Raw genomic sequence first — 142182 nt, forward strand, 5'->3', positions numbered from 1 at the left:
GCCATCATATGCAGTTTGGTTTCTTGTTCTCCCCATATTTTAATTCGTAAGGTTTTTATGTGAAGTAAATAGTTTTTTTTTTTTTTTTTTTGGTTTTTCGAGACAGGGTTTCTCTGTATAGCCCTGGCTGTCCTGGAACTCACTTTGTAGACCAGGCTGGCCTCGAACTCAGAAATCCACCTGCCTCTGCCTCCCGAGTGCTGGGATTAAAGGCATGCGCCACCACGCCCAGAGCGTAAATTGTTATTTTAATATGACATGGCACTGTGTTATGTGAGGAGACTTTTTTTTTTTTTTTTTTCGAGACAGGGTTTCTCTGTGTAGCCCTGGCTGTCCTGGCACTCACTTTGTAGACCAGGCTGGCCGCGAACTCAGAAATCCGCCTGCCTCTGCCTCCCGAGTGCTGGGATTAAAGGCGTGCGCCACCACGCCCGGCGTGAGGAGACTTTTATACAACCATTTATTGTGTCTTTCTTTTTTTCTGAAACACAGTCTTGCTTAGCCCTGACTGGCCTGGAACTTGCTTTGCTATTCTTGTCTATGGATTACAGGCAAAGGCCCCATGCTCAAGTGTGTCCTTTTGTGAGAAGAAGGAGGCGGAGGCGGGGGGGCGGAGGCGGGGGCGGGGGCGGGGGCGGAGGCGGGGGCGGAGGAGGAGGAGGAGGAGGAGGAGGAGGAGGTGGAGGAGGAAGAGGAGGAGGAGAGTTAGAAGAATGACAAGAAGAATCAGAAAAAGGAAAAAAGAAATTAGTTAACTCTCTGACTCTTCTCTCTCTGACCCCTTTCTTCTCTCCTTTCCTCCTTCCCTTCTCAATGTGTTCCTGGCCAGCCTTCTCTCTCTCTCTCTCTCTCTCTCTCTCTCTCTCTCTCTCTCTCTTTCTCTCTCTGTGTGTCTTTCACTGTCCCCTCTCCTTCTCTGCCACTACTACCTTCTCAATTCCCCTTCCCCAAATAAACTCTATTCTATACAAAAGAAAGAAAGAAAGAGAGAGAGAGAGAAAGAAACTGGTTAAGCTGAGGAGATGGCTCAGTGTAAGAGAACCTGTGCCCAAGCTTGACATCTGAGTTCCATCCTACTCTCATATAGATAAAGGTAGATGTGGTGGTGTGTGTAGCACCTGCAGTCTCGGGACTCCTACTGCGAGAAGAGGGTCTCAGACAGAAAAATAAGGCAGAAGCTCATGGGCCAGGCAGCCTAGACTATGCTGTGCGGTGACAATCCAGGAGACTCCCAGCCTCATCCTGGCGTACAGCTCCAAATTGCCCTTTGACCTCCACATGAATGCTGTGACTGTGCCTGCCCGCACTCTCCTTGCCACAAAGACGGCTTGAGGGCATGAGGAGCCGGCTCAGAAGATAACGTGCCTGCTGTGTAAACAAGTGGATCCGAGTTTAATTACTAGGGCCAAGGCAAAGTCAGGCAGAGTTGAGTGCCTGTAATCTCACTGCTAAGCAAGCAGAGACAGAAAGCTCTCTGGGGCTGACCAAGCAGCCAATCTAGATGAATTAATTACTGAGCTCCAGATTCTCTGAGAGATCAAGTTTTAAAAACAAAGGTGGAAGGGCTGGGGAGATGGCTCAGCAGTTAAGAGCTCTTCTGCTCTTACAGAGGACCTGAGTTCAGTTCTCAGTGGTACCCACTCTGGGAGGATCATTGGCCTGTAACTCCAAGGGAATCCAACATCTCTGGTCTCTGAGGGCACCTACAACTTGCACACACATACCCACACCAACACAGACCTAATTTATTTATTTGGTTTTATGAGACAGGGTTTTTCTGTGTAGCCCTTACTGTCCTGGAACTCCATCTGTAGATCAGGTTGGCCTTGAACTCAGAGATCTGGCTGCTTCTGTCTCCTCAGTGCTGGGATTAATGGTGTGCCTTGGCTAGCATACACATAATTTAAAATAAAATAATCTTTTGGCTGGGCATAGCAGTACACAACTTTAATCCCAGCACTTGGGAGGCAGAGGCAAACTATATATATATAGCTTGTGGACATACCCCCACATAGACACACATGTTATTAAGAATAATACAAATAAAAAAAGGTGAAGCAATTAAGGAAGACACCTAATGTCTACCCCTGGCCTCTATATGCACATATGTGTGCACACAAATGTACAATGCACACACACACACAAATAAATTACAAAATTATTTGAATCAGCTAATTTGGTCCAGGTTGGCCATAAACTCAAAATCCTTCTGCCTTGGTCTCCCAACTGCTGGGGTTACAGCCATGTGTCACTGCGATGGTTACTTTTAATTTTTATTTAGACTGGGCTAAGAGGAGCTTAGAGGATTGGTGAAGCGGACTTCCAGGTTCGTCTGCCAGAATGTGAGGTGAAAACTTCCAGTTTCTGTGGAAAGGCAGTCATGTCAAATGAGGTTTGGCTGGTGCACACAGGTGAAAGAACGTTTTGCTAAAGCAAACACAGGAAAGAATGTTTTCCTGAAGCAGACACAGGTGAAAGGATGCTTTGATATAGCAAACGCATGAAAGGACCCACCATAAAGGAGGAAAAGTGTGACCCCACAGACAGTGGGAGACAAGCGTTGAGAACTGGTTTGCTCCGCCTCTTTATTCTTCGCTAAGGACACGTGTGCGTTGGTTTGCCTACCTGTAGCGCTATTGAGTTCAACTCTCATTGAGAGAAACTCACCCAAGAATTGTACCTAAGGTTCCTACAGCAGCTAGCTGCTTCAGCGGCCTTGCCTCAGGCTAATTGGCAGTTGTCTTCAGGACTGAACTACAGCTGCTGGGTCCTGCCCGGTGTTTGCCTGCCGAGAGGACTGACTGCAGCTGCTGAGTTGTACTGTGTTTGTTACAGAGTTGAACTCCTGAAAAAGATCAAGCTGGCCCCCAGAGAACTATAGCTGAACAGCTCCACTTCCCCCACATCCTAATACCTTTTCTCTTCCACTGCTTCTGCTGGGTGCTGGGCTAGAGGAGAGGTTGAACCCTTATTAAAAGTAGGTTGCGCCGGGCGTGGTGGCGCACGCCTTTCATCCCAGCACTCGGGAGGCAGAGGCAGGCGAATTTCTGAGTTCGAGGCCAGCCTGGTCTACAAAGTGAGTTCCAGGACAGCCAGGGCTATACAGAGAAACCCTGTCTCGAAAAACAAAAAACAAACAAACAAACAAAAAAAGTAGGTTGCAAAAACAATGTATGCCTAGAGAACATTTCCAGAGGAGATGGGTAAGCAATGTCTTGAATACAGGAAGCATTAGCAATAGGCTAGGGGTCCAGATGGAATAAAGAGGAAGAAGAGAGGACTGGGCTGTAGGTCAGTGGGAGAGCCCTTGCCTAGCATGCAGAAGACTTTGGGTTCGATCCCTAGCATCACACACACACACACACACACACACACACACACACGTTTCCCAGCATGGTAGCACACAGCTGTAACACCCCCCCCCCCCACACACACACAGGGTGGCAACAGGAGAATCGGCTCAGGGTTCAGGCTCAAGGGCATCACTGGCTCCGTAGCAGGCTAGAGGCTGGTCTGAGCTGCATCAAATCCTGTTGGAAAAAGGAAAAGGAGTAGGAAGAAGATGAGAAAGCCAAGCAGCGTGAGGAAACACTCAAGCTCCAACTCTTCTTGAACAAATGCCTCTGTCACAGCTGCTGTCGTCATGAGCTTCAGTCCAGTCTCTAGCTTGCTACGAGACAAGCTTGCTTGTCTTCTACCTTGGAAAGGCACTCATGACGGTGGCTCCCACTGTGTCCAGCCCTCAGCTGGTCCTGGACCTGGTTCATTGTACCCTCTTGTTTTGAGGATTTCAGTTTCTTGTATTGAACAGCAGCTACCGGGTTCTTTGGTGACTGTATAAGCCAACCTAAATCTCTGGTAATTGTGCTGAGTGTGTGTGTGTGTGTGTGTGTACACATGTGCATGCAAACACACATTTTGAGGAAGGGTCTCACTATGCCTGGCCTAGAACTACCTATCTAGACCAGGCTAGTGTTGACCTTGTAGGGTTTTGCCTGCCTCCACCTCCCAGGTGCTGGGATTAAAGGCCCGCCCCACCACACCTGGCCTAGGATGATATATTTTACTGGTTTAGCTCCTTGGCCAAAGCCCAATTGCGGATTTGGGTACCTGGAGTGGCTCTAGAGACAGGGAAGAGTGAGGATGAATCTCCCTAATTGGACCTGTGGCTTCTGGAGCTGACGCTCTACTCTGATTACATGTGAACTTGATAGCCCCTTCCCGATAGCAGAGAGCAGGCTGAGGATAATCCAACCTGGCTCCAATCGCTAAAGGAAGCACGGAGGAGCGCAAACACGTTTTATATTCATAACTCACCACTCAGGAGAGGCAGGGAACTTGGTGACTGTACATGATACTTTCAAGTACTTCTGGAAACCCAAGAAACACAGTATTGTTAGCTGCTTGCTCTGGCATAGCTGAATAAAGTAACAAAGAAAAAACCTCAGGCACTCACCATCCCAGTTCCTGGTGTGCAGGGACAACCGAAGTATTCTAAGCGTGTCCAGAAGGAGGACCTTCTGACCTGAAGTCATGGGTAGAAGTCGTCAAAAAATAATAACGGCACAAAGCTGCCTTGGATGGCTCGTGCTTGCATGCATTCCTAGCAGTTTGGAGGCAGAGGCCATGAGTTAGGTGGAAGCCTGCTGGGCTACAGTGATAGCCTGTCTCAAAACAAATTGAACCAAACCAAAACCTAGGCACAGGCCTTCATGTGACTGGCTGGGCTATGATGCAGGTTTAACTCTCAGCCTTTGAGAGTGTGTGCAGCTACAGTTGTGGTTTACACCGTGATCCGGGAGGTTCATTACAGGTCTCTTCCTAAAGAAATTCTTGAATTATTTCTCCCTCCTCCCTCCTCCTCCTCCTCCTCCTTCTTCTCTTTTTTCTGAGACAAGGTTTCTCTGTGTAGCCCTGGCTGTCCTGGAACTCACTTTGTAGACCAGGCTGGCCTCGAACTCAGAAATCCGCCTGCCTCTGTCTCCCAAGTGCTGGGATCAAAGGCGTGCGCCACCATTGTCCAGCAAATTAATACATGCAGGGGCCTAGGGAACATGTATTCGTATGAAACATATTTTAGGATGTATGATAGTGGTAGTGGTACAAGAGACATAAAATTAGACAGGATTGAATGTGTTGGTATGGGTCCACTGAACAGATTCTGGTTGCAGTTCCCTAAGTTAAGAAAGGTAATGCCGGACAGTAGTGGTTGTAGAGGCAGCCTGGGCTACAGGGAAAACCCTGTCCTGAAAACTACCACCACCACTGCCACCAAGAACAAACCAACAAAGGAGAGAGAGAGAGAGAGAGAGAGAGAGAGAGAGGGGGCTAACAGCCTATCTGTATCTTCTGGTTGACTAAAGTATATAGTAAAGTATATATCTTATCTGGTGGTCAAAAGGTGAGTGACTTAAACATGCTGTATATTGCTTGTTTTACCACTGAGGGAGGGATTCTGAGGATCCCAAAACTGGAATGCTGGAGTGGATATGCTGCATAAAAGCTCCACAGGGGGGCGGGTCCAGATGTACACTTCCCCAATGCTCTGACCAACAGAGCTGTGAGGGAGCACCAGGAACTCCGAAGAGCTGTTTGAACTTTTTAAAATAAAAGCTCACTAGAAGTTCAAACATAAATTCCAATCATAAGTTGAATAAGACGTTTACAACAGGGCCGGCAAGATGGCTCAGTGGTTAAGAGTAGTGACTGCTCTTCCAAAGGTCCTGAGTTCAAATCCCAGCAACCACATGGTGGCTCACAACCATCTGTAATGAGATCTGATGCCCTCTTCTGGTGCATCTGAAGACAGCAACAGTGTAGAAAGAAAGGACGAGTATAGAAGAGCTTAGTAATTACTAACATAATTTTAGGAATTTTGTTTTTGTTTTTGTTTTTGTTTTTTTGTTTTTTTTGGTTTTTCGAGACAGGGTTTCTCTGTATAGCCCTGGCTGTCCTGGAATTCACTTTGTAGACCAGGCTGGCCTCGAACTCAGAAATCTGCCTGCCTCTGCCTCCCAAGTGCTGGGATCAAAGGCGTGCGCCACCACCGCCTGGCAGCTGGGCTCTTCTAAGCCTTCTGTGGCTAGCGTGCCCTTACCTTTACTCCTAGCTCAGCATCTCTGAATCTGCGCTCACCTTAGTTGTCTGGTTATCTTCCGTGAAGCCCACTGGTCTTGCGACCCAAGACACCTTTGGACTGCTCTTCTGTGGGCCGCTTTCCTTTTCTGCCTACATTTTGGAAGATCTCCCCTACATCTCTGAGTCTGTTCTGCCTCTCTCCCCCGAGTATCTCAAACTCCTCTCCTTGCCCTCTCTTCTATCCTAGCCTGCAGGAACCTGGAAGTCCTGCCGCTTTCTTTCCACCCAGCCATTGGGCACTGGCATCTTTATTGATAGGTCAAAACCCAATAGGGGGTTATTAAATCAAAGCATCGGGGCCACCCTCCTACAACTTTTAGCTTCTCCTTGATGACTCCTGGCAGAAGAAAAAGAATTAAACTTTTGGGGGGGGGGCTCTAAGTTGATGCTGACTGAGGGAGAATCTAAGCAGCACTGTTGCCCTCAAAATTAGACTTATAGAGGTCAGGTCATCAAAACTCGGTGTGTCCAGGGGGCTGTGACCTCATCCTGTGGTTATTTCCTCAATCCCAGAAGGCATAACGGGAAGAGCTGTACTTAACACGTGGCAAAAATTCCTTTATTTATTACCTAACCCGTGGAGTGAGGGGCTACTGATGGCAGAAAAGTCCAATGGAAGCCATTGGGGTTGCCTTTACCTGGAAAACCAGTGACACCCTAGACTGTCCTGTGTCCCTGGTGGGGTCGGAGTGGCCCATACTACCATTCAGGATTACAGATGGAATCCTTAACTTTCCTAGTTGGACTGTGCAGATCTTGGAGACTGTTGCCCGATACTGTAAGCTTAACCAGTTGGTGACCCCAGTTTCAACTGCTGCACCACATGGGGTTTCCTTGCCTGAGTTGATTAGCCTGGTTGCCTGAGTTGATTAGCCTGGTATGCGGGTATTGATCTGGCAAAATGACAGTTTTTACATACCTGTCCATAAGGCTTGCAGGAGGTGATCTGCTTTCCAGCTGGCCAGTGTCACAAACACCTTTATTGACCAACCTCAGAGCACAGGGACATCTATCTCTCTGTGTTAATGAGGTTTTAAGGAATCTTGGTCACCTTTCTCTCCCACTAATTATCATGCTGGTCCATTACACTGATGACGTCATGCTAATTGGACCACGTGAGTCAGTCAGCAACCACTCCAGACGTTTTGGTAGCGTACTTTTGTGTATGAGGATGGGAAATAAATTCAACTATGTTTCAAGGGTCCTCGTAGTGAAATTCCTAGGAGTCCAGTGGTGTAGTGTCTGCTGATAAGTTGTTGCATCTGGCCCTTACTTTAAGCAAGCAAGAATAGTTGGTCTATTTGAATTTTAGAGGTGGCAGATTCCTCAGTTGAGTATGTCACTTCTGTCCACATACTAGGTAACTTTTAAGAAGGCTGCTAGTTTTGAAATTTCCTCATTATTTATTTTATTGTACGTAAGTCCAGGTGCTCTTGTGCCGTAAAGTGTGTGTGTGTGTGTGTGTGTGTGTGTGTAGGGCAAAGAACGACTCTTGAGAGCAGATTCTCCTGCCAGCTTGTGGGATTTGGGGCTCAACCTCAGGACATCAGGCCTGCCCCCTGCACCTCTGCCTACTGCTATTCTTCTCACTGGACCCCTCTTGCATTTTGAGTCAAGCTCTGCCATTCCCTGAAGATAACTACTCTCCCATTAGAAGGGAGTTCTTGGCCAGTTTTTGGGCCTTTAGTGCAAACTGAATGTTTAACCATGGGCCATTAAGTTACCATATGACCAAAGCTGCCCATCATGAGCTGGCTGTTATCTGACCCACAAAACCATAATATTAGACATGTGCAGCAGCAAGCTATCATCAAAAGTTTTGTGTGTGTGTGTGTGTGTGTGTGTGAGTGCATGCTAGGCCCAAGAAAGGCCCGAGGCCCCAGTAAGTTCCTTAAAGTGGCTTAAATGCTCACAGTTCTCACTCACTCCTGCATCGATGCCGTAAGGAGTATGCCCTGATCAGCTGACAGAGGGAGAAGGTCAGTGCCTCCTTTGTAGTTGGTTTGCATGTTTTGTGGGCACCACTGGCAAGCAAGCATTCCCAGCATTATAGCCTATCTCTAGAACATCCCTAAAGAACAGTGAGACCAAAAAAACCAAAAAAAAAAAAAAAAAAAGAACAGTGAGAAAATCCTCATGGTGGGCAGAACTTTGGGCAGTGCATCTGGCTGTACCTCTCACTTAGAAGGAAAAATGGCCAGATGTTTAACTGTACAGAGTCATCACACGTAGCCCACGGCTGGGGTGGATGGTCGGGGACTTAGGGGAAAACGGTGACAGAGCACAGGGATCGGCCTCTCCGAGCAGGAAAAGGACATGACTTTCATATTTTCAAAACCTATTTAATGATGGTTCTTAAACACTTTAACTTCCTTTTTATCCCACAAACACTAGATGTAGTGAGAAAGAAAGGATATGGGGGAAGTGGACCTGTTTAGAAAGGTTCTTTGGAGTAACTCCTGTCTGTGTTGTCTGGAATCGACAGTTCAGGTCACAGGTTAGCATCCGCAGCTCAACTCACTCATCAACCCTTCATAGATACACGAGCAGTCAGTTCAGTAGAGTTGGGTAAGCAACAATAGTGGTAAGACCTAGCAGAGACAGCCAGGCCTCAGCCTCAGCCTTAGCTTAAGTCAGCAGGAGGGACCAGGAGGAAATCCAGGAGAAGTTCTCAGCTGTGCCTCTCTCAGGGAAACGAAGATCAGCGAAGATGCCAGAAGATGCCAAAGACGCCAGACCCACAAGTGTAGCTCACTCCAGTCACTGTCTGTCAAGTCCTAATTATCCCTCCAAACATCTTGCCTCAGCATGTGTGTCTGTCTCAGCTGACATCACTCTGCCAATCAGCCCAAGCCTGAGGAAGGGGCAGGAAACTGCAGCACAGCACCAGAAGTTTTTGGTGCATTCTCTCTATGGAGTCCTAACAAATGCAGCTCAACGATGCAACGATGCAACGTAAGGCGGACCAATACATGTGTGTTGTTAGCAAAGTATCCTTCATCACGTGTCCTTTCACGTGCTTGCTTTAGCAGACCGTCCTTTCTCCTGTGTCTGCTTCAGCTAAATGCTCCCTCATGAGTCGGTCTTAGCCTTTCACCTGTGTCCACTACAGCTAAACATTTCTTCACCTGTTTTGCCCCAGCAAAACACCATCCAACCAACTTTCCAAAGAACCCTTAAGTTTCCACTTCACATATTCATTTGTGTTCTCATGTAAACTCGCAAATAAGTGAGCTCACCAGAAACAGCCTTTAACGGAGTACATAAGCTGTCCTGTTCTGTGGAGAGCAGTCAGTTCCTGCTCCCCCACCCCCCAGAAATCTCTGTTTCTGCCTAATGGGCTCATGAACAAAGTGGTCATGGTGGCAGGAATTAAGTTTTTCAAGGCTCAGCAATATGCACTTTGCAGTGGTTAGAATGAAAATGGCGTCCATAGGTTAATATAACTGAATACTTGGTTCACAGTGGGTGGAACTGTGTGGGAAGATAAAGAGGTGCGGCCTTGTTGGGAGGGTAGAGCCTGGAGGTTTCAAAAGCCTACATTTTCCAGTTAGCGTCCTCTGCCTCCCTGTTGTGGATAAGAATGTAAGATCTTCTGCCCCACCTCCATGCCTGCCTGCCTTCTGTCATGTTCTCTGTCAGGATAGTCATGGACTCTAACCTTCTGCAACTCAAAGCCCCAAATTAACAGATTTTCTTTTATAAGTTGCCTTTGTCACTGCATTAGTACTACCAACAGTAATATTTTGAAAGTGTGGGAGGAGACTCGCCCCTGTCTGTAGGGTGTAGAATCCGATCCGATCCGATAACAATCGCTGGTGGAGAGGAGACTGTTCTGTTATGGCACCAATTGACAACTTGCGTTGTCTGTGTTCCTGTAAGTTATCTTTCACTTAAGCGCCTATAATCAGTCTCAGCTAAACTCATGGGTTCACCAAGCTAGACTTGGCGGAATTCCTGTCACCATTCTTTTATCCAGGATTAAAGAAACAGATTCCTTAACACTCCGTGCCTGGACAGCCGTGACAAAGCCAATGATGAATCTGGAGGACCATCTGCCTTGTCCCTACTGTGAAGGATAACAAGCCTTACACTGAGGCTGAGCCGTGTAAGGGTGGGTGTGCGCCATCCCACCAGGGCTCTCCTTCCTTGTGTGCTGTAGGATGCCATGGCTTCTCCCACTGCCCTGCCATGGATGTTCTTACCAGCATCTGTACTTGGAGATTAAGTACGATGTAAGGAGAAACGCTGGGAGCCACGTTCACAAACCGTGAGCTTGTGATGGTGAAGTTTGGTTGTAACTTTGACTGGGTTGAGATGCCTAAGGGATCAGAAAAGTACACTCTGGGCGTGTCTGTGAGGACACGCCCAGAGAGGACTGAAATGTGGGGCAGTTACTGAGGGGAAAGGCTCACCGGATGTGGGCAGTGCTGTGCCATAGCTTTGACAGCTGCGTGGACTCACATCAGGGGCTCCCAGGGAGAACCCAGGCCATGAACCTGGGGCTGAGTCAGTGTTCTCTCTCATTCTGGGCCTCCCAGCTTCTTGTACTGTGCTGCAGCTACAAGGTGTGCAGATGGCTATGTTTGCATGACCTAGCCTCCAATTGAGTAAGATAACCCAATAAATGCCCTTTTAAAATGTCATCTCTATCTATCTGTCTATCTCTGCCATTACATAGACAGTTATAACCTTTTATTGGTTCTATTCCTCCAAAGGCATTAGAATACAAACACAGCACAGCTCCTATGTCTGACTTAGGAGGTTTCTCTTTTGTTTTGTTTTTGAGAGAGTCTCATTATGTAGCCGTGGATGGCCTGGAATTCCCTAGTAAACCAGGTTGGCCTCTAACTCAATAGATTTTCCTGTCTCTGCCTCTCCAGTGCTGGGATTAAAAAGGTAAATGACTACCCTGGCTGATGTTTCTTTCTTTCTCTCTCTCTCTCTCTCTCTCTCTCTCTCTCTCTCTCTCTCTCTCTTTGTTTGTTTTTCTGAGACAGGGTTTCTCTGTATAGCCCTGGCTGTCCTGGAACTCACTCTGTAGACAGCACTAATCCCAGTTCTTTGGGAGGCTTAAGCAGGATTGGGAAACAGAGGCTGTCTCAAAATAAAGGAAGAGGAGGGCTGGAGATACAGCCCAGTGGAGGTGCTTGTCTAGTAAGCACAAGGCCCTGGGTTCAATCTCTGGTACCACAGTAAACTGCAAAAGTGAGGATTGGGGAGATGGCTCAGTGGTTAAGGTTCTTGCTGCACAGGCTTGACAAACTGAGCTTAATTTTTGGGACCCACGTGCAGGTGGAAGGAGAGAGAGCTGGATTTCTCAATGCTGTCTTCTGACCTCCCTGTGTGGCCCCATTTGTACTCATGCCCCCTCATTATGGACACACACACCTGCACAAGCACATGCTTCCTCCTGCTGAGTGCTAAGACTACAAGCAAGCATTACTACAACCAAAATAAACATAAAACCTTCTAATAGAAGAAAAAGCTGGGTATGAGCTGGGTAGTGGTGGCACACAATTAATCCCAGCACTTGGGAGGCAGAGGCAGGTAGATCTCTGAGTTCGATGCCAGTCTGGTTTAGGGAGAGAGTTCCAGGCCAGAGAAACCTTCCCTCGAAACTCTCCACACCTTAAAAAAAAAAAAAAAAAGCTGAGTATGATGGCTCACACCTGGAATCAGGTGTCTGAGACAGGAGGATTGCCATGAGGTTCAGGTTAGCCTAGGCTATGAAGTGAGACTTTGTCTAAAACAAACAAGCACACAAACAAAAAACCAGATAACAAATTAGACATTTGCATTTTAATGTATAAGAAAAATATGGGTTGTGTGAGTTTAATTTCAGCATATGTGAGTTGGAGGCTAGCCTGGTCTACACAGTGCAACAACAGACAAAGCAGATGGAATGTCCTGAGGGATAATGCCTGCTGTTGTTGACCTCTGGTCTTTTCTCCTTCCTCCTCCTTCTCTTCTTCTTCCTCCTCCTCCTCCTTCAAATTATTTATTGAGGGCATCAGATCCCATTACAGATGGTTGTGAGCCACCATGTGGCCAGTCATCGTTGTCGCCGTCCTTCTTCTTCTTCTTTCTTCTTCTTCCTTCTTCTTCTTTCTTCTTCTTCTTCTTCTTCTTCCTTCTTCCTTCTTCTTCTTCTTTCTTCTTCTTTCTTCTTCTTCTTCTTTCTTCTTCTTCTTCCTTCTTTCTTCTTCTTCTTCTTTCTTCTTCTTCTTCTTCTTCTTCTTTCTTCTTTCTTTCTTTCTTCTTTTCTTCTTCTTCTTCTTCTTCTTTCTTCTTCTTCTTTCTTCTTTCTTTCTTCTTTTCTTCTTCTTCTTCTTTCTTCTTCTTTCTTCTTCTTTCTTCTTTCTTTCTTCTTTTCTTTTTCTTTCTTCTTCTTCTTCTTTCTTCTTTCTTTCTTCTTCTTCTTCTTTCTTCTTTCTTTCTTCTTCTTCTTCTTTCTTCTTTCTTTCTTCTTTCTTTCTTCTTCTTCTTCTTTCTTCTTTCTTTCTTCTTCTTCTTCTTTCTTTCTTCTTTCTTCTTCTTTCTTCTTCTTTCTTCTTTCTTTCTTCTTTTCTTTTTCTTCTTCTTTCTTCTTCTTTCTTCTTCTTCTTCTTTCTTCTTTCTTTCTTCTTCTTCTTTCTTCTTTCTTTCTTCTTCTTCTTCTTTCTTCTTTCTTTCTTCTTTCTTTCTTCTTCTTCTTCTTTCTTCTTTCTTTCTTCTTCTTCTTCTTTCTTCTTTCTTTCTTCTTTCTTTCTTCTTCTTTTTCTTTCTTCTTTCTTTCTTCTTCTTCTTTCTTCTTCTTTCTTCTTCTTTCTTTCTTCTTCCTTCTTCTTCTTCTTCCCTCTTTCTTTCTTCTTTTCTTCTTCTTCTTTCTTCTTCCTTTCTTTCTTCTTCCTTCTTCTTCTTCTTCCCTCTTTCTTTCTTCTTTTCTTCTTCTTCTTTCTTCTTTCTTCTTCCTTTCTTCTTCTTTTTCTTCTTCTTCCTTCTTTCTTCTTTCTTCTTCTTTCTTCTTCTTTCTTCTTCTTCTTTCTTCTTTCTTCTTTTTCTTTCTTCTTTCTTTCTTCTTTCTTCTTTCTTTCTTCTTTCTTCTTTCTTCTTTCTTCTTCTTTCTTCTTTCTTCTTCTTTCTTCTTTCTTCTTCTTTCTTCTTCCTTCTTCCTTCTTCCTTCTTCCTTCTTCCTTCTTCCTTCTTCCTTCTTCCTTCTTTCTTCTTTCTTCTTTCTTCTTTCTTCTTTCTTCTTTCTTCTTCTTTCTTCTTCTTTTTTGAGACAGGGTTTCTCTGTGTAGCCCTGGCTGTCCTGGAACTCACTTTGTAGACCAGGCTGGCCTTGAACTCAGAAATCCGCCTGCCTCTGCTTCCCAAGTGCTGGGATTAAAGGCATGCGCCACCAAGCCCGGCTCCCTCCAGTCTTCTTACAGTCAAATATAAGCTCAAGCCTTGCCAGGCGGTGGTGGCTCACACCTTTTGGGAGGCAAGGCAGAGGAAGGTAGATCTCTGTGTGTTTGAGATCAGCTTGGTGTACAGCAAGTTCCAGGATTGCCAGAGGTACACAAAGAAACTCTGTCTCAGAAAACCTAAAGAGAAAAGGAGGAGGAGGAGGGGAGGAAGAAGAATAGGAGGAGGAGGGCAGAGGGGAAGGAGGGAGGAGGAGGAGGAGGAGAAGAAGAGGAGGAGGAGGAGGAGGAGGAGAGGAGGAGGAGGAGGAGGAGGAGGAGGAGGAGAAGAAGAAGAAGAAGAAGAAGAAGAAGAAGAAGAAGAAGAAGAAGAAGAAGAAGAAGAAGAAGAAGAAGAAGGGCACTATAAATTTTGGGTCAAAATTTTGGGTCTCTCTGAGACTGGAAGTCCTGACTGGCCACAAGAGGTGGCCACCTCAGTTGCCATATCCCCAGCTGGTTAGAGTCTCAGTCAGGGTCACCCCAGAGACTCCCAGGAGCCTCTCCCATCTCAGATCAGTCTCCAGCTTGTCCCAGAGATTCTCCCACCGATTTCCAATTTCTGTTCTCTCCCAGCCCTCCCTCCCATTTGATCCCCATCCCTGCTCCCCTCCCAACTCCCCCTTACCCAGTTCCCCACTTCCATCCTCCTCTGATGTCCATTCCACCTCCACTTCTGAGCGAGATTCACGCCTCCTCCCTTGGGCCCTTCCGATTACCCAGTTTCTTTTGGTCTGTGGAGTGTAGCATGGTTATCTTGTGCTTTAAGGCTAATGTCCTCTTATAAGTGAGTCCATATTTTGCATGTCTTTCTGGGTCTGAGTTACCCTCACTCAGGATGATATTCTCTAGATTCATCCATTTGCCTGCAAATTTCATGATGTCTTTTGTTTTTAATAGCTGAATAGTATTCCCATTGTGTAAGTGAACCACATTTTCTTTATCCATTCTTCAGTTGAAGGACATCTAGGTTGTTTCCAGTTTCTGCCCATTACGAATAAAGCTGCCATGAACATCGTTAGGCAAGTGTCCTTGTGGTATTGTGGGGCATCTTTTGGGTATATGCCCAGGAGTATTATAGCTGGGAATTGGAGTAGAACTATTCCTAATTTCGAGAAAAACTGCCAAATTGATTTCCAAAGTGGTTGTACAAGTTTGCACTCTCACCAGCAATGGAGGAGTGTTCCCCTTGCTCCACATCCTCATCAGCATGAGACCCCACATGGGGAGAGCCAACCCCTGACACTGTTACTGATACTCTGTTATGCTTGCAGACAAGAGGCTAGCATAATTGTCTCCTGAAAGGCTTCATCTAGCAGCTGATGGAGGCAGATGCAAAGAGCAGAGACCCAAAGCCAAATATCAGGTTGAGCTCAGGGAGTTTTGTGCAAGAGTCGGGGATAGGATTGAGGGAGCTGGAGGGGTCAAGGACCCCACAAGAAGACCTACAGAGTCAACTAACTTGGACCCCTGGGGGTTCACAGAGACTGAACCACCAACCAAGGAGCATGCAGGGGCTGGACCTAGGACCCTTACCCATTTGTAAGGGTCCTGACGTGCTGCTTGGTTTTCATGTGGGTCCCTGACAATTGGGGCAGGGGCTGTATCTGACTGTTGCCTGCCATTGGATCCCCTTCTCTCAGTTGAACTGTTTGGTTGGGCCTCATCAGGAGAGCAGTCACTTGGTCCTGCTGGGACTTGGTGTCCTGGGGCAGGGTGATACCCAGAGGAGGCTTCCCCATCTCTGAGGAGAGGGTAATGGGGAGGGATTTGCAGTGGGGTGGGACTGGGAGGAGAGGAGGGAGGGATATAAAATGAACAAAGGAATTAATGGGAAAATGAACACGTGTACCCTTGACCACATGTACACAGGGACGCACACATATATATCCATCCATAAGTTAACAGAAGCTTGGGTCTTTAGTGGGCCTCGTAAGTAGCTTCCTCTATTCCATCTCTCCTTTCCTTAATCATTCTCAAGTCATCAAATGGATCCTTTTACATGTTTTGCATGTGTGATGCATGTATTGCATGTGTGTATGTGGTATATGTATGAAGTAAATTTGTGTCACTGTGCATCTGTAGTTGGAGGACAACCTTGGGTGTCAGTCATAACTTCCACCTTGTTTTTGAGGTAGGGTCTTCCACATTTTGTCCCTGTATTGCACAATCCAGATGAGCTGGCCGGTAAGCTTCCAGAGGATTCTCCCATCTCGGCCTTGGCCTCCCACCTCATCACAGGAATGCTGGTGTTACAGAGCTACACGCTCAGCTTTCCCCGTGGTTTCTGGGGAGTCTAGACTCACGTAAGCCATAAAACTTGTGTGCTGCTTTCATGGGCTGAGCCATATCCCTAGCCACTTAATGGATCCTTAAACCCTGTAATGTCTTCTCTGTTCACTCTGACCACACCATCTCTCTCTACTGCCCCCTGACTATCTTAGGCACAGCACTGCTTTAGGGACCTCTGCAGTTTGGTTTGTTTTTTTGTAAGTATTATCAATGATCTTTTTTATCGCTGAACAGGTTAAGAAGAAATATTATGTATTTAGTGCAATCTAGTTACATGATAGACTGAAAACTAGTAAGCATGCAGACCATAGTTGTTCATTCTAAATACTAACTAAGGTCTCCTAGTATATAGTTTTAGAACCTGCTCTTTTTAAAAAATATTTATTTATTATATCTTAAGTACACTGTAGCTGACTTCAGACACACCAGAAGAGGGCATCAGATTTCATTACGGGCGGTTATAAGCCACCATGTGGTTGCTGGGATTTGAACTCAGGACCTCTGGAAGACCAGTCAATGCTCTTAGCTGCTGAGCCATCTCTCCAGCCCCTAGAACCTGCTCTTAATAGGACCATTATAAATACAGGAACATCAGAGAACTTTTTTTTTTTTTTTTTTTTTTTTTTTTTTTGAGACAGGGTTTCTCTTTATAGCCCTGGCTGTCCTGGAACTCACTTTGTAGACCAGGCTGGCCTCGAACTCAGAAATCCGCCTGCCTCTGCCTCCCGAGTGCTGGGATTAAAGGCGTGCGCCACCACGCCCGGCCAGAGAACTTTTTAAAAGATGGATTGGACATATTTTATTTATTTATTTTTAGGTTTTTCGAGACAGGGTTTCTCTGTGTAGCCCTGGCTGTCCTGGAACTCACTTTGTAGACCAGGCTGGCCTCGAACTCAGACATTTGCCTGCCTCTGCCTCCCAAGAGCTGGGATTAAAGGCATGCACCACCACTGTTCAGCTATAGACATAAATCTTTTTTTTTTTTAGATTTATTTATTGTTATATGTAAGTACACTGTACACTGTAGCTGTCTTCAGACACACCAGAAGGTGGCATCAGATCCCATTACAAATGGTTGTGAGCCACCATGTGGTTGCTGGGATTTGAACTCAGGACCTTCAGAAGAGCAGTCGGTGCTTTTAACCGCTGAGCCATCTCGCCAGCCCCTAAGCATAAATCTTTAACACATATTTTTACCCTTTGGTTTTTTTTTTAAAAAGTGTTTATATACTTCATTTACCCAACACCCTCTCCTGGTCCCTGTGGGCATCTGCACACAAGTCATATACACTCTCTCACACAGGCACACAAATATATACATAAAAAATAAAAATTAATCTTAAAAAGTAACTTTCTGTCAGGAGTGGTGGCACAGGTCTGTAATCCTAGCTTTCTCCATGTTGAGGCAGGAAGGCTGCTGGGAGTTTGAGGCTGGAGAGGTCTACATAGTGAGGCCTAAATAGTAGACTCTCAAGATCTTACATAGATCACATAGATTTCTAAAACATAAACCAAAAAGTTATAGTTCTAGCTGGGCTTGGAGAGATGGCTCAGTACTTAAGAGAACTGGCTGCTCTTCCTAAAGGTCCTGGGTTCAATTCCAAGCCCCCACACGGTGGCTCACAACCATCTTTAACAGCGGTTTTCAGCTTGTGGGTCATGACCCTTTCACAGGGATTGGCTTAAACCAACTGCATATTAGATAATTACATTGATTCATAACTAGCAAAATTGCAGTTATATAGTAGCAATAAAAATACCTTTATGGTTGGGGTCACCACAACATAAGGAAGTGTATTAAAGGGTCACAGCATTAGGAAGGTTGAAACTAATGGTGTGTAACTGCAGTTCCAGAGGATCTGGGTCCATATATGCAGATGACAACACCATACACACACACACACACACACACACACACACACACCCCGATCACAGATGCAGCAAAAATAAATCTTTAAAAATTAGTTCTAGTTCTTGCTGGGTGTGATGGCGCATACTTGTAATCCTAGCAGGTATGGTAGCAGAAACGGGAGGATTGCCAGACACTCAGGGCTGGCTAGGCCGACATAATAGTTCTCAGAGCTAGTAATACGATGTGAGACTCTATCTCAAAAATTCCGAATATATGGAAAAGCTTAAATATTAGTACATTTTCAAAATATTTTATTTATTTATCATTTTTATCTGTAATGGTGTTTTGACTGCATATATGGCTGTGAACACACCAGTGCAGTGCCCACAGAGGCCAGAGAGGGCATTGGATCCCATGGAACTGGAGTTGTGAGCTGGCTGTGAGTTTCTGTATGTGTTGGGAACTGAACCTAGGTCCTCTGGAAGAGGAGCCAAGTACTCATATAACTACTGATGCCTCTCTCCAGCTGCTCATTGCCATTTTTAATTGATAGATGCAAATTATCTATATTTCTCACAGTCAGACATTGTTTACTGTACACATACTGTGGAACTGGCTTAATCAACACCTGTTTTCTCAAATATCACTTTTTCTTTTTGAAAAGTTTTAACTTTTATTCTTTCTGCACAAAGATTAGCATGAGAAGTCTCACTAGGTAGACGGCCTTGAGTAATCTATTCAGGGCCACTTAGTCCAACTCAATGAAACCTACATCCTTCGCTGATGGTACACATTCAATTCGTACTGAGGGATCAAGCCATGGGTATGAGGGAGGACCATGCTGAACTTCAGTGGGTGACCCCAGTAAGAGCTCCTGTGCCTCATCTTGCCTTTGGACGGCCAAGGAGACAAAAGGCAGGCATTTCTTCTTTACCCTGGAACTCCTGTTCCTCCTACCTTCGCCTCCATTGTGGAGGTTACAGATGTGGGCAATCACGCAGATTAAATATTGACTTTTTGTGGTGGACCACTTACAATCTTCCTTACCAGCTTCCAGAATGTGCTGTCTTGTTATAGCTATGGATTACAAAACTAGGCTGCTCAAAAGAGTTCTGGGACTTATTCACAGTCACTTGGCTTTGACTCTTTTGATTGGCGTCTGTCAGTTTCTGCCCTCTCTTACCCTCTGGTAACCACACCACAATTCTATTGGACTAAAGGCAATTTTTAATTTTTTCTATAAAATCTTATTACTTTCCTGAAAATGAATCACTCTTTGGGGGGAGCCCTGGCTATCCTGGTTCTACTGACCAGGCTGGTCTTGAACTCAGAGATCCATGTGCCTCTGCCTCCTGAATGCTGGGATTAAAGGCGTGCGCTACCACGCCCGACTGATTTTTCATTTTTTTTATGGGTATTTTGCCAGCATGTGTTTGTATTTTATGCGTGCAGTGCCTGTGGAGGCCGGAAGAGGACCTAAGATTCCCTGGAACTAGAGTTAGACAAGGTTGCTGGATGCCATGTGGCCATTTTCCCACTGAGCCATCTTCCCAGCCCTGCTTGTTGTGTTTTTTTTTTTTTTTTTTTTTTAGATTTATTTATTTATTATATGTAAGTACATTGTAGCTGTCTTCAGACACTCCAGAAGAGGGCGCCAGATCTCGTTACAGATGGTTGTGAGCCACCATGTGGTTGCTGGGATTTGAACTCTGGACCTTCGGAAGAGCAGTCGGGTGCTCTTTACCCACTGAGCCATCTCACCAGCCCCTGCTTGTTGTTTTATAAGATAGTGTCTTGCTATGTAGCACAGGCTGGCATTGCATTCTTTATTATTTTGAGAGGGTCTAAAGTAGCCCAGTGCCCTTAGTTAGGGTTTCTATTCCTGCACAAAACATCACAGCCAAAAAACAAGTTGTGGAGGAAAGGGTTTATTCAGCTTATACTTCCACGTTGCTGTTCATCACCAAAGGAAGTCAGGACTGGAACTGAAGCAGGTCAGGAAGCAGGAGCTGATGCAGAGGCCATGGAGGGATGTTTCTTACTGGCTTGCTTCCCCTGGCTTGCTCAGCTTTCTTTTTTGCTTTTTGTTTTTTGTTTTTTTGTTTTGTTTTGTTTTGTTTTTTCGAGACAGAGTTTCTCTGTATAGCCCTGGCTGTCCTGGAACTCACTCTGTAGACCAGGCTGGCCTTGCACTCAGAAATTCGCCTGCCTCTGCCTCCCAAGTGCTGGGATTAAAGGCTCAGCTTGCTTTCTTATAGAACCCAAGACTATCAGCCCAGGGATAGTACCACCTACAAGGGGCCCTCCCCCCTTGATCACTAATTGGGAAAATACCCCACAGCTAGGTCTCATGGAGGCATTTTCCCCAACTGAAGCTCCTTTCTCTGTGGTAACTCCAGCTGAAATGCATAACCAGCCAGTACACCCAGGCTGGCCAGGCTGGTTTCTCAAGTAACTATATGTCTTAGGGTTTTACTGCTGTGAACAGACACCATGACCAAGGCAGCTCTTATAAGGACAACATTAAATTGGGGCCTACTTACAGGTTCAGAAGTTCAGTCCATTATCATCAAGGCAGGAACATGGCAGCATCCAGGCAGGTATGGTGCAGGAGGAACTGAGAGTTCTACATCTTCATCTGAAGGATGCTAGCAGAAGACTGGCTTCCAGGCAGCTAGGATGAGGGTTTTAAAGCTCACATTCACAGTGACACACCTACTCCAACAGGGCCACCCCACCTAACAGTGCCACTCCCTGGGCCAAGTATGTGCAACCATCACACAACATGACTGAGGATGGTTTTGAACTCCTGACTCCATCCTTTGGCTCCCACCTCCCGAGCACTGCTATCACAGGTGTGTTGCTTGGCTGGCTTTGGGTCCTCCATCCTCCTTTCTTATTCTGTAGGAATGACAGCATCCCAGGAGGATGCTACCATGTCTGGCAAAGCAAAATGTTCAATTTGTACAGGAACAAACAAACCCTAATATAAATATTTTTTAAGAATATTTATGTATGTAGCCGGCATGGTGGTGCACGCCTTTAATCCTAGCACTCAGGAGGCAGAGGCAGGCGGATTTCTGAGATCTAGGCCAGCCTGGTCTACAGAGTGAGTTCCAAGACAGCCAGGGCTACACAGAGAAACCCTGTCTTGAAAAACCAACCAACCAACCAAAAGAATATTTATGTATTTATGATGTATGTATGTCTGTATGTATATGAGTACACTGTCGCTGTCTTCAGACACACCAGAAGAGGGCATCAGATCCCATTACAGATGGTTGTGAGCCACCATGTGGTTGCTGGGAATTGAACTCAGGACCTCTGGAAAAGTAGTCAGTGTTCTTAACCGCTGAGCCATCTCTCCAGTCCCCAATGTAAATCTTAAGCCATAGTGGTCTTTTTTTTTTTTTAAGACAAAGTTTCAGTATGTGGCCCTTTGTGGGCTGTGTAGTACTCTGTGTAGGCCAGGACGGCCTTACTGTCTGTCTGTCTCGCCCTCCTAAATGCTGAAATTAAAGCATATGTCATCGTACTGAATAGTATATTGGTCTCATGGGAAATTGAATATTATGGTTGAAGGTCAATATACTTTTTTTTTCAGTTTTTGCTGGCTGAGGTGTCCCCTCCCAAAGTATATTTTCCCCTATTAACTAGAAATTCAAACTGAATTCTTTTTAGATAATTCAGGCTGTTATTTATCCTTCAAGATGACCATTATAAACATGTTTTTGGTACAAAATAGCATAGCTATGGGAGATTGGGATTATCCACTGAACACTCCCTAGTATTTTTAAGAGTTATGATCCATATTTGCATTTTATGGAAAAGACAAATTTGCATTTATAGGATAAGACAAATAACAAAATGAAATTTAAAGTGCATTCTAGGGATGTATTAAAAAGACTTTTAAAGTCAGGTGATGGTGGCACATGCCTTTGATCCAGAACTCAAAAAAACACACACACACAAGAAAAAAAAAAAAAAGGCTTTTTAACCTGGGTGTGTGGTTCATGCCATTAAGCCCAGCACTTGGGAGTTAAAGACAGATGGATTTCTGAGTTGGAGCCTAGTCTCCTGTTGAGTTCCAGGACAGCCAGGGCTATTTAGTGAAATACAGTATCAAAAACAAAAACAACAACAACAAAAAAGGATTTACTGTAGTGCTTTTGCTTTTTTTTTTTTTTTTGCCAGTTCTACAGGATGTTAGTCAAATGCCTTATTACATCACTGGCACAGTTTCTACTGTGTCTGTACTTGCTTCCCACTACATAAAATGGCTATGATTTATACTTCTTTAGAACACTCCCCCTTGTGTACAATTAATTTTTGTGAGGTTGGAGTCTTGGTCTGTGGGCTTGGGTAGCAGCCTTCCAGCTTCGGGCTCAGGCATTCCTTCTGTCTGGAAGCACAGGTGCCCACCAGTGTACTGGGCTCGCTCTACAGACAGGACTTCTCAGGGACAGTTCATTCTTCGTGTAACATTTTCTCCGTTCCAGAATTCTATTTTAACGTTTATCACTTTAGAAGCCTTTGTATTCCCAGTGCACACACCCAGAAATCGAAGCATCAAATGGTGACTGTTAAGTCCTACTTTAATGTGTGTGCTTGCCTTTGCTTAATACTTTGTACAGAATATTCAGCACAACTCGATGGTTCTCCTGGCAAACAACTTCAGGTTCCGTTTGAGGCTTTAAGAAAATCAATTTGCTTTACCTTTATTAAGAGGCACAGAAGACAGAAGTTCCGACAGAACCTACTTTCTCAAGAACAAGCCAATGCTCACCAGGAAGGTTTCAGGTGAGACTTAAAAACACAAGTCCTGTACACTCATGTGGTTCTTCCCACCCCGCCTACAAAACAAAACAAAACAAAACAAAACCCTGAGGTGTAATAAAGCCGAATCCATCGATATCTTCTGTGAGACGTAGAGGGGCTTGGCACCCGGCATCGGTACCCGGCACCCAAGCGGACCGTCGGAATCCTCCCTAGCTTCCGAGGGAGGATCGTGGACAGCCGGGACGTACACGTCCAAACACCGGACTTCACTGCTCGCCTCAGGCTCTGCCGGGACCACCAGTCAGCCAAGGCCAAGGCGGCGTCGTCTCTTAGGGATCGGGTCCCTCAGCGAAGCTGCAGAGCGAGAGTCACCACAGTGTAGACGGGAGCCCCGCACCAACGCTGAGCGCGCTCGCTTCGACCCGCACCAGGAGGGCGGCACCCAGGGGAGGAGCTTGCGCACGCCCCTCCGGGTGGAGTGCACCAGGTGAGCGCGCGTGCGCAGTTGGACCATTACAAACTAGCCCGCCCCCTTCGCTTCGGCCCGCCTTCGTGGGGGCTGGCTCGCCAGTGGGCGGGGCCGCGGAGAAGGGGGTGGGGAGTGGAGAGAGCGAGCGGCCGAGGACGGCGCCTGCGCGGTGGGCGTGATCCGGGCACTTAGGGCAGGATGAACGCTGCTTTCCAAGATGGCGACGGAGGGAGGAGGGAAGGAGATGAACGAGATTAAGACCCAATTCACCACCCGGGAAGGTCTGTACAAGCTGCTGCAGCACTCAGAGTACAGCCGGCCCAACCGGGTGCCCTTCAACTCGCAGGGATCCAACCCTGTCCGCGTCTCCTTCGTAAACCTCAACGACCAGTCTGGCAACGGCGACCGCCTCTGCTTCAATGTGGGCCGGGAGCTCTACTTCTATATCTACAAGGGGGTCCGCAAGGTACCGACCCGGGCGTCACCGGGGGCGCGCCGGCGGCGCGGGCCGAGGCCGGGAGCTGGGCGGTGACAGCGAGGCCGGGGTGACCGGTGGGGGCGGCCGGCACTTGTACTTTTGAGTGGGCCGGTAACTCCGCTGAGGTGCTCCGGAGGAGAGGGGGCTTCGGGAGTGAGGCGCCGGCGGCAGCGCTGCCTCCAAGGGGAGAGGGCTCTGGAACCGGGTCGCGGCGATGCCCCGGGAGTAGCCGGTCGCCTCCTCCCCCGGCGGGGTCCGTCAGGTTCCGATCCCGCCCGGGAGCGGGCCTGCGAGTCTCCGGAAGAGGTGCGGCGGCCGTCTTAGGTGGCCTCGCTTCCCGGGAGGCTCGAGAGTCCTGCCCCGGGTGAGAGAACCGGGACGCGAGGCGGCTCGGAAAGGTCCGTAAGGCGGAACCGGGACAGGGAGGCGGAGGACTTGGAGACTAGGTCAGAAAGGACCTGCTCGGCACGCAGGGCTACTCCACCTGCTGCCGCACTGACACTTCTCCTGGTGTCAGCAGTGTTTCCAAAAACCTTCCCGGGAGGTCGCCTGTCATTGTCTCCGCGGAGGGAACCGTCTCCCGAAAGGTTTTTGAAGAGGGTCATTCTGTCCCTTGCGGTGTAAGAGGGCTGAGTACTCAAGACTAGGGAGGTTGGAATAATGTTTTCAAATAGGCTAAGTTGCTTCAGAGGTGTTGTGTGTGAGCGTGCCTAGATTTATCTTGTCTAACGAGTCAGGCTATGTCCCAAACAGGGAGGGATAGGCCTTAAATGCTACTTTAAAGTAACCAGCCAAGAACGTAACAGTAATTCTGTGACGCATGCCATCAAGTTTTAAAATGTCTCGTTAAAAGCAGCAATTTATTGGCGCATTTTTTTTATTTTTTTGGTCACTGGCAAGAATTGCTTATTTTAACTTTTGACCATTGAGAGAGTAAGGAAATGTATGCACTCCATAGCACCTCCGACGGAATGTGACAAGGTGATGGAAGATTCACTTATAAATGTTCGGTTAGTGGGAAAGTACTTGTCCATATTGAAGAGGACGTGTTCCCAGGGATGGATATATCCAAAGTCAGCTCTGTTTATGTTGCACTGTACGGTTAGGAGGACAAGGGAAGGAATGATGGTGTGCAAACGTAGCTGGTTTCTTTGGTCCAAGGTGAATCTTCTGACTTGCCTTTATTCTTGTCAGTGTACTCCCGAAGCGTTTGGAAATGGCTGGTTGACTCTCCTCCCTCGGGGTTGGGAAAGTATGCAGTGGTTTGGAGAGTAGGAACTGAAGTTTTAGTGCAGTTCCCAACCCTGTGACTGACTCACTGCTGACCTTGGATACCTGGGAAACTTTCCTTTGCGCTTCTTTAAAAGGGGAGACTGCAGTGCACATGTTATAATTCGTAATAGCTGTGATGGCCATTAGAATCCTGACACACTCGGGAGATGTAAATTAGAGTTAAAGCAAGCATTAAGAGGAACCGCCATCTCAACATTCCTGCTCTGACTGAAATACCAGATTTTTCTCTGGAAATAAATGTAAGCTTATATTTATCAGCACCTACATTTGGGGGCTGGCGCAAAGGCTCAGCGGTGAAGAACCTGTACTGTTCTTGCAGAGGACTCCAGTTCAGTTCCTAAAACCCATGTTAGGCTGCTCACAGCTACCTGGAACCCCAGCTCCAGGGAATTGGATGTCCTTTTCTGGGTTCTGGAGACCCACTTACAGCTCACACAAATAAGTTTAAAAAATAAAAGAAATCTTAGAAAAATTGTAATTAGACCCTACCATGGTTGTGCATACCTGCAATCTTGGCCAGCCAGGACTATAGTTGGTAAGTTCAGGGCCAACCTGTGCTACAATTATCACTTTTGAGGCAAGCATGGGCTATATGGTGGAGTCCTCTCATAAGGGAAAAAAAAAAATCAAACCAGGTGCGTATGATAGCATGCACCTTGACAGGTGGATCTCTGTGAGTTCAAGACCAGCCTGCCCTACATAGAGTTTCAGGTCAAAAAACTCTCGAAATTCAAAAAAACCAAACAGAAATAATGATGATGTAAAAATACAGTATGCTTAAAAGTTAAATTCGGGGGCTGGTGAGATGGCTTAGGGTGTAAGAGCACCCAGCTGATCTTCTGAAGGTCCTTGGTTCAAATCCCAGCAACCACATGGTGGCTCACAACCATCCATAAGGAGATCTGACTCCCTCTTCTGGAGTGTCTGAAGACAGCTACAGTGTACTTACATATAATCAATAAATAAATAAATCTTAAAAAGAAAAAGTTAAATTCATAGGGCATACAGTATGCTTAAAAGTTAAATTCGTGGGGCCTGGAAGATGGCTCAGTAGTTAAAGAGTACCTGGTGTTCTTCTGAGCCTAGATCTCAGCTCTCACTTCGGCAGCTCACAAACACCTGTGCTTATAGCACCCGCACCTTCAAAGCCCTCTTCAAACCTCTTTGGGTACCTGCACATATGTGGTATTCACACATATGTGTATAAATAAATAATAAAAAAAAGTTTAAAAAGTTAAATTTACTCCGAGAGATTACTAGTTCAGGCTTCGCCTCCCCCCTCCCCCCTTCCTTACCACTCCGACCCCCACACCCTTGGGTGTGGACAGAACATCAGGGCCTTCGGCATGCCAGGCAAGTGCTCCCTCCCTGTGCTGCACATCCAGCTATTGGATCATTCCCATGACACACTTCACCTAGATCTAGTACCTCTGGTTTGCATAGGAAAAAAAAAGACCATTTGCTTAGAAGTATCTTTATAATGGTGTTCTAAGAGCTTTAAAAAACTACACCAAACATTCATTGAAACAAGTATGAAATACTGCCAGGTGGTGACGGCACACTTAATTCCCACGTGTGGATTCAGGTGGATCTCTGACCTGGAGGCCAGCCTGGTCTGCAGAGTGAGTTCCAGGACAGCCAGGACCACACAAAGAAAGCCTATCTCCAAAACATAACACAAAGCCCCCCACCCCCAACAAAACAAAACAAAACAAAGTCAGAAATGCATGAACATTGGCTTTCTTTCCCTGGTGAATTGAGTGCTTTGAACTCTGGGAGGGGTGTGTGTTTGTGTGTGTGTGTAAGTAAAATTTTATGTATCTTGTAGGATACATTTGTATTATGGCAGATATTTAAACTCTTCTAGCTGGTGAATTAAAGTTTTTCTTTCTAGCCGGGTGTGGTGGCGCACGCCTTTAATCCCAGCACTCGGGAGGCAGAGGCAGGCAGATTTCTGAGTTCGAGGCCAACCTGGTCTACAAAGTGAGTTCCAGGACAGCCAGGGCTATACGGAGAAACCCTGTCTCAAAAAACCAAAAAAAAAAAAAAAAAAAAAAAAAAAAAAAGTTTTTCTTTCTATAAGTATTTGTTATAATTCTGAATATGTGACTTTTTTTTTGTTTGTTTATTTGATAAGGTCTCATATAAACCAGGCTGGCCTTAAACTTGCCAAAGCAGAGGATGATTTTAAACTCCTGATTCTCCTGGCATGACCCTTTCAGTTTCTAAGATTATAGGTGTGTATCACCAGGATGGCCTAATAATAGTAACTATTTGTAGTTCTGGTTTCTGATTTTAAAGTAGAGCTAATAACTTGCCCTGAGTGCTGGCTTGGGAGGGTTGAGAATTGGACCATATAACTATAGAGTGAGAGCTGTCTCAACAAAGCAAGCAGACAAAATGGGCGTCCTTAGTCATTGTTCCAGGAACCAGGAGTTACTATTGGGGTAAGTAGGGAGCAGGTCTTTTACAGTTTTCACAGTTGGCTATTTTGATATATTTTTGTGTTCTACTTTTTTCTTCAAGGAATATGGTATGCATGTGTGCGTGCATGCATGTGCGGGGATAAAACCCAAGGGCCTCCTAATAGATGTTAAGCAAGCACTCTTCCACTGAGACATCTCCTCAGCCCAAGGCACACGAAGTTTTACAGTTATTGGGACCACCTAGAAGCCCTAATGTGGAAGACATTCAAATCCAGATTAGACACTTGAGTAAAGTGAGTAGTATTGTTTGTTTGTTTTTGTTCGACACTGCTAAGAATTGAACCTAGGGCCTTAGAGCATATTGAGGAGACACTACCACAGCCAGCTAGCAGCTAGCTGTTGTCCCCCCCCCCCCCCATTAATATTTGACAAAGTTTTACCATACAGCCCAGACTGACCTTGAGTTTGTATTTTGCCTCTATAAATTCTGGGATTACAGGCATTCATGGACTGTGTGGATGTGTTACTCTTTCCTCAGAGGAAGCACCATGGGTCCTGAGGGATGGAGTGCTGGGGAGGGAGTCTAATATTGAGGAGTATAATATTGACTTTTCAGATGCATAGTGGTCAGGGTCTAGCATTTGATGGGACTGAGAGGATATGTAATTTCATCTCCCTCAGGAAACCCAGGCTAGAGAAAAGAGGTAAACATTCATTAGTATTCTTCATTATAAGGAAAATGAAGCACATCTGAGCATAAAAAATTTGTTTTAGACTAATCAGGCTTTCCAATCTAAGGACACAAGTGTGCGCACGCCAGGCCCTTCAGAACTTACCCCAGGGTTGGATTTCACATTATCTCATTGATTTTTTTCTTTCTTTTCTTTTTTTTTTTTCTTTTTTCTTTTTGACATAGGGTCTCACTATATAGCTCTGGCTGGCCTGGAACACAGAGAGATCCTCTTGCCTCTGCCTCTTCACCTGCAAGTGTTGGGTTTAAAGTGTAAATCACCATGCCTAGCCTTCATTGAATCTATGTCAGCCATATGAGGGAGATTTCTTATGTAGTTTGTGAATCTGTTTTGCTTAACCAAAGGCAGTATGAAAATCAGTACTGCATTAATCATTTCAACAAAGATTTGAGTGACTACCATACAAATACTAGTAATATGGAGCAGGTTGCCATGAGAGATTAGAAAGACACTTTAAAACTTTGAATTCCTAGCTTTAAAACATTTTATGACATATTTTGTTATCATAAAAAAAAAAAAAGTTAGCCGGGCAGTTGTGGCTCACGCCTTTAATCCCAGCACTTGGGAGGTAAGGTAAAGGCAGGTGGATTTCTGGTCTACAGAGTGAGTTCCAGGACAGCCAGGGCTATACAGAGAAACCTTGTCTGGAAAAACAAAAACAAAAAGAACAGCAAAAAAGTTGTTTTAGGAAAACAATGTCAAAGCTAGCTATTTCTATTGGGCCTGCTCTTTTATCTTATGGAGATTGTTTTACATAAAGATTATTTGTCTCCTTTAGATCGCAGTTTAGCCATCACTTCCTCTGCAAATCTGTGAATTCACAGGTTAGGTCGGGTCCCCCAGTCCCCCCACGTGTTCTCAGGGCACCCTGTTCTTTGCCTTCCTGACAGTTTCTCAGTTTGTAATTGTCTGTGACAGTATCTCTATGACAGAGCTTCCTTACCACAGAGATGTATGTGACTTTCCCTGCTGCCTTCTCATTGAGCATGCAGTGAGTTTATCACTGAGTAAGGCTTTACTGTCCTGTCTGCTGAGGTGAATGCCTCGAGAGGCTTTGTGTGTCTACCAAGCTACACCTTTATAAAGATTCCCAAGAAGCTGAGAAACGTCCAAGTTTGGGTCTAAAAGTAACATGGGTAATTTTTAGTAGTTCATACCTTTATTTTTTTTTATTTATTTATTTTTTTTTTGAGACATGGTTTCTCTGTGTAGTCCTGGCTGACCTGCAACTAGGTTTGTAGACCAGGCTGGCCTCAGAGATTTCCCCTGCCTCTGTCTTCCAAGTGCTGGGATCAAAGGCATGTACCACCATGCCCTGCTTCTTTACAAAAAGTATTTTAGTATTACCAATAGGAAGTAAAGTTTTAACTTTCCTAAAGTTGCAAATCAGAGACAGTGAGTACTAGAAAGTGAACCGGTTGCTGCAGGTTACTTTGTTGTTGTTTTTGAGACAGTCTTACTTTGTAGCCTAGGCCTCCAGGCTTACTCTGTAGACCAAGATGGCCTGGAACTCAGAGATCTGTCTGCCTCTCCCTCCCCAGTGCTGGGCTGAAAGATGCATGCCACCACACCTGGTTTGCAGACTGCTTTTGATCTATTGCTATCAAACCACACTAAACCAAATCAGCTCTAGTCACAATTACTGAACATGCAGACTAAACATCCTTACTCCTTTCCCCACCATTTCAGACTCCACACTGCTTAGGGATATTACTGATATGATTCATGTAGGTGGGAAATTGTATATTAGATGGCTCTAAGGCTTATTCGCTCTTAAGGTTGTATGATCCATCCATCCATCCATTTTACATCCCAGCCCCACCCCCAGGCCCCCCTCTACCCCAGATCTCCCTTTTTCAGAGAAGAGGAGGCCCCCATGGCTACCATCCCCCATGGGTACTACCCCCCAGCACATCAAGTTGCAGTAGGACTAAACACATCCTTTACTACTGAGGCCAGACAAGGCAGCCCAGCTAGGAGAAAGGGGTTCAAAGGCAGGCAACAGAGTCAGAGACAGCTCCCACTCCGATTGTTAGGGAACCCATATGAAGCCACAGCTATACATCTACAAATGTGTAGGGGGCCTAGGGCCAGCCCAGGCATGCTCTTTATTTGGTGGTTCGGTCTCTTTGAGCCTCAATGGGTGCAAGTTAGTTGGCTTAGTAGGTCTTCTTACTGTGTTCTTGAACCCTCCAACTCGCTCAGTCCTTCCTCTGACTCTGCCACTAGACTCTGAGCTCTGAGCTCCACCTTTGGTTGGCTGTGGTCTCTGCATCTGTTTCTATCAGCTGCTGAATGAAACCTCTCAGGAGATAGTTATGCTAGGCTTTTGTCGGCAAGCATAACAAAGTATCATTAATAGTGTCAAGGGTTAGCTCTCTCCATGGGATGGGTCTCAAGTTGGCCAGTCAGTGGTTGCCCATTCCCTCAACCTCTGCATACTCAAACAAACAAACATTTGTAGACCAGGCTGGCCTCGAACTCAGACATTTTTATGTGCCTCGATATTTTGCATACATGTATGTCTGTGGGAGATTGCTAGATCCTCTAAAACTGGAATAGGACTTACAGACAGCTGTGAGTTGCCACGTGGGTGCTGGGAATTGAACCCACGTCCTCTGGAAGAGCAACCAGTGCTCTTAACTAAGGAGCCATCACTTCAGCCCTCAGTACTCAGTTTTAAAAGTGAAAATAAGTTTTTAATTTTGTTTCCTTTTTTGTTTGTTTGTTTTTGTTTTTTGTTTTTTTCAAGACAAGAGTTTTCTCTGTGTAGCCTTGGCTGTCCTGGAAATCACTCTGTAAATCACTCTGTAGACCAGGCTTGTCTCAAAGGATCTTACAGATCCTCCTGCCTCTGTCTTCTGAGGCTGGGATTAAACGCATGTGCGAGGCTGGGATTAAACGCATGTGCGATTACTGCCCAGCTTTTATTTGTTAAAATTAAATTTAAATCTAGTGGGGTATTTGTAAAAGCAAGCTGAAAATACCATGACTTGTAGGTCTTTAACATGCTTCATTGAACCAAAAGAACCAGTTATGACCACTTAATTTTATTAGAGGAAGGTGAGGGGTAGGCTGATTGGAAGAAGATGAACATTTTGTCGCATTTTGTCAAAAGCTGCAGGGCCGCCTGTGCCTGCTGGTGACATTGGGAGAGAACAGGATCTGTGTGGGTGAACTAGATGTCAGACACCATGTTCAAAACCTTCTGTCTCTTTCTCCCTCCCTCCTTTCCCTGCCATTTCTCCCCTCAATGACTTTCTTGTTTGTAGGGATTGACCCTGAGGCCTTGGGCGCTAGGCATGCATTGGACCCCTGAGATGCAGTCCTGCCCTTTTAAAGTTGTGGCTTCAAAAAACTGTCTTTTAGATTTATTTAAGTGTATTGAGTATTTTGCTAGCAGATGTGTATGTGCACCATGTGTGTGCCTGGTACTTGTGGAGGCTGTCAGATCCTCTGGAACTGGAGTTAGAAATGGTTGTGAACCACCATGTGGGTGCTGAGAATTGAAACTGGGTCTTGCTAGAGCAACAAGTAGTTTTTGAGTCAAGGTTTTAGTAACTTGTCTAGGCTGTTTGTTTCAGGTTTTTGTTTTTGAGATAGGGTTTCTCTGTGTAGCCCTAAGCTATCCTGGAACTTGCTCTGTAGACCAGGCTGGTCTTGAACTTAAAGACTGGATCTGCCTCCCGAGTGCTGGGATTAATTATTTTTTTAAAAAGTTTAATTTTGTAGTCATTGTTTAAGGCAGTAAAGGGAGAAGATGGGAGAGGGTCAAGAAGTGTGCTGTGTAGCCCAGGCTGGCCTGGAGCTCCTGGCAGTCCTCCTTTAACTTCCTGGGTGCTGAGATGAGAGGTATGTACCATCACACCTGGCTGATTTTCAGACACTTTGTAACATAATCTAGTAAGGCACGATTTGGCAAAGCTGAATGGCAGAGAATCTTTGTTTCCGTTAAGAACTATTTACTGGCTGGGGGTGGTAGCATAGGCCTTTAATCCCAGAACTCCGGAGGCAGAGGCAGGTGGATTTCTGAGTTCGAGTCCAGCCTGGTTTACAGTGTGAGTTCCAGGAGAAACCCTGTCTTGGAATAAAAACAAACAAACAAAAAAAGAACTACTTACTGACTTCTGAATTAGTGATTAGATTTTTTTCTTACTTTAGAATCTTGCATCTTGAGTGGAAAGCACCTTAGTTCTTTAAAGTAAAGAATATTTAATCTCTCTAGTAGATCTTGCATCTCTTTTTTTTTTTTTTTTTTTTTTGGTTTTTTGAGACAGGGTTTCTCTGTGTAGCCCTGGCTGTCCTGGAACTCTGTAGACCAGGCTGGCCTTGAACTCAGAAATCCGCCTGCCTCTGCCTCCCGAGTGCTGGGATTAAAGGCATGTGCCACCACACCTGGCTAGATCTCACATCTCTTGAACTCAAATAGGAGACTAGCAATGAATGATCTATATATTTGAGCAGCAAGAAAAAGCATATAGTGGACTGGAGAGATGGCTTTGTGGTTCAGAGCACTGCAGCGCATGCAGAGAGCCCAGGTTGGGTTCTTAGCACCCACATGGCAGCTCACAGCCATCTCACACTCCTGTTCCAGGAGTTTGTCATATAAAAATTAAATAACTCTAAAAAAATTGAGACATAGAGAACATGTCTGAAATCAGTGAAACAGTCATGAATGTCAGTCGCATTTTTAAGATTTAATTTTACTATTTCTAATTATATGCTTGTGTATGCATGTGCTTGTAGAGGTTAGAGGCATTGGATCCTTTGGAGCTGGAGTTATACAGGTGTTTGTGAGCCTCTGGAGTGGATGTTGGGATGGAGCTCCAGGCCCCTGCAGCAGCAGTTCACTGTCTGTACCTGTGGTGCCATCTGTCCACTGCATGTGTTGGGAAGCGTGTCCACCAGGCACTGACGGCGAGCTTGCTGCTGTAGTTACTACCTTGGAGGTAATGCCAGTGATATGAGTGGGACTCTGCCAGGAGCAGAACTTGAGCAAGAGGCACAACAGTGGGCTTGTCACTAGCTGGTTTGACTGTAGAGTGAAGGAAACTTTAGAGTTAGTAAGTGCCTGCCGTATAAGTAAGAGGATTTGAGCTCGGAGCCCCAAAACCCTGGTCAGAAGTCAGGCCCAGTCAGTGTAGTGCTGTGCCTGTAGCCCCAGTACTAGGGTGGGGAGGGAGAGGTGGCTAGACAGGCAGATCCTGGGGCTCACTAGCTCATGTTGAGTCAGCCTCAGGCTCACTGAGACCCTGTCTCAAACAAAGACGGTGGAGAGTGGTTGAGGAAAAACACTCAGTGTTGTCCTCTGTTCTCCTTACACACACACCAACCTATAGATACACCATACACATCTAAAGATGGGTAACAAGATGTGTGTATTTTAATATTTTAGAGAACATTTCCTTTTTGTTTTTTTCAGTGAAGTTAGTTGTACAGAATTATGAACTATGGTCCTGTTTGATTATTCAACAGAAGACATTAAGAAATTAACTGAATTGCAATATGGTGCTACACTCTTGTGGCTTCAGCACTGGGGAGGTTGGGCAGGAGGATTAAGAGGCTGATTCTAGTCTGAACTATATAGTGAGACCCTGAAGCAGGTCATGGTGGTGCATGCTTTTAATCCTAGCACAGAGGCAGAGGAAGGTGGCCAGCTCTCTTTGAGGTCTAAGGTAGCCTGGTCAGTGTAGCAATTCTGGGTCAACCAGAGCTACATAGTTAGACCCTGCCTCTAAAACAATAAAAATAATAAATGCATCATTAGGTTAACCTCTTGTCTGGGCTGTGATTTATAGATTGTCTCCTGCCTTTCTATCTGATTTGACCTTTGCTTGCGGTGGGCGGACTCAATGAGGAGTTCTACTTTTACAAATGTGTACATTTTTATCATTTTGGGTTAAAATATTTATGTGTTCATCTGTGTGGACCAGAGGCCAGCATTGGGTGTCTACCTCATTGATTTTGTTTATTTATTTATTTATTATTTTTTTTTTTTTTTTGGTTTTTCGAGACAGGGTTTCTCTGTGTAGCCCTGGCTGTCCTGGCACTCACTTTGTAGACCAGGCTGGCCTCGAACTCAGAAATCCGCCTGCCTCTGCCTCCCGAGTGCTGGGATTAAAGGCGTGCGCCACCACGCCCGGCGATTTTGTTTATTTTTATGTATTTACTTATTTGATTGTTCAAGACAGGGTCTCTGTGTGTAACAACCCTGTCCTGGAACTCTGTAGTCCAGGCTGGCCTTGACTTCAGAGATCTGCCTGCCTCTGCCTCCCAAGGCAGAGTACTGGGATGAAAGGTGTGTGCCACCGTGCCCAGCTTTTCTCTTATTTTTTGAGTTCTCTCAGTGAACCTGGAGTTTACTGGTTGTGCTAGAGGGCTGGCCACACCAGGGATCCTCCTGTCTCTGCCGTCCTGGTGCTGGGTAAGAGGTACAGCTGCTGCACCCAGCCTTTTCCCTACCTAAGTGCTGGGGGTCTGAACTCAGGCTGCTTGCATAGTGAGCAGCTGTGCATACTGACCGAGTGAGCTCGGAAACACTGAGCCTTGCTTGCTTGCTTGTTTGAGACAGGGTTTCTCTTGTGGCCCTGGCTGTCCTGGAACTTCTCTGTAGACCAAGTTGTAACTGAACCATTTTTACAGTCCCTGTTTTTGTAGAGTTTTGAGCCACAGTTAACCAGTTTATCTAGTTGTAGTTCTCCAAGGTTTGTATAAGAGGGAAATGACTTATATTTTAATAGTGATGAAATTTTGGACTTTCCTGGAAATAAAAGGTGAAAATTGAAGTGTGCTACAAAAAAAAGAGTTGCTGAGCCGAATCGTTGGTGGTTTATGAGCTGGGCGCTCGAGTGTCTTGTAATAAGTAACAGGAAGCCCAGTTACAGGGATGGATTGGATTATATTGAGAAAATGGACAGGGATTTGATAAGATTCACTTGGCTCTGCTTTCCATTAGCCTGTCAGCCAAGCTGCTGTGGCCACATGGTGGAGGGGTGTGAGGCTCTCTGGATCACATGGGCTAGAGTGACCACATGGTGGAGGGGTGTGAGGCTCTCTGGATCACATGGGCTAGAGTGGCCACATGGTGGAGGGGTGTGAGGCTCTCTGGATCACATGGGCTAGAGTGACCACATGGTGGAGGGGTGTGAGGCTCTCTGGATCACATGGGCTAGAGTGAGACCAGCATTCAGTCTCTCCGAAGAACGCACGCGACTCCTCTTTTATTTACTGCCCCAACCTGGATTACTAACCCATTTCTGACACCACTAGAAATGCACATTATTCCAGTCTCTCCTTAGCCGCTCCTTTAGCTTATCTACTTCCCTGATTGCTCTGGAGATGGCTCTGCAACTGGGAAATGCCACACCACATAGGACAGCGGTCTGCACACAGATACTGATGAGGCAACTGGGAGAGCCTTGAGTTCCACTGAGGGTCTATGGTGAGTGCAGCGGCCCACCCCTGCACTTCTCTCCCTCTTCACACAGTCCTCCGGGTTTTGTTTTTGCCTTGTCCCCTTAAGCCTGACCTTAAGGGCAGAAACCATACTTTATTTGTCCATATCCATTATACTGTTAGTACATAATGTTGTCTTTACTTTTATTGTTAAATTTTTATTTACCTTCCTATCTGTGTACTTTGAGACAGGATCTCAGTATGTACTCCAGGCTGGTCTAAGATTTGAGACAATTCTGGAGGCTCACACCTTTAATTCTAGCACTGAGGAAGTACAGGCAGGGTGATTGCTGTGCATTTGAGACCAGACGGGTACAGAGAGACCCTGTCTCAATAAATAGAGATGGAAAGAAAGAAAAGAGTTGGTTTATAGTCCCCTAAGGACCCTCTTGAATGAATCAGGTAGTTTTTCTACTCTTTTCACTAGCTGTATGTGCTGAGGTTACCTGTCATTGGTGGAGGTAGGCTTGCTAGTCCCTTTTGTAAGGGTTGAGAAACTTTCAGAAATTAGTCAGCGGCCTGGCTTCTTGGCTAACCCAGGAGAACATTCAAGGTCTTCTGGGCTAACCCAGGAGAAATCTAGTGTTCTGAATGCCTGAAGCTCTCTTTGTCACTTTGAGTTCCTTATCCTGGAGTCTTGGGGGTGGGAGATGGGGGTGGGAGATGGGGGTGGAGATGGGGGTGGGAGATGGGGGTGGGGATGGGGGTGGGGATGGGGGTGGGAGATGGGGGTGGGGATGGGGGTGGAGATGGGGGTGGGAGATGGGGGTGGGAGATGGGGGTGTGAGATGGGGGTGGGGATGGGGGTGGAGATGGGGGTGGGGATGGGGGTGGGGATGGGGGTGGGAGATGGGGGTGGGAGATGGGGGTGGGAGATGGGGGTGTGAGATGGGGGTGTGAGATGGGGGTGTGGGATGGGGGTGGGAGATGGGGTGGGAGATGGGGTGGGAGATGGGGTGGGAGATGGGGTGGGAGATGGGGTGGGAGATGGGGGTGGAGAAGTCCATACTTGGCCTTCCAGGAAAATACTTCTTTCCTGTTAATGATAGGAAATATACAACTGATTTTGTTTGCCCTCCTCAGATTCTGACCTAGGTGTACATGTAGCTAGCAAGATTGAAGGCAGTATTATCTCACCTAACTAAAAAATAGTAGCTGTTGCCCTCTGGGCTTCCCTTGATGTGCCCCACAGTGTTTCCGTGAGCTGAGGGCTGAGGTGGAGCAGCCGCTCAGAGCCCGAAGCTCAGTCCTGTCACCCTCTTGATGTCCATTTAGAACCCGACTTCCTTTTCTTTTCTTTTTGTTTTTTTGAGACTGGGTTTCTCTGTGTAGCTCTGTCTGTCCTGGAACTCAGGTGAACTCACCTGCCTCTGTCTTCCAAGTGCTGGGATTAAAGGCGTGACCACCACTGCGGCTCACTTTTCTTTCTCTTGGGTCTGCTCTGATTTCTTGGTTGCCTCTGCTTGTTATAAACGTCTTTGTCTCAGCCAACCTCTGTGGTTTCATTCTTACTCCCTGGCTGTCAAGCACAGTGGCTGCTTGGTTCTTTGGCTCTGTGGCTCTGTAGCCTCCCTGTGGTCCCAGGCTGCCTCTGACCCCTGTTACAGTGATGCTCAAGGGTTTAGCATCAGCTGGAATATTTTAGCTTCAATGTATTTGCATAATCCATTACCTGTTGACTCTAGTATGACTTAGGCTCTCAGGTCAAACTCAACATGGCCCTGGTTGGTCAGTTTGTTGCCATCACACCCACTGGATCCACTCACTCAGCTTCAGCAGCGTCTGTTGCCATTATTCGCTTATTATTAATTTTACATTTTTATTTATTTTAGTTCGTGTTTGGTGGGACATGGGCATGTCACAGCATGCATATTTGTTAGAGAACATTTGTGAGAGTTGTTGATACTTTCTTCCCACCGAGTGGATCCTGGGGATCCACTCAGGCCATTAGGCTGGACCATAAATGTCTCCCTTAGCTGTTGGGCAGTCTTACCTGTGTGCCTTACCTGTATTACTTTTAAGCCAAGTGCTTGCTATATATACCTTGGGCTAGCCTTGACCCTTGTATGTAGTCCAAGCTCTCTGTCCTCTTGCCTGCCTCAGCCACCTGTGTCATGGGATTATAGGTGTGTTTCACCTTGGTTTGAATTAGCACTTTATTCTGACTTTATTTGTATTAGTGGTTGTGCATGTGTATGTGCATGGGGCAAGCATGCAGTGGTGTGCATATGGAGGTCCGAGGGTAGCTTTAAGCAGTTGCTTCTCTCTTTTCTGCCCTGTGGGTTTCACGTCAGGGATAGCACTCAGGACCTCAAGCCTGTGCAGCAAGCACTTTAACTTGTCCATTCATCTTGCCCACCCTGTCCTGACTTTTGACCTTTCTGGCCCATGTCTCTCTGGCTTCTTGTCTTTGGCCTATGGTGTAGTTGTTGTTTCCTCAGTGCCTTAGTCTTAATTCCTTTCTCAATTCTGTTTCTTAGCTGCATGTGAAATCATATTTCCTTTTTGTTCCTGAAATAGTTTGTTTTATGCCTTTTTCTCCCAGGAAAATTATCTATTACAGTAAATGAACCTAGTGGGTATTTCTGTGAGAGCACAAATCAGTTAGGGCAATTAAAACTTAAACTAACATATGCTTCAGCCAAGATCTGCCTCACTCATCCTCAGCTGTAGATCTTCTTTCTTGATAGAGAGCTGCTTTGCCAGTTTCTTCTGCAGGTCCTGTTGCTCTCTGCTTTCTAGTCCTAGATGTAGCCATGTCTGTGTAAAACTGTGGCTTCCCTCCTGGCCTGCAGTATTCCATCCAATCTGCTCTAGATGTCTGCTTTGGCTTAGGTGGCTGCTAGGCCCTGTCACTGGCTTGGGCTTTACCCTCTTCATTCAGATTTTTTCCCCTTCCAAACAGATTTACTAGATTTGCCCGTTAAATGTTCTTTTCAGTGATGGATGGGAGTGACACATGCCTTTAATGTCAGCACTTGGCAGGGAGGCAGGGAGACAGGGAGGCAGAGAGAGGCAGGAGGATCTCTGTAAGATTGAATTCAAGGCCAACCTGGTCTACAAAGTGAGTTTCAGAACAGCTAAGGCTACACAGAGAAACCAGATTTTTTTTTTCCAAGTTCAGTGTGGTGGCTAATGCTTGCAATCTCAGTACCCAAGGGGCTGAGGCATGAGGACTGCTGCATGTTAAGTTCCAGCTTGGGTCATAGTGAGACTCTGTCTCTCTGCTACCCCTTGCCCCCAATACTCAGCTTCCTTTTCTGGTTTTTTTTTTTTTTTTTTTTTTTTTACTTTGCTCTTTATTCCTTTAGTTTCCTTTTCTCTTCTCTTCTCTTCTCTTCTCTTCTCTTCTCTTCTCTTCTCTTCTCTTCTCGTCTTGTCTCTTTTCTCTTCTTTTCTCTTTTTTTCTCTCCTCCTCCTTCTTTAATGTGCATTGCCTGTGTGGGTGTCTGTGTGAGATCTCCTCATATCTTGATGAATATTAAGTTGTAACAAGAATGTGGGACCTGAGTAGTTTGTTATTTCAGTTCTTATCCCTCTTTAACTCTTTTTTTTTTTTTTTTTTTAAGATTTATTTATTTATTAACTACACTGTAGCTGTCCTCAGATACTCCAGAAGAGGGCATCAGATTTCATTACAGATGGTTGTGAGCCACCATGTGGTTGCTGGGATTTGAACTTGGGACCTTCGGAAGAACAATCGGCACTCTTAACCACTGAGCCATCTCGCCAGCCCCTCCTCTTTAACTCTTGATTCTAAGCAAACAGGCTTTAGTTCCTTAACGTACTTTTTCTTTTAAAATGATTGGGTGAGTATGTGTACATGCTAGGGTATGTGCAGAGATCAGAGGGCAGCTTTGTGGAGTTGAATCCCTTCTGCTGTCGGTTCTAGAGCTTGAACTCAGGTCACCAGAGCTGTAGAGCAAGCAGCTCTACTCACAGAACCATCTCCCAGCTCAGAATGTTGTTCATTATTAAAGTTTTTTAATAATTCCATTTATTTACTTGGTAGGAGGTGAGGAAGGACACACACATGGCACAGTAGAGGAGGTCTGAGGACAACTTTTGGGAGTTGGCTTTCTCTTTCCATCATATGGGTCCTAAAGAAAAGAACTCAGTCTTAAGGGTTAGTGGCAAGCCCCGTTACCTGCTGAGCCATCTCACTGACCCTTGTCATTGTCCTCTACTGAACCCTTCTGATTCCATCATCATTGTGCTTCTCTCCCTTTGTCCTGGGTTCACTCAGTTTCTTGTGGGTTCTTTTGTTTGTTTGTTTTTGTTTTTTGAGACAGGGTTTCTCTGTGTAGCCCTGGCTGTCCTGGAACTCACTCTGTAGACCAGGCTGGTCTTGAACTCAGAAATCCGCCTGCCTCTGCCTCCCGAGTGCTGGGACTAAAGGCGTGCGCCACCACCGCCTGGCTGTGGGTTCTTTTTAAAAGCATGTCGAGTGCTGACTTATGTGCGCTGCTCTTGTTGTCTGTCACTCTCATAGCTATGGCCTCTGCTTCATGGCTCGCCGCCTCCTGCTTCCTCCTATGCTGACTCTCCCCAGTTATTAGAATGAGTGATCTTTAAAAATGTGATGTCACTCTCAGGCTTAAAGTATTTCAGTGATACTTTACTTGTTTGTTTATTGAAGCAAGGTCTCATGTGGCTCAGGCTGGCCTCACACTGGGTATGTAGCCAAACATGACCTTGAACTTGCGATTCTCTTTTATCTGCCAACTTCTGAGATTATATACAAAGTCTACCATGCTTAGAGTATTGATTCTTGCTGATTCTACCAGGAAAACCCAAAAAGTACTTCACTGGATATGTAGCTCAGTGTAGGCTGGGTGCCTAGCATGCATGCCCTCACTGCAGTGCTGCAGATGAAGACAACCCTGACTTATTTGTGCTACCTGAGGGAGCTCCTGCCTTCTCTATTTGCAGTTCTTCCATTCTTTTTCTAATTCACTGGCTTCCACTTCATCCCCTTGTTAGTGTTAATTTTCTTGACACTTTTTCTTTTGTGCTTTTATCCCTTTTGTCCTGTTCTCTAAAGGGGAACTTATCCACCCTTTATTACCAGAGCAGCGCCGTGATTTGTGTTCCCCATGACCAGGTTGTATGCTTGTGCAGCTGCCAGGCTGGCTCCCTCACCCTCTGGTTTCTCACTGTGGTGGGTTGAGTGAGAATGGCCTCACAGGCTCATATGTTTGAGTCTATGGTTTCAGGTTGATGGAACTGTTCTGGAAGGATTGGCAGATGTGACATTGTTGGAGGAGTTTGTCACTGGGGATGTGTTTTGAAGATTCAGTACTTACACCATTTCCAGCCTCTGCCTCCAGCTTGTGGATCAAGACATGAGCTCTCAGTTGTCCTTACCACCGTGCCTTTGCTCTGCCATCATGGGCTCTAACCCTCTGGAATCATAAGCCACAGAATAATGCTTTCTGTATAGATCACCTTGATCTGTTGTTTTATCACAGTAATAGAAAAATAACTAAGACGGTGTCTGTCTCTATGTGACTCTGCTACTCCTTTCCAGACAGGGACTGCCATCTTACCTCAGTCCTTTTTGGGCTGTGGCATGGGAATAACTTTTCTCTTCAACAGGGTTTCATTATGTACAAAGTCATGGTTGTCCTATAGCTCAAGATGGTGTTGAACTCATGGTAACCCTTCTAAATTAGCTGAGAGTGTGAAAATGAGCGCCATCCACAGCTTGGCTGACGTTTCTTCATAGTCCTTTTTACTATCTGAATCTCAGCCAACTGTTTGTGCCTCCTGATCTTACACAAAGAGGTATTCATCATCTTTATTCTTGAGACCTTAGAGTCTAAAGCAGTTATCTGGCACTTAGAGTAGAATTTAGAGAATACTGGCTGAGTGAACTGTGACAGGGCTTATCTAAGGTGAGTTCATAAGAAATTTTCTACGTGGGACATAAGTGTTGGTGACTGCTTGATAGGCCTGTTTTGTTGCTTAAAAAGTCAGTACATTTACATGGTATAGGCTAAGTTTTCTTTTTTTTTTTTTTTTCCCCCTGAGACAGGGTCTCTCTGTGTAGCCCTGGCTGTCCTGGAACTCACTTTGTAGACCAGGCTGTCCTCGAACTCAGAAATCCACCTGCCTCTGCCTCCCAAGTGCTGGGATTAAGCCATCATGCCTGGCTCTAGGCTAAGATTTTTAAAAACCTACTTTAGTAAGGGTTTTCAAATGTTTTGACATGTGTTCCCCCCCAAATCCCCTTCTAGCCCACTGTCCAGAGGTAGGGGAGAAAAGATGGTCAATAGGACAAGGGGATGTGGACCTGTTTAGAAGTAGTTCTTCGGGGGTGATTCTAATCTCCATTTGTTGGGATACTAGCAGTCCAATTTAGTAGTGTCAGGATACCAACAGACCAGTTCAGAAGTGGCATCCAACACAAATCAGCAATGGTAGGGTCCAGCAGAAACCTCCAGGCCTCTGCTGAACTGGCACGAGTCAGCAGAAGTGGCCAGAACCATCCAGAATGCCATGAGTTCTCTGATGTGCCTCTCTCTCTCAAGTGAATGAAGATCAGTGAAGTTGAGAGACCAATAAAGAGTTGCACAGCCAGCCTTGCCTAGCCATTGTCCATTGAGTCCCACTTATACTCTCTCCAAACATTACGTGTTATTCCATGGGTCTTGCCTCAGCAAAACACTGTGTGGGTCTGTATCACATGACACAGCCAGAAACTTTCACTTCAGCCTGGTTCCAAATTTAAAGGACATGCAATAAAAAGTCTCCCACATCCTGGCCCCAGGCACTGTGTTCTCTTTACAGATAACCAGTATTGGAGGTGAGCATGTGGCCATGTGGCTCAGTGGGTAGAACAATTAATTGCTTATCAAATAAAAGGCCCCAGGTTCTGGCCAAAAGAAAACCAGAAATAACCAACAATAAGTTCACACAATATGTAGTTTTTCTACCTTCCCTGCCTCTGGAGACAGCCTATGATATAAGACACAAAATTATAGGTATATTCAATCGCTACCAAAATGCAAATTTTAACATCTGTATGTTTATGATTAGACATTGTGTGAAAACAAATTTTGTGGATTTTTAGTTTATAAATGAAGATGCAAAGATCAGAAGTAATCAGAAGTAGTAATGGCTGAGTAGCAATATGGAGCACATTTAAGGCTCATACATAAAAACTGGAGAAATATGCGTCTTTTCTTCTTTCTGCTGAGACCATTTGAGATGTGTTGACTAATGCCTGGTTACATTCGGTTAGCTGGTATAGTTAGGAATAAGACTTGATTCTCCTGTACCTGTTGTGAAACAGTTTCCTGAGAGATTGAAACATCCCATCCTCCATGGAAGTTCTTTTATTAGGAAGAGAAACAACTCAAAATAGTGTTAGGACATCCCTGAAGCTGACCAGATTCACCAGGCCCTCTAAACAATAAACCTGAAGACTCGGGGGAAAGCAGATACTGGACAGCTGCTTACGAGAGATTTAAGTCTCCTGAGGCCCCTGGACAGGACACTCCAACCTGTTGCGCTGCCTGCAGTGTGCTCCAGGTTCCCAGCTTTTGTGAGCTGCCATGCTAGGGTGGGCTTTAGTGATGCAGCTGTCTTTGTATCATTTCTGCTCCTGTAAGTGACCCCTACCTATACTCCTCCTGTAAGTAACTGAATAAAAAATAAAGCTGACGGGCTCACCAAGCTGGTCTTTGTATATTTGTACTTTGGTCTGTCATAGGCTTCTTATCTGGGGTGAACAGGCATGTGTGTTGCTTCTGTCCAGAAGTTTGGTCACACAGTAACACCTCTATTCCCATTTGGTGTTGGCAGTCTGTCCTGGTAGAGCAGAAGTCCTTTATGGCTGCAGTGGTAAGACCAGGTTTTGTGGTCAGCTGTTGGTTAGTGATGATGCTTTCCTGCTTTGCTCTTAGCTTTCTGTTCCCATGTCACTTAGCCTGGCCTTAACCATTGTCCAATCTGTTCTTAGCCACCATTTTTACCAATTTGCCTGTGATGGTTCACTATTTTGATAACATCAAATCCAAGCTGAGCCACTGAATAAGCTCTCCTGTGATGAGCTGTCTCTCACGGAGATTGGACTAACTGTGTGAACTCACTGCTGCTTTTGTATGCTTGTCTCAGTTTTCTCTTGGGTGCCTCACCACAGCTTTTTGCTTGCCTATAACATGTCTGAGTAGTTACTTCTTACACACACACTTGCACAAAGCAGCCACTGAGGGCGTTGTCTGCTCTCGCGGAAGATTCCAGTCTGGTTCCTAGTACTTAACACATGGCAGCCACAACTGTCCGTAATTCCAGTTCCAGCGGGTACAATACCCTCCTTCTGCCCCCTTAGGGCACCAGGCATGCATATGATGCACATACGTATGTGCAGGCAAACCTCATATACATATTTTGTTTGTTTGTTTTGAGACAGGGTCTCAGTATGTAGCTCTTGTTATCCTGGAACTATGTAGACCAGTCTGGTCTCAAAAATCACAGAGATCCACGTGCCTCTGCCTCTTCAGTGCTGGGATTAAAGGTGTTTGCCACCATGCCTGGCTATTGTTTAAAAGACTGCCAGACTATAAAAACTTTGAACCACATTCGTATCTTTGCACCTTGGCACCCAGTTTTTAAATATGAGCGTGTGGCCTGTTTTGGTAGTGCGCACCTGTAACCCCAGCACTTGGGAAGCTGAAGTGGAAGGGTCAGGAATTCAAAGTCACCACAGGCTGAGTGCGTTCTAATATAGCGTGGGCTGCATTGTAAGACACTGCCTCAAAAATCAGAGCAGAGAAGCATTAGCTAATGGGATGCACCTTTATCTCTGTACCTGGGAGGCAAAGGTAGGCAGACCTCTGTGAGTTCAAGGCCAGCCTGGCCTATACAGTAAAGCCTTATCTCAAAGAAAGGAATGAAAAAGATAGTGTGTGTTTTGTTTTGTTTTTACAGATTTATTTATTTATTTTAAAGATTAGTATGTATACAGTGTTCTGCCTGAATGTGTGTCTGCACCCCAGAAGAGGGCGTCAGATCTCATTACAGATGGTTGTGAGCACCATGTGGTTGCTGGGATTTGAACTCAGGACCCCTGGAGGAGCAGGTGGTGCTCTTACCCAGCCCCGGGCTTTTTCTTAAAAATCAGGAACAGACACTCTTTTTCTCTTTTCTTTTTTGTTTGTTTCGAGATAGGGTTTCTCTGTGTAGTCCTGGCTGTCCTGGAACTCACTCTGTAGACCAGGCTGGCCTCGAACTCAGAAATCCACCTACCTCTGCCTCCCAAGTGCTGGGATTAAAGGCGTGTGCCACCACGCCCAGCCGACACTCCTTTTCTTAATAGTCACTCACTTAGACTGTGTCAGACGGGCCTTTGAAGTCATGCTGCCAGCTGCATTTTCACATTTATGATATCACATAATACAGGCTGCTGTATGGGAAAACCAAATCTATTTCCTGTTCTCAAACCACAGTAGTCAACACAGAAGTCTTCTGTAACGGCAAAAAGTGTATTTCTCTCTCCACAAACAGTTCTGAGGAGTGGACCCTTAGCGCTGGGTGCCCTGTAATCTAGTTATTTTCATACCTCTGAGTGAGCCCTTTGAAGACTTATCCCATCTCAGACCCAGTTCACGTCAGCCAGAACTTCTGATGAGTTGGCTACAAATTGAGATTTCCATAACACTCTCCCAGGTTGGTTTTTCTTAAGTGGCTCATAGAATTTAGGAAAACACTGTTTTCAATATTTGCCAATCTGTTTTAAAGGATTAAAATGTCTCCACTTACATTTGTTTGTTTTGTTGGTGAGTGTGTGCCATTGGCAAGCGTGTGGAAGTCAGACAACTTGTGGAGTCCGTGGATGGGGACTGACCTCAGGTCGTCAGGCTTGGCAGCAGGCGCCCTTACCTGCCGAGCCACCTCACTGCTCTGTAAACAATACGTTAAGGGATACAGGTAAGCAGATAGATGAGGTTTGGAAGGGTCTTTTGTGTCAGTGGGGTTGGTTCATGGGCACGTTCTTGTTTGCCTGTAAGCCTCCAGATGCCCTCTGAACCCTGGCCTTGGGTTTTTGTTTTGTTTTGTCTTCAGGACTTGTTATTGTCACTGATTTTGTTGCTGTTGCTGCTCCTGCTGCTGTTTTTGAGCTAGTGTCTCACTGGGTTGGAAATTTAAAATGTGCCTCAGGCTAGCCTGCAGCCTTCAGTCATCCTCCCATCTTAGCCTCTTGAAGGCTGGGATCACAGGTCTGCACCACAATGTTAATTGTGGTTTTTTGAGACAGGGTCTTACTGTGTAGCCCAGGTTATCCTGGTTCTGATAGTTCTTCTGTTCCAGTCTCCCTAGTGGTGGGCTTCTGGACATGCCTGCCACACCTGGATTTTATTTTCACTGTTTTGCAGATTGGCCTTGACCTTATGGACTGACTCAGTGGTCCTAGCATAGCGCCCTCCCAAGCAGCTGGGCATATAAATGTATACCTCTATATCTGGCTCCTTTGTGGTTTCTATGGAGATCATATATTGTGTTAGGCATGTGGTGGCTTTTAGTAAACCAGGCGAGGAAAGCCACCGAGGCCCGTCTGATGCTATTCTTCACCAGCCTCTCCTCCAGAATGTGGCTGACACATCATCCCAGGGCTTGGGGGACAGAGGCAGGAAGGTCAGAGGTTCAGGGTCACCCTCGGCCTGTCTCAAACACACAAACAAAACAGAAATAGGGGTTTTATCATGTGCTGTCAGGCAAGGTGGGTCATGGATTAGGTGATGACCTCCCTGCAGGTGGGGGTTGGGTGGACAGAAACACATACGGTAATAAGGTACTCAGTGTTTTCATTTGATAAATTAACTTGCACTTTTACTGATGGATAAGTTGGTGTATTATACAGATCTGACTTCTGATTTATTTTATATCTTCAAAAATTATACTATATAAAGTTCAGTAAATTATAGCTGACTAGAAAATGTAATTTTACTTACTTTGCTTCTTAGTTTCAAATCTTACCTTTTTTTTAATCATTTATACATTTTCACAGGCAACTAAATAGAAAATATTTTAAAAATATAAGAGATCTAATGTTTGTTTCTATGCTGACTATGCTGTAGTTCTTGGTTGAATGCATTTAAGAAATGCAAATTTGTGTTATTTACTTAAAGTGGCATACAGGTGTGGAGCTTCTGGGCGTGTCCTGCCATATCTGGGTTTACTAAATTGGAGTGTCCTCCAGAACAGTGGTGGCGGAGTTGTCGGCTGCGGAGTAGTTCAGATTGGGGATGTTTGTCTAGTAAAGTCTATGCAAATATTCTCAGTTTTGAAAAAACTCAAGCTGGGCAGTGGTGGCGCATACCTTTAATCCCAGCACTCGGGAGGCAGAGGCAGGCGGATTTCTGAGTTCCAGGCCAGCCTGGTCTACACAGTGAGTTCCAGGACAGCCAGGGCTACACAGAGAAACCCTGTCTCGAAAAACAAAACAAAACAAAACAAAACAAAACAAAAAAAGAGAAAGAACTCAAATTTAGACGATGCTGAACCTGGGGCATTTGAGATAAGGGATTGTCATTATGTACTAGCTAGCTTGGTTCAGGCCAGGCATCTAGTCATTTTACAGGTTCTGACTCCTGCAAACTCTCCGGGCTGCATCTGCTAGAACCTTTGTGTTATCTCCACTTTTCTATTTTGTGCAGTAGTGATTTGGAAGGCAGGTAGCTTGTCTGAGCTCAGTGGACTGAACCTGAGTCAATCTGTGAGTCCTGGTGCCACCTCTGCTAATCACTCTTCAGAGTGTACTGTTGGTTTTTAGCCAGGGTCTTTTCTCCAGATGTTACTGTAATAGAGACTCTGAAATACAGTGTTGTTCATTTTTGGAGTTTTCTCAAGTTAGGGTCTGTGTGGAGAATGCATCTGAATTCACAAGGAGGAATGAATGGATCACTTCCTTTTAAAGTGTTACTAATCATGTTGTTTGCCAGGGATTCAGACACAGCAGTGTGTCTGGTAGTGAAGGCAGGTGGCTTCTAGAATGGGACAGTTCCTGAATGTGAGTGGCCGTCTCTATCTGCTGTGCACTGAGAAGGAAGGGCCCGGCTCATGGAGCTTTTGTCCTGGTTTGCTTTCATCGTTGTTCACAGGGTGTGAGGTCTCAGAGCTCTGTGAGACAGTGATGCACTTGCACTTGATGTTCACAGAGACCCGGAGGGCATTGTGTTAGGAGGCTGAATGTTGCAGCATCCTGTGGAGGGACAGATTAGATGTCCCCTGAGCATTGAAGGTAGGAAGCTGTTGCCTATGGCTGCATTAAGCCTTTGCTGTGAGCAGGTGTGTGCCACACCAAGCTGAGCTGCTTAGCTTTTCATAACTATGCAGCCTAGTTTTAAAATGTTACCTACTAGCGGGTTGTGTTTGCACACGCCTTTAAGCCCAGCATGGAGGAGGCAGAGGCAGGTTGATCTTTGAGTTTGAGGCCAGCCTAGTCTACGTAGTGAGTTCCATGATAGCCAGAGTTATATGTTAAGACCCTGTCACAAACAAACAAACAAACAAACCCAAAAGATAAAAAGGTACCTGTTTCTGTCATCTTTCTTATATTTGCATACAGAATTTAGAATTTCGAATGTACTCCTGTTGGCCGGAATCTTAGTAGTGAGCACCTGCCCGAGTTGGTGAGGTGTGAAGCTGCAGAAGGCATTCGGGGGCTTCGGCCATAATTGATCAGGACACAGGCAGTGTTGAGAACTTGCCAAACTCACTTCTGCCTACTTAGTCGCTGCCTCCTAATGAAGGGGGCTGTGGTCAGAACAGAGCTGTGAGCCCTGCTCTACATAAATGAGTGGATTTGCATAATCCTAGACTTCATGAGTTTTGCAAAGCATCTGTATTTCTTTACTTTGTGTTATAAACAGTACACTCGTCTGTTCTGACAGCCTGATGTTGCTCTCTGATGTAGTAACAAGAAAATCACAATAAAAGGCAACAGACATTGAGAAGTGAAGACTTTGTCTCCTTAGAGAGGTCTCAGTGTGACCTAGGCTTCTTTCCTCTGCTGTGACCTGCCGGGCATGCGGAGGAGGTGGGGTTAGGGGAGCGGGGATAGAAGGGGGGAGGATGAGAGAATGTGTACGATTCCTGGGTGTAGTACATTTACAGTGAATAAAATCAGAGTTCTGTTACCCTCAGCAGGAAGTGGTTGTTTGGTTGCAGTTTATTTCTTTGGTTGAAGTTGCTGTATCTTTTTTTCTTATTGATTATCTTATAAATAACCAATTTATAAATTTTATAAATAAAATAACCAATAAGAAAAAAAGATTCCCTCATTCCCAGTTTCCCCTCCACAGTCCCCCATCCTCTCCCCCTCCCCTGCCTCTATGAGGGTGCTCCTCTACCCGCCCACCTCAGTGCCCTAGCATTCCCCTACCCTGGGTCATCCAGCCTCCATTCAGTGAATTCTCTACTCCTCTACCCCCCATCCCCCATCCTTCCAGCATGTAGCCTAGGTTGGCCCTAAAGTCATACATATAGCCAAGGATAGCTTTGAACTCTGATTCTTCTGCTTCTGTGTCCTGAGTGCTGGGATTACAGGTGCGGGCCACCATACCTGGTTCATACATACAGGCAGGCAGGCACTCTGCCAGCTGAGCCACACCGCCAGCTCTTCCCCCAAAGGAAGCTCTCCCTGCTCTCGGGCAGTCCTCGAACTTTTGACCTCTGCCTTGGTCTTAGGACAATTGGGATTTCAGGTGCATTCCACTGCATCCAGCCCATGATTTCCAAGTGGCTTGGCCTGCTAATCTGCATTTAATGCAGCACTGTCTTTGTGGTCCACCACCTTCTCTGCTCAGTCCACTCTCTCTCTTCCAGGTGTCTTTTAGCTTTTCAGTGTTAAAGTGTTTAAATGCTGAGTGTTTAAAAACAGTTGTATGAGGCCCAGGGGGTGGCACGCCTTTAATCCCAGCACTCAGGAGGCAGAGGCAGGAGGATTTCTGAGTTCGAGGCCAGCCTGGTCTACAGAGTGAGTTCCAGAACAGCCAGGGCTATACAGAGAAACCCTGTCTCGAAAAACCAAACCAAACCAAACAAACAAACAAACAAAAAACCAAAAAACAAAAAAACAGTTGTATGTAGGATGAATTATAGGCTATTTTTTCCAAATGAAAGATAATTTAAGGTTTGGCTTTTCTCTCTCTCTCTCTCTCTCTCTCTCTCTCTCTCTCTCTCTCTCTCTCTCTCTCTCTCTCTCCCCTCTCTCCCCTCTCTCCCCTCTCTCCCCTCTCTCTCTCCTCTCCCTCCCTCTCTCCTCTCTCTCCTCTCTCTCCTCTCTCTCCCCTCCCTCCCTCCTCTCCCCTCCCTCCCTCCCTCTCTGAGATAGGGTCTCTCTGTTTAGCCCTGGCTGTCCTGGAATTCATTCTGTAGACCAGGTTGACCTCAAACTCACAGAGATCCACCTGCCTCTGCCTCCCGAGTCCTGGGACTAAAGGTGTGCGCTGCCACCGTCCAGCTGGTTTGGCTTTCCTAAAGCCTCTAGAAGAATATAGAGTTCTATAGGGCCATAGCTCAGCATGTAGGAGGCCCTGGGTTCAGCCGCAGATACCACCAATACAACAAGAAGAAAAAACTATTTTTTGTTTATTTTAATACATCCTGACTGAAGTTTCCCTGCCTTCATTTCTCTCATTTCTCCCTCCCTCCTCCCCTCTCCCTTAGATCCACTCCTCCTCCATTTCCCTGCAGAAAAGAGAAGGCATAACCACCAAAAATTTTTAATACTCAGTGTTCAGCCCATTTGAGAAAGGTTTGTGTTAATAGTTTATATCAGTATTAGAGGAAAGAAGTCAAGATACAAGCTTGGGGCAGCTGGGCTCCAGAAGACTCTTCAGGAAGAGTTACTGTCTGTCCTGTGGCCAGAAGGAAGTATACTGAACCAGCCATACTCGCACGAGAGACTGACTTCCGCCTCTTTCTTTGTTGCTTTGGTGACATCAGACATTTTTAATGTGTACTCACATGTTATGCATACAGGGAAGCCCAATGAAGGAGAAAGAGAGGGAGAGAAAGACAAGGGCTGAAAAAGAGGTTTGGTTCTCAACACCCACATAGTGGTAGCTTGCAAACACACATATAGACATTTACACACAACATAAAAATAAACTTGTTTTAAAGGTATATTATGGCCTGGCATAGAGTCACAGAAAATATGTGCTTTGAGACCATGACCAGAACAGGCATGGTGGCGAGGCTTCTGCACTGCTCATTGCTCTTTCAGCCCTTGTCTTTCTCTCCCTCTTTCTCCTTCCTTTCTTTCAGCCTTCCCTTTTCCCTTTCTCTCTTCTCTCTTCTCTTTGTCTTTTCTTCTTCCTCCTCTTTCTCTTCTTCCTCTCCCCTTCCTCTTTTTCTTCTTTTTTTCTTCCCCCCCTTTTTTTTTGTAGGTTATCCTGGCCTAGAACTCACTCTGCCGCTCAGCGTGGCCTTGAATGCATGACAGTCTTCCTCTAGCTTCCTAAGGCACTCTGCCCAGCTTGAAAAATATTTTCTAAGAATAAATTTGTAGGAGTTGGGTTTGTATGAAAGGAAAGCTCACTCTATGTTGACAAGCTGGTCTTTGTGACGTCTGCCAGTTACACTCTCAGGTGCCAACTGAGGCCGCCATGTATGCTTGTTCTTCTAGGCTGCAGTTTGCATTGCCCACTGTTGGGTTACTAGGACTGTATAAAGGCCTACTAAATTGTATGCACTTGTGTCTTTTTTTAATGTGGTAGGGAAAGAGAAGTATGTGAGCAGCTCCTGCTGACTTGGCCTATAAAAGAAGTCATGTCTCCTTCCCAGGCTAGAGTAGTTGGGGGAGAGAAGCTGTAAGGGATAGAAAGATGATGGGCTGCACTAGTGCCAAGGGAGTCATCCATAGCTTGAGATGGCAGAGGCACAGCTCTCCTGCTTATGCTGCAGCCTTCTAGTGTTTTTGGCCACTTGTTTTCATAGCTGGTCTCCATTAATATGTACAGTATATTCAGTGACCCTTCCTATCAGTCTCTTGCTGCTGCTTTGACAACACAGCAATATAGTAAAACCAAAAATGCCATCACTTAATATAAAATTATTCATGCAAGTTTATTTATTTATTTATGAATGAGATGGCATCTCATTATGTAGCTTTGACTACAGTAGAATTCAGACCAGGCAGGCCTTGAATTCAGAGTTCATCTACCTCTTCTCTCCTTTCTGAGGACTGGATTAAATAAAACCTCACAGTGCCACCATGCCTGGTTTCTGTATTTTTTTTTGTTTTGTTTTGTTTTGTTTTTTTTGTTTTTTTTTTTTGAGACAGGGTTTCTCTGTGTAGCTCTGGCTGTCCTGGAACTCACTCTGTAGACCAGGCTGGCCTCGAACTCAGAAATCCGCCTGCCTCTGCTTCCCGAGTGCTGGGATTAAAGGCGTGCACCACCACGCCCGGCCGTATTATTTTTTGAAGTCCATATTAATTTACTCTACAGTTCCTCGTTCTGTCAGTGTTTGGGTCCTTGACTACAAGACAGACTCACTCCTCTATTTCAGTGCAGTGTTCCTTGTAGCATATTCAAACATGATTTTTGAAAAAGGCCTGAGCTAACTAGATCGTGCACGCCCTCCTCTGGGGTCTAGCCTGAGAAGTGTAGTTCTCACCTTGCAGCAAGAAAATCTATCTTTGCAACCAACAGAAATCTGCAACCAATGAAAATGCAGAGTTGTGGGACCCAGCAGACACACTGACAATACAACTCCTGCACGTAAGGCTCAGAAATGATTGCAGAAGAGAGGGAGGGTGGACAGAGGGTAAGAGCCAGAGGCACAGGGTTTGCTGTGTCTCCTGGAATATCAGAAGCTTTATCCATTCATAAAGCCTTGCCAACACAGTGCCTGAACACAAGCTAAATCAGGAGGCCACCAATAGACACGCTAACTTGGGAAGGGAAACACTCATGAGGCCTCAGCTTCACCAAGAATTACAGGCAGCTAAAGAATGCTGACAGCAGGGGAAAGAGTCTTCCCTGGGAAAAAGCACACCAACTGGCTATCCAGTAAGTATATATTATATATATTTTCTATATGCTTCAGAGTTAAGTCTAGAATTCCTAGTGGTAGAAAGTCTAGCTGAGCTAGGGATGGTGGCATACTCTTTTAATCCCAACATTCAGAAGGTGGTGATCTCTGTGAGTTTGAGGCTAGCCTGGTCTACAGAGCCTAGTTCCAGGACAGCCAGGGCTACAAAAAGAAAGCCTGTCTGGAAACAAAACAGCAACAACAACAACAACAACAGAAAACAGGGACCAGTTCTCAGGAGTCTGAGGCATGAGGATTCCTGTGAGTGCAAGACCTCAAGTCTTGCCTATGTAGCAAGACACTGTCTCAGAAAACTGAAGAGAAGGTCAAATATTATGGCATCGCTTTCATCTCCGTGCTTTCATCTCCGTGCTTTCATCTCTGTACTTTCAGCAGAGAGAGGTAGATCTCTGTTGAGTTGAAGGCCAGCCAGCCAGTGCTGTACGGACAGAGCGTCACCTAGACAGACCCTATCTCAATCAGTGAGTCAGTCAGTCAGCCAATCGATCACAGTCAGTCAATCATTCAATCCATCCATCCATCCCTGAAGAAAGAGAAAAGAGATGAAGTTAGCCTGCTGTGGCTAAAGGGTAAACGTGTGCTTCTGCAAGCTGGCACAGTGTGTAAAGCTCTTGCCACCAAGCCTTTTAGGTCCTATATGGTGGATGGAGAAAACTAACTCCCCAGATTTCTCCCTGACTTCCACAGGTGTACTGTCACACAAAGCTCAAGGCCTATAGAGAAATTAATGAGTGTAATCTTTTTTTATTTTTTTTTTAGTATGATTGTGAGCACTGGAAACAGGCTGACCACCACCTGTCTCTGGGCCTCTCTGGCCACAACCCGTTCCTGGGTCTCCCTGGGCCCCTCTTTCCTGTAGGGTAAGAAGTGGAAGGAGATTGAAAGGCTGCTGCATAGCAGGGATTTGAGGACTGCTTTGTGTTACTCAGCAACTTGAATTGGAAAATGTAAAACAATAATCTGTGTGCTTTGCCACATATAATAATCCCAAGGCTTGCTATAGGTCAGGAGGCCAATTGCGTGAGACTTAAGCAGCCTGCTGCAGGCACTGTTACTCTGCTGATTGACTGTTGTTTGTTCGATACAGAAGCTCTCTCTGTAGACCAGGCTGGCCTAGAACTCACAGAGATAAACCTGCCTCTACCTCCTCAGTGCTGAGATTAAAGGTGTGTGTCACCATGCCGGACCAGTCCCTGGTTCTTGATGTCTTTAGTTGACCAGTGCTATCTTAGCACTTTTACAAAGGTTCAGACTTTCCCTCTTCCTGCCTCTTTCAAGGAGAACTTTATTATTAATTTATTGTGAACTGTTGTTGTTGTGTGACTTGTTTGAGACAGGTCCTGTCTGGCCTGGACTTGCTGCAGCACACCTGTCTTTGCCTCCTGGGTCCTAGAGTTGCACCTGGGGTTACAAGTGTATGCTAGCATGCCTAGCTTCTTCAGGGAGAGTCTTAAAAATGCTTCCCCACTCTCCAGTACAGTCTTTTAGCTAAGGATGACCTTGAACTCCTGATTCTCTTGCCTTCCAAGTGCTAGGATTTTAAATGTGCTATCAATCCCTCTTTATGTTAGTCAAACCTGAGTTGTGTGCTTGCTAGACAAACATTCTATTAACTGTGCTCTCTCTCCATCATGCTTGGTTGGTTGGTTGGTGTAAAACAGTCTCATACTGTAGCCCAGGCTACCCTGGAACTCACTATGTAGTTCAGGGTGCTTCAACCTCCATCATATCCTACAAAATAGTTATTTTTTTAGAGTTTAAAATGGGTATCTTTTGCAAAAATAAAAGCATTTTCTTTCCTTCCATTTGAGATATTGGCAGTCCTGTTTGGAATAGAACTACATACCTCTATGCATATTTAACAGAAGGATCTATTAAAAATAGGTCATTTGAATATGCCAGCATTTTAATGTGATGAGATCTGGTGTTAGAATGTGTGCAAATTGAATTTATCTAATGTTTATTCATAGTTTTTCTTTAATGAAGGAATTAGTATTTCATTAGCTTAAGTGAGACACCAGGACAGCAATTTGTAGTGAGGGACTCTTTGTGATGAGCAGGAATCTGTACACAAAATGCCACAGAATGAAGAGTGGTAGAGATGCAGTTTAGAAGCTTATTAGAGTCGTTACAAAACCTGCTCTGTACCTGGCAAAGCAGCCCATGGCTAGACTATTCCCAGCCTCTGGGAGGAGGAGGCTGAACACTCTGGAGTTTCACATGGGCTTGGGCTACATAAAGAGATTTGTCAGACAGAGAAAGATAAGGGTTGAAGATGTGGACAAAAGAACTTAGAGGAAAAACTGTTCTGAGAAAAAAAGGAGTAGATTTTGTATTGCTAGCAGTTTGGGATTTTCTTAGTGAAAAGCTGCCTTGGGAAAAATGGCATATGATAACAACAGAAGCTTGTCATCTTAGCAGACAGTTGCTAACAGTGCAGGGCCTAGGAGAAGATGCCAGTTTGCTCTCCTGGCCCTCAGCCTCTTCCCTTGCTGTCACCTGTCCTCCCTAAGTTGCCATTCTGAATACTGTTGCTTCAAACTGTTGTGCCTTTTGTGAGCAGCGCCCCTTTCCATTAGCTGACAGAAAGGATGCGCTTGCTCACATCTGACATTGCGTTGATTGCCTGTGTTCTTGGTAGCTTGCTCTTTATTGCTTCTGTTTCCACCTGGTTCCCTGCCCTACCTCGGCCTTGCTACTGCTGCTGCTGCACATTTGAAACACCTCTGGCATGTGGTGGTAGGCTCTCATCCCAGGTCAGCTCATCAGAGCCTGCTAGGAGGCACCTCACCAAAAGTTTGTTTGGGTGAAAGTGAATGGATCTGGAACGCCAGGCAAATGTGGGCTGTGTGCTAGTGTGTGCAAGAACAAAGGAGCCACTAAAACTAAGGAGGGGAAGCCAGCGCGCCAGAAGTGTAGGTCAGTAAGAGTTATCCTGGTTTCCTTCCTTTATAGTCTGTCCACAAGCCTGTAAGACAAGGGGAATTAACATCACTCGTGTGCCCTTTAGGCGCCAGGAATCATGTTGGGAACCACACCATTATCACCCCGCTTTAGAGAGATCAGTGCATCTCGGCTGAACTGAGCAAGAGTGGAACAGCACACAGTCACACAGAGATGGGGACAGTTGAGCCTGCTGTGTCTCTCTCACTTGGTTCCTCTCTGCCTCCTGCTGTGTCCCTGGGTACAGCCTGGGAGCTGCGGTAGGAGCTGTGACTCAGGCATAGTGTGCTGCACACAGTACTGCAAACTAAAGGCCCGACCAGTATTCACTGGCGGAGTTTGTGAGGTTTGAAGGGTTTTGTTTGGTTGGTGTTCTGTTTTTATAGATGGATACTGAAGAAGGTAGTTGTAGCATTTTAGTCAGCAGGATTGTTTTGTATCTGTGAGTCTCTTCTGGATCTCTTGGCTCCTTTTCCTTTATTCTTTTTTTGTTACGAACATTCAGTAACACTTCCTGTGTACCAGGCCCAGTATTAGGAGATAGCGTGGTCAGTAATGTAGACAAGATGCTGACCCTTGAAACACCCAGACTGTGTAGTTGATTAGTATTATTATTCCTGCTGAGACAAGGGAGTCCAAGCCTACTGATTTCTTAGTTTGAAACATATATGTAGATACACACATCTATGGATACCGTGTGTGTGTGTGTAGGGGGGGGGCGGCTCTTTACATAGTGGCTTTTTGTTGTTGTTGTTGTTGTTTGCTTTTGGAAACGGTTTCTCTGTGTGGCCTTGGGTCTGGTACTCACTTTGAAGATCAAGCTGACTTTAAACTCATCCACCTGCCTCTGGCTCCCAAGTTTTTTCTATAGTGTTAATGCTAATTGTGCAGATATTTAGATGTGACTGTTGAACTGAAAGGACCGGGAGGTGAATTGTGTGGGTGCTTTACAAGGTTAACCTACCTCAAGGACAGGTAGAAGGAGGTTTGACTGCTGACATCTGCATATGTTGTACAATTATTGTTTGTGTGTTACCCCTTTGCCTCTTTTATGTTATAAATGGAGGTAGTGAACATAGCTGAGAATGTCTGTGGCTCACTAAGTGTGGTAGCCCATGCACAATTAGATGTGGCCTTGTTGGAGGAAGAGTGTCACGGTGTAGGCGGGCTTTGTGGTGTCCTAGTATTCAAGCTCCACTCAGTGTGGAAGAGAGTTCCCTCCTGGCTGCCTGTAGAAGCCAGTCTCCTCCTAGCTGCCTTCAGATCAAGACATAGAATTCTCAGCTTTTCTGGCACCATGTCTGCCTGGATGCTGCCATACTTCCCACTATGATGGTAATGGACTAAACCTTTGACACTGCAAGCCAGCCCCAATGAAATGTTTCCCTTTATAAGAGTTGCCTTGGTCATGATGTCTCTTACAGCAATAAAATCCTAACTAAGACAAAAAGCTTTAGTTTTTCTCCAGTTCCAGAACTTGAGTGGGCCAGCCAGCCCATCATTAGACTGTTGATAGGCACTGGAAGCCTCCAGTCTAACTATGGAACAGTCTTTATAAGGCAGTTTATTTTGGATTTCATGTTTTAAGATAACATGCCTGTAGCTCACCTTTTTCCCCAAAGTAGGTATTTTTTGTGAGCTTGGAAAGAGCATTGTTATCCTTATCTGAGATGTGACCAAGAGGACTGATGGAGGCCAGGGAGATGGCCCAGGGGGTAACAGTGCATGCAGGGCAAGCCTACAGCCTGTGAGCCATCCTAGAACTCCACAGAGCTGTCTCTCTGACCTCAGCGAATGTGCTGTGGCATCAGTTGTCTCTCCACCCCCATATCATACACACATACAAACATGGTCATAAAGATTCAAGGGGAACGATAGTGTACAACACCAGTTCTAAAGATTTTCAGAATGGCATCCACTCAACTTCCTGCAAATTTATTTATTTATTTATTTATTTATTTATTTATTTATAGACATCTGCTTAGGCTGTTTGCTTCAGCAGCCTTCTGACCATTTCATTGAACTTTCTATAAAAGGGAGTTGGACTTTGACAGAGTATGGAGTATTATTAAACCACACCACTAATAATGGAGTCATAGTGAGGACACTGGAGGTCAGGGGAAAGACCACCTAGATGAGAGGAAGCAGCACTGTGCAGGACAAGGGAGATCTGTGTGGAAACGGCAGTAGGGAACGGTTTCTGGGCAAAAGTTGGGATATAAAGCCAGGCTGGCAGGCATGCACAGGCAAAAAGCCCTCTGGGAGGCCGGGATGGCTGAACTGTCCCGTCTTGCAAAAAGAGCCCTGGAAGTTTCGCATGTGAGTGACCTAGGGATTCCTGAAGATGAACCTGGCAGTTTGTATGGGATTGTGTGGACAAGATAAGAGAGGGTAGAAGGAAACTGGCACAGACCGAGGGATGCTCTCTGAACTCCCTAGTTTTGGATTTCCATTGCTGTGAAGAGACACCATGATCACAGCAACTCTTAAAGAGGAAAACATTTAATTGAGGCTGGCTTACATTTTCAGGGGTTCAGTCTATATCATCATGGCGGGGAGCATGGTAGTGTCCAAGCAGACATGGTGCTGGTGAAGGAGCTGAGAGTTCTACAACTTGATACAAAGGCAGCAAGGAGAAACTGGATGTGTTTCACACATAATTGAGAATTTAAGACCTCAAAGCTCCACCTCCACAGTGACACACTTCCTCTGATAAGGCCACGCCTCCTAATAGTGCCATTCCCTATAGGCTAAGCAGTCACAGATGTCAGTGTATGGGGGCCAGATCTATTAATCCACCATAGAGGCTGAGCCATGCTGGGCCAGGTTGGGATGAGCAGGTCTTAGGTGAGTCCTGAAACTTATTTGAGCAGGGAGTGCTAGAGCAAAGAATTTCAGAGGGGAGGAGTGGGATAAGGTGTGAGAAAAGTGATTGCAGACAAAGAATACAGAGCACACACTCTCTATTTGAGCATTTTAATTGTTAAACTTGGCAATAAAAGGACATTTTAGGGCTGGAGAAATGGCTCAGCAGTTAAGAGCACTGACTGCTTTTTCCAGAGGTCCTAAGTTCAATTCCCAGCAACCACATGGTGGCTTACAACCGTCTGTAATGGGATCTGTTTTATGTATATGAGTACACTGTTGCTCTCTTCAGACACTCCAGAAGAGAGCATCGGATCCTATTACACATGGTTGTGGGCCAACATGTGGTTGCTGGGAATTGAACTCAGGACCTCTGGTAGAGCAGTTGGTGCTCTTATCCGCTAAGCCATCTCTCCAGCCCTGTAATGGGATCTGATGCCCTCTTCTGGTGTGTCTCTGAAGACAGCTGCAGTGTACTCATATAAATAAAAATAAATAAATCTTTAAAAGAAAAAAAAAAGGGAGCTAGAGAAAGTACTCAAGGAGCTAAAGGGGTCTGCAACCCTATAGGAGGAACAACAATATGAACTAACCAGTACCCCCAGAGCTGTGTCTCTAGTTGCATATGTAGCAGAGGATGGCCTAGTCGGCCATCAATGGGAGGAGAGGCCCTTGGTCTTACAAAGATTATATGTCCCAGTACAGGAGAATGCCAGGACCAGGAAGCAGGAGTGGATGGATTGGGGAGCAGGGCAGGGGGGTGGGGTATAGGGGACTTTCGGTATAGCATTTGAAATGTAAATGAAGAAAATATCTAATTAAAAAAACGGAAAAAAAAAAAAGAAAAAAAATGTCATCCTACATGGCTAACCCTAACCCTAACCCCACATAAGTGGAGCATGGTGGACACAGAAAAAAAATGTTTTATTTATACACAATATGACTGATGCCTGAGAAGGTCAGAAGAGAGTGTTGAATTCCCTGAAACTGGAGTTACAGATGTGTTTTAGCCACCATGTGGACGAACACAGGTCCTCTGCTAGAGCAGCTAACACTGTTTGTTTGTTTGTTTGTTTGTTTGTTTGTTTTGAGACAGGGTTTCTCTGTATAGCCTTGGCTGTCCTGGAACTCACTTTGTAGACCAGGCTGGCCTCAAACTCAGAAATCCACCTGCCTCTGCCTCCAGAGTGCTGGGACTAAAGGCGTGCCCCACCACGCCGGGCTCCTCTTGAGTTTTAGAGGATTGGCCCCTTTCACTGTTTAGCTCTTTGTGGTTTTGTTTGATTGTTGCTGCCTCCCAAGTGCTTGCAAGTGTGTGTACCCAGGCTGTGGGGCTCATTTTGCATTTGTTTCTTTTTGTACGGGGGTTTTACACTATAGAGATCAGGCTGGTCTGGAATTTGTCAATCTCTTGCCTCAGCCTGGATTAAAAGATCTTGGTTTGGGTTTGGGTTTTCTGTAGTTTGAGACAGGCCAGGCCTCATACGGCATAAATTAGCCTCTGGCTTTGAATTTTATTGTTGTTTTGTGGCAGGATTTCATTTTACCCAGGCTGACCTCCAGCTCATTTTATAACCAAGGATAACCTTGACTCTTTGGTCTTCTTGCCTCTACTCAAGCGCTAGGATCTCTGGTCTGGCATGCCTGGCAAGTATGCATTTTTAAAGCATTGCTTAAAATGTTTACTGAGTTGAGGACTAATGAATATGATGAGATTAATAACTCCATATGCAGAACTCTTAACTCATACACACTTTTTAAAAAAGATTTATTTATTTTATGTAGAGAGTACACTATAGCTGACTTCAGACACACCTGAAGAAGGCATCCCATTACAGATGGTTGTGAGCCCCATGCGGTTGGTTGCTGGCAAATGAACTCAGGTTCTCTGGAAGAGCAGCCAGTGTTCATAACCACAGTCCTCTATACACGTTTAACATTGAAAACAATCGAGAATAATAAATGTAGCTTCTTCAGTATTTCTGCCAGTAAATATTGAGTGTTTGTAGTAAGGTGGATGCTCTATTGAGGCTAGAAACCAAATATGACTTGGTTTTTGAAACTGGTAAGAAGTCTAAAGAAACTGGCTCTGTTACAAATTCATGTTTTTTTTTTTTTTTTAAAGATTTATTTATTTATTATATGTAAGTACACTGTAGCTGTCTTCAGACACTCCAGAAGAGGGTGCCAGATCTCATTACGGATGGTTGTGAGCCACCATGTGGTTGCTGGGATTTGAACTCTGGACCTTCGGAAGAGCAGTCGGGTGCTCTTACCCACTGAGCCATCTCACCAGCCCACAAATTCATGTTTAAAAGAGTTCAGATGATTGACAGTTCTGATGCAAAGCATGTAGAAGCCACTAGGAAGCTGAAAGCTGGATTTGTAGAGCAGTATAGTGTACCCTACAAGTTCTACTCCTTAAGGGAGTTGTTATTGTACATGCATGTACATGTACTTGAGTGCCAGAAGAGGGCACCAGATCCCATTACAGATGGTTGTGAGTCACCATGTGGTTGCTGGAAATTGAACTCAGGACGTCTGGAAGAACAGCCAGTGCCCTTAACTGCTGACCAGTCTCTCCAGCCCTGGATGAGAAAGTTTTAAAGTTGGTCCTATACCACTCTTGGGACATACAGAAACACAGCTGAGTCCGAGGTCATGAGAACATATAAACGTAATCCTGGGGCTGGAGATAAGGCTCGAGGAGTAAGAGAGTATATGGCCTTTCAGAGGATCTGGCTTGCTCCTTGGAGGTTACAGTGATGAGTGCTCTAGTCCCAGTGGATCTGATGCCCTCTGGCCTCAATAGGTATTGTGTCACATGGGGCACAGGTGTGAATACAGGCAAATCACCTGTACACATGAAATAAAAATAAATCTTAAAGAACTAAAAATTCTGAAGCCATACAAGTGCTTAATCATTTAGACTTTGTGGCTTTACTAAAGTGCTTAGGAACTTGGATAAACTGAGGAGCACAGAGTTGTAGCTAAGAGAACCATTGGGCCTTAAAAGTGACTGGCAGGATTCCTGAAGGTGACCATGGAGACTACTGTAGCTAAGCGGCAAAAAGAGGCTCTGTGCACTGAGGCTTGGCATAGTGGCACAGAGTAACTGAAGGTAGAGGAGAACACTGGGCCATGACCCTGCAGCCCTCCATAGTGTCTTCTCAGACATAAAATGGGCTAATGGCGTCAAGTTCCCAGTGTGGGGCTGCTGTGCAGGAAGTGCTCAGTAAAGAGAACTGCTGCTCTGTGAAAGAAGAGGGGGGTGTGGCAACCGGAGGTTTATGCTTAGACTAGTGACAGGAAGGAGCTGTCAAGGGGAAGGTTAGGTTAAAGCTAAGTGTGCACTTAACTTTGCAAGGTTGAAAGTCTGAACTTTCCCTTTCTGCTAGATGGCCTGGAGCTGGGAAGCCATCTACCAGGGGTAATGACCCCTTGAAGCGGGACAGAGGCTGGCTCAGGAAGTGACATCTGCTATTAGTGTCACACACACAGTGGAGAGGAAGTAGGACAGAAATACACAGAGCTAGGTGATTGGCTGTTGAGAGGAGACAATCTGGGAGACAGCCATGCTGCTTGAACTGGCCTTCTCTTCTGCCTAGGCTAGATTCCAGAGATCTCGAGTACCATAGTAGAGTCCATGAAGTATTAGAGAAGGGACCTCTGTGTATGGAGAGTCACTTCAGGCTTCACGGTAATTCTGCTTGGGGTAGGTAGCACAGCACTGGTATGTATGCCATTAGGGGAGAGGAGCTTTCACTGAAGAATAGCCTGAGGCAGGAGAGAGCAAGTGTCCTAGGGTCTAGCTGTGTGGTCCTGAGTTCAATTCCCAGCAACCACATGGTGGCTCACAACCATCTGTAATGGGATCTGATGCCCTCTTATGGCACACAGGTATGCATGCATATAGAGTAAGTACTTCTATACTTTAAATAAATTTAAAACAAAACAAAACAACAACAAAAATACCTTTCTCATCCATCTTTCTTGGTAATTTTTGGGGTAGGGATGACTGTGGTTTTGAGATAGGGGTGCAAAATGTAGCCCTGGCTATCCTGGAATTGCTCTGTAGAGCAGCCTGGCCTGAAATTCAGAGATCACCTGCTTCTGCCTTCTGTCTCCCAGATGCTAGGATTAAAGGTGTGTACCACCACTGCCTGACTCCAATTGTTAGTTTAAACAAACAAAAGCAAAGTTAGACAGGCCAGCCTAGTCCACAGAGAAACCCTGTCTCAAAAAGTTAAAAAACAAAACAAAACAAAAAAAAACCCCCAACCCAAACCAAAAACTGGACTGGAGAGATGGCTCAGAGGCTAAAAGTATTTGCTGCTCTTCAGAGGACTTTGATTTGATTCCCAGGACCCATACTGGGGCACACAACCTTCTAATTCCAGTTCCAGGGCATCTAATGCCCTCTTCTGGCCTTCTCAGGCATGCATGTGATCTATATGAGACATGTATGAGACAAACTGTTACATAAGATATTTTCTAAAGACAGTAACTGAGTTGTTTGAATGTTCTTCTCTAGCTGCCAGTTGTATTATTTCACCCAGTTTTCCTTGTGCTGCTGTCTTCATTGTTGTGGGTGGCTTCCTTACGCTGTTTCCTCAGTCTGGAATGTCCTTCCTCAGCCTCCGGGGCCAGCAGGGGTCTTCTTCCCTCAGCCTTGTGGGTCCCTTAGGTGCTTTCTGCTGCTGGTCCTCAGACTCCATCCAGCTGCCCTGTCTCCTCATCCGTCCTCCCTGCAGCAAGGCCAGCGCCCTTTTGTTTGAGCCAGTATTCACCATACACTTCAGGGCTGTCTACTGTGCACTTTTCCTTGTTCTGTGCTCCACTCTTGAGTCCACAGTTGGTGGGACAGAAAGTCTCACTGTGTTTTTGATTGGTTTGTGTTTTGAGGCAAGATCTCACCATGTGTGGCCCCAAACTCTGAGATCTTGCTGACCTCTGCCTCAAACGCTGGGAGTAAAGGTGTGCACCTTCTCTGTGTCTTACTAGAGGTGAGCTGGGAAGGTAGCCTGCCTCTTTTGTGCTGAGCTTCCAGGACAGCATGTCCCTCTTGTGTCCTAACTATGAAATCCACAGTTTCCAGCTTACTCTTAGTCACAATTCTGAAGTCTTTTCTATTACGTATTTTATTTGAGAGTCAAACACAATAAATCATATAGTATCACAGGCCCTTTTGGAAGAAAAGAGGGCACTGGGCTCTGTGGGTTTGCAGTGATGCCTGGGGTGAAGAGGAAGTGAGAATAGATAGACATGCTTAAGAGAGACTGTGTCTCCATTTGTGCTTTTATCTTTCCCTTTTTAGTTACTTACTTTAAAGGTGTCTGTGTGTGTCTGTGTAGGTGTGGAAAGGCTCACTAGGCTTGGCAACAAGCACCTGTACCCCCTGAGCCATCTCGCTAGCTCAATATGACATTCAAACATAGCAGGTATCCCCTGCTGAGTCAACAGAAACAACCCAGCATACTGCACTTGCATGGGACACTTCTTGGAGAAAATTTGCTTTTTGTAAAAGAAAGGAAACCTGCCAGTCTGCATTCAATCCCCGTGACCCGGGTAGTAGAAGCAGAAGCTGAGCCCTGACTTGCTTAACTTGTCTGCTGGCCTCCCAGGCTCCACATGTCTCTTGGGGGTGTACACATAATAAATGAAAAACCAAAAAAAAAGGCACACACTCATTCCAGCACTCAGGAGGCAGAGACAGGTGAACCTCTGTGAGTCCAAGGCTAACCAGGTCTACAGCCAGGGCAGCACAGAGAACCTGTCTCAAAAAGAACAAAAAGATTAATGGGGGGAGTTGGGGACCCACTGAAAAGCCACTTTTAACTCGAGCCAGAAACTGTTTGCTTTTGACCTTGGAATGTATTAGTTGTATTTTCTCCTTGTCTGCTACGGTCAGCAGATCTGGGATCCAAATCCAGCTCTGACATTTGCCAGGTAGGACAATGACTTAAAAGTGGTGACAGCAGAGAAGGAAGCCTTATGTGACTGACTCCAGCAGTGCTTCTCAGATCTTGGGGCATCTGATCACCTGAGGGGCCTGTCAAACTACAGCTCAGGGGCTACTCCCATCATTTCTAGAGCAGGGTGTGCAGCAGGGCTTGAGAGTGTGTGTGCTGAGTTGCCTGGCAGTCTGTAGACCACACTTGAGTAAGCGCTAGTTAGGTAACTGAGGAGTGGGCGTTCAGTGCACTAGACGTGCCCGAGCTCACTGGGGATAGACTCACTGTGTTAGGATTCTTGGAATGCATTTGGAAGTGTGGAATTTAGGGTCAAAGAGGTTTCCTTCTGAAATCCAGGAGTCATTGCTTCATGTATTTGAAGGAGGAAAAGTTGTGGAAACGACAGTTATGAGTGAGTATTTTATAGTTAGTCTAACTGGCTACATGTGTGAAATTGTTTCTGTAAAATATGCAGTGAGTGTTAAGTCACAATCCAAGCAGTATTTTGAATAACTTTAAAAATTGTATTTCCTAATGGGATATAAAGTAGTTTACCTTAGCTTTCTCACCTTAGTGTGCTGTGTACTTATTACTGTTCTCTTCCCTCCAGGCTGCCGACCTGAGTAAACCCATAGATAAGAGGATATACAAAGGGACGCAGCCCACTTGCCATGACTTCAACCTCCTCACAGCTACAGCAGAGAGCGTCTCTCTCCTAGTGGGCTTTTCCGCAGGCCAAGTCCAGCTTATAGACCCAATCAAGAAAGAGACCAGCAAGCTGTTTAATGAGGAAGTAAGTAGCGCCTCACCTCAGCTGCGGGGGAGCCCTGTGAGAGCTTCTGTGCTCTTACTCAGAGGGAGCGGGCCTTTTCACAGTTTGAGCTAAACCCAGTTTTCATTTGCTCAGCTGTCTTTACCTAGAGTTATGCAAGTTTAAATGTGGTAGATTAATTAATGTTGCAGATGTGTTTTTCCTTGGAGTAACTGTTTTGTGCATTTGTACAGAGAGAATGATCAGCAGTCTACAGCAGGTACTTTAAAACCCTTCTGTATTGGGGTGAGGGGGGTGGCTTGGGGGGGTATAAAGTGGTACTTTGGATTTTCAGCCCCCACATAGAAAGCCAGGCATGGCCATGTGTATCTTTGATTCCAGTCCTGGGAAGTGGAGACTGAAGGATCCCTGGGACCAGCTAGTCTAGATGAGTCAGGTGAGCCCCAAGTTTCAGTGAGAGACCCTGGTGTTTGTTTATTTAAAGACAGGACAGGAGAGGAAGCTGCAGCGTGTTGACCTCTGGTCTCCACAGACATACGTGTCCATACACATGCATCACTTGTGGAATGGGGACAAGATTACTTAAAACTTAAGATGTGATTTTAGATTTTTTTGTGCTGTTGTTTTGGTTTTTTTGCTTTGCTGTGTAGCCCTGACTGGCCTGGAACTCATTATGAAGACCAAGATGGCCTGGAACTCACAGAGATCCTTCTGTCATTGCCTCCCAAGTTCTGGGATTGAAGGCATGCACTACCATACCCAGCTCTTGATATGTATAGTAAAAAATAGAGAATTCCAGACATTGTTCACATCATTGGATAGTTTCATACAGATGGAATGAAATGACATGGTGGTGACATGTCCTCAGGCTGCTCAAATTACAGTTTAAACTTCTGTGTGTGTATTTGGCAGGCATTTAGCTAAGGGGTAGCTTTCATGCTCTTGAAAATATTTCTTATACAGCTACCTGAAATGGCTAGACCTAAGAGTGAATCAAGAGACACGGGTTTTGCAGTGTTGTTTGCACTAGGGTCTTGGGCACATCTTCCGTTCTGTTCAGAGAGGAACTTGAGCTGTCTGACCTATCCGTTAGGAATATATCAGGACTTTTACATAGCAGACAGAAGTTGGCAATAGATTATATTTACTCAGGCTGCTACGGTGGCTTTTCAGTTCCAAGTAGTAGTGTGTATTTGGCACTTTTCCACTTCTGTTTCAGTGTGACTTTCCTAGGAAATGGCAGAGATGCAGCACCCTTGCTGAGGTGGACACTCTGGGTTCTAATTTCCATCTTGTTACGCAGCCTTTTAGGAAAGGTTGTATTATATGGGCTTCATGTCAGAAGGATGTGTCCTTTGCCATGCTGCTTGGTTTCAATATCATGTACATGGAGCAGGGATGTGCTCTCAATTCTAGGTTGTAAGAAGTGATTTTCAGAAGGAGAAGGACAGCTTTGAACTTGATACACAGCAGCCAGAGCTCTGTTCTCTGTAGTCCTTATGGCAGATGCTGTCTGCATGTCCAGGATCATTCTGGGTCCTTCTGGGTTGATTGGGAATAAACTTTCCCTTTGAATTGACAGTTAAAGAGAAAAACTATTTGGCCCTATTTTCCCTTTAAAAAAAAAAACCTTAATTAGAAAAGAATGTTTACCCAGATTTTTTCACTGATGTCATCTGATTTGTAAGTAGCTGAGTGATTTGGTTATTTTTTATTTTTACGGGGACTTGAGGAAGACAGCACTGTAGGAGGCACAGAGTTGCTTTGCTCTGCTCTGTTAACAGAAGCTGGAGTTGGAGTCATTGTGGGACTTTGTGTTTGGGTAGAAGAGCGTGTGATGGAGTGGGAATTGATTGAACCCTGTGCCAAGTTGTTGGTAAACAAGACCCAGAGGCAGTTCTGACCGAGGATGGCACAGAATGCCACTCAGAGAACAAGAAAGGGTTGTGTGCTGTGCTGGGGGAGGGGTGGGAGCTGGAGCCCACATGGCTTTAAGAATATTCTGGCAACATCAGTGATGGAGCTGCAGGACAGAAGGCAACTCCTTCCTCTTCACGATGGAAGCACAAGTTCTTGCCTGCTCTTTGATTGCGGTTGAAAGCGGCTACTCAGAATGCTAGGACTAAACGGCTACTCAGAATGCTAGGACTAAACGGCTACTCAGAATGCTAGGACTAAACGGCTACTCAGAATGCTAGGACTAAACGGCTACTCAGAATGCTAGGACTACTGTTTATGCTTTAATGCCAGGTTGGCATTTGGAGCTGGAAATTGAAAAGTGAATTGTCTTCACTAGTCTTAGTGATAGGAGTTCATCTCTCAGGCTGCCATGAGGGCTGCCCACTCGAGTATCTAAGAGTGGCAGGAATGCTGGAAAAAGGTGTCCCTGTGTATGCTCGGCTATACTCAGCATCAGTGTGTGAGATGGGGGTTCTGGGACAGGTACATAGGAGGGGAAAAGGGGGGTCTTCACTTTACAGATGAGATCTTCAAAGAGGTGCTGAGTGCCTTGACCACATCAGGTAGCAAGTTCATAGAGCTATCATGATAGAGCTGGAATCAGAAATTAACTCCAGAAACTCTGCCTGGTTCAGCCTGGCCTTCTCAGCAGCTCAGTTAGTCAGGATGGTGAGGGAGACTGTAGGCCTGTTGTCACCACCACAGCAGTGAGGGACAGGTGGTATAAGTACTGCATGTGTTCGTTCTTTTGTTTTTCACATGGAGATCAGACTGGCCTAGAACTCACTTTGTAGACCAGACTAGCCTTGAACTTACAGAGCTCCATCTGCTTCTGCTTCCCAAGTGCTGGCTGGGATCAAAGATATGTTCCACCACACCCAACACATGTATTATTTAATGTGTCAAATAAAGACTGTTTTAAAACGTACTTAATATATGTACATGAGTGCTTTGCCTACATTTATGTCTGTGCACCACATTCATCCCTGGTGCTGAGGAGGTCAGGAGAGGGTGTCAGATCCCCTGGAATTGAAGTTACAGACCGTTATTACCAACAAATGGGTGGTGGGCACCAAACTGGTCCTTTGCAAGCTTTTGGCCACTGAGGCATTTTCCTAGGCATCCCCCACCCCCACCCTCTTCTTTGGCCAGTAGCATGGGGTAGCTCATTGTGAGGCTGAGGACTGAGGTAGAAGGATCTCTAATTTGAAGCCAGCCTGGGCTGCACAGATAACCTCTATCTTGAGAAAAATAAGAATGGAGGAAGATAAGAGTTAGGTTCCGAGAAGGGGTCTGAGAGGTTCTTCCAGAATATAATACTGCTCTGGGTCTTGGGGCACTTGTGAGGGAAAGGAAGGAGGCAAGGGTACCCTGCAAACTGAAGAAATGGAGCCAGGCATGGTGGTGTGTGCCTGAAATCCCAGCCTGGGCTTCAGAACAAGGCCCTGTCTAAAAAAACAAACAAATCAGAACAAAAACAGAACTTCTCTGTCATTGTCATTTACTAGACCATCAAATGACAACAGAGTGAAGTCACCAGGTGGTATAGCAGCAGTCATCAGAAAGAGGAGTTACAGCCAAATTATTTATGTCCTGCTGAGAGATTTGGACTGGGGGGGGGGCACTTTTAATCAAGGATGGAATGTGGTTTTTTTTAAATCTCACTTTTAGAAGGTGGATCCTAGTGAAGGAAGAGACAATGAAGGTACTAGTGAGTGTCCAGGTGAGAGCAGGGGGCTTGAACTAGACTTTTTTAAAAAAATTTTTTATTATATATTTTCTTCATTTACATTTCAAATGCTATCCCAAAAGTCCCCTATACTCTCCCCCCGCCCTGCTCCCCTACCCACCCACTCCCACTTCTTGGCCCTGGCGTTCCCCTGTACTGGGGCATATAAAGTTTGCTAGACCAAAGGGCCTCTCTTCCCAATGATGGCCAACTAGGCCATCTTCTGCTACATATGCAGCTAGAGACACGAGCTCTGGGGGTACTAGTTAGTTCATATTGTTGTTCCACCTATAGGGTTGCAGACCCCTTCAGCTCTTGGGTACTTTCTCTAGCTCCTGCATTGGGGGCCCTGTGTTCCATCCTATAGATGACTGTGAGCATCCACTTCTGTATTTGCCAGGCACTGGCAAAGCCTCACAAGAGACAGCTATATCAGGGTCCTTTCAGCAAAATCTTGCTGGCATATGCAATAGTGTCTGCGTTTGGTGGCTGATTATGGGATGGACCCCTGGGTGGGGCAGTCTCTGGATGGTCCATCCTTTTGTCTTAGCTCTAAACTTTGTCTCTGCAACTCCTTCCATGGATATTTTATTCTCAGAAATCAGTCTGGCGGTTCCTCAGAAAACTGGACATAGTACTACCGGTAGATCCAGCAATACCTCTCCTGGGCATATACCCAGAAGATGTTCCAATTGGTAATAAGGACACATGCTCCACTATGTTCATAGCAGCCTTATTTATTTATTTATTTATTATTAGCCTTTTTGAGACAGGGTCTCTCTGTGTAGCCCTGGCTGTCCTGGAACTCACTTTGTAGACTAGGCTGGCCTCGAACTCAGAAATCCACCTGCCTCTGCCTCCCGAGTGCTGGAATTAAAGGTGTGCGCCACCACTGCCTGGCAGTAGCCTTATTTATAATAGCCAGAAGCTGGAAAGAACCCAGATGTCCCTCAACAGAGGAATGGTTACAGAAAATGTGGTACATTTATACGATGGAGTACTACTCAGCTATTAAAAACAATGGATTTATGAAATTCTTAGGCAAATGCATGTATCTGGAGGATATCATTCTGAGTGAGGTAACCCAATCACAAAAGAAGTCATTAGATATGCACTCACTGATGAATGGATATTAGCCCAGAAACTTAGAATACCCAAGATACAACTTCCAAAACACAAGAAAATAAAAAAGGAAGACCAACGCGTAGATACTTCATTCCTCCCTAGAATAGGGAATAAAATATCCATGGAAGGAGTTGAACCAGACTTTGACAGTCCTTTTGCTCATCAGCAGACCTTGACCACCTGCAGCAGCAGATTAAACCTGCCCTTTGTCCTCCCTCTTGGAGGAGAGAGGTATAAATAGCAGTAGCACCCACACATACTACTGGCTACAGAGGGACCCACTGTGGGATAGGAAGAAGTGCAGACTGCTTTAAGCTGGCAGATGAGAAGTTCTGAACAAGTGGTGTGCTTCAAGGTGAGCCTCTCAGGAGGAGGGGGGGGGAGGAGGAGGAGGGGAGGGGAGGAGGAGGGGGGGAGGGGAGGAGGAGGAGGGGGGAGGAAGAGGAGGAGGAAGAGGAAGGGGAGGAAGACGAGGAGGAAGAGGAGGAGGAAGAGGAGGAGGAGGTGGCCACAAACATAAGGAGTTAGAGACAGGCCATTTCTGCAGTAGGGGTGGCAGGTAAACCATTTGGGATAGAAAAGAACACAGAATCGGGGAACCAAGACAACAGCTTCTAGGCAGAGCAGTGTGGAGTGGGGAATGAGCGTGCAGGGCCTGGTCCAGGCAGAGTTGCTTAAAGAAGCCTGGATCAAAAGGGGATGGAAAGACAGATTGTTGGGGTTATTTTTAAAGATCCTTCCCTCCCTCCTTCTCTCTCCCCACTTTGTCTCTGTGTGGTCATTGCCTGAGGAGGCCAGAAGAGGGCATCAAGTTCCCTGAAGATGGAGTTACAGGCAGTTGGGAGCTGATGGGGGGGCGCTGGGAAGCCCCTGAGCTTATTTTCCAGTTTCCAGCTGTTTGGGACACTTACTGTGGTTCCTTCTTAGAACTGAGTTGGAGGGAGGCGTTGATAAGTTTAAGGTTCTGCCTGTCCCTACACTGAGTGAGAATGGAAGGGAGCGGAGGTGCATTTTGTACTTGGTTTAAGAAACCTGCAGATACTTCAAGTATGGATCTGAAGGGCAGGTTTTCTGTCGGTTGGTTGATAGGTTTGCTAAGTAGGGAAATAGATGGGCAAGGTGACTTAGAGAGTGCAGTTGCCATGTTGGATGACTTGAGTTCCATCCCTGGAACGCACGTTGTGAAAGGAGAACCAGCTTACACTCTGACACACGCATACACAAAACAAACAAGTAGATACATACATGTAATGAAATTTAAGAAGGGATAAAAATTTGAGGTTTGCTAGCATGTGAACACAGTTCTGAGAGTTCGTGCAAGGGGTCTGTGGGGAGAGTATTCTAGGAGTAAAAGGTGCCTGAGACGGAACGGAGCTGACTGTACTCCAGGACTGTAGCCCTCCCTCTCATGCCGTTCCTCAGAACACCAGACAACCAGTTAATGCCCCACACCAGCAAATTCAGTAGTACCTACACACAGATGCATACCTGCCAACAGAGGAGGGTTCAGAATAGCTGTTTGCATGCTGTGGTCTGGTACTGGTACATAAGACTTTCAGATGTGTGAAGAAAATGCAATTGTAAGTTCTTCATATGCACTGGAAATAAAAATAGATAATATTTTTATATCTGAAAACAAGTATAATTTCAAAGGTAATTTTTTTGCCTGCAAATTAGAACTGTAAGAATTTTAAGTGCTTATTTATAGAAAAGCTAGAAAATAGAAAACAAAAAGCCAGGAAAACATCACCTATAAATCCTAGTGCTTACTGTTAGCCATCATAGTCTCCCTCTTCCCTCCCTTTCTCTCCCTCCCTATAAATCCTAGTGCTTACTGTTAGCCATCATAGTCTCCCTCTTCCCCTCCCTCTCTCTCTCCCTCCCTATAAATCCTAGTGCTTACTGTTAGCCATCATAGTCTCCCTCTTCCCCTCCCCCCTCCTCTTATTTTTCTTTTTTGTATTGGGGGTGGTGGTGGTTGTTTTTTTGTTTGTTTGATTTTCAAGACAGAGTTTCTCTGTATAACAGCCCTGACTGTCCAGGAACTTACTTTGTAGACTAGACTGGCCTCAAACTTACAGAGATCCACCTGCCTCCATCTCCCAAGTGCTAGGATCAAAGGCGTGACCTACCTTGCCTGGCTTCTTCCTTTCTTTGTTAATGGGGCAATAACTGGAGGATTCATACTTTTCTGTAGAGATGCCTGCTGGCCTTGAGTTTGCCCCTGGTTCCTCCAGGACTGAACAGAGGGGAGCCCTGGCACTGTCTTGTTCCTAGTGTTGGGCCTATTCTCAGACACTGCAGAGATTTGTGTAGTTCTGCCTACTTCTGACCAGAAGAAAGGGGAAATACCCAGTCCTTCTAGACTCTTCTGGAAGTGAAGTCCTCGGCGCCTTCCTGCCTCTTCCTCTTCTAGTTTGTTAAAGTAGAGCTGAGGTTCCTGTTTATTGTTACCTGTATGTATATTGCCACATAGTTTATCAACAAGATGGTGGTGTCTACCCAGACATTGTGATCAGTGTTTCTGACTTGCTGGAGCACCCAAGAGTTTGTTTTTTTAACTACTGGCTATATATTGGGGAAGAAGTGTTACAAAGGGACACTTGTTATAATAATCAAAAATTTTCTTTGTAAAAATTCTGATTTGGGGTATATACACAGGATGGTGACTTAAAGGAATTTTGAAAGTATTTTTGCTTGCTTGCTTACTTGGTTTTGGGTTTTTGAGACAGGGTTTCTCTGTGTAGCTCTGGCTGTTCTGGAGCTCACTGTAGACCAGACTGGCCTCTGCCTCCCCCAGTACTGGGATTAAAAGCATGTATGACTACTGCCCAACTTGAAAGTGTTTTTTTTTTTTAATTATCATATATTAATAATACATTTATAATAATGGCATTTTCTTTTTTAAAGACTTATTTGTATGTGTCTATGTATGTATGTGCATGTTCATACCTCCTCTTGGTGGTCAGAATTGAGTGACAGAATCCTGACAAGTAAAGTCTTTAAGACTAACAACAAAAAGCAAAATACAAGTGCAGGAATCAGTGCCCCACTCATGGGCGGCTCTTTCCCTCTCAGCCTTCCCTTCTCCAGCCTGTTTACTCACTTTACTTTAATGTGTAGGTGTTTGCTTGTGTGTAAACTGGACCATGTGCATGTCTCAGGCTTTAGAGTCCAAAAGAAGGCATTAGATCTTCTGGAGCTGTGAGCCACCATGTGTGTGCTGGGAATTGAGTCCCTGTCCACTAGAAGAGTAGGCAGTGTGCTTAACTGCTCAGCCATCTCTCGGTCCCTCTGCCCCTTTCTTCTCCTGTGTTCCCTGAGCCTTGGAACGGGGGATAGAGATGTCCTACTTATGACGGGGCATTCCGCATCATTTATTCTCTGTAGTTTGACAGCTACAAGGGAATTTTAAGTTATGTTTTTTGATTGTGGTAAGCCATAAAACATAAAAGAGCTTGTTATCTTGGCTGCTTTTATTATTGATATTAGGACCTTCTGTTCTAAACTTTGAGGCCAAAGCAGGCACACGTGTCGTGTCCTGTGTTTAGATCAAGTCTGGCTTGATATTGTGTGTGTGTGTGTGTGTGTGTGTGTGTGTGTGTGTGTGTGTGTAGGAGATGGGTTATGGGCGGGGTGATACTCCCAGTTCAGTTAGAGTCCTCCTGTCCGGGGACTCCAGGAGTGGGACCTGCTGTGCAGTGCTTTGACTATCTGACTGAGTGGGCTGCATTATGTCAGTTTTGGTTTTGTTGCTTTTTTTAACTGAAGAAATGAAATGAGCATACAGTGATCAACTTCTTAAAGTTTTAACATTGGTAAAAATGACATATGCTCCTTTCTTGGTGGCTTTAAAAATACCATTTTCTAATATAAGCCTTCTCTGGGTGAGCTTCAGGCCTCTCCACTTACTTCTGTTTTGCTTTTTGTGTGTGTATGTGTATTTTTATTTTTATGTCGTTTTTAATTGCTGTTTTTAATTGTTTTTTAATTATAAATTAATGTCTGTGTAATAGAGTGCATACCCACCCCCAAATATTTTTTCTGCTTGTCCTGTTGGTAGAAGTAAAAAAAAATAAAAGTGAATGAAATGCTTCAGAAAGCTTCAGGTCACATTAATTGTCATTGACACTTGATGTGGCCTCAGATAGGTCTTCTTGCTCCCGGCTAACGAGTGTGATGACCCAGGGACTCTCCTGCTAATGCAGTGGGCAGATACCTTTTTCTTACTTGGTGTGATTTTTTTTTTCTTGAGTTACTTGAGCAAGTCCAAAGAGCACTTGCTCGAGGATGAGGCAGAAGGTGAGCTCTGGCAAAGTGTTCAGGACCCATGGAGAGCCTAGAGCTTGAGCCCTGACCTGTCTGTGCTCACAAAAACGTCAGGGTTCTGTTGTGGTGTGGGCATGAAATGAGTTGGGTTTTTCTTGTGTTCACAAAGTGGTTTTGGAGACGGGCTTTAGTCCTTAGGAAGCCAGCTGTTTAATGGAGAGCTCTGTGGTCAGTATAGTAGAAAATGACCAGATGGCCTTGTTGTGCACCCTTGGGTAGAGTTTTCCAGAGGTCTACATTCCACCATGCTTCATTGGAGATCCTAGGATGTCACAGGTTCCTGTTGCTCCCAATGCTGCCTTGTTTGACTTTCCTGCTCATTCTCAGTACAGGCTTGACTTGGGGTCTTTATACACTTCTACCCTTCTCACCACCCCTCCCCCCACTCCCACACTCACTGTTATAGGCATGCCACATCACCTCTGTTCATGGCCTACTAACCAGTTCATCCCCACTTGACCTTCCATTCCGTCCCTTCTGCTGAGGGAGTCCACCTTGCTCTGTCCCATCCCTTTTCCGAGCCTTTGATGCCCCTGTCTGCAGCGGTGTGGGCTGTCAAGGGGTACAGAGTGAGCGTAGGTATGCACTCACAGTTTCAAAGGGGGAAGCCAGGTGAAATTACCTTTAAGAATATATTGTATTTTATCTCAGACACTCAAATATTTCACTGTACAATATAAAAACAAGGAAGAAGATCATTGACATTCCTTTTTCCATCCTACAACTGCAGAATCCAGTGTGTGTTTTGCATTTACAATACATCTCCTTTGAGGCCAGCAACAAGGAAGGGGCAGTGTAGGGCTCCAGGGCCAGAGCATGGCTCCATCCTGGGACCTCAGTCACAGCCCTGTGTCCCATGTGATCGTTACTCCAGGTGCTCCAGCTGTTTTCAGCTTCTCAGCTGCTGTGTGAGAGCCTGGGCCCTTTTGCTTCTGTCTCCCCGCCTACCTCCATAGAGTACTAATTACATACAGAAATAGGGTTTTGCTGGGACAGCTTTCCAAATGCTTATCTAAATGAGGGTTTGCTCCCATGAGAGCCCAGAACCAACGACAAGATCCCGCCACCTAATGCTGGCTTCTAACAGGAATCTATCATTTTTTCAGCAGATGTTTTCTGAAATAAAAACATGACCTTTTTGGTGTAGAGGCTGGGCTGTGTAAAATTGTGTTTTGTTTTGTTTTTGAGACAGTCTTGCCAGGTCCTCTTAGCTGGCCTGGGACTCCCTGTGGAGCGTAACTACCATGCACACATTCTCTTTGAAAATTTAATCCTTACATTTATAGGATAAACTATTCCAGGTGTTGGTTTATTTATTTGAAAGCTGGGTGGGCATTGGGCACTTTCTGTTCTCTTTGTTACACTCAAAGTAATAATAACCTAGAACAACTGGAGTTGGTGACTCTGTGGTGAGGGGGCTGCATTGCCCACTTGGCTGTGGTGTCAGCTAGGCCAACACTCTGTTGCAGGGAACCTTTGCTGGTGACCACGGCAGGCTGGGCTTGAGACCAGTTCACATTTTACCATGGGACACAAGGTAGCTAACCATGTTGGAGCCACTCTCAGAAGCACACTGCTACTGTAACAGCCTCTTGAGTGCCTGCATCTATCACAGCTCGTCCCAGGTCTTGTCAGCATACCTTGTGCTGGCCTCCCTGTTTTGTCCACTGACCCCTACCAGGTTAAGAGGCGTCTCCTAGCTGCCCTCCACCCAGCCTTTCCATCATCACCCCACATCTACTATGTGAAATGGGATGGCAGTTTTAATGGATGCTGTATGAGTGTCTGACACAGGATACAGTCTGTGCTGAGTGAGGATGTGAATGGATGTTACTTCAGACAAGTTTGCTGACCTTTGAACTTCTGTTTCTTCACGGGCTATACCTTTTGATAGGGAAAGTAAGCTCTGGTGGGAACATAATTTGCTACAGTCTCTGTGAGAGGCAATTAGGCTGCCCCTGTGAACAGTAGGGGCTTCCAGCATCAGCTGTCTGTCCATGTGATTTGTAATCTCAGAGAAGATTTCTGAAATTATAGGTTGCATCACTGAATGGGAAAGCAGAGGTGAGAGTTGTGCTGTATCTGGCAGTTATGAGGTCATGCACTCTGGATAGATGAGCTAATCCCAGTGATAGGGAGGCAGTTGGTCCTGAGTGCAGAGGAGGAGGCCAAGAGAGGCTGAAGTCATGCACATGTGTTATGAGTGCCTTCACTGTTGAGGGGTTGTTTGGAGCATTCTAGCGTGAATGTAAAGCCTCTTGCCATGCTGTGCCCCTTGGGGTTTGGTCTGTCATTGCTCACACTGGTGTGCTCAGTTCCCAGGGCCGGAATGTAACAGTGAGGACGGCATACCACAGCACGTGGTATGGAAAGTTTTCTGTCACATACACACATTATTTAGGGTGACCGTAGTGCACCCTTCTAGTTCGTGAGTGAGACTGGTCTGTAATGCATCTGGCCACTGCAGTAGCGCCACTAAAGGCACTGTTGCTGTGTCTGTTGGGCAGTCACACTTTTGGCTGCACTTTCTCACCAGGATTACATTTTTTGAGTTACAGTAGAATTTTTCCATTGTGCTTTAAGGCTATAGTTAAAAATTTACTCCTAGCCGGACGTGGTGGCGCACACCTTTAATCCCAGCACTCGGGAGGCAGAGGCAGGCGGATTTCTGAGTTCGAGGCCAGCCTGGTCTACAAAGTGAGTTCCAGGACAGCCAGGGCTATACAGAGAAACCCTGTCTCGAAAAACCAAAAAAAAAAAAAAAAAAAAAAAATTTACTCCTAAGCATCCTGCTAGAAGCTTTCGTGATCTTCAGCTTTCCCACCTGTATGTAGTAGAGTAATAGTGCTTGGGGAAGTGGACTTGGACCAGCCAGCAGTGCGGCTCTAACCCTGAACTCCCTGACCCATCCCTCCCTGCACAGGGAATCCACACCTTTACAACATGCCCATCTGCCATAGTCATGTCCCCAGGTGCAGAGTGAGGAGTGCTGGGGCAACATGACCTAGTGGACACATGGAGACTCAGCTCTCAGGCTCCGGAGAGCTGGAGGTCTCTTCGTTTCTTCATCCTCCTAACATACTCTTTCCCTAAAGCTATGGTCTAGCCTTGAAAATGACCTGAGCCCTTGCTAAGAAATGATGATGGCCTAATGGAATCTTGCGGAGTAGTGCTAGGTGTTTAGGCTACTGACATTAGCATATGGCAGGTCACCAAGCAGGAAACAGGAGTCAGGGAACAACAAACAAACAAACAAAAAACTGGTGACAGTATCCCCAAAGACAGTACTTACTGGTCTAAGATGCCAGTCATGTTCTGTGCCAGTAGCAGTGGTAGCTGATACTCTGCCTAAACCTAAGAACTTGGAGCTCCAGGCCTCCATGCTGTGGATAGACTTTTAGGGTCCCACGTATTCCTGCCAGTGATTTGTTAGTAGTCTATTTCTTGTGAGGTCTTTTCTTTTTGCATGAGCTTGCATTTCTTTTCTGTCCTGTCCTTTATCATTGTTCTTACTGCTGTTGCTCATAACACTGTGTATGAGACCCAGATCCTCATGCAGGTGGCACCCCAGCTTCTGTTCTTTATTTTTTTAAAAAAAATCACATCATTTAATTTCTATAATTTTTTGTAAAAAAAAAATTGCTTTAACATGGTCACCAGACCAATTGGGCAGATGGCTATAGCTCAAGCCCATAGCAGTGTGCCCTGAGATTCATGTTGGGGAACCCCAGCCAGTTAGGTAAAGCGGAAGTGCTTAAGCGTTTCTAGGCTGACCCAGTAAAGAGTGTAGGCTTAACAGAGACTGCCTGGCAGTTATGTGGCAGGATTGGGAACTGGTTATTTCTGGTAATGTGATTTTGAGACTACAGCCTGTGGAGGGTGTGTGTCCTAGTGAGCCCTATAGCAGGGTCTGCACAGAGAAGAAGGCTACCCCTTGTGTATATCTTGAGTGGCATTCATGTCTGGCTTTCGTGAGTTTGGTTTTAAAGACAAGACCCTGATAGAAGCAGCTAAAGAGGCAGCTAGGTCAGTGGACCTGAGGTGAACACGGAATGAACACAGTGGTAGTGGTAGAGCAGACTCCTGAGCTAACCTCCATCCTGTTCCAGAGAGAATGAGGAGATGTGGGTAAGACACTCACAGTTCATCGTCTGGATTGAGGAAAGCCACAGTGAGTCCAGAGCTGCATCCTGCCAACCCAGGAAGTATGCTTTCAAGTCCTGTGTTCTGCTGGTCACAGGCTACGATGATTCCCTGCCCTTGAGCAGCTACAAAAAGGGACAATGTAGTCAGCCCATGGCCTGCAGTGACAAAGGCAAAGAAAGCTGTGAGGACTGAAACTCGTCCTCTGAGTCCTCATCAAGAGGAAGCTGCTGTAGTTGAAGCAAAACATTGAGCCGCTCCTGCCATCAGGGGCCAAAGGCTGTCTTGCCCCTGTGTGCCCGGGACCTGATACCTGGCACAGAATAGGCTCTCAGCAGGTAGTTATCAAATGACTGACACCCAAGTGCAGTTCTGGGATGGGCCACATGTGCTTCACTGGCCTGCCTGACAAAGTGTGGAGTGCCCGGATGAACCATTACCTTCTTACCAAGAAGCAGACAGGTTTTTTTCTGGAAAAGTAGACCTTAACTTCTCCATTGTGATAATGTGTTCTCTTTGTCTTCACAGAGACTAATAGACAAGTCCCGCGTAACCTGTGTCAAATGGGTTCCTGGTTCGGAAAGCCTTTTCCTAGTAGCCCATTCAAGTGGGAACATGTACTTATATAATGTGGAGCACACTTGTGGCACCACAGCCCCCCACTACCAGCTCCTGAAGCAGGGAGAAAGCTTTGCCGTGCACACTTGCAAGAGCAAATCCACGAGGAACCCTCTCCTTAAGTGGACGGTGGGCGAGGGGGCCCTCAACGAGTTTGCTTTCTCCCCAGATGGCAAGTTCTTAGCGTGTGTGAGCCAGGACGGGTTTCTGCGTGTGTTCAACTTTGACTCAGTGGAGCTGCACGGTACAATGAAAAGCTACTTTGGGGGCTTGCTTTGTGTGTGCTGGAGCCCAGATGGCAAGTACATTGTGACAGGTGGAGAGGACGACTTGGTGACAGTCTGGTCCTTTCTAGACTGCCGAGTAATAGCTAGAGGCCATGGGCACAAATCCTGGGTCAGTGTTGTAGCATTTGATCCCTATACTACTAGTGTAGAAGAAAGTGACCCTATGGAGTTTAGTGGCAGTGACGAGGACTTCCAGGACCTTCTTCATTTTGGCAGAGATCGAGCGAACAGTACACAGTCTAGGCTATCCAAACGGAACTCTACAGACAGCCGACCTGTAAGTGTTACATATCGGTTTGGTTCGGTGGGCCAGGATACACAGCTGTGTTTATGGGACCTTACAGAAGACATCCTTTTCCCTCACCAGCCCCTCTCAAGAGCAAGGACACATACAAACGTTATGAATGCCACAAGTCCGCCTGCCGGAAGCAATGGGAACAGTGTCACTACACCTGGGAACTCTGTGCCCCCTCCATTGCCACGGTCCAATAGCCTTCCACATTCAGCAGTCTCCAATGCTGGTAGCAAAAGCAGCGTCATGGACGGGGCCATTGCCTCTGGGGTCAGCAAGTTTGCAACTCTGTCGCTACATGACCGGAAGGAGAGACACCACGAGAAAGACCATAAACGAAACCATAGTATGGGACACATTTCCAGCAAGAGCAGTGATAAACTGAACCTAGTTACTAAAGCCAAAACGGACCCAGCTAAAACTCTGGGGACATCCCTGTGTCCTCGGATGGAAGATGTTCCCTTGTTAGAGCCACTGATCTGTAAAAAGATAGCTCATGAAAGACTGACGGTATTGGTTTTTCTTGAAGACTGTATAGTCACTGCTTGTCAGGAGGGATTTATTTGCACATGGGCAAGGCCCGGTAAAGTGGTAAGTTTTAATCCTTAATGCTGCACCAGATCTAGAACTTGACTAGGTAGTGATTTTTATTTCTTGTGGGAGGGGTGGGATGTACAATGAATGTGAATGACACTTCTTAATGTAAATCTAAATGCATCAGAGCCATAATTTTGGATACTGCATGCCATGTAATTCTGAATCATTTGATAATTCACCTTAGAGCATTTAAAAATATATATAATCAGACTAACTGCCAGCCAAGTCAGTCATCCATCCCTCTGGGTATATAGAGCCCAAAGTTAGCGTTCCTGTATCAGGCTATTTCAGTTCTAGGGAAATCATGACAGTGTGGAGAAATAATGACATTAAAATGCTAAAGTCAAAATGTATGCTCTAACTGGGATATTTTTTGCGTAACCACTCAACTAGATTATTGTATACCTGGTCAGTGTATGTCAGTACACATGGGTATTAATTATCATTTATAGTCCAACTTTTTATCTTAAATTATAAAATAACTTAGGAATTTATGAAAGTTAACTTAGGAACAAAGCGTTCATCAGGGTTGATTGATATTATTTTTACATTGTCTGGCAATCCACAGAAAGAGAAGAGCCTTAATTTTTAAAACCCATTTTAGTCATTTTATGACAATTAAAATTGTTTAATAAACATCTTTTTTCAAAGAAGCAGTTTGTAGAACTCTGATTCAAATTGTGCACTAAAGTCCCCACGTGTTCCGGAGCTGGGCAGTTTAGATGTTCAGTGGCCAAGGACAGCAGCCACGGCTTTCAGAAGGCCTCCCTCTTGCCACATCAGCTAAGACTCACATGTTAGATGCGCATACTTAGTTTCTCCCCAACAGCAGAAGAGAGGTTCTGACTATTTTGTTGTATGGAGTGGGAGGAGCAGGAAGTTGGCTGGAAGCCAAGGACAGGTTCCTCTGTTCTGCTCTGTGAGGACTGTTAGGTGTCCAGGCTGCAGCGTGCCTCCTGACTTGGCATTTGGTGGGTTCAGGTCCCCCAGGGGGAAAGCACAAAGACACACACACACACACCCGTCATGTTCTCGTACAGCAGCTGAGAGTCCAGGACTCTGGGAGACAGCACTGCTGTAGGACTCAGACCCTACCCTGAGTGCCATCCCTCTCTTAACCCGTGTCCTCAGGAGCAGTGCTGGGTCAACTGCCCCTGTGGCAGTTTGCTTTCAGCTCCTTAGGTCCCGCTCAGCTGCTCAAAGAATTTCTTTTCAAACACCAGTTTTCACAGTGGAGGATAGTTCCTTGAGCTCGGTATTTTGTATCAAAATGATAGTTATTTTATTTCTTAATTTATTTAGAACATTTAGGATTATTTTTCTGTGTTGTACACCTTTGTAGTTAAATATAGCAGGAATGATCGTTTGTATTGACTCTAGAGTGAACTTGGCTCCGTAATGAAGACTTGGCAAGGCTTTTATGTCTCCGAGGTACCAAGACTCTGGTAGACAGTGGTCAGCTACTGGCTTCCCTTGCCAGAAATCCAGGCCATGTCCTAGGCCCCTTCCCTTGCTCTTACATGTTCATGGTGGATCTGGGCGCCCCCCATTCCTATCCTCCCCTCCACCCCCAGAAGTGGCTGCTGTTTAACGTGGTAGCCACGGAAACATTCAGCCTATGAGATGATGGCAGTCTCCAGCATATCTCACCTGTGTGCCAAGGCATTTCATGTTGTTCCATGAGCAACTAACTCTTCACAAGGGTGCTCATGTCCCATCTACCCTGGAAATTGACTCCTTTGTTCGTAGGGTTCTGATCTGAGGTAGCAAAGACTGCTGCTATATAGACTTTCAGGACTTCAGAGGTCAAATTGAGCTGCTGGGTGGGTAGGCTAGAAATGAAACATTCCACGTGCAGTTTCTGAGACTCATTGTCAAATGCTTCGGAGTCATTGAGTATGCAGTTTCCAAATTCAAGACTGTGTGTTTGGCCTAAATAGGGAGTGCCCAGTCATAGGTAAGTAACGTTTATGGTGAAGCTTATGGTGGTCTCTCAGTTTGAGGGTATCTTTGCTGGCAGGGGGCCATTGCATGTGTATCTGTGGACCCAGCACAGATAATGGGCGCTTACAGATTCCCTGTCCTGTAGCATTCCTAGACCCATGAGCTGGGATCAAGGGGAAATAGCTAGGATGCTGACAGTGACTCGAATCACTCGCTGGTGGGAAGTGGGGGAGGTAGATCAGGGTGGAAACTACTTTCTTTAAAGGGGGAAAGAAAAGACCCCGCCGATGTTGTCGGATGGAGACCTATGAATTCTCTTCTGCATCCCCATAAAAACGTCACAGTTTGTGATGTGGGGTTTCGTCACAGTATATTTCAACTTCTGCTGCTAAGTGTTGTGTCCTTAATGATTAACCTGGGAACCCTGTTTGGGGTCCTTTGCTGTGTGTGTCTTCCCCCCTGGGCTCCCTGCTAGGTTCAGGGTCTGGTAAGAGCCCAGGCCAACTCGAGAGGGCTGGCTTAGTTGCATGATGTGGCCCAGGCTGGCCCTGCATGGAGGGCGCGGTGCTGCTCCAGGCCCGCTCTACCCCCCTGACTGACTCCTGCCCCCCTTTCTTTGACAGCCGGCAGAGCAGTTCTGCAGGCAGGAGGACAGAGTGCAAGGTGTTCTCCAAGACCAGAACTAAAGGTGCGGCAGCTCCAGAAGAGGGTGCTGGTGCTGGAGGGCGGGGCTTCCTTCCTCCTTGTGCCCTGCAGACAGAGGTGGTGGGGTGTCATGGGGTTGTACCAATTGTCATGGTGGGTCCTGATCTCCAAAGAATGAGGACTAGGGCCACTGTGCTTCTACAGTAGCCACCCAGAGAAATGTTTTTAGTTTTCTAAACAAACTTTGAGCTTCCTCATCAAAACTTCCCTGAGCGTTTTCATGAGCAAGAATATCTTTGATAACTAGCTACTGAACTAAAACAGCTACTGGCAAGAGGCTCTTAAAGGCAGGGTTCCAGTCTGCATGCTGTGGCCCAGAGTCCGCAGGCTCAGTGAGGGCCACTGGACAGTTGGACCCTCCTGTCTGTCCTGCTTGCCCACCGCAGGCAACTTTTCTGGTGACTCGAGAAACTAGCTGCCCTGTAGCTATGGTGAATCAGCCCCCAGCTTCCCCCGTTTTCCTTCTCTGTGCATGTGGTGCCAGGGACTATGCCAAAGGACTCATCCCCTGCCAAACACAGCTGCACTTCCGAGCCACATCCCAGCCCTCTGCAGAGGCTTAGAAGTTGTATCTTCTTTTTAAAGCAAATGCTCCAGAGAGACTGGGTGATAACCTGCAGCTAGTGGCTTCTGCCTCCAGATTAGCCTGCACAGGGCAGAGTATTAAGTTTGTCCTGATGGTTGAGTTTAGAAGTGCTCTGAGAGCTGCTGAAGTCAGGATGCAGGGTGAGGGCCATTAGAGAAGCCAGTGTGGCGAGGAGAGTAGCCACAGTGTCTTCAGAGGCACTCTTAAATTAGGTGGACAAGGCCCAGGTCAGCAGTCAGCTCTAGTGTTTGTCTTAAACGCTCAGGGCACAGCCGTTCCTTCCATCCCGTGACGATGCAGTCTGAATTTTTAATAAACTCTAACATTACTGAATTTGTGCTAAAATGAGTGAGCCTGCCTTAGCACACGTGTGCCTGTGTGCAAGGCCCTCTCATCTCCCGCTGGAGGGAAACGTTTTCTTTGTTGAGCAAGCTCAGGAGTGTAAAGAGTAGCAAGACACAAGACACGGCCGGCCGGCCAGCCAGAGCTTAGTGGTGGCTTTTCCACTGGCTGACCTTGGAGTGCACGCTATGCTGTGGGCAGTTAGTCACACATCTTGGCTCAGGACCAGTTGCAGCACTGAGGCATGTGTGACCACTGTTGAGGCCCTCTCCTTACCCATGGAGCCTCCGTGCACTTCTCTGGGTAGGCCTGTACTGACTTGAAGACATGGCCTCTGGCTTGGGTTTGGTTTCTAAGGCTGTACTGGTCTCTGTCCTGGGAATGCATGGGGGAGCCACCACACCCCCATGCCCTGTTTATGTCAGAGCATGCTGTTTGCCGTGGGCTGACTGGACCACCACAAGCTGGCTTAGGTTAACAAGGTGCTCATCAAAGCGCTACGTGGTGGCTCCCAGGGAGCAGAGCCGGCAGTGTGGCCCTGGGACAGCCTGTGGCTCATTTGTGGGAAAGCACTTGCATTCAGCTGTTACCTTGACGCTCAGATCCCAGATTGAATTGTAAGACTGTTCTTTTCACGGAGCAACTGTCCCATGACGCTGGGGTTTTCACTCATGCTGCAATTATTACATTTTCTTTGTGTCATGGTTCAATTCCTGACTCTTGAGGTAAAAGTATGAAAATCGTGCATTTTAACTTCTGTGTACTTAGGTTTTAAAGACTGTTATTAGGTGACATTGTGTAAAGTTGTATGGGTATATTTATTTTCAGTGAAAGTCAAGGTAAAACATGTATTCCTTTCTTACATTTTCATCTGATCTCTTCACAACTTGAATAAATTTCATGAAGAGCCCTCCTGCTGTGAACTACCAGGAAACTGAGCTCCTAATGTCGCAATAACTAATGAAGCTTGAATATCAGTATTGTTCTTCATTTCTGAGAACCATGTTCTGTTTCACTGCCTTGTCTTTTAGCTGTTCCCTTGTCCCTGTCACAGCAAAAGACTTACCATATACTTGACTTCTGAAGTACTGGAGGCTGTCCTCTGTATATTGACATTGAATAAACGTGTGAATGCATTGTAAATGTAGATAAATTTTAAGTCATTTTCATATCCAAGCTTCATAAAAAGGAATCTCAGTGAGCCAAAAGAGAGAAGCTGTTAAATGCTGTAAAATTCAGAGCCTTGTTAATGTTTGTAAGACACCATGGAAGACTCCGTGTGGACGGACCATGGTCTCAGTTAGCTTCTAGATGAAATGCAGACTGAGCAGCCCAGATTCTGCTGTGTGATCTGCTCTCAGTGAGGCACTGGGATTCTCTGTGTGTGAAAAGGTCCAATGTAATGCTAATGATAACGCTGAAGGTAGCTGGTCTACCAGTTGGCTCTGCAGCCACCTAGCCAGCCTAGTGAGCCAAGGGCACCGTGAGCCTCTGTAGGAGCTCTTCCCACCTCACCCCTGCTGGGCTTCTGTGCTGGGGCCTGGCTCTGTGATCACCTAGAGCCCAGGGTAGCAGGAGCAGTAGGTGAGTGCACTGCACAGGAGCATCAGCCATGCTTTTTGTCCTGCTCTAAGGACAGGTCCCTGCCCGGGCGACAAGGTGAGAGGGAGCTAGCCCATGCTGCCCCATACAGCTGTTGCCTCTTAGTTCCCGAACTCTGGGCTTTTGCTTAGCTGCCTGTCCTCCAGGCTGGTGGCCTGCCAAGCCCTGTGCTCTGCCTCTCAGCCCTCACAAAATTCTAGGGTTTCCTTACTGCCTGACTTAATGGGTGCATGTTGGGTTGGCTGGGAGTACTGCAAAGCAGGAGAAATGTTCAACCTGTAGTTTAAAGTGACCTCCCAATTTCCCACCACAGGAGCAGCACGGCTTTTTCTCAGTGCTATAGCTTTTCAAATGTGTTTAAAGAAAATCATAATGTGACTTTAAAAAAAAAAAACCAGAACCCTTCTAGTATGTGAGTGGGAGAAGAAGTGACGTCATCCTTGTCCCACCGTGTAGGGCTGGCTGCCTGTGGACAGTGGTGGTCCGTTCCAGCTAGTGAGTCTGCTGCAGCACCTCTGTCTTGAGGCTGCGCCTCTGAAACCAGCCCCTCTCTTTAGGGAAGGCTCTGGCAGCTCCTTGGAAGGGTGAGCTTTGGAGGATTTCTGACCCTCTTTTCCTCCATGGCAGACTTGAGGGGCCCAGCAGGTCCCAGGATGAGGGCCTTAGCTGGCAAACATTTTTCGAAGTGCACAGCCTCTGAGGAGCCTCCTGCTGCTTAAACCTTTTCTTTTCTCTGTCTTCCCCTAGATGGCTGTAAAGAGTGACTGTGGGAACCCTGTTCTCATCAGAGACCATGTGTGCTCTCAGTGCCTGTCAATGGTAGGAAGGCTGGTCAAGGGACAAGACCCAGAAGCCAGCAGGAGCCAGAGTACCAGGCCGTAGGACTGTGAGGCAGGGAGGGACACACACTGAAAGCTTCTTAAAGCATCTCATTGAGTCTGGGCATGCCAGCCTCTTCCATGGACCTTACACAGAACTGTGGCCTTCTGTCAAGTTTCTCTCTGGCAAGTTGGAGTGTATATAATAAATTAATGGATTCGTAAGCTCAGACAGATAAGGGGACCCAGCAAGGGGCTAAGAGTGTGTGCAGGTGTTGTCGCTTGGGATGGTACTCATTGTGCCCCATCTGAAGAGGCATGAATTGCTTAATTACTTCAGTCCTGGCCTCCACCTGAGAGCAGTTCCTGGCGTATAGGGCCTCAGGGCCAGCTGTCCCTCCAAGCGGAGACTGTAGAATCCACTGGTCACTTCTCCTAAGGTCTCAGGGGCAGTCTGCCTGGCTGATCTGGGGGGCGGGGGGGGGAGTTGTTGGTTTGGTTTGTTTTTTTCTGAGCTGAGGGATAAATAGCTTTGAACAACTAGGTTCAAAGCTAGAGGTGGGGCACTCAGCCCCAACATCCATACCTTATCCTACACTGTTTCCTTGAGGTACTGTCAGATGTTTATGGCCAAAGGTTGCTGAGGTCAGATAGGGAAAGGGCAGCTTTCCCATAGCCAAAGCTGGAGGCCGATGTAGACCCAACAGAACCACAGGACCTGTCTTAGCTCTACCCTGCATAGTCTAATCCAGCGTCTGGTCAGTTATGACCCATCTCCACAGTGTCCGCCAGGGAAGGAAAATGGACATGTTCTTTGGTTGTAGTGGTTTATAAGTCTTTGTTTTTCTTGTATATCCTGGTGGAAGAGGCTTAATTCTATTGGCTTTGTATTTATTGTAAATTAGAATCCAACCCAAAACCAAGACCTAGAGTATTTTGTTGTGTAATTTTGAACTGAAATACCCAGCAGTTTGGGCAGCTTTGGTGAGACCAGAAGAGCTTGTTAACCGTTAGGTTTAGGAGTTGTCTTTGTTCCAGGGACCTTTTGCTTGCTTTTGTGAGCCCTTGTAGGTGCTGTGCTGGCTCTGGTGCGCACATCCCAGGTACACACATCTTCCTGTGTGCTGGTCTCTGAGCTCAGGCCTAATCTTCACTGATCTGTCCCCAAGCAAAGGAATTGGGACTATGAAGTAAAACACCACCAGCCTGAGAGCGGATGAAGGAGGGCTGTGGAGCCTCCATGCCTCAGACAAGAGCTGTCCTTCTGCTCCTTCCACCTCCCAAACTGTCTTACACTGATGGGCGTAGTGGGACTCAGCTACACCCCGGAAGAAGGGTATTTTACATTGTCTGTCTTTAGGGATTGGGGTTTCATAGATGTCTCCTACAGCCCTGGCTGCCTCAGGTTTCCTACATGGCTGAAGATGACCTAGGACTCTTTTATATAAATAAATATCAGTTCACTGTCACTGTCTTCAGACATACCAGAAGAGGACATCGGATCCCATTCCAGATGGTTGTGAGCCACCATGTGGTAGCTGGGAATTGAACTCAGGACCTCTGAAAGAGCAGTCAGTGTTCGTAACCACTGCACCATCACTGCAGTTCCGACCCTGGACGACTTCTCCTCCTCCTCCTCCTCCTCTTCCTCCTCCACCCCAGTGCTGGGGTTATAGGCCTGCACCACCACACCCAGTCTCACATTTTCTTTTGAATGTCATCCGCACGTCCCAGCACCTCCAGTTCATTCTGCAAAGCTGCATGAACTGTAAGAAGTAAACTGGTGGTGTGGTTACTGTTCTAATATTTAACATCAAACCTGGGCAGTTTTCACCTGACCCAACCCAGTCTGACCCTGCCGAGACCCTTCCCGGCTCCACACATTTGGCTGGCAGCACTCTTCCATTGTCTGGCTATGGTCAGAGGCAACACCCACAGTGACAGGGCAGGCCGTCTGTGTTTGCAGTGCTACCTGGGCACAGGAGGTTGGTTACATACTCAAGTGGCTGCTGCATGTGTGCTGTCCTCAACCTGGGGCTGGGCGGGCCAGAGCTGCTGGATCCTGCGCTATGTGCAGCAGCCTCCCTCACTGGCATGGTGGGTTTGCAGGGGCTGGGAGGGGCATGGCCCTCCCATGCATTATCTGGACAGGGTCTGAGGATAAGAGCTCCTACAGATGCAGAGCAGGGGCCCTTGCTGCATTCCATCTCTTCTTGCCTCTTGTTTTGTCTAGACCAATAAATAGATTCCAGCCTGAGGTAAGAAAGTCCAGGCCAGGTGGCTTGCAGTGGGCCAGCTCTTCCCTAGCGCCCTCCCAGCACAGCCTGGAGTGAAGCCGATGGCCCATTCACAACTTTCAATGTTCTGCTGCTGTAACCGGCATGTTCCTAAGACCTGAGCAGCAGGCTCTGATGTGACTGAGTGCACACAGCCCAGGAGTGAGTGAGTGCCCTTGGCTCTCAGGGTGCTCAGGCTCTGTGCTAGCCAGTGTGGGTAGCTCCTCCTCCCGCTACCCATCCTAGCTGCAGGAATCGCCACCAGGGCCTGGTCTCCTTTTCTGCACCTGCAGCGCCTATCTACTGGCCAAACTAAATCTTGGGGTGCTGCACAAGAAAGCAGGTGCACCCCAGGTAAAGATGCCTTTCTAAAAGTGCCACTAGACTGCCCTTGGAGGACTACCTGGCTCTGAGGGCCCGCTCTGACCCTGTCCTCAGCTACATTGCCTGAGCCACACCCTCTCCCAAAGGCTTTGATAGTCTCCAGTAAACACCTTCTAGCAGCTGTTGAGGCAAAATCTCAATCCAGGCACAGTACAATGCTCTGAGAATTAGCTAGGTGAACAGGGAGTGTGTTAAAGCCTGGCTCCCAGCCCTTGGAAAGGATGCTGGCTGACAAGGGTGAGCTCCAGGGCTCTCTGCACTGCCCTGTGTCTTGCTGGAATAATGGAAACTGCTTTGTTCACAGGGCTTGTTGTCATCCCCAAACCAGGCCACTTCTCCAGGTGGGACTGTAGTGTAGCAGGTGCACTGCTGCTCCCAGGCTCCCCGGACACGCGTGGACCGAGGGAGTGACAGACGACAACGGAGCCATGAGCTGCGCTGGAGCCACAGGCAGGCGGCAGGCAGCAGCGGCCTGCAGGGCAGTGTGGAGCTGCTAAACCCAAAGAGTTGTTTCCATTTTTAAGTCAGTCTGTTGGGGCTGCAGTAAAAACTGAGAAATGGAGTTTTCTTGCTTTTTACTCTAAAATTCAATGTAACTAAATCCATATATATATATATATATATATATATATATATATATATATATATATATGTGTATATATACATATATATATATATACACACACATATATATACATAGTGTAAAGTAAAATGTCTCTTGAACAGAAACCTTAAATCGAGCTGTTCTAAATAGCACTTGGCTCTGGTTTTGCACTGATGTGTGTTATGCGTTAGGTGGTCATTAGACAGCCTGGGATGCACTCATGGAGACAGCTGTCACCTCCGACTTAAACACGTGCTGCAGACAGACAGATGCTGCAATCATAGACTTAAAACATTGTTTGCACTTAAATAGTTTAATGCTAATAGAAATGACTTTGACTATGGGGGTAACGGGCTCCCAGCCTCACAATACAAGAGGAGATGCCCTTTTTATCTGTTAACATTTATTTTAGTACTGTTGTTTCCGATGCAATCAAGTCTGTATTATATGTGTAAATAATGTAATTCTGAAATGGGGGAAAATAGTCACTCCCACTAGTAATTTTCATCATTTAAGAGTGATATTTCTAATTCACAAAAACATTAATATTAAAATTATCTTGAATATACTATTTGTTTATCCTTTTTTAAACTTAAATTGTATAGATCTTTTTGTTTTGGCCTCATTTCTTGGTTGGTATTGAAGTACTTCATTTTTTTGTGTATCACATTCCCTGACCCTCCTGTCAGTCTGACTGTTAAAAACACGTCTCGTTGGAGAAGTCTTGGCTCTGGGCCAAGTGCACACACTATGGGGCTGCCCAGGCGTGGGGACTTCGGTGTAGGCACATGACCTTTTCTCATGGCTTGGAGTCCCCCTGCTGTCCTTGAAAGCTGAAACCACATACTGTGCGTTTCCACAGCCTCTGCCCTCTGCCGCTGCACAGAACCAACCGAGTTAGCTCAGACATCAGTCACATGGGGCTTCCGGAGGGTTGGCATCTGCTGGCATGTGCCTGCCTGCTCTGGTTGAATTCCTTGCTCACCTGGAGCTGCTGCCGGTGGGTTTCCAAGCGGGAGGGTCTTCCACAGCTTTTAAAGAATCATACACAGCTGGGCTCTTGTAGGCTTTATGTGGGAGAGAGTAAGCCACAAGGTATCAAAACATTTCTCCAAATGAGCCCATTAAACTGGGGCCGTGGAAGGAAGGAGTGTGGGCTCTTGCTAGGCCAGATGAATTTGTAGCAGCTCTGGCTGCCACACGATGATGCTACTGCACAGTTCACAAAGCAAAGCCCAAGTTTGTCTTCATTCACAGTAGGTTCCTGGCTCCCAGGCTGGGAAGCCGCTTCCTTCTGCTGCTGCCTGCAAGGCCCCAGCCCTGCCTCTATCCTGGGAAGGTGCAGCATAGGACGCCGAGACTCACTCTCTTCTTTCCTGTTTGTTCTCTTGTGTTCTGTTTTGACAGGCCTTGGCTAGCCTGGAACTCACAGTGTAGCTTAGATTACTTCAAAAAGAAAGCAGTCATGTTCCCTCGCCATCCAAGTCTCAGTGCATGGATTTCAGGCATACACCACCGTGCCTCGTTCAAGACGCAGTATGTGCATAGGGAGTTAGAACACTCGAGGGAGCTCTTTCCTCCTACCATGCGGGTTCTGGTGATCAAGGTAGGTCATGAGGGTCAGTGGCATTGAGCCTGCTCACTATGCAAGTAGTACAATTTATAAATCACATGCTCAGATCATATTAGAGGAAAGTGTTGGCACATTTTACAGTTTGGTGTTCCTGTCATCTTGGAACACTGATCACACAGAGAAACTCAGCCCTTTTGAGTCCAAAACACCCACAAGAAAGTGATTAGGAACTGCCCTCGAAACCCAAGCCTGCAGCACAGAGCCTGGTGACCTCCCAGAGTGGCTCTCTCCTAGATGCCCCCATCTATAGGAAGTGACAGGAGGACACCAGGTGTCACAGGTCTGCATTTGACCAGATGTGTCCCAGTTTACCTTAGATGACTGTAACAATCTTCTGACTCTGTTTCTAAGATTAGTCCCTAGCCCAAAGGTCTAAGATGTCTTCCACATGGTTCTATAGCTGCCCTAACACCAGGGACACCCAGCATACAGCAGGTCCTGGAGCCATAGGAAGTGACAGCAGCTCACTTACCTGGTACTGTAAGAGATGACAGATGCCACTCTGAAGTCTGAGGTAGAGGGAACGCTGCACCCTAGTGTCTATAGTCACGTTAGATACAAGTCAGAGAATGGGGAGACTTGTTGGCCTTTCCATTCAGAATGCTATAGTGACGATTTACAGAAGTTGCTGTGCTGGGCAGGTGTGCTAGACGCACAGGAGGCTGAGAAAGCCAAGAGGTTTGGTTTCCTCTCAGATCCTTGCAGCAGCCTTTCCAGGGGCAGGTACCCTAACCTGAGCAGGTACCCCAGGCTCAGTCCAGCTTGCCAACCACGCAGGTCCTCCTTTGGGCCGTTCTGTCAGGCCTACTCTGCTGGCTCTCATCGTTGGGCCCTTTCTGTGCTGGCCTGCCTGTGAGCCTGGTTAATGCTACTGGACTGAGACTCCTAAACCAACAGCAAAGGCAGGACAGCCCTTCTCTGCAGACACTCTCCTCCATGCCAGGGTACACGAGACTGTCACATAAATGCAGAAGAGACCCACCAGGCCCTGGCTCTGCCCATCCTAAGCCTCATCTCCAGTCTCAAGCCTGCCTGTGCTGGACACCCATACCCACTATGTTCCATGCCCATACTGCCCTCTGCTGTCCCACATTGTCCTGTGGTGTCACTGCCCCAACCCACCCACCTGCCTGGTGGCCTGAAGCTTGGATCATTAGAGTCCTTAAGGAAGGGGATCAGACTGAGACGCAATACTTCCCTGTTTAGTTTTGCTTTTTAAATGGTGTACATTTGAAAAGATAGAAAAGAAAAAAAGCATACTAAATCCCTTTGTCCCCAGGGCTGAGCAGAGGCTAGGCTACTGCTAAGACTGCTTACCCAGAGTGCATGGGGCCCCAGATTCCACATGGCAAAAGCAAAAACAAGCCCTAAGGAGCTTAGGGGGATCTTGTGCTCAAGTCCAGCTGTCTGATGGCTGCTTTTGCCCTGAGTCCACTCAGTGCTGTTTTTATAGTGGTTCCATCCCTTCCCTGTAGTAAAACAGGCAGGGAGGAGGGGGAGAACACACACTGTGTGCTAGTGTGCACCCATGTGCATGTGCAGGAGCCCGAGAGGACACCTAGTATGCCATTTACTGTTTTCTAAGTCATTGATTCCCACGGGATAACCTCACTGAACCTGGAGCTTGCTGGGTTTTGGTTCAGCACGCTTTAGGGGCCAGAAAGCCCCAGAGACCCTCCTGTCTTTCCCATTCTGTACTGTTCCTTTCTCCAGTAATGGGGTTATAGGGATGTTACACAGACTCCATGGAACCTGATTCAGGTCCTCTGATGCAGCAAGCATCTTACCTGCACACTATCTCTCTAGCCCAGTGTCTTTTTCCAGGGCACAAGGTGCCCCAACTTTCCTACTTGCTCCAAGCAACACTGGCAATCCAGTTAACTTGGTGGACATCTCTAAAGGAGCCTAGGCATTGACAGCCAAGACAATGTGGCGGCCACTTGAAGCTGGCACTCGGAGATCAGCCTGCCCATCTGCAGCTCAGGAAAGCAAACACAAAGATGTGGCTCAGAACACATCTAAGTGAAGAATGTTTGGATGAGACACTGTGACAGTGCCTTATTCAGTGGGATTCTGTCTCCAACAGCATTCCTAGGAGGTACCACAGCCACAACACCTACAATACCTACCAGTCCTGTCAGGAAAACACTGAGGTACAACATGCACAACTGCCTCTCAACTAAGCCTATGTCACTCATCACAGATTTTGGTCTAATTTTATTTCTCTTTTTGAAGCAGGGATACTCACTGTGTAGCCCAAGCCTCTTCCTCCTCTGCCTCCTGAGTGCTAGAATTACAGGCATGAGCTAGCTACCACGCCCCATCATATCTGTTCTTTCATAGAAAGTCACCTCAGATCCTTACATTAAGAAAATGAAACAAACCCTTGCATAAGGTGGTTTTACAAATATATTAAACCGAAACATTCAGTGCAGCCGCTCTGGAGCTGCAAACACGCGAGGCTCCAGCTTGTAGAGAGAGACAGGCTGCAAGGCAGCATGTCCTGGCCACCACGCAGTGCGAGGAGCACCAGCATGGGCAGCCTCTGGCCCATCCACTCTCAGCCGCAGAGGCCTACGCCTGCCATGGTGCCAGCCCTTGCTCTCCAAGAGGACGACTGGGTGGCGGGCTGTTCAGTATTCGCCCCCTTTCCTGTTGATCGTGGGCAGGTGATAGTGTTTCAGGTGAGGTTTGATGTCCTTCTGCGTGTCTGTCTGGTGAAGAAGAACCACAGACACTGAGTGGAGGCCAAGGCCAGGCCTGAGAGCAGCCCCACAGAGAAGCTAGAGACGTACTACCTTCTTGTTCACAGCAGCACACTTCAGGGGTCTCAGCACAGGGACTTTTCCATTTGCTCCAGTGCCCAGCACTGACCGCAGTGCAGGGCTGGAACATGATGACAGTTTGGTCATTCCTGACAGCCTCAGTTTGGGAAGCTCCATCAAGCTGGTCGGACCCTGTCGTCTGGCATGGCCCTCCTCTTGCCGCAGGGACTGTTTCTTGAAACAGAACACTGATCAGTTGCCCGTCATGAATCAGGTCAAGCAAAGGAAGCTCTTTTGCCTGATAAACTTGGGTGAGACTGTGGTGCACAGACACCCCTGAATGTGGTGGCAGCCTCCCCACAACCCACAAACAAAAGCAGACCTCCCATGAAGCCTCTTGTATTGTACAGACCCTACCAAGCACTGCCCTCAATGGAGCTTTACAGCCGAGCTCTGGCCAACTCGAAGTGTGGCGATGGGGGAGTGCAGGCTTAAGGCATGCCGCAGGGCTGTCAGCCATCGCCGCTCTAACTGGGCTTTCCAGCCCATTTACCCCAGCAGGCTTTTTGTTCAGCTTCAGGGTAAAAATGTTTTCTGCATTGTTTGTGTTTGAGATAAGGTCTTACTATGTAGCTGTAGCTGGCTTTAAACTGGCCATGTAGGCTGCTTCTGCCTCCTGAGTGCTGGGATTTAAGGCGTGTCCCATCATGCCCAATAGTTTCTGCATTTTTTAAGTATAGAAAAAAATTCCTCCACATTGCTAGCATGGGAAGAGAATGTGGAACACATACTTGGTGTGCAGCTCCCTGGAACAAGGCTCTGCCACCTTAGGTGCTCTCATCGAAGGTGTGGCGCATACCACAGCTAGGAGACAGGCCCACTTGGATATGACTGCACTTTGGGAGCAGGGCACCATAGAGGGGACCTGCAGACAAGTTTGAGGCAGAGGGTGGTATGGCTGAGAGGGCAGTCTGGAGGCCATCTGTGGTAACGGGAGCTGAGGGCAAGCCTGGAGCAGAGTGGGAGATAGTACTACACAAGTGCATCTGCCTCCTGCTCTGCATCCGACAGGGCAGGCAAAGCTCTGGCAGACACTGGTAGCAATGTGTCCACTGGGTTATAAAGGTGAAAGGAGCAAGGGACTAGTAGGTGGCTAAAAAAATACAGGCAGAGTTTTGGGTGCTAGCCTAAAGCTGTATGCTGGCAGAACTAAGCTAATGGGTACCACGTGTCAGGATGCAAGAGGATAGGTGAAGAGATGGTGACACTGCATGGTGGAGCTGTCATGTCATGACAGGAAGCATGCATAGTCCCCGCGGGCCATGCTGTGCTCACCAACTACGGCTCTCGGCTACTGTGGCTTCTCAGTACACCCGGACAGGCTCGTTCTCAAGATACAGGCAGGTGTGACCACAAAATGTCCCTGCACAGGGTCATCAGGTCAGGTATCATGAAAGGGTCCCCTCTCTGGGCTTGCTCACATGTAATGGCAGCCATGGGTCTATAGCTAGCAAGGCAAAAAAGGCCCTGGGTAATTAGATCCAGGCCCCATAGGGCAGTCAGAACATTCCTAAGTTGAGACCAATTAGCACCGTGTTCAGGCCTCAGCTGACAGGATACCCTCCGGGACAAGTGTGACAGCACTCTCCACAGCCTTGTGATGGCCTTCTCAGACACAAGTACCTGAAGGCTTCCAGTCGCCACCCAGCTCACTCATTTCTGCTCATACCTGTTTTCTGCCTTCCTGTGAGAATGACCAGTTGTGACTGGACGATTCTGGCACCATGGAGTACTTGGGACAGAAAGCTCTTCTGTGTTTGGCCAGGGTCTGTGTCTCAGCTGCCCTGCAGGGGAGGAAAAGAACATGGCCACCTCCACTAATGGCTCCAGAGCTGCTTCCTCCATCTACAATCTGCCAATTGAGTAGCCATTCGTGCTGCTTTCCACATGAGCTAGAAGCAGCTTTCTCTTCCCTTCCTGCAACTATCCCACATTGTCTGGGCTGGGAGCAGAGGAATCTGAACATGTACTATTTTATGTGTCTTCCTAGGACCAAACAGTTGGAGTCAGGAGTGTGTTGATGTGTGCAGTTGGGAAGCGCCTCCCACCGAGCACTTCAAAAAAGTAAAGCTAGGTGGTATGCGTGCCCCCTGACAATCTGTGTCCACTGGACATGTGCCAGGTTCTCTGGGGCGCTTACCTACTAGAGACTTGCCATTGACCCTTTATCCCTGGGCAGGAAGCTGCTCACTGCCTCATTTGGGAAGGTCATTAGCGGAGGTGGCCACATCACAGAGAAGGTCCCAAAGGCAATGATCACTGTCAGGACAGAGCATTCCCAGGCCACTTCCTTATCCCATGGGTCTCATAAACCCAGACTTCCCGCTCACCACCAGGCAATCTAGAAATCCTACCTCTGCACCTGGAAATAGGGGTGCTGAAGGGCTTGGTGAGCTGCGATTCGTTCGTCAGGGTCATAAGCCACCATTGCGTGCAGGAGGGAGAGGCATTGCGGGGACAAATTGGCTGTCAGTAGAGGTATTCCTGATCCCTTTTTAAAAGGAAAATCAAAACTCATAGCTCTCGACCTGCATTGAAAGCCCAATGATAATAAATGATCATGCCATTAAGAGTACTGGTGGTCATCCCCCTAACTCTAAGGGACCCACACTCAAGGAGGAGGTCACCTGGGTGTGGTTGTACACGCCTATAATCAATCACTTGTGAGATAGACAGTAAGAATCAGGGCCGCAAGCCAGCCTAGGCTACACAGAGGCTGAGGCAACGTAGGCTTTAAAAAGCGTGAAAGGGAGAAGAGAGCGTTCAATCCCTGACCTCCGAGAGAGCATCCTCCAATGCCCAGGTCTGACTCCGACCTAAAACACACTGCTCTGAGCCAGCAGGGAAGCTGGGCAAGGAGTGCACTTCTGCAGTTCCTGTTCAATTTTGGTGTACACTAACGCCTAGTGAGCAGGGATGTGCATGCAGTAAGTGTGCAAAGCCTTCCTTGCCTGTGAAAGCAGGACCCTCGCCTTCCTGTGGGACAAGAACTAAAGGTGGAGAGGAGAAAACAAGGCAGTGGCTTCTCTGCTGACCTACACCAGAGGCTTCTGGGAGATCTCTCCCACCAAGTCCCCCATTCCCTGCAGGCCTCTGCTTCATCTACCATCAAGACTACAATAGGGCCGCAAGGGCTGGACATCACTGTCACCCTGACTGCTGACCAGCAGCCCAGGAAGTCATCACAGACAGCCTTTCTGACCCAAGCCACAGTTCTGACCCAAGCAGACCGAAGTCCCACATAAATACTCTGAGGACAAAACCCAACAGCAGGCCTTCCGAGAGGCTATGGGAGCTTTGGTGGCTCAGGATGAGGGCACCTCTCTCAGTCCCCCACAAAGAGATAGTTGGCTCCCCTTTCACAGAAGCCCAAGTGGGTGAGCAGCCCAGAAAATGCCATGGGGGGTCATGGGAATCATAGAAACAGTTTCTCCATCCTAGCCCTGGCCCTGCTGTAGAAAGGCTGGGCCCAAGACAGTGAGTGTACCCCGGCCTCCCAGGACACATGACACTCACTGTTTGAACTTTGTGAGGGTCTTCTGACAGGGTGTGCCGATAACATCATGGATTTTTGAGATCTGGTCCAGTTCATTCACGCCAGGAAAGAGGGGCTGCAGGCTGCCAGGGCACAGGAGTGAATGCTGCAGTGAGGCCAGGAGGGCTGCCTTCCAAGCAGGCCTCCCCCACGGGCTCAGTTCATAGAAATACAGCTGATACACGCAGCAGCAGGCCTCTGGCCTGAGACTGCTGTTGGTCTTTATTTGGCCTGGAGTTTCCCTGTGGCCCCGAGTATTTCTTTTCTTTCTTTTTTATTTTTTTATTTATTTTATTTTTTTATTTTTTATTTTTGGTTTTACGAGACAGGGTTTCTCTGTATAGCCCTGGCTGTCCTGGAGCTCACTTTGTAGACCAGGCTGGCCTCGAACTCAGAAATCCGCCTGCCTCTGCCTCCCGAGTGCTGGGATTAAAGGCATGCGCCACCACGCCCGGCTCTTTTCTTTCTTTTTTAAAAGACAGTTTTAAACTTAAATGTTATATTATTTTTTAAACTATGTATGGGTAATTATGTATACCTGTGCCTGCCAGGTGCTCAGGGGAGCCCTGAAGAGGACATCAAACCCCTTGGCATTAGAATTGTGGATGGCTGTGAGCCATCATGTGGGTGCTGGAAACTGAACACAGACAGGTCCTTTGGGAGAGCAGCCAGTGCTCTTAACCTCTGAGCCATCTCTCCAGCCCCCTAAGTATTTCTTAGGAGACAGTCAATAGACTGTTCCCGGACAGTCAGAGCTACACAGACAGACAGACCCCTGTCTTGGAAACAAAAATTAGACCTATATGAATAACCCAATCTATGTTCTGGGCCACAATAAAAACTTTTACTTCAGCTCTGACTGTAGGACTCCTCTTTAGCTTCATGACCAAAGGGGATGCTATAAGAGAAAGAACAGCCCTACAGACGGGAGATGACACTGCAGAGCACAGGTTTCCTAGCGGCTCGCTCACTTGCCTGAGGCTGGCTGGCCCTGTGCTCAGACAACATTGGCTGCTATGCTCTTTATAGCCTTACCGTCTCCTATACGTCCTTTAATATCCTCCCAAACTAATACATGAATCTCAGCACCTGATAGAATTGTCTGCTGTCATTTTATAGCCTCAGTAAAGTCACCATTGGCAAAGAAGGCCTGAAGTGTGTGGCCATACCATGGTTCCACAGCAGTCATTAGGGCAGGTGGGAATAGGTGACCCGAGTCCCCACCTGTGCTGTTACTTCCATTGAAGATCCATCGTGAGCAATGGCTGTCATCTCCTCCCCTCCCCTGCTTAAGGGGGACAGCACTACCTCTGAGTGCAACAAACCCTCAGGCTATTCTCAGCCACTGTTCTTCCAGGAATGATAACAAGAGGTCAAAGGAAGAATGGGCTGGGGCTTTCTAGAAAAGTCCAATGAGGCCAGAGGAGCCTCTTGCTCTCACTGTGGCAGGCCCTTGCTCTCACTTCCCCATGGTGTGATCAAGCCCCACCCTGCCATGGGACCTGCTGATGCAGCCGCTGCCCAGGTGATGGAAGTAAGGGCGAGCACTTGGCAGGAAGTGAGCTGAGATCCTAGTCAGCTGCCTGCTGACGGAAAGCCAGGCAGTAGAAACCAAACCGAAGCCAGAATGACCATAGCCTTGGAGCTTAAAGGAAGGATCTGCCAAGTGCCTTGCCCAGCCTCACCATGTGACCTGCCCACATCATCCTGCGAAGAACATCAGGCTTCGGTGCTGGCCCAGCTCTACCTGGCAATCTCGTAGAACACGCAGCCAGCGCTCCACAGGTCCATCTTGTATGTGTAGAACCCGTCGGTGAGGAGACACTCTGGGGCCCGGTACCACCGGGTAGAGATGTATTCTGTATAGGGCTGCTTGGAATAGACACTCCGGCATGACCCGAAGTCCCCTAGTTTCAGGACATCCTGCTGCAAAGGAGAGAGAGGAGGGTTTGGCCCTGTCTCAGTCTGGAGCCACTGCCACACAGATCATTTCAAATGTACAAACTATGGGGAAGTCCCAGCAGCTGAGCAACTCAGAGTAAACGATGTGTAGGCTTGGTGAGCACTTCAGTGTCTCTAGTAGAAGAAAAGAAAACATTTACAAACTTCCCTGGGTTTGGAAGGTGGCTTAGTGCAGCACCAATCACAGACGGCCTCCTGTGGCAGCACCCAAAGCCATCTGTTTCTAGGTGGTTCAGTTCTAGCCTCAGTGCACACAGGCTTCCTATAGCCTTGTGGCTCAAGGGGACTCTTCTAAGTCAAAGAGAGAATCCATACGTGAACACTTTAAGCTTGGGTAGCACGGGAGACTCCAGAAAAGACCTCAAGTTTAAGAAATCTCAAAGTTGGAGCCCTCTAAACTCTTCTTCTCCCACATTGACAATCAGCAAGGAGAATGGCTATTGGCAGGGAGTAGCTGTCTGTGTGCTCAGAAGGACCGACTCCTTATACTGCATCCTTCAGGAGAGAAGTCAATAGTGTTGACAGCATTTGCTAAAGCGAGCCTTCTTTAACAACCATGGAGAATGAAGCCTGATATTCCAGGCCAGGGCACAAAGTCTGCCTCGCATGAACGGGGCCCTGGGTTCTACTCCAACCCACAAAACTCAGACCCTGGGCTGGAGAGATGGCTCAGCAAGTTAAGAGCACTGACTGCTCTTCCAGAGGTCCTGAGTTCAATTGCCAGCAACCACATGGTGGATTACAACCATCTGTAATGGGATCTGATGCCCTCTTCTGGTGTGTGTCTGAAGACAGCTACAGTGTACTCACATATATAAAATAAATAATAAAATAAATCTAAAACAAAAAACAAAAACAAAAAAAACAACTCCCACCCAAACCATATTCCCAGCTATCTGGACAGAAGATGTGTGCAGTGAGTCACTGTTATCCTCTGAGTCTGGAGAGATGGCTCAGTGTGTAAGAGTGTATGTTGCTCTGGCCAAGGACTCAGGTTCAGTTCCCAGCACCCACACAGCAGCTCACAGCCCTAACTCCAGCTCCAAGGCTCTCACAAGTCTACCCTCTTCTATGGGCACCACTACCTGCACTCAGACAAACATATATTTAATTAAAACATTTTAATTAAAACATTAAACATTTCTAGAAAAAATAAAACATTTAAAACTTTATAGTCTACCTTAATTTGGATATCAGAATAAAACTTTTCGATACAGACATTTTACCTTTACTAGGATATTCTCCGGCTTTACGTCTCTGTGAAAGATCCCGTTTCTGCATTAAAGACAGAACGAAGAGAATGACTCGCACCTGCACCTGCACATCGAGAGTCTCCGCCTCGAGCCACGCCCCTGCATGCCGGCTGGGGAGCCGCCCCCGCCCCATACCTGTGCATGTGGTCCAGCGATTTGCACAGCTGATACATGTAGAGCATGATCTTTTTCTCTGATAATGGGTGTCTTCTCCCTGTGCCATCAAGAAAATGGGCAGTAAGTTTATCAATGCCACACACACACACACACACACACACACACCTTTATAAACCAAACACAAGGCCTTCGACTTTAACAGTGTGTGAAAGCTGACTGCGGCTGCGGTAGCCACACACTCCTGTGAACCCAGCATTCAGGAGAAGCCAGAGGATCAGGAAGAGCTCCGTGCTAGCCTGAGTCACACAGGCCTTAGCTCAGAAAAGACTCCTTCCTCTCTCAAAACAAAATTAACTACGTGACAACTTAGGTTCCCCAGTGAAAAATAACCTGAAGTACTTTTAGGAAATACGGTGTAAACACGCCATTTAAAATGTAAACCTCTATTTAGTTAGTTAGGGGAGGGCACAGGCATTGCACAGTCTGAGGACAGCTTGCTGGAGCCGGCTCTCTCCCACCATCACTGGGGTCCCAGGACTTGGATTCAGGTTGTTGGGTTTGGTGCTAAGTACCTTTACCTGCTGAGCCATCTCACCAGCCCACCATTTAAAATCTTATACACTGGCACAGTTTCAGCTAATGCCACACAAATCATACATTTTTACTCTAGTGAGAATACTACTGAGTGCCTGTCAGGGTACCACAGTCTGACCAGAGCCTTCCAGGACACTCCTCTAAGATCTGTGTTGCTCCTGAAATCATGAGGACTCACTTGAAACCCTCCAACATCCCCAGGCTTCGTGTCTCCATGGAGTCAGTATATATTTGAGATGAGATGTCTCTGTTGCCCAGGCTAATCTCTCGCGTCTATGTTTTTGTGCACATGACCTGTGCATATGAGTGGACACTGGATACCGTAGAGTTGGAGTTACAGGCAGTTGTGAGCTGCCCAATGTGGGAGCTGAGAACTGAACTAGGGTCCTCTGGAAGAGCGGCACAAGCTCTTAACCCCGGAGACTCTCCAGTGCAAATCCGCACTGCACGCACTCGACTGCCAGCATCACCGACTACTGTTTTTCAAAGGTGTCAGAAATTTTCTTGATTTCAGTTTGAAAGGTGAATGTTTTTACACGAAGTTTCAATTCTTTAAAGCTACCATGGCTCATTCACTCTCTCCCTACTTGACACTGTTAGTTCAAAGTGTGTAACCATTTTTAGTAAATACATTTATTCTTTTTCTTTGAACTGCTAACCAAGGATAGTTATGTAAGTAGAAAATAGTTAGCAGGTTGGTGGTGGTGCACACCTTTAGACCCAGTGCTCTGGAGGCAGAGGCAGGAAGATCTCTGAGTTCAAGGCCAGCCTGGTCTACAGAGCAAGTTCCAGGACAGCCTGGGCTATACAGGAAAAGCCTTTTTTAGAAAGCAGAAAATAAAAAACAAACAAAAAAAAAAGGAAAAGAAAGAAAATAGTTACAGTCAATATCAGGCCTGCAACCCAGCACTCATGAGGTAGAGGCACAAAATCAGATTCCAGGGCTAGCCTGGGCTACACAGTAAATTGAGGAGAGCCTAAGCTAAATAAAACCCTGTCTCAAAAACAACAATTCCTAACAAACAAATCAGAAAATAATTTAAGTCAGCAGAAGATGGTAGTTGTAACTGCAGAGCTCAGGAGGTAGAGACAAGATTGCCACAAGTTCAAGGCCAGCCTACACTATACAATTAGTCCCAAGCCAGCCTGAGCTACATAGCAGCGCTGTCTCAAAACAAGAACAGAAAATAACTTAGTTTTAAGATCTCTTAAGTACAATTAACTCTTCATTCAATACCGTAAGCTTTTATTATAGTGTTTCACATGAATTCCTAGAATTACAAACCAATCAGGGCTGGAGAGATGGCTCAGCAGTTGAGAGCACTTCCTGCTCTTGCACAACACTGGGCAGTTGTTCCAGGGGACTCAACACCCTCTTCTGGGCTCTGCAGGCCAAATACATTCATTCAGGCACACACACATACACATAAAATACATTTTAGAATATAAAGGGGAATGACAGCTAGCTTAGTGGTTAAAGGCACTGCTGCTCTTGCAGAGGACCAGGGCTTGGTCGGAACCCACATGGTTGTTCACAGCTATCCCTAACTCCAGCTCCAGGTGCTCTGCCACCTCTGCCTCCCATTTGCATCAGGCTCCCGTGTATATACAGATATACAAGCAGGCAAAACACTCTTACAAAACATTAATTTAAAAAGTTAATTAAAACTAAGATTTTCTTAGCTTTCCCAGGCCTGAGGGATTTGATAACCTACTATGTGTGGAGACAGTGATGCAGCTCAGCGGTGCATCAATTCCCAGCGTGCTTGACCCTCAGTTCACTAAAACTAGTACTTACACACACACACACACACACACACACACACACACACAGAGCTAGGCACAACAGTGTCTTTATGTCTTTTAACTGTAGCACTGGGAGGCCAGGGCAAGAGGATCCCCATTAGTGTGCCACGGGCTCAAACTACAAAATCAGACCCATGGCTGGAGAGATGGCTCAGTGGTTAAGAGCACTGTCTGTTCTTCCAAAGAGCCTGAGTTCAAATCCCAGCAACCACATGGTGGCTCACGACCATCCATAATGAGATCTGATGCCCTCTTCTGGAGTGTCTGAAGACAGCTACAGTGTACTTACATATAACAATAAATAAATCTTTTTTAAAAAAAGAATCAGAACCTGTTGTCAAAAGGTCTATTTTTTTCCTCTATATAAAAAATGGAGGGGCTGGTGAGATAGCTCAGTGGGTAAGAGCACCCGACTGCTCTTCCGAAGGTCCGGAGTTCAAATCCCAGCAACCACCTGGTGGCTCACAACCATCTGTAACAAGATCTGACGCCCTCTTCTGGAGTGTCTGAAGACAGCTACAGTGTACTTACATATAATAAATAAATAAAAATCTTTAAAAAAAAAATGGAGACCCAAGTATAATGACACAAATGCATAGCCCCAGCTGGGGAGGGCTGAGGCAGCAAGACTCCATGTTTCAGAATGGCCTGAGCAAGTACCTTCCATCTCCCTCACAGTGGCTGGCGTTGGGCTCTCCTCAGGTTTGCCTGGGACCACGAATTGGTCCTGACCTCCCTCCCCTCACAATCCCCTCCATCCTTTGCATCTCTAGAGTCCTTGGTTCACCCCTGCCTTCACACTGTTCCAGTGACGGGAGTGCTCTCCACCATCATGTCCATATAGCCAGACCTTTTACTGGTGTCTGTGGGTTTTTTGTTTGTTTTGGGGTATTTTTGAGACAGAGTCCCTCTGTGTTCTACCCCTGGCTGGCCTAGAACTCAATGTGTAGGCCAGGCTTCTACCTCCCATGTGTTTGGATTAAAGGCTTAAGCCACTACATCTGGTCAATTCCTTTTTTTTTTTAATTCACATTTATTTATTGTGTATGAGTGTGTGTGTGTGTGTGTGTGTGTGTGTGTGTGTGAGAGTGAGAGAGAGAGAGAGAGAGAGAGAGAGAGAGAGAGAGAGCACATATGCCACAAGTATGTGTGGAGGTCAGAGGACAACTTGAAAAGCTCCCACACAGGTTTGGTAACAAGCACCTTTAGCTGTTCAGCCATCTCCCCAGGCCCGGCCCACATCCAGATCCTGGCATTATCATCTCACCTGACCTCAGGTGTGAACTGGTCGGAAAGTCTCTGCTATGCACCATAACATCTGGTGGTCTGTTAGGAAGTGGATGCTAAGGCCCACACTCAGGTCTAGTAAGTCCTAAGCACGGCACAGGGTCCAGGAATCGGATTTCTTAGCTTCCCTGGGCCCCTGCATGAGTTCTGATCAGCTACCACCCCTCTTCGCTTCCTTGGTCTCCTTCACCCAAGCCCAGGTGACTCTGTCTGTCCCTAGGAGGGTGTCCTCATGAGAGCTAGGTACCAGGAGAGCAGTGGGAAAGCATCCTCTCGACAGTGAGTGTCCACACCCTGGAGAAGGAATGAGCTCGCTACCGCCATCCCCAACAGATCCCAGTCCCCCAGGCCCAGCGCATGTCTGCCTCCTACCAGTTTCTTCTTTTCAAACAGTCTAGAACAAACAGAAAGAAAAGAAGAGCACTTAGTAAGCACTGGAGGACCCGCTGGCTGCTGGGTGAGCGGCAAACGGTAAAGCTACTTCCCTCACCTGAATAACTGGAGTCTTCAGCAAGTAAATGCTCAGTGAGCACAGTTACAGGGAGTCAGGGGAGTCACAGGGAAGCTCACTAATGTAAGCCGTCAGGTCAGCAAGCGGTGACGGACCACGCTGTGAGTCAGGGCCCATCCAGCCCTGTCTTCCAGCAAAAGTCTGGCTTTCTGGTCGCATGCTGGTCTCAGCATAGCACAGCCAAGTGGTCCTCCATATTGGAGGCCCAAAGGTCATGCCCACTTCATGTGTGTATACAGGCATGCCTCTGTGTGATCCAAGGAACACGTGTCTCTTACAAAAGGATCTGAAGGAAAAGCAGAGAGCCATGAGACTAGAGCCAGTGACCAGAGGGGAGAGGAACCTGAATGATCTTGGGCAGCTCTCGCCTATCAGCCATGGCAAACTCAAGGACAGACTCCTTCCAGTTCTGCGCTTTGAAAGTCCATTGTCTTAGGCAACTGAAAATGGAAAGGTTTCATTTTTGTTTGAAATTCATTTCTTCACCTCTCAGACAGGGCCTGCTTCCTGGATAGAGATGCAAGATAGAAGTGAATTCTGGGATGCTGACTGCTCACCAACTCTAACACACTGTGAACTGGGTGACAGGGCTGGAGATGGAGATGTGAGTGGGTGGGCACGGCTCTCCACACTTTACACCAGAGACAGACACTCCAAGCTCCCCACGAGGGCATCAGAAGCACACAGATGAGCACATGCCACCGTATCATAACTGAGGAGAGCTGAGCCACACTCTCCAGGACTCCTAACCAACAGGAGGGCTACAAACTCCCAACTGCTGAAGTTCTGAGGATACACAGCTGCAACTGCTGGACTCTGACACAAAAACCAAACCTCAGGCCCAGGGGACACTGCAGGAGGGGTGGGGGTGGGGGTTGGGGTTGGGGTGGGGAGGAGCCAGAGGGTGTGGTAAAGTGCCTGGAGTGCTGTCTTCCAGGCCTGACATGCGCTGCACTGCTGAACCTGCAGCAGCTGTGGCTGCCTACACAAGCTTCCATAGGCTAGCCCATCCACATTCTGTAACAGAGGGAAATGGACCACATGGGGCCCCACCCCTCCCTCAGGACCTACACACAGTTTCTGGAGACATTTTCTTCAGTGGCAGATCTTCTGGTCAGGACCCATGCTCCCTCAGACAGCCCCTCGGCCGCCCTGCTCTGACGAGCAACCCTAAGCTCACCCTAAGATCACTTAGTCTCACACACAGAAAGAAACCAGCTCACCCATGATACACACATGTGCATGCAAGCAGACACTTACACACATAAGGCAAAACCAAATATTGTCTTAAAAGATGTGAAAGAGGAAGAGGGCTAGTTGGGAATAGGAATGGGATTAGCAGGAGAGGGACAAAGATGGCAGAGAGGGCAGATAAGATCAAAACATATCATAGACATGGGGGAAAATGCCAGATGAAACCCATCATTATGTATCATTTAATACAGGTCCATAAAAACCACAAAACCCCTAGTAGGATGGTGTCATCGTTTCAGAAAGACACACTCCAGTGACAAGTGTTGTCTCACACACATGCTGAACAGCAGAACCTGACAGTCAGGGAAACAAAGATGTCAGTCATTCTGAGTCGGTCATTCAGAAGGACACTCCTCGGAATGCTGCATAACAGACACAGCCAGCGAGCTGGAGAGTGGTGCAGTGGTTAACTTAGACAGCACTCTTGCAGAGGACCAGAGTTCAATTCCCAGCATGCAGGTCAGGTGCTCCCAACAATCCCAAACTTCAGTTCCACTCCAGGGGATCAGATGCCCTCTTCTGACCAACGTGCATACACATGGCTCATGTGTACACACACACACACACACACACAGAGAGAGAGAGAGAGAGAGAGAGAGAGAGAAGAAAAAATAATTCAAAATGCAAAGTAGCTGTGTTGTGTATGTGTGTGTGTGTGTGTGGGGTGATACAAGGTTTCTCTGTGTAGCCTTGGCTGTCCTAGAACTTGCTCTGTAGACCAGGTTGGCCTCAAGCTCCCAGAGATCTACCTGCCTCTGCCTTCTGAGTGCTGGGATCAAAGGTGTGAACCACCACTACCCAGCACAAAAGAAGTGTTCAATAAAAAACCTAGCCAACAGTTTTCCTTCATACATGTGTACAGGGAAACTGAAGGATCCTCTTAATAAAGGTAGGATTAAACATGCTAAATACTGGATCTGAACTGGCGCTATCATCAGGGCCACCTGATGAAGTGTCACTCACTTGGTACAGCGGCTTGTGCACTACAGCTCTGCTTCATGCTGGTGAGTCACAGACCTATGATGCCTTTATCTGACTCTGCCACAGGTCCAGGGAAGCCTAGAGTCTCCAGTTCCCATCAGCCCTGCCTTCCCTGGCACCTGCTGGACACCCCTTCTTCTAGCTATTTCTGTAATAGACTACATGCATCCTGAATGTCAAAAACCACACCTACGATGCCGAGTCTCCACCTTCTCAGATTCGTGCCCACCCCAGACCTCACACATGGTACATGTGAGCGGCTACTCACCAAAGCCAGCATGATGTGGCCCTCAGCTCCGTGGTTGTTCTTTAGTGTGTGACAGGGCTACTGTGTGCTCTCCTGGGCAGAGGAAGCAGCTATTCAAGTCATGTGACCTCTATCTGAAGCGAAAGCTTTAGTGACTGAGAGCTCTTAGGAAGTCTGCACCATCATCATGAGAAGCAATAGTCTGGAGAGAGGCACTCACGGAAGCCCTGGTCACGCCAGGGGTACAACGAAGGATACACAGACCTGAGTGACCACTGTGCAGCTCTGGCCTCTCTGAAGAGCTTTACCCTGGATTACCACCTCTCCTTCAGTCCTTGCTTAGCCCATCTGTGGAGAGGACATGGACAGGGCCAGTGCCTGGACATGCTTGGGGACTCGGACTCTGGAGCTGGGCTTAGCTCCAAGGACTTCTACCACTTAAGGTGGATAGCCTTGGGCAAGTTGCTTCTTTTTCTGGACTTTGATTTCCTCATTCTTTTTTTTTTTAAATTTATTTATTATATGTAAGTACACTGTAGCTGTCTTCAGTCACTCCAGAAGAGGGCATCAGACTTTGTTACGGATGGTTGTGAGCCACCATGTGGTTGCTGGGATTTGAACTTGGGACCTTTGGAAGAGCAGTCGGCACTCTTAACCACAGAGCCATCTCACCAGCCCCGATTTCCTCATTCTTAAAGTGAGATATGAACATCAGGCCTTGGAGTGGGGGACTCTGGGTAGATTAATACATTTCTATAAATATTAAGAACAGCACCTGGGTCATGCTATGTATTCCAGTAATAAATGCCTTATACATGCTGCCAGCTGTTCTATCCTGACTCTAACATCTGGAGTGCCAGCTATAGCTGACAACAACTTAGATTCAGTGCAGACAAAAGAGCCCTGGGCCTGTGAAAAACACTCAACATTCAAGTTAAAGCCACAACCCCCTATTAGGCATTTACAGAAAAGGGCTTCTCACTGTAAATCCGTATCCCTCAGAGTTCAGAAGCAACTTGCCAGGACAAAAAAAGTGTGTGGCACAGGCCTTTAATCCCAGCAGCTAGTGCTCGGGAGGCAGAGGCAGGAGGATCTCTGTGAATTCGAGACCAGCCTGGTCTACAGAGCCAGTTCCAGGACAGCCAGGGCTATACAGAGAAACCCTGTCTTGAAAAAAACTAAGAGAGGGAACATTGGAGAGGGGGAAGAGGGGGAGGGGGGAGGAGAATGGGGGTAGAAGTGAGAGGGAGAGAGGGAGAAGGGAGAGGAGGAGAGGGGAAGAGAGGGAGAGGGAGAGCAACTAGAACTACCAGCAGCATCCAGAAACCCAACTCTGAGCCCAACCAGCCTGTGAACAGCACCATCAACACACCATTTACAAGATCAGCTGCCCTTGGTTAGTGGCAGGGCTGTGTCACTTTAGGGTTGTAGCTTTCAGGGGCTGTGTGGGTGAATCAGGCATCCTAATTCTTTCACACACACAGGTAACAATACCCTTGCTTGCCCTACCTCCCCTCTGAACCTCAACCTCTTGGTTACTTGCTTTTGGCTGGCTTCAAAACTCATCCCTCTTGGAGATTCTGCAGACTAATGAAATACTATTTTTCCTACTATTTTGCTGTACATAACTCCTTTGACAAGTGGATCATGGTAATAACAGTTGCCCACTTTACTTTTTGGAGACCTTTAGTCCACTTTGTTAAAATCACTGCCTCTTCACTTGGGCCTGACACAGTGTCTGGGGATGAAAACTTCACCTTTAGATCATATGATGACCTCATTTCTAAGCCTGTGTCCCAGAAAAAGCCATGACATTTAATTACCTGTGCACAGACCTCTGATTGCTCTACCCCAACACTTCATCCTACTCTCCTCTGTCCCACAATAGCCCCAGGTCCTATCCACAGATTTGAAGACTTGGCTATTCATCATCCTTGACCACCTTGAGAGTAAACTGCCTTTTGCACTCTGCAGAGCAGGCAGATAAGATGTGCCTGGGTAACTGTCAACAATGACTGTCTGCTGAACTGTGTGTCTTGCACAGTCTCTGTAGGTAGATACAGAAAGAAATGCTTCAGTTTCTTCAATTATACACTTCCTAGCTATTGGAAATTAAAGATATTACTTTCTAAACCAAGCTTTCTCAAATGTCTAAACACATAGCAACACAGACATTTCTCCTTGGGTATAAAGTATAAATATCACACCCTGGGAAGTAAAATAAGGTTTCTAATATTAAGGATACACCCTTCAGACACAGAGAGAATTGCTGCTAAACAACCAAAGGACGTGACTGGGCAGGCTCCTCTGCTTGTGTTTGGTTTTGAGATAGAGTCTCATTACGTAGCTAAGGACTTGCCCTGTGGTCTGTGCTGTAGCTAAGGACTTGCTCTGTGGTCTATGCCGTAGCGAAGGACTTGCTCTGTAGATGCTAGCCCTGCCTCTGCCACCTGTATCCTGGGACTGCAGGTGTGAGCTGCCACACGCGGCCTACAGATTCACTGAAATGAAAACTGCTGATGATGGTGGGTGATGCTAGGCGGCAAAGCACTGGGCACATTCTTTAGTCCGGCCTCAGTTGTGCAAGGTGATGATTTACATCATAGTTAATAACCATTAAATTCACCAGTGCTACCACAAGTAAGATGGTGTCACATGACTCTACACTTCCTTTTTCACTTCTTTCATCCTCTTATTTAAAATTTTCAGTACTAGGGATTGGTCACAGGCTTTTTGCATGCCAGGCAAGCGTTCTACCACTGAGCTAACATCCTCAGGCCTTTTGTTTTTAACACTTTGAGACAGAGGCTTGCAACTTAGCCTTGGCCTTAGGTCTTGGCAGTCTCCATCATTCTCTCTAGAAGCCTGGATTGCAGGTGTTCCACCAGGCCTGGCTGCTGTTTTGCTTGGTTCAGTTTTTCATGTGTCTTCTGGTACCATGTAATCTCTAAGACAGAATACCCCCTCTATTGCTTTCTTAGTTGCATCCCATCACTTACATCTAACAGGATCTCGAAGTCAGACTCTCGGGGACACCTGCTCAATAAAGGCCAAAGCTCTGCCTCCTGACCCCTCAGGTCCCTCTGCAAGCATCCAAGGCCATGACAGGTCATCTCAGGCAAGCGAGCTTTCCTGAACAGTGTTTCATGCTCAGAGGAAAGGAACAGAAGTGCTTCCTGAAGTATCAGCGAGTTCTGGCTCCAAATGGGAAGAGGGAGGATCCTTCCCCATGAGAGCCAGGGGAGAGCTTGGGCTTCTTGGATGCACAGAAGAAAATGAAGAGGAAAGCAGGGAGCAGTGACATGAAGTACCCTCAGAGTGCAGCCTTGTGCAGACGGCTAGCCTCAGCTAAACCACAGGGCCTCCTAGAAGGCTTGTGGCTCCATCACCCTTAAGACACTGTGAGAATAATGCCTTCTGGGCCCAAGGGTGGCAGCTTTGTACTGCACACTTCCCTGTCCCTAGAGGTCTAGAGTCACTCTGCACTGCAGTGACTACAAGACGTACAACCACAGACATTTGTTTTAAGTTCATCTCAGATTACCTTTCAAAACACTCACCTACCTCGTATTAGCTCATAAATATTCATGTCCATAAGTTCACATATTAGTGCAAGAGAACCAGATTTTCTGTCACTGCAGAAGAAAGCAGGTTTTAAATACTTTTTCTTGTCTTAATCGGAAAACATAATCAAAGCTCTTAATAGGCATTTGTACACATTTCTGATAAATAAGGTATTCCCACAAGAGACCATTTGGGCCAAGAAATTATTAAAATAGCATATAGGTTTTAAGTTCAAATCAATATTTAGGCTGAGCTGGGCGTGGTGGCGCACGCCTTTAATCCCAGCACTCGGGAGGCAGAGGCAGGCGGATTTCTGAGTTCGAGGCCAGCCTGGTCTACAAAGTGAGCTCCAGGACAGCCAGAGCTATAAAGAGAAACCCTGTCTCAAAAAACCAAAAAAAAAAAAAAATTTAGGCTGAAATTGATCCAAAATACTATTAAAATTCTAAAGAAGAGCTCTAAAAATACCTTGAAAAGGGTATTTCGTGAAAATAGGACACTAATTACCAGCAGAAACAAGGAAAGAGCTGGGAGGCTGGTTATGCAGGACGACAGGCAATGAGCTGAGGGCATGCTTAGTGGCAGCACCTTCACTTTCTCATCAGCTTGGCTTTTGGAGACAGCGTCTCTCCATTATGTAGCTCTGGCCAGCCTGGAACTCACTATGTACATCAGGCTGGCCTCAAACTCACAGGCTTGAATTCATAGAGATCTACCTGCCTCTGCCTCCCATCAAAGGCGGGTTCCATCACACCCAGCAACATGTTTAGTTTTGAATGACTTATGTTACTGTAGTGTAATTGGGATAACCTACAATAAAAATAGGAGACAAGAAAGACAAGTGTCTTCATTCATGTGATGTTCAGGTCTGACACTGAGTGGGCCAGAGGCTCTGGACTGCCACAAGCTTCTCCCGATCTTACTTAGACCCTAGGCACAGGTACTACATTGCTCCATGCTGTTCTGTCTGTCTTCCTGGGCTCCCTCTGCCTAGGCAGTGTGTCCTGGGCTCAGAGATCTTGGTGCTGTACATACCACAAGTGAATGCTCAGCTGACTTCCAAGAACACTGTAGGCCAAGAGGCCACACACCTGTGAGCAGACCTGCATTTTCATTTGAAACTCTGCTCTCCCCTGACTGACATCTACTACACCTTAGTGGGCAGATGAGTTCCTACAACAATTTCAGAGTAGGCCAGGCTCCCTTAAAGCTATAGCATGGCTTCTACACCTAGGGACACTTTCTCAGAGTACCAAAGCTGCACCAACCCACAGAATGGCCGGTCCTGCAGCCTGGCTTCCCAGCCCAGAGACTTGAGAAGCACAATGTTAATAAGTGGTTTTTTTGTTTTGTTTTGTTTTTTTAAGATTTATTTATTTATTATATGTAAGTACACTGTAGCTGTCTTCAGACACTCCAGAAGAGGGCGCCAGATCTCATTGCGGATGGTTGTGAGCCACCATGTGGTTGCTGGGATTTGAACTCTGGACCTTCAGAAGAGCAGTCGGGTGCTCTTACCCACTGAGCCATCTCACCAGCCCAATAAGTGTTTTTTAAAAACGCATCAGGCTTGGCCCAGGGCTGTGGCCATGCTCTCTCTGCCTTCTTGATTGATGAGTGAACTGTATACAAACTATTCTATGAACATGAATGGAAAATGCCATCAAACCTCATCAGCTACGGTCAGAGGGGCTGTGCTGTCACGAGAAAGTAACTCACATAATTCACAATTCATGAAGACCTGACTGAGCTACAGGAGCCCAGCCTGGACTGGCACTGCCTTCCCAAGCGCAGGCACACAAAGGTGAAGGCATTACCATCTTAGGAATGAGACACAATTTGCCCAAATAAAAATCTACATAATACAAGGTGTAACTGTCACTCTCTCGGCTCCAAAGCAAGCAGCCATGATAAAAAGAACTGTAATCTTTAGTACCGAGGTGTCCACTTCCGGTAACCCCCACGCTCACATGTACTTACAAGACCACTTCGTGCAGTGCAAGGATGTTGGGGTGTGGGTTCAGGCGCCTCAGTGCTTGGATCTCTCGCAGGCTGTTCACTTGCTCAATACTGTGATGTAGGCAAAAATGCACAACTAATTTACAATTAGGTCAACTGTAAAAGCAGAGTTATGAAATCATATTGATTTGCCATGATCAACATGTAAAACCTCATTTACTTTCCCCTCAGAAACGGAAATTAAATATAAATCGGCATGCACCTTCATTATCTTACAAAATTCAAGGTTTGGGTTTTTTTGTTTGTTTGTTGTTTTTTTTCTAGTACTGGGAATGAAACATGTGCCAGTCGTGGGACACACATGAGAGATATTGCAGAGCTCACAGCGAGGTGTTCTCACTTAGGAATACGTGAGTCCAGCTCCAAGCCCCCGTGCATAATGAGCCCCTGCCTGGTCTCTTGAACAACATTTTGAAAAAAAAGTCTACATTAGAAAGCTGTCCATAACATGCAATAACAGTGGTTAGATTTAGATGAAACTGGATTGTAGGAAATAGACATCTGCTATTCCCATTATACCAGGAACTTGACATTACAAACGTTTCTGGGATTCCCATGGTAGCGGGAGCTCCCTTCAGTAGGGTTAAAATTGTTGTCATCTACTATCATAAGAGGATTTTTTGGTTGTTTCTTTTACATAGTAAAAACACAGAACCATATAAAATTCTAATTAAGTATATTGAAAAGATTGATTAATGGTAATAAATAAAATTTACTAATCCATGTATGGAACTAGCCAACTAGATAAGGTGCACACTAGCTGAGAGTCAGCATTTCAGAGTTCTGGGACACACCGTTCTCCCTAGGAGGGAGAACGTCTGCATGTTCCCAGCATCCCACTTAGCTGGTGACAGTGTTCTCTGGACAGGTGGGTCTACACTATTGAAGGCCACTGTGGGGCTGGTGAGATGGCTCAGTGGGTAAGAGCACCCGACTGCTCTTCCGAAAGTCCAGAGTTCAAATCCCAGCAACCACATGGTGGCTCACAACCATCCATAACGAGATCTGGCGCCCTCTTCTGGAGTGTCTGAAGACAGCTACAGTGTACTTACATATAATAAATAAATAAATCTTTAAAAAAAAAAAAAAAAAAAAAAAGAAGGCCACTGTGCTTGACACGGCTCAGATCTCAAAGTGCAGCAAGACCAGTACAAAGGCATGAGCTTGGACACTACTGCCCTACAGAGACTGTAGGTCCATGAGACCATGACATGGTGAGCCATGGGGGTGGGGGGTGAAGTCACACCTAGCCAAATGACCCAATGTTCCAGAGCTTCCATTGCTGAGATGCCAAAAGAATCTATGATAGCTGTCTTCCTGTCAGCTGGCTGAGTTCTGTTCTACCGACTTTTCCCTTGTGCAGAGTTCAGCGCGCTGCCTAGCTTCCCTGAGAAGTTACATCCAACAGCGCATTAGTATAGCTCTGCCTCTTCCTCTGAAATGAGTTTAGTGAGCCATGAAAGATGCTACCCAGAAAAAGGCGCAGGACCCAGGACAAAGTCCCCCAGCTAGCGGCATCTTCGAGCTATGTACCAGCTGGAAGGCTGCATGGTAAGTGGCTGTCCCATGGAGCAGTAGTGGAAGCCTGCTATAGTCTAAGTGTATTTGTGACTGCCTTCCATGGTTCCTTCCCCAGCCCAGCCCAGGATCCAAAGTGTTAGCAACGGGCTCCCCAACAACAACCAGAAACAGCAGAGGCCACAATCTGGAGCCAGGCTCAATTGGCATATCCCGCAGGGAGATCTGGATGTGGTGAGAAGGCTGGACACAGGACACGGGAGTCCCAGGGCAGCAGCCGTTCACTGCCTGGATGGCAGCTTTCAACATGGTCTGTTCAGGATCCGTGCGTTCACACCTGCTCGTGGGTCCCCGGCTGAGTACCTCCTGCCCTACTAACATCCTCTGCCACATCAATAGTACCACAATAAATGCTTTGAAAACACACCTTTCCACAATGTATTCTATAGAACATGATCTATCAGGAAAGTGTCTTATTAATGTTATTTTATTCACTGTGTATGTGTATCTGTGTGTGTGTGTGTGTGTGTACACACATGTATGTGTAAGCACATGTACCTCTGTTATGTCACAGGTCAACTTGGAAAAATCAGGTCTGTCCTCCCACCGTGTGAGTTCCAGTGACTGAACTTAGGTCATCAGGCTTGGCAGCAAGCACCTGTACACGCTGAGCCATTTCGCTGGCCCTGAAAGTGCCTTGAAAGGAAATTCCATGTGCAAACGCTTGAGAAAGAGGTCCGCTGTTGTCCCTCCTAAAGGCCATAATTTAACGTTGATATTAAAAGTCCCCCAGGCCAGGCAGTGGTGGCGCATGCCTTTAGTCCCAGCACTTGGGAGGCAGAGGCAGGCGGATTTCTGAGTTTGAGGCCAGCCTGGTCTACAGAGTGAGTTCCAGGACAGCAAGAGCTATATATAGAGAAACCCTGTCTCGAAAAACCAAAAAATAAAAAAATTTTTAAAAAAGTCCCCCAAACCTCACGGAATAAAGAAAACAGCTGGTGTGGTGATGGGTACCTTAAATCCCAGGACTTGGAATGTAGGGGCAGGAGAGGGGAGTTCATGGGGAACTTCAGCTATAGTGAGCTCAGCTCTGTATGGGGCATGTGAGTCCTGTCAGAAGAGGTAGGGAGGAGGGGGAAGAGGAGGAGGAAGAGGAGCAGGAGGAGGAGAAGGAGGAGGAGGAACAGGAGGAGGAGCAGGAGGAGCAGGAGGAGGAGGAGCAGGAGGAGGAGGGGGAAGAGGAGGAGGAGCAGGAGGAGGAGGAGCAGGAGGAGGAGGAGAAAGAGGAGGAGGAGCAGGAGGAGGAGCAGGAGGAGGAGAAAGAGGAGGAAGAGCAGGAGGAGGAGCAGGAGGAGGAGGAGCAAGAGGAGGAGCAGGAGGAGAAAGAGGAGGAGGAGGAGGAGCAAGAGGAGGAGAAAGAGGAGGAAGAGCAGGAGGAGGAGCAGGAGGAGGAGCAGGAGGAGGAGGAGCAAGAGGAGGAGCAGGAGGAGGAGGAGAAAGAGGAGGAGGAGGAGCAGGAGGAGCAAGAGGAGGAGGAAGAGCAGGAGGAGGAGCATGAGGAGGAGGAGCAAGAGGAGGAGAAAGAGGAGGAGGAGCAGGAGGAGGAGGAGCAGGAGGAGGAGGAGCAGGAGGAGGAGGAGCAGGAGGAGGAGGAGCAGGAGGAGGAGGAGAGTAAATAGCTTCCCTTTAACATGTTCTGAACAGTTTTACTCTCAGAAGCCTTAGACACAATCTGGATGCTCTCCTGCTGGGGCTCCCACCAGGTATGGTGGTACACTCTTTTAATCCCAGCATTCAGGAGGCAGAGGCAGGCACATCTCTGAGTTCCAGTCCAGCCTGGTCTACACAGTGCATTCAAGGCCAACCAAGGCTGCACAGTGAGACACTGTCTCAAAACCAAACCAAACCAACAAAACAAAACAAAACAACTGGGCTTCCAAAGACTAGCCCTGCAGACCATCCTCCAAGGGACACATGGGCTGTATTCTGGGGTGGGGAGGGAAGGTAAACCAACTAAGGTGGAAGGAAGGAAGGACCAAGAGAACTGTATGGAAGCTTTCTTTGTCACGTCCATGCTCCTGACAGATGAGCACCCTTTGGTCTTTCCCATGTTCCAGGGGAAGAAGCCACCAAGGCTCTTTTAGTTATTATTTCTACCCACCCTGTGTAGCCCTGATTGGTCTGGAACTTGTAAACCAGGCTGGCCTCGAACTCACGGAGATCCACATGCCTTTGCGTCCTGAGGGCTGGGACTAAAGATGTGCACCACCACGCTCAGCTCATTTATTTATTTAATTGCTAGCTCATTATTTATTTATTTAATTGCTTGAGGAGCCTCCATACTGATTTCCATAGTGACCAGACTAACTCACAGTCCCAACAGCACACCAACGATGTATCAGCACTCACTTTTATCCTCCCCAGCATAGATCTCATTGTTTCTTTTCATTCATTCATTCATTCTTATGTAACCCTGAATGGCCTAGTATTCAATATGTAGACCAGGCTGGCCTAGAACTCACAGAGATCTTCCTGCCTCTGCCTCCATAGTGCTAGGATTAAGGCGTGTGCTACGACGCCTAGCTGAGGTGGACTTTTGGTTCTTTGTTTTCTCTCAGATAGACTGTTCGTTTGCTATGAACACCTGGGCTGGCAGAGGCTGCTCAGGTGGTAAACTGCCTGCCTAGCAAGCATGGGCCCAGCTTCAGAGCCACTACTACTGTAATTGACCCATTCAATTACAGAATTCTCATCTTCCTTTTCTCTGTTCTTCTAATTATCCCAAGCATGCAAAGGTTGTCAATGCAAAAGCATAGCTCTGCTAAAAGAATGTGTCTGTCAGATGGGAGTGAACACAGCCCAGGAACAGATACAGTTTGGCTCAAATACCATCTTCCAATGTGGTAATATTTTCCTGAAGTTCTTATAGCAACAGAACAAAGAAATGTTTAAATCAATTTAAAAATACATTAGTGGATAGATGGCTCAACCGTTAAGAGCACTTGCTGTTCTTGCAGGGGACCTGTTCATTCTTGCAGGGGATCTGTTCAGTTCACAGCCCCCAGTTCACAGCCACCTGTAACCCCAGCTTCAGAGGATCTGACACCTCTCTGGCCTCCAGGAGCCCCTCCACACGTGATACACACATACACTCAGGCCACATAAATACACATAAGAAAAGCACACTTTGGGGCCGGGCATGGTGGCGCACGCCTTTAATCCCAGCACTCGGGAGGCAGAGGCAGGAGGATTTCTGAGTTCAAGGCCAGCTTGGTCTACAAAGTGAGTTCCAGGACAGCCAGAGCTATACAGAGAAACCCTGTCTCAAAAAAACGGAAAAGAAGAGAGAGAGAGAGAGAGCGCGAGCGAGCGAGCGAGCGCCAACTCTCCTTTCCAGGGGAGCCATGTTCAATCCCCAGCACCTACACTGCAGCTAACAATTGTCCCTGGTGCCAATTCCAAGGGGACCGGACGTCCTTTTTTGGCCTCTATGGGCATTGCATGCAAATGGTACACAGACATACATGCAGGCAACACACTTACACATACAAAATAAAAATAAATAATATTTAAAAAGTATATAAAAGTGAAGCATCGGGCTGGTGAGATGGCTCAGTGGGTAAGAGCACCCGACTGCTCTTCCGAAGGTCCAGAGTTCAAATCCCAGCAACCACATGGTGGCTCACAACCATCCGTAACAAGATCTGTTGCCCTCTTCTGGAGTGTCTGAAGACAGCTACAGTGTACTTACATATAATAAATAAATAAATCTTTTAAAAAAAAAAAAAAAAAAGTGAAGCATCACCCATCAGAAACTACAGTTCTAGAATATAATTCCATTTTCCACAAACAGCAGCTGGTCACTCCCAGAGATTACACTTCTCTATTCCTATATGAAAATTATTTTTTCCAATATATTAATACATTAATTGATTCATATAAATAAATTTCAGGAACTCTAATTTTGGGTTTGACTTACAAAAACCCAGCATAGTATAACACACTTTTACAGCACACACCGTGTGTGGTAGTCACTGACATTACCACCAACTTGGACAAGAGAAAACCCCAGTGAACTGAGCACATTAGTTCACGGTCTTAGCTGTCCAAGGACATCTGCTTACAGCTTGCACACTAGTGAGTAGCTACAGTCTTCCCACTAGCATTAAGATGCCTTCCTGACTCACCCATGTCTGTGCAGTCTGGAATGCGCCTGGTCACGTACCTTTCAAAGTGCTGCTTCATTTGTTTGCATGCATAGTAATTCCCATCTCTCAGACTCTGCATCTTCATAACTTCAGAAAACGTCCCCTCTCCTATCTTGCCAATTGCTTTGTAGTCTACAGGTAAAAATAAAGTTTAATTTATGAATTTCTTTCATATTTACTTCCCCACTACAGACTTTTTCCTCTGCGTAATTTCACAACAACACTGTGGCTCAGTTCTCCTAGCTCATCTGAGCTCCAGAGCAGGGCTGTGCTGGCTCCCTGGGCAGGAGGATGCCATCACTGCATCCTGACCAGAGGTGTGAGGCCTCTAAATGGCTCTAGATGGAGCGGAGAGGGAGGGACTGGACGAGGGCTGCTGTGGCCCTGGGTAGATGTCAGTGTCTGGGCAGTCTTCTGAAATTCACCCTCCTCGCTCCTACAGAGCCTCCAGGCCATCTGCAGCAGTTTCCTGAGCTTTTCGCTGGCCTAATTTTCTAAAGGCTGCCAGCAGCTGCCCCTGATGTCGCCGCTCCCAGCACTGAACTATCCCTGGCAAGTGTTTGTAAGCCTCTGACCTGCTGCGTGGTGCCCCTTCCTGCCTGCACTCTCTCGAGTAGTTTGTCTTGCCTGACTAGCGGCAAGTGGGAAGCTTTATATGGACCACGCCTGTGACCAAAGCTGCCAGCAGCTGCCCACCCACTGCTCTGGACGTGGCAAGCAGGACCTGTCCACTGCTGAGTGTTCACAGCCTACCAGACTAGGGACAGTGACAGGGAGAGTCAGTTTGGATACAACAGCAAAGGGCTCAGTGGAGAGTGCTGACCTAGCACATATGAGGCCCTGAGTCCCATCTTTTGTACCACAAAAGACCAAACCAAACTACACGAGAGCAGATATGGTAGGAGAAAAGTTACTACCAGTGGCAGAGCTTCAAGGAAGCGCCTGTGAGTGAGAAGCAGAGGAAGAAGCCAGGAGGACAGCATCATATCGAGGACATGTGTGGGAACAGCCTCAGAGAAGCAAGCCTGCACTAAGCCTCCTTGACCATCAGACCCAGACTGCATCCACACCACACAGCCTTGCCTTGGCCCAGCCCTGAAGAAGACCTGCGTATCACTGTAGCATGTGAAGCTTGCAGACTCTTCAGACTTCCTTTGCTGTTTGTTTTCAGAGACAATGTCTCTTTATGTAGTCCTGGAACTCACACTGTAAACCAGGCTAGCCTCTAACTCAGAGAGATTTGCTTGCTTCTGCCTCCCAAGGGCTGGGATTAAAGATGTGTGCCATCTGGGCTGGAGAGATGGCTCAGTACTTTACAGTACTGACTGTTCTTCCAGAGGTCCTGAGTTCAAGTCCCAGCAACCACATGATGGCTCACAACCATCTGTAATGAGATCCAATGCCCTCTTTCAGCATGTCTGAGGACTTCTACAATGTGTGTGTGTGTGTGTGTATATATATATATATATATATATATATATATATATGTAATTCTTTTTTTTTAATTTAAAGAAATAAATAAACAAATAGACAAGGCACCATCAGGCCTTGCTTGAAATTCTGACTGTTGTTGCTTTTTGCTTTAAATAGTGTTTTTTGGGGGGGAGGGAGTTGGGTGTTTGTTTGTTTGTTTGTTTGTTTTTTCGTTTGTGGCAAGGTTTCTCTGTGTAGCCCTGGCTGTCCTGGAACTCGCTCTGTAGACCAGGCTGGCCTCAAAGTCAGAGATCCCCATCCACCTGTCCCTATCTCCCCAGCACTGGGATTAAAGGACTATATCATCACTGCCTGGCTATTCAAATAATTTTATGTTATATGTATGGGTGTTCTGTCTGTCAGGAGAAGAGGCTGCTGGATCCCCTGGAAAAGGGTGGGACATCTGCTAAGATGTCCAACAAATATATGTATTCAGTATAGGGCATGCCACAGCTGATGGGAAAAACAGAGCAGCAGCCAGCAGCAGTGCCCAGACATCCTCCTCCTCCTAGGACAGGGAGGTGCGAGCAGCATCTGCATCCTGCTGACTCATTTCTGCGTGAACATTCCAGTTATCACACAGTACTTGCACAGGTAGGAGAAAGGCTCTGGAAAGAGTCTATACTTCCGCAATTACTGTTTTTCACTCCCAGGAGACATCTCCGCAGATGAACAGAGACAAATACAACTGTCACATGTCACAATAACAAGACTAAACTAGAAACTTATATCAAGATCATCCCCTAATATTAAAGAGCTATTATGAAACATATTTTGCTAACTGTACTTTCAACTACTAATTAGAAATATAGGAAAATGTGCGACCTGGTGCCAAGTGAAATAAAAGACTAGCAATGCACACACTCACATGTGCACAGGAGAACACACACGTGCGCACAGGAGGAAACTGAATGCAAACCCGAGTGTTTTACATTTGTATCTAGGTAGGTATAAAGGCAAGCTTACTGTTGTTCCGGACCCTTCTCTATATTGTTAATGTTCACAATGTATGGATTTATCAATGTATGTAAAGATGTGGATTTCAAGACCTTTAAGGAATCTCCTGGCGTAGCGCTTACCACCAACAGAAGAGAAACTCAGAAAGAACATTCTTAAAGATGAGATCAGTGCACAAAGGCCGTCCATGGGCAGCTGTGGAGCACTCAGCTTCAAGAGGAGGGCAAACCTGACACAATAAATTCCAAAAGTGCATTTCATCACAAGTAAGGTAAGCAGCCTGCTTTGAATACGAGAAGAAAAAAAAAGTTGCCTGTGAACGTTAAGATAGTGAAATACACAAACTCAGAGTGAGGCAGCGCCTCGCTAGCTCTGGACCACTGACCCAGCAACAAAGTGAACTGGATCCCCTACTCATGGCTGGGGCAGGCAGATAAAGGGTCATTTGTTTCTCCCTGGCTCTGCTGGCAGCCATGATGTCTGGGGTATCAAACAAGAATGAGAGGTGGGAGGAGAAAAAGCAGCAGTAGCCCTAGGAAAACCACCCAGGAGAAGCAGCTTTCCCTCAGGGGACCCTGCTGTGTCACACACTTCACAGCTACCCAGAAAGGCCCAGGCAGTGCTAGGGAGGGGGACTAGAGCTGAGCTATGGATAACACATGTCCCACCCCACACTAACGGGAATAATCAACCACCCAGGAGAAAACACAAGCGTCAAGGACAGAGAAGGTGGACCACGGAAAACAGAGGAATCCATTTGCACCAATTAAAATTCTTGTCCGTTCTTGTTTAATCAAATCTGTGTCTGTGGAATTGGAACCTATTAGCACTTGAAAAGTAGAGGTAAAATTTGCTTTTGTGGAACCTGTGGTGTGCAAGTGTGAACACTGTCTTTCCCAAGTTGTAGGGCAGGTCATACCGTCAGTATAACCAGCTCCACCTTAGGGTAAGAAGGGCTGAAGGATGTTAGCTGTTAGTACAGCTAGAATCTGCAGAAAAAAGGGACTCCATCCATTTGAATTTCTTTGGGAGATTAAGTGTTTCAAACCACATTACCAAAACCAGACCAGGACTTTCAACAAAGAGGGCAGTACCATACTAATTATTTCTGTAGTGAGCAACAGTGACATCATGGCTGCCAGCAGAGCCAGGGAGAAACAAATGACCCTTTATCTGCCTGCCCCAGCCATGGGTAGGGGATCCAGTTCACTTTGTTGCTTTGTTGTTGAGTTTGTGTATTTAACTATCTTAACGTTCACAGTCAACTTTTTTTTTCTTCTCATATTCAAAGCAAGGATGCTTACCTTACTTGTGATGAAATGCACTTGTGATGAATTACCAAACATGGTGGGAAAAAAAAAAGACACAAAATTATTCAAAAACCTACAACCATTTACATCTAAACCACGTCCACTAAACCCAGGCAACTGACTAGGAATTCGTGGCACTGGCAAACCTGCAGCAGCCATGAAAATGTATATTCCAAGTGTGTACACACACAGAAAACCCACACACTGCGAGAATGCTAAACAGGTCCATGGCTGCTCCAGCTGCTCTTTTCAGAGCACACTGACTAAACTTGTTCTCTTCTTTAAAAAAAAAAAAACCTCTGATAGCATGGCAAAGCATGTATTAGGGTGCATAATTTTGCAGGTATGATTAAATAATCCATTAAAAAATTCACACAAGGGCTGGAGACATGGCTCAGTAGTTAAGAGCACCGACTGCTCTTCCAGAGGTCCTGAGCTCAATTCCCAGCAACCACATGGTGACTCACAACCATCTGCAATGAGATCTGATGCCCTCTTCTGGTGTATCTGAAGACAGCTACAGTGTACTCACATGTATAAAATAAATAAATCTTAAAAAAAAAAAAAAATCAGACAGGCCAGGCAGTGGTGGCACACACCTTTACTGCCAGCATTTGGGAGGCAGAGACAGTCGGAACTCTTGTGAGTTCAAGGCCAGCCTAGTCTACAGAGTGAGTTCCAGGGCAACTGGGGCTACACAGAGAAACCCTGTCTCAAAGAACCAAAAACCAAACCAAACCAAAAAACAGTCTAGAGAGGAAAAAGTAAGGACTCTAATTAGATCCAGTAAGGACAAATGTCTTCATGTAAGGATTGGATAAGCTCATCTTCTCTCTCGAGTTGATGTTTTCCATCCACTGGGCCAGCCAGACACTCACTCCCAGTCTGCATGCCAGACACAGTGGTGTCTTACACACACACACACACACACACACACACACACACACACACCGTCTTACCTGGCCCCTTCAGCATCCTCAGCATCCTCCCTGGAGATTGCTGTCACTACACCTGTTTGAGGATGAGAACTGAGGGGGCTGAGAGGCGGCAGGGACTCCTGAGGCTGTGGGTCTGCCTAGCTCCGTGCCAGGCTGCAGTGTCCTCCATCTCCAGAGAGGATGCTCTTAACTTTACCCTGGGACACCTTGCCACTCACTATGCAAATGACTTACAAGGCAAAGGAGGAGGACAGGAAAACTGGCTAAACCTGGGTGTTACCAAAAATTTGGCCACAATCCACTTTCTGGAGGCCTAGGGTGGTGATGGCACATGCCTTTAATTCCAGCACTTGAGAGGCAGAAACAGGCTAATCTCTGAATTCTAGGCCAGCCTGGTCTACAGAGCTAGTTCTAGGGTAGCTTTGGCTACAAAGGGAAACCCTGTCTTGAAAAACCAAAATGAGCCGGGCGGTGGTGGCACACGCCTTTAATCCCAGCACTTGGGAGGCAGGAGCAGGCAGATTTCTGAGTTCGAGGCCAGCCTGGTCTACAGAGTGAGTTCCAAGACAGTCAGGGCTACACAGAGAAACCCTGTCTCAGGAGAAAAAAAAAAAAGAAAAGAAAAGAAAAACCAAAATGAAATAAAATAATTACGTAGAGCCGGAGGGGTGGCTCAGTGATGGAGAGCACTGTTGCTCTTGCAGAGAACTGGGATTTGGTTCCAAGACCATGGTGGCCCACGAATGACTCTAACTCCAGTTCTAAAGGACTCCAGGCACCAGTGACTGTGTCCACATGCCACACAAACATACATGCAGGCAAATATATATATACATATGTATATATATATATAACTTAAAATTTTTAAATTAATATTTACATATATAATTTGCATTTTATGATGTGTCTATTTTTAAACTTTTCTTAATTTTTGGTTTTTTTTCCTCTTTAAGTGTGTCTACAGGATCTGTGGTGAGAGAGAGAATACTAGAGAGAAGGGGGTGGAGGGAGAGAGAAGATACCATAGCTTGGGTGAGAGGAACACCTGTAGTAGTGTCTGTGGTGTTTAGCACTGCATATGCCTGAACTGCGAGCTCTTTGGGAATCTCTTATCTCGGTTCCCATCTCACCATAGGCATGCTGGGATTGCAGGTGCACGCTACTGCATCAGAGTTTTGTTTTGTTTTGTTTTGTTTTGTTTTGTTTTGGAGACAGTTTCTGTCTAGTAGGCTTGGCTATCCTGAAACTTGTTATACTGATCAGGATGGCCTCAAACTCATGGAAATTCAACTGCGTCTGCCTCTTAAGTGCGGGGAATGAATGTGCCCGTCACTCCCCTCAAGACCACATTAATCTTCTTTAAAGGGAGTGACACAGTGACACAAGACTGAAGGGTGAATGAGACGACTTATTTTTAAATGTTATGTCATTTATGGTACACAGAAATGACTGCACTGCAATTAAAATGTAGTTTAAATTTGATATTGTAACTACAGAGAACACAACCTAATCTTCACGGTAAGAGACTGCACTTCTGGCTACACTATCACAGGCAATCATAACCGTGTATCTATGAAAATCAAACAGCGGTCCCAACAAAACCGACTTGTCAAGTCGCATTTGGACTCCAGGTTACCCACAAACCCGGCACTAAGTCCAGTTTTCCAGTCCTTCTATTTTCTAGAAAAACTGCCTCATCTCCCAACTTCTAAGCAACCGTTTTACATTCCGCTAAAAGGATGCTTTCAGAACCACGACTGTTTAGCTCAGAAAGTAAGACAGGCGGCCCAGCGCGGCTAAAGCCGCTGTCCCGCAGGGGCGGGGAGCCACCGTGTGAGCGCTCAGAGCCGACGGCCAATGTCTGAGATTTCAGATGCGATCCGACAAACGAACGAACGAACGAACGAATGAGCGAGTGAATGAACGACATGACACAACTCCCCGAACTCCAGCAGAACCGGCTGCCTCGCCCCGGGTACCGGCGGCGCCGCCCCGCAGGCCCCGGGGACCCTCAGCCCTTCTCCGGCCCCACTCACTCTTCATCCTGAACGCGGATGACGCCGTCAGCCCCTGGACGGCCCCGGGCCGAAAAGAAAAGAGGAGACTGTGGTACCGGCCTTCTCCCTTCCAGAGGTGGCTTCCGGCTCGAGGACCTTCGCGGTGGTCCCGGGCTGGGGAGCGTTAGGATCCGGCCGCCATATTGTATTCCTGTCGCCCTAGCAACCGCCAGACCCTTCGGAGGGAGGGGCGTTCCTGAGACAGGCGTTCACGCATGCGCGAAGGAGAGGGTTTAAAAACCGCTGCCCGTTCACGCATGCGCGGTGCAGCCTGCCGCCTCGGTTTGGTCGCTATGCAACCTCTCGCTGCTTTAAATTTAATTTCTTACCTTAGTGAGTAGGCGACCTTGGTGGGACTGACTCTTCCCAGCTCTCCCGAGAATGTAACGAGAATGTAACGATGTTGAACCAGACGAGAACAATTTCCTTGAGCTTTAACTGCCTGTAACACTAGTTGGAGCCTGTTCTTGACAACACCTACAGTTGAGCATCAAAGCAGCCTGATAGCTACTGCTGTGTAATTTGTAAGTTTTACTGCTTAATTCAACAAACATTTACTTTGCTAAAAGTAGTGTTGCACGCATTGGAGATATAATGAAAAGCGACCTAGACGAGATACCTAAATTCTTGTTACTGTAAAGTGAGGTTGAAAAATTCTCACCCTGTGCATTTAAATTCAAAAAGAAAAAGAAAAAAAAAGTCATGTGGGTTGTCTAAAAATAAACTGCATTTAAATTCAATAAAGAAAGAAAGAAGCCGGGCGTGGTGGCGCACGCCTTTAATCCCAGCACTCCGGAGGCAGAGGCAGGCGGATTTCTGAGTTCGAGGCCAGCTGGTCTACAAAGTGAGTGCCAGGACAGCCAGGGCTACACAGAGAAACCCTGTCTCGAAAAACCAAAAAAGAAAGAAAGAAAAAGAAAAATCCTCACCCAAGTGGTCGCAGTGAAGACTAAATGAGATGTCCCTGGTGTCCCACCCAATTCCTAGGGGCTGTTGCCTAAGGCTTGACAGGGTCTGTCACACTGCAAGTGCTTAATAAATGTTTGTCCAAAAGCCAAGGGTTATCAGCACCTGTCACCTCTGTATCATTCCTATCTGTCTAGGGGCAAACCTGATTTTAAGCATTGAGGATTCAGGACAAACTTTACCCTTTGACCCAGTTAAACAGGCATATGGGAGAAGTGTTTTTGCTGACTTGGGCAATAGAAACCATATATCCTGTTGTTGGAGTCCCAAGATGATATAGGGCTTTGTCAGGGTCACTTCCTGGTGGATCCCTGAATCCAGCCACCAGCCCATGGCTTCCGACTCCCTGTGTTTCTGTGCCCAGAAGAAGTTGGGTGCAAAGGGTTTAAACATGTACATATTTTATGGAGGGTGTGTTTCAAACTGGCCCCTGGCCGGGCGTAGTGGCGCACACCTTTAATCCCAGCACTCGGGAGGCAGAGGCAGGTGAATTTCTGAGTTCGAGGCCAGCCTGGTCTACAAAGTGAGTTCCAGGACAGCCAGGGCTATCAGAGAAACCCTGTCTCGGAAAACCAAAACCAAAAAAAAAACAAAAAAAAAAAAAAAAAAAAAAAAAACAAAAAACAAAAAAACTGGCCCCTGGAACAACTGATGCGTTTTAGCAAATTAGAAATAACATCTGGGGCTGGTGAGATGGCTCAGTGGTTAAGAGCACCGACTGCTCTTCCAAAGGTCCTGAGTTCAAACCCCAACAACCAAGGGTGGCTCACAACCATCCATAACGAAATCTGAAGCCCTCTTCTGGAGTATCTGAGGACAGCTACAGTGTACTTACTGTAATATAATAAATAAAATATATAATAAATCAATAAAATAAAATAGAAGTCACATCTGAAAAGCCCTTCTGTTTGTCTATTTTTCTTTTTTTTTTTGTCTAACAGTTTTCATATGCACACATTGTGCAGTGAAACATTTAAATTATTCTCATTTCCTTATTTGTTTTCTGCTTCTCCATCTCACCCCAAGCCCAGAATTCACAAGCAGGACTTCAGTTTCTCTATGGAAAATGTTCTGCCTTCCTCTGACTGTGTGTTCCAGAGCTCTATGTCAAAATTTAAAAATGTGAAGAGGAAGATAAAAGCTAGAACTCAGTGACTGAACTCGGCTTTGTGTGCACGAAGCCCTGAGTTTGATCACTAGCCCCTGCAGAGGGGAGAGAAAAAGGACAAGCTTAGAGTCACGGAGCCTTAGTGAAGAAAGCCAGGAGAATCAACTCAGGTGTCCAGAAAAAGCAAGAGACACAGAAAAAGGGGTTGTCACACATTCGTGCTATTAGTCCCAGCACTGTGGCTTGGGGCTATGGGTGGAGGCAAGCTGATCTCTGGGAGTTCAAGGCCAGCCTGGGCTACATAGTTCCAGCTACATAGACTTTGGAAAATGCTTTTATCCTTCGACACTCCAGCTTTCCTGTCAGGTGACTCTTTCCACCAGATCTTTTGATACAGAAGTGGTGGGGACACCACCACTGCCCTTGCTGCAAACTGTCTTTCTTAAATCGTAGGCTAGCTCCCAATGTGATAACCTTGGGATAGACTCACAGAAGCACAGGGGGCATGACATTGAATATTTCACTGGCCATAAAAGACAGAGGAGTGTGGCCTTCCAATTGCTTCTAATTCTCTTCTAGAAATCCCCAGTTATTGGTGTGGTGGGGGCAGAGGCAAAATGGGGGTCACACACGAAAGGAGAGCTCATCACTTCCCAGGAGTCACCAATGGATGATGGACGTCCAAAGTGAGGGAGACAAGCCCCTGGGGCTGCCGGGAGAGGGATCCAGCACAGGATAGGGAAGGCTGAGAAGATGAGCTGGGCAGCAGGCATGGAGAACAGCCAACTCAAGACTTCAGCAAGAAGCCCTTGAAGGCATCTCCGGCTAAGAGCCAACAGACAGACAAAAAGAGAACAACTGCTCTCTGGTCTCGTGCATTTGACTGTCCAGAAAAGGAACTCAACGAAATCGAGTCAGGCCAACGACTCTCATGTAGAAAGCTAAACAACAGAACACAGGGCAACACAAAAAGTTCTACTAGAAGGAAACATAGGGCTGCGGGTGCGCTGATTTGGTAGTTTAGCTTGTATGAAGCCCAGGGTTCGATTCCCCAGCACGGCATAAAATTCAGCCTTGCCAGTGAGTGCCTATATTCCTAACCTCAGGGAGATGGAAACAAGAGGAGCGGTTCAATGCCATGCTCAGCTATGAGGCTAGCCTGGACTAAATGATACTATAGCTCAAAAACTCGAACAAATGAAAAATCAGAAAGTGGTCTATTTAAAATGCTGTATATCCACTCCCTTAAGAAAACTTAATTTTCTGTACTCTTAGCGGCCTGGTTTCTGAGTTCCGTGGGTCTCGGGTGCCCCCTAGCGTTCCCTCTCAGTCATTGTGCCTGGCCGCGTCCAGGCGTCCGGTAGCCGGGTGAACCTGGGCACTAAGCCGGTTCCGACCCATCCCTGGGGAAGTGGGCTCGAACTCGCAGCATTTGCTGAGGTCGGCTTGGCTGCGGCCCTTTAGAGTGCACGACGTGGTGGTGGAAGATTCACCGCATAAATACCGGGGCTGTGTAAACAGATTGCACACAGGGGCGCAGGGAAACCTGCCTTCCGTGACAGTAGGAGTCTTGCTGAAAGGGAGGGTAAAAACCAGGTGGCCTCGAACTCGACTGCGCCACCTTGAACTCTTGATCCCCCTGTCTCCACTTCCCAAATGCTGGGGTTACAGGTGGGCAAGCGCCCCCTCACCCAGCTAAGTTATTTACTGGCTTGAAGAGTCCCGGTCTATCTGGAAATGCCTCCGGTCTCCTGCCTCTCTGCTCGACACCTCATTTTGGGTGAGGTTTTAGGGGAATCTGCAAAGCGGTGTTACTCTGGCCAAGAGGTTGCCAGATACAAAGTTCGTGTACGTCCGTGATATTGTCCGAACTTAAACCAAGATGCAGAGGTGGTGGCTCTTTTGTTTGTTTTGTTTTTGAGAAAAACTTCAGTCTCGTTCACTCCATGCGTTACTGGACTTAGCAACGATTTATAAAGACATTTTTGAGCCTGGCGTGGTGGCGCGTGCCTGTAATCTTAGTATTCGGAAGGCCGAGGCGGGAGAGCTGCCTCGATTTGAAAGAAAGCTAGAAATGAATTCCAGGCCGTGTCAGGAGGAAGCTGAAAGATCCAGAACAGGGAAATCGCAGCCACTCCCCGAGGTGCTTCGTACGCACGGGCACTGGGGAAACGAGGAGGAGGCTGTAGAACAGGCTAAACTTTTGGCCAAGAAAATGAGGGAAGCCAAAGAAAAACTCCAGGAACAGATAGATCGCCAAGTGGCGTGCGCTGTTCTCGCTGAGAGTTTCTACTTCTGAGTCCAGTCAAAAATAGTCTTTAAGAATGACAAATAAATAATCAGACCTTGCGGGGGGCGGACTAGCACGGGGTTCAGGTCCGCAGGAAGGCAGCTAAGGTCCTAGCAGCTGCTGGTGACTCGATGCTGTGAAGTTCGCGGTCGTTCTTCGCTTTCTGTCTGGCTTTCCGTATTCTAAGTTTGATTCAGCCATGACAACGGCGCTGGTTCCCCAGTTTTCTCGCTGCAAATATTCTCGGAGCTCTGACCGGCAACAGCTATGTTCCCTGGAAACGCCTGGGTTCTCTGTAGGACCCCGCCCCCGCGTCAGTTTCTTCATCTGCTCCAGGAGTAGCACACGGAGCAAGAGCTCGGGTGGGGCGGGGAGCGCGTGGGAGAGGGGCGGGTGCTTGGAACCCTGGGGACAAGGGGAGGAGCCAGACAGCCTGGAGCACAGGCTGCTACAAGGACAAACCTTGTGGGCTGTCTGAGAGCAGACTTCAGCCGTCTGGCCGGTTAGCTCAGTTGGTTAGAGCGTGGTGCTAATAACGCCAAGGTCGCGGGTTCGATCCCCGTACGGGCCAGAGAAGTAACTTTTTAGAAGAAGCTTTGTAATTTGTAAGCACTACCATTCTAAATTCTAGAAAGTGGACTTCAGCCTCTTTCCTACCCTAACCCGCCAGCCAGTACAGAGCCGAAGTTCCTTCTATCCCTTGTCGCCGGCCCCACCAGCCACTTGAATAGGACATCTTATATTACTCGTTTAAATCCGGCTCTGGTCATCCGGGACATTTCCCAAGACTCCAGTTTCCCTGGCTGTGCAGTAAAGACGAATGGCCTCCGGTGGACCTCAGTGTTCACTGCAGTTCTTAACGCTGAAAACGCAGGTCGGGGCAAAGCGTTCCGCGGGTATTTACCGCAAGCAGACTGCCCGCGCTGGGCGACCCCGGCACCACTGACCGCCTGTCCAGAAGACTTCGCTTGTTTCTGCCTGCTTTCTGTCAAAGATTTTCGACTCCACACTTCGTCCTCTTAGTTCTGCGTTTGGAGGCAGAGGGCAGTGAACACCTTTCTCACGGAATTTCCTAGTCTTTGGCTGATCATGGGTGTTTACAAAAACAAACAAACAAAACCCCCTAGCTTTCTAGGCTCCTCGCCTTTTTTTAGCTCCTTTGTGGGTGCAGGGTGCTGCGTTTTGTTATTCGTAGCCCAGACTCCGGATTCTTCTGCCTCCACCTCTGACAGCTGAGATTACAGAATGGACTACCGTACCTGTCGGCTCTATCCTTTTCTCCAATGTGGTTGGACTCTGGATTAGGGAACCGCAGCTCAAGTGCACAGAGCTTAAGGTCTTGATAAATGCTTGCGCTGTAGTGAGAGCTATGGATTTCATGCTAGTGGGTGGGACTGTTGTTATTACATACAAAATTAAAATAAAATAAGTGGACTGCCGGCCCCCAGAATAGGGGCCTGCAGGTGTCATGTCTTGGATGCGAGTTCCTGGTACTTGGTTTAGCCAGTGACACAGTAGGGCATGGAGCTGGGCACTGAGACTAGATCTCAAGCTGGCTTTTCTTTTTCTCCCTGCTGTAACTGTGGCTTTCCACCATGAGGTGGGCTGGTTTACCTCAGCTGTTGTGAACTTATCCATCTGCACAGAGCCGTGGGTTGGGCTCCTCCAGCTCGTACAACTGAGCATCGACTCTATCAGTGCAAGGAGATGGTAATCTGTTTCTGTTTGTTTTTCATTTTCAGAGCTAGCCCGGGAGTGATGGGTGAGCCCCCTACCTCTAAGCTGGACCCTGGCCCTTTGGACTGTGTTTTTTGGCATGACTTTTCTGTATCAGTGAACATGGAAAAGGACTGGCAGATGGTGACAGGACTGGCTCTTTTGATGGGAGAGCAAAGAAAGCAGCTATCTCTCTGATGTAGCCTTGACGGTCCAGTGCTGCGGATTGTCCTGGCGCTAATTCTATTTGATGTTAATTCCGTTCTCCAGTGAGTGGTTGTGAACAAGGAATGAGTCAGCACTCAGGTGATTTCCTGTAAACCTGCTTCCCACCTTAGTTTCTAAAATAAAGGAGAGCTGATGATTGGGCAGATAAAAGGGACGGTGGAGCGGAAGGTTGGGAGAGAGAAGAAGAAGAAAATGGAAGAGGGAGAGGAAGAGAAGAAAAGCAGAGCAGAAGCAGCTGGCCTGGAGAAACCGCAAGTTCTAAAGGGTCTCTTATATGGGGAAGATGGTTGTAGTGGTAGATCTGCCCAATCTAGGCACTCAGCATGTGTTCATATTAATTCCGTTGTGTTTTCATTGCTAGGGCATATTTGGGTGGGAGATTTACTGTAACTCTTAGTTACAGTATCAGTAATGAACTCTTAGTTCCAGGGGTCAGACATCTTCTTCTGCCCTCCCTGGACACCTGCACACAAGTGGCACTCACTCACACAGACACATGCACATAAAGAAAAATCAACCTTAAAAAGTACTTTAAACTGGGCAGTGGTAGCGCATGCCTTTAATCCCAGCATTTGGAAAGCAGAGGCAGGCAGATTGCTGAGTTCGAGGCCAACAGCCTGGTCTACAAAGTGAGTTCCAGGACATCCAGGACTACACAGAGAAACCCTGTCTTGGAAAACAAAACAAACAAACAAACAAACAAAGTACTTTAAAAATTATTTTGAGGGCTGGTGAGATGACTCAGTGGGTAAGAGCACTGACTGCTCTTCTGAAGGTCCTGAGTTCAAATCTCAGCAACCACATGGTGGCTCACAACCACCCTCTTCTGGTGTGTCTAAAGACAGCTACATATACTTACATATAATAAAAAATAAGTCTTTTTAAAAAAATTATTTTGCCGGGCGTGGTGGCGCACACCTTTAATCCCAGCACTCGGGAGGCAGAGGCAGGCGGATCACTGAGTTTGGGGCCAGCCTGGTCTACAGAACGAGTTCCAGGACAGCCAGGGCTACACAGAGAAACCCTGTCACAAAAACAAAATGTAATAAAACAGAACTAAAATAAATAAATTAGTTAAAAATTAAAATTATCTTGAATTTAGTCGTGGTGGTGACTGTCTTTAACCCCACCCAGCACTGGAGGCAGAAGGACCTCCAGGCTGTAATCAGAGGTGCAGAGCACCACGCCTGGCCCCTCAGTGTTCCTTTACCAATATTATTCAGCATTCATGATCTAATCCGGTCTTCTGGTAACCCATCTTTTGTCTGTTAATTTGAAATGTACACATCCTCCAATTCAAACGATAAGGTTTTTTTTTTCTCTCCAGCACGGTGTCAAGAGGCTGTTAAAACAGAGTCGGGGCCGGGCGTGGTGGCTCAGGCCTTTAATCCCAGCACTCGGGAGGCAGGAGGCAGGCGGATTTCTGAGTTCGAGGCCAGCCTGGTCTTCAAAGTGAGTTCCAGGACAGCCAGGGCTATACAGAGAAACCCTGTCTGGGGAAAAAAAACAAAAACAAAACCCCAAAAACCAACCAACCAAACAAACAAACAAACCAGAGTCGATATTCTGGAAAATGGGGGTAATTCTAGACTTGCGGTTAGAGGGAAGAGAAAAGGAAGACAATAGTAAAGAAGTAAGTGTGCACGTGACAGACCCCTGTAACACCAGCACTCGGGAGGCTGAGGCTGGCAGATGTGAGCTCCAGGCCATACATGGAGCCAGTCGTTGTTCCACTGAGACAAAGACCCGTGGACAACCTTAGTGAGATGCCAGGGGAGTAACTCAGGACACTGCAGGGTGGAAACTGGCTTCAGTAATGATAAAGATGATAATCAGACCTGGGGTCAGTTCCCTTCGCACGCACGCAGGCACGCACCCACCGTGGCTTACAACCACCGCAGGTGATCTGATGTTCCTGCTCACAAGTGCTGCACACACATAGTATATACTCAGGCACATAGATAACATACATATACACATATACACACATACATATACACACACATATACTCAGGCACATACATACATAGTTTAAAATAAAAAGAGAATCCTGCCGGGTGTGGTGGCGCACACCTTTAATCCCAGCACTTGGGAGGCAGAGGCAGGCAGATTTCTGAGTTCGAGGCCAGCCTGGTCTACAAAGTGAGTTTCAGGACAGCCAGGGCTATACAGAGAAACCCTGTCTCGAAAAAACCAAAAAAAAAAAAAAAAAAAAAAGAGAGAGAGAGAGAATCCTTTGGTGAGATGCAATAATCAGAGCCTTCCCTGGCAGCAGGCTGTCCCCAGTCCCTCTCCTATGCGTCTCCCTCATCTCACACTGACTCGTGATTGATAGGACCCTCATCCGCCTAACAGGGGCTTAATGAGGATGTGTTGACCAGTGGTCCTACTGTGCTACTCAGGGAAGAGCTGACGCACAGAACCACTACAGTACAGAGAGAAGTTAGGCTGAGGCTGGGGAGCTGGATGGACAGACTGAAGTGTGAGAAGGGTGGACACATGGGTGGATGGATGCATCTGCCCATCTATTTACCCACCCACCCATCCATCTGTCTGTCCATCCACCCATCCATCTGTCTGTCCATCCAGCCATCCATCCATGCATCCCTGAGTGTATACTTTGGCCCAGAGCTTGTGTTGGGCACCCAATGGGTAATATGTCATCCCTGCCCTGGAGATGTTCACTCTAGGTGCCAGGTAGCTGTGGGATGGGTCACCCCGGAAATACTTGAGGAGGCTTCAGATGGAGCACTAATGTCAAATATAAAAACATTTTGGGGCTGGAGAGATGGGTCAGTGGTTCCAAGCACTGGCTGCTCTTACAGAAGTCCAGGGTTCCATTCCCAGCAACCACATGGTGGCTCACAGCCATCTCTCTGTCCCAGGGGATTGCCAGTAACACGAGTTGTGTACAAAACACCCATACACATAAGACAAAACAAAAATGAAATTAAATGCAAACTTTATAATCCTATTGTGAGGCAGGGTAAAACTGAGCGGACACACGGAAGGGAAAAGCGCTCATTACCCTGGAGTCGGGCTGAAGCCTCGTGCCAGCAGGGTGTCAAGCAAGGACTCCGGCATAATTGACAATTATTGAGAAGGTTGCCAACATAAAGAGAATATTCCATCTATATAGAAATGCTTAAGATAATAATGTTAAAAACTGTTCATGAGGGCTGGTGAGATGGCTCAGTGGGTAAGAGCACCTGACTGCCCTTCCAAAGGTCCAGAGTTCAAATCCCAGCAACCACATGGTGGCTCACAACCATCCGTAACGAGATCTGGCGCCCTCTTCTGGAGTGTCTGAAGACAGCTACAGTGTACTTACATATAATAAATAAATCTTTAAAAAAAAAAAAAAAAAACTGTTCATGATGGCTCCCACCTTCATTTCCAGCACTCAGGGTCAGCCTGGTCTACAGAGGGAGTTCTAGGACACTCTGTGCAGGGTTACACGGAGAAACGCGTCTTGAACTCCACACTCCCCCAAATAATAATGTTAAGACAACAATAAATTATGTATATATTACCTATTTCTTTTCTCAGGTATAAACTTGCAATTTTCTAGGAACCTCACAAGAGACTACACTTTATATATGTGAGCATATTTATATACATATGGATTATAAATTATAATGTGAGCTATGGTTTTATCTGACCAGACCGCAGTCTGTGAAAGGATCCTCTAGAGTCACCCTGAGCCGCCCTCTAAACTCATTTACTGCAGAGGGGAAAAGGTTTCCTCCAGCAACCCTTGTAACCCTTTGTAACTTGAAAGCCACCAACATGTATGTCTGACTGACTGCTCAGACGTTTAAACTGGCTCCCTCTTGAGAAGCCCCCTTGTAAATCTTAACTTGGTTGAGCCTTTGTCCTAGCATTCATAAAGATATGGTTCCAGCCCCCGGCACCGCATAAAACCAGTAGTGAGTGGTGCGTGACTGTAACGCCAAGTTTCTCGAGCGGGGTTAGGAAGACATTTCAATTTGAGGATTAGCGATCAGTGTAAGCCCCGGACTCGGGAACTCGGAAGACCTCCACTGAGGATCCGATCCGGGACATCAGCATGGAGCGAGCGACACTTGGGGATCGAAACATTAACAGAGCGGCGGCCGCAGCAATTTTGTACAAGCCCGGGAGCCTCTGAGATGTTTTGGCCTGCGGGGCACGCGTAGGTTCCGCCCTCTACCGGGTGACGCACTTCCGCCCCGCCTAAACAGGCGACACGGGTTCGAGTCCCCCCATAGGCCGCCATGGCGGGCGCGGAACCGGAGCCCGGGAATGTCGGCGGCAGTGGCTCGACTCTTTCCGGCCGGAGCCACGGCACCGTGCGCTTGGCTCCGCTGGACCCCGAGCAGCTGCGGCGAGTTCTGGAGCAGGTGACTCGGGCGCAGCCACCGCCCGGCGCGCTGCCGGCCGCGGCGCAGCGGCTCCGGGACGGGGCCCAGCAGGCCGCCCAGCCGGGCGCCGAGGCCCCGCGCCTGCTGACACCGCAGGTGAGGCGCCGCGCGGGGTGGAGGGGCCGGAGCTGGCCGCTGCGGACCGCGTTCGGAGGCTGAGTCGTGCGCGCCCAGCTCCGCGCGCCCGGCCTTCCTCGGGGCGTCCTGCTTCCTCCTCCGCGCCCACAGCCCTGCTCCGAGCCCCTCCGCGCCTGGCCCGCCCGACAGCAACTTGTCCTTCCTTCAGCATCTATGGGGCGCTAGAAGTTATGCCAGGTTCTATACCGAGCCCAAGTGTATTCTCAATGGCCAGCGGGTAGCATAAGTCACGTTTTTGGGGGGGTGTGTGTGTGACAAGGGAGAACTTTCTCCTGGTCGGTTCTGGAGCCCTGACACTGGAACCCAGAGCTGAGTGAATTTAGAGGAAAGCGGTGGCGGCACGCGCAGCCACTGACCCAGAACTGGGCCAGAGTGGAGAGAACTTTGCTGGAGACTTTGGCATACTTCAGTGTCCAATACAGTAGCAAAGAAACACAGGAAGGCGCCGCACTGCAGAACTACCTCCCTCCCGGCGGGTTTAACCCCCTGCTCACACAGATTTGGGCTGTTTTGAGAGTAGCCACTAAAATCTGGCTTCTCCTGGGAGGGTCCAGGTAGCTCCTGAAACTGGAGGTACTCTATGTCGGTTGTAAGAAGACCTGCTGGCTTTGCAAATGACAACACACACCTCACCTCAGGGAAGAGACCAGGAGAGAGAGCTGTCTCCACCAGATTCTAAAATAGGGCAGAGAGTAGAATTCTATGGTCTCCAGTGGTTTTGAGGTAGATATTGGCTATTCAAGGTGTGCATCCCATTGGTCATCAAGACTGGACAGTTGGTTGAGGGACTAGTTTAAAACAGGGGAAGCACCAAGGTGGGCCAGCTTGGTGGGAAAAGGCTCTTGATGCTACCCAAGCCTGCCAGCCTCACTTTGAACCCAGAACCCAAAAAAGGTGGAAGGAGAGAACTGACCTACACACACACACACACACACACACACAATTTTTTTAAATTAACAAGGCTGGAAGCCTGTGTTACTGGTTTTGGTAAGTCAGTATGTGTCTTCCTGACAGCACTTGCTAGAAGAGTGACCCTTGGTGACTGACCCTCTTTGGGCATTGGCTTCTCTGCCTGCAGGAAGGATGGCTCACTATCTAAGGTTCCTCGCTGGTAGACTGCTGCCCTAGGGAGCAAGTCTGAGACAGACGTGACACACCATTGGTGCAGCCTCCGTGAAGTTCCTGCTCGGGGCGTCTGCACGGCTGTCAGCGGCCACATGACATGTTTTGCTTTTTGTTTTGTCTCCTTTCTGAGATTAGGTCTTGTTTCCCAGGGTGGCTGCAGACCTGACACATGGCTGAGCATGACTTTAAATCTCTAATCCTTCCTTCCCCTCCTCTAGAGGTTTCTGCGGTGCTGGGGCTGAACACAGTGGCTCCTCTGTGGTTTAACACTCTGTCAACCGAACCACATCGCTGCCACCCCGGGGAAACCACACAAGAGAGGGTCAGTGTCTCGGCTTGCTGTACTCTAAGGCTGTGTCCTCCTCACCTTGCTAACTATGGCCACAACTTTGAATTTGATATGACAGCTTTGGAAAGAGGCAGTGATATAATTTCCACCAAAGGAGAGCAAACTTAATCAAAGTTAGCTCGATAGAATTGCTGGTGGTAGCTGGTGTGATGGGGATGGTGAAAACCAGACTCGAAATAATGAAAGAATGGACCTTTGTGGCCTGGTGTGCAGGATAATCTTCCAGCCTAAACTGTGCCATGATAACCCAGAGGCCAAGCAGATAAGGATTCTGTCCCCAAGGAGTCTGAGGACTTGGAGGAAGTGTTGCAAGACCCAGATGATAGCTGGTCAAGGACAAAAAGCTAGAGATGTAACTAACTGAATACATTCAGAAGAAGGAAACAGTCTCTGAGAGCACACAGCTGAAAAGCTAGTGCTGAGCTAGATTTGCCAGGCTGGGTGCCCCCTGGAAATGCAGGAGAGAAGAGGCAGCATTCCGGGGTACACTTGGGGTTCATTGATAAAACCAGGATAGCAAGCTGTGGCTCACTGTGGGGACAGCAGACCAGAAGTACAAGCCAGTGACCACCTTCTGGTCTTGTGGGTCTCATCTTCACTGTTCCTGACCTAGAGACACACTTCAATTCCACTAACAGCTGTGCGCGGTCCTAGACTTCCAAGAAGCCTCCGTTTTCCTTAGACAGAAGTGCCTTGTAATGCCTGACCAAATTCATTGTGACCTTCAAGGCACCTGAGAGACAGTCGTCTTCTTGAAGGCCTCTGTTGTGTCACTGTGGCAGTGTTCCCTGCCTGACCTGTCTCTGGGGACTCCTGTCTCCTTTCAGAATCGTCAGTGAAACATTTGAAAAGACAGGTCTGAGGGGATTGTCCCAGGAGAGGTAATCCTACAGACCTACAGGGAGTGAGCGGATGCTTATAAATGGGTGCCAGGGGGACTTAAGAACTTCTGCTGAGCTGGACAGTGGTGGCACACGCCTTTAGTCCCAGCACTTGGGAGGCTGAGGCAGGCAGGTTTCTGAGTTTGAGGCTAGCCTGGTCTACAGAGTGAGTTCCAAGACAGCCAGGGCTACACAGAGAAACCCTGCCTGGAAAAACAAATAAACAAACAAACCAAAGACAACAACAACAACAAAAAAACTGCTGAAATCAAATAAACACAAAACAAAGTGTCAAGTGTTATATAACACATTATATGCCCACGTAACACATAATAAGCCCATATAACATAATAAGCCAGTCAGGATCAATAATCAGACCAGTTTTCCTAAAACAAGGTGTGTGTGTGTGTGGTGTGTGTGGATGGCTTTTAGTAAAGTCCAACAAACAATGGTTCTTGAGGATGTGCACAGTAACTAACTGTCATTGAGTCACACGTAGCCCAGGAATTAGGGGCTCACAGAACACCTAATCCCCACATGTCTTATTCCTTAATTTCAAAGAGAGGCTGCAGTTTGTAATAGTGTACCCGGCCGGCATGCAGACAAGGGTGTGTTCCAGCTCGACTTTAGTGACAGTTCTTTCCTGTGTGACTCTGTCACTTACCTCTCACTGGTAGATTGGCTCTGCAGAGGGTTTGCTGGTGGTCTCAAATGAGCGGGGCTACATCCCCTGGAGAAACACAGACTTTGTCACGATTAGGGATGCTACTGGCATCTGGTGGGTAAAGCCAGTATTCTCCAGTGCACAGGATTGTTGTCCTTTCTACCCCCAACACACACACACTAGGTGATCACCAGTCCAGCATATTAATTTGTCTGGAGGGCACAAGCCCGTGCCTGATAGTGTCTGTCTGTCTGTCTCTGTCTCTCTCTCAATGCTAGTCATCTCTGTTCTGTAAGTGCAGGGCCTCTTCTCTCCTGCTGTCCCCAGCTTCTTCCCAGACAGCTCATTCCTGACACACATGGCTGTCTCTCATAGGCAGTGCTTAGTAAGTATTCCTGGGATGCTATTGAAGGCAGCCCTCTTCTTTGGTGGGTATCTGGCTATTACAGAAAGTGCTGCCTCAGATGTAGGACGTACTTTTTGCACAGTTTTGTTGTTGTTGTTGTTGTTTTTTTTTTTTTAATAGAGTCAGAAAGTGAACTGCTGGGTCAAAGAACATACACAGTTAAGTTTTCATTGGATTAAAAGGAAACCGTTGCAAGTGCAGATTTCTAGGTGTGTGTTCCTGGAGAAGCTCACACGTGTATATAAGTACAGGCCAGTGGCACTCTGAGCAGATGCTGGGAACAGAGGGTTAGAAGCAGGAGAACGGTGAGCTCGGTTGCAGAGAGTGAACCTGCTGGAGCTGCACTCAGCAGAACAGTCTTGAGAGTGCAGTCAGGCTCAGAGATGACCTGACTTACCTGACGGATGATCGGCTGAGGTGATGATCGGCTGAGGTGATGATTGACTTAGGTGATGATCGGCTGAGGTGATGATCGGCTGAGGGGATGATCGGCTGAGGGGATGATCGATCGGCTGAGGTGATGATCGGCTGAGGGGATGATCGGCTAAGGTGATGATTGGCTGAGGTGATGATTGGCTGAGGTGATGATCAGCTGAGGTGATGATCGGCTGAGGTGATGATTGGCTGAGGTGATGATTGACTTAGGTGATGATCGGCTGAGGGGATGATTGGCTGAGGTGATGATCGGCTGAGGTGATGATTGGCTGAGGTGATGATTGACGGTGAACTAGATAGATGATAGAGTCTGTTGCACAGGCTGTAACTTGTGGCAGGTTCTCTTACATTGTCCTGAATGCGGAGGTGACAAGTGCGTGTCACCACTCCCAGATTGTGACGATACTATTTTGTTTTATTGTTTGAGACAGGCTTTTACTACATACCCCTAGCTGGCCTGTAATTTGCAGAGATCTGCTCGCACTTGCCTCTGCCTCCAGAATTCTGGGATTAAAGATGTGTATCACCATACCTGGCTGTAATATTTTTTTCTTTTCTTCTTAAACAAATTTTTATTTTATGTGTTTGGGTGTTTTGTTGCATGCTTATATGTCTGTGCATCGTGTAGAAGGCCAGATGATGTCATGAAGGCCAGAGAGATGGCTTAGTTAGGATGCTGTATGCTCGTCCAGAGGACCTAGTTCTGTTTTTAGTGCTCATGTTAGCAGCTCAAAAACCACCTGGAGCAATTCCACTTACAGGGATCTGATCTCTGGAGTTCTCAAGCACCCTCACACACATAGCTTACATTCTCTTTCCCTCCCATTCCCCCTCGCCCGTCCCCTCACTCACACACGCACACACAGGTCCACAGGGTGGATCAGTGGTTAGGAACATACACTGCTGTCTTAGAGGATCCGAGTTCGGTTCTCAGTATGGACTTTATGCGGCTCACAGCGCTGTGTGGGTGGGGAGGGCAGCACAGAGGTTTGTGAAGTATAATGCTCCTTCCGGTTTCTTTTCGTGTTTAAGGAACTTGAAGCTATTTGTGTCAAGGTATCTGGTGACACCAAAATTAAGGAAAGAACAATGCACCCCCTGGCTACCATCCAACTCAGAACAGTAAGACAAAGTCAGCCACCTGGGAGAAGCCCCAGCAAGGGTGTGTGTGTCTCCAGCCCTCAGCAGCTCAGGGTGCAGGCCCTGGGGAGGACGGAGTCACAGCTGCAGCTCCTTAGACGCTCCCCTCAGCCTCCTGCTCCTCGGGTGTTTGTACAGAAGATGATGCCAGACCTCCATCCAGTCCCTTTGAAGAGAGCCAAGGCTCACGAGACTGCAAACGGGTGTGACATCGCTCTGAGCCCCGTGGCAGCCTCGGGTCCACGCGCAGTTGCAGCCGTGCCATCTAGCCTGTTGATTTCCAGCTTGCATACAACACATACTGAGAAGTCGAAGAAATCTTTAAGGGTAAGAACTCGATCTGGACGGGTATCCCGGCCTCCCAGGTATAAAGCCAGAGACTACAAGTTCATCAAAACCGAGGACTTAGCAGAAGGGCGTCTGTCGGATTCCGATGACTACTCAGAGCTGAGCGTGGAGGAGGAGGAGGAAGAGCCTCCAGAGAAGCCTGCTTTCTTCGACGTTGAAGTCTGTGCCCTGAGACCCAAGGCCTTTAAGTGTCAGACGTGTGGAAAGTCCTACATAGGGAAAGGGGGGCTGTCGAGGCACTGTAAGCTCAACCCAGGCCATAGCCGGCTGCAGCCTGGGGTGCTGCTGTCGGAGAAAGCTGATGGGGGCCTGACCGTGGGCTGCACAGACTCTAAGACTGGAGGCCTGGCCGGCCCGGAACCGTCCATAGCAGCTGCTCTCTGTGTGGAGGAGGCAGAGTCAGCTTGGCACACCCTACAGGTAATGCTCTGTGTGGTGACAGGACCCTTATCTCTGCTCCCTTCCCTACCCTCCTTCAGTTACATCTTACAGTGTCAGGTGGGGCTCAGGACACATTATCACAGTGAGGTCCCCAAACCCACAGTTGTTACACCGATGCTGGACGGGTGGGAGTGTGTGTCTTTTGCCCATGGCTTCCCTTGGTAAGCACATTTGGTGGAACATGGCCATGGCT

General features: G+C 46.9%; 3 protein-coding genes and 1 non-coding gene across 21 annotated transcripts in view; 3 read left to right on the forward strand and 1 right to left on the reverse strand.

The window, feature by feature from the left end:
• Positions 1-23121: 23121 nt before the first annotated feature.
• On the forward strand, positions 23122-89343 carry Wdr20 (WD repeat domain 20). 8 transcript variants are annotated; one of them, XM_021179284.3, is made up of 6 exons: positions 23122-23426; positions 64801-64983; positions 78776-79429; positions 79520-80035; positions 82609-82673; positions 89003-89343. In XM_021179284.3, the coding sequence occupies exons 1-5, from the start codon at positions 23178-23180 to the stop codon at positions 82669-82671; spliced, it is 1665 nt and encodes a 554-aa protein (XP_021034943.2). In that variant the 5' UTR covers positions 23122-23177; the 3' UTR covers positions 82672-82673; positions 89003-89343. The 8 variants fall into 8 exon arrangements, with proteins under 8 accessions (XP_021034943.2, XP_029340297.2, XP_021034946.2 ...); XM_029484437.2 differs by having other exon boundaries at positions 78776-80035; XM_029484438.2 differs by lacking the exon at positions 23122-23426 and adding an exon at positions 27223-27450 and having other exon boundaries at positions 78776-80035.
• Positions 89344-91023: 1680 nt separating this feature from the next.
• On the reverse strand, positions 91024-125956 carry Mok (MOK protein kinase). 9 transcript variants are annotated; one of them, XM_021179097.3, is made up of 12 exons: positions 125331-125491; positions 118634-118748; positions 112852-112941; positions 110872-110942; positions 100646-100724; positions 100484-100532; positions 99043-99221; positions 97277-97378; positions 96115-96288; positions 95430-95544; positions 93734-93928; positions 91025-93649 (listed from the first exon to the last, which is right to left on the reverse strand). In XM_021179097.3, exons 1-12 carry the CDS (start codon positions 125335-125337, stop codon positions 93569-93571), a joined length of 1257 nt encoding a protein of 418 aa, XP_021034756.1. In that variant the 5' UTR covers positions 125338-125491; the 3' UTR covers positions 91025-93568. The 9 variants fall into 9 exon arrangements, with proteins under 9 accessions (XP_029340302.1, XP_085686808.1, XP_085686810.1 ...); XM_085830681.1 differs by lacking the exon at positions 125331-125491 and adding an exon at positions 125681-125956 and having other exon boundaries at positions 91026-93649; positions 93734-93934; XM_021179094.2 differs by having other exon boundaries at positions 91027-93649; positions 93734-93934.
• A 4256-nt stretch (positions 125957-130212) lies between these two features.
• Positions 130213-130286, forward strand: Trnai-aau (transfer RNA isoleucine (anticodon AAU)). The gene has a single exon. It is a non-coding gene; the product is annotated as a tRNA-Ile (tRNA).
• Positions 130287-135898: 5612 nt separating this feature from the next.
• The window catches only part of Znf839 (zinc finger protein 839), a 21322-nt gene continuing 15038 nt past the window's right edge, over positions 135899-142182 (forward strand). For 2 of the 3 annotated variants that reach the window (XM_021179352.3, XM_029484969.2), the window contains exons 1-2: positions 135899-136158; positions 141093-141968. In XM_021179352.3, the coding sequence (XP_021035011.1) occupies positions 135916-136158; positions 141093-141968 (1119 nt within the window). In that variant the 5' untranslated portion in view covers positions 135899-135915. Of the gene's footprint in view, positions 136159-137115; positions 137648-141092; positions 141969-142182 lie in introns of those variants that run through there. The other variant, XM_085830685.1, reaches the window with a different exon arrangement.

Source organism: Mus caroli, unplaced genomic scaffold (assembly GCF_978045245.1).
Source record: "Mus caroli unplaced genomic scaffold, Mus_caroli_1 scaffold_14, whole genome shotgun sequence".
In the NCBI taxonomy this organism is placed as follows: Eukaryota; Metazoa; Chordata; class Mammalia; order Rodentia; family Muridae; genus Mus; species Mus caroli.

Coding starts and splice junctions, on each gene's coding strand:
- Wdr20 (XM_029484437.2), top strand. CDS start 23,178: ATGGCGACGGAGGGAGGAGGGAAGGAGATGAACGAGATTAAGACCCAA. Junction 23,427..64,800: donor TCTACAAGGGGGTCCGCAAG/GTACCGACCCGG, acceptor TCTTCCCTCCAG/GCTGCCGACCTGAGTAAACC. Junction 64,984..78,775: donor GCAAGCTGTTTAATGAGGAA/GTAAGTAGCGCC, acceptor TTGTCTTCACAG/AGACTAATAGACAAGTCCCG.
- Mok (XM_021179094.2), bottom strand. Junction 100,533..100,645: donor TCGCTGGACCACATGCACAG/GTATGGGGCGGG, acceptor TCTTTAATGCAG/AAACGGGATCTTTCACAGAG. Junction 93,650..93,733: donor GTGCTGCTGTGAACAAGAAG/GTAGTACGTCTC, acceptor CTTCTTCACCAG/ACAGACACGCAGAAGGACAT.